The sequence below is a fragment of the Phaethon aethereus genome (genome assembly GCF_964289735.1).
Source record: "Phaethon aethereus genome assembly, chromosome: 2".
Classification (NCBI taxonomy): Eukaryota; Metazoa; Chordata; class Aves; order Phaethontiformes; family Phaethontidae; genus Phaethon; species Phaethon aethereus.
In genome coordinates, this window is record NC_138582.1 from 106,946,585 (window position 1) to 107,068,480 (window position 121,896).

The window sequence follows — 121,896 nt, forward strand, 5'->3', positions numbered from 1 at the left end:
TGTTCCTCTAGGAAAAAGAACTATTTTTCTGGTAAAGAATGAGTTCTTTTGTCTACAATAGGCCTGAACCTGCAGAAAGGCTTTCTAGCTGAAACACGGGCAGTTATATCATTCTGGTGCCTGCCATAAAAATGTTCAGATTTATGGGAAAGGAACGGAAATACAAGCCTTGCTGTTGTATGCAAGTTTATGGCTTAACTGGGGCATATGTAATAGGAACAGCTGAAGTCTCGGGAGAAAAGATTCTTTAATGATGAAGAACAAGCCTGTGGTTCAAGTGCTGGGAATTACACGCTGTGGGTTTGTACCCTGGCTCTGCCAGGGACTTCCTGTGTGTTCTTGGAGAAGGTTCTCATCCACGTTGGACTTTAGATCATCTTCTGTGAAATGAGAATAATGACTATTCTTCTCTGCATCCTTTCCTCTATTTAATCTAATTATTTTCCAATCCATGCACGTAATTTACTTCATGCACACCCACGTTCCCATCCGCAATTCATATTCACAATCCTACTTGCTTCACTTCTTCTCTAATTTGAAGACTAGTCTGGAGAGAAACTATGACATATTCCATCTATTGACAGAGTCACAGACATGACTAAAGATGTCATATCTTATTTTTTTTCCCTTAACAAATCCATTTTGATAAAACACGCATGAAGGCATCTGTTTGTATCCCATTATATTTTGCTCCTGTTGGTTTTGGTTTTGTGCACACATGTCATAAACTCTTAATGAGAGCTTTTACTTATTATTTAATGTGATAATTATTCCCATAGTTCTGTACTTTGCCAGGGTGGAAGATTGTGCTTGGCAGCCTTACAGCAGGTTGGGTCAGAAGTAAAGGAGGAGCTCTTTTCTGTGCTCTTGGAGAGTGTTTCTGAGAGGTTTTAGTGAGAAACAGCCATCGTTACTACTTGCTGCCAGAGAGGACTTAGGGGACCTTTTCTGAGCTTCCTGTCAGCACTGGAAACTTGTCTCTTGTCTCTTACCCAGGTCATCTCCTTCACATGTTCGGCATTGAAATAATTTTCACTCTGCTGGAAAGGCAGTGTGTGGTGGGCTGTCAGGTCATTTCAAGAGCTTATTTGGTCACAACGCCAGGCAGGCTCTTTAAGTGAGCCTGTTTTAAACAATGGCCTTGCCAGTGCGTGGACTTCCAAACAGTGTAACTGTCCTTCCAGGCACACAACTACATTTTCTGAAACCGAGCCAGCATCTACAACCAATATATGAGAGAGTAAATTTGCTGAATGGCTGCGCTTCCCAGATGGTGACTACCTAAACTGAGAGCTTCCCTCACGTGCAAGAGCCTACACCAGCAGGAGAAGCAGGGTGCCAGTGTAAGCGAGCTTTCCGGCCGAGTCATTAGAGTTCCTCAAAATAGATAAGCACCAGGTTTGATGACAATGAGCATTAAACATATAATAATAACCCAGCCATAGGTTATTTCGCCTAACGCATAGCTTTAAGATTTTGCTTTGAAGTCTAACAGACTTCAATATTTTATTTCATCTACATTAAGATGACTGGAAAGTAAATTTATATTTTGAGTATCAATTTTTTGACTTTTCAAGTTGATCTTATTTCCTATTCTGTTCTCCTGAAGTGTTTACACACAGCTTTTGGACAGATCACTACAAGTCTAGTCTGTCAAAAGAGTGGCTTATCTGTGAAGGCAGAGAGAAGCAAAAAACCTAATGCCTGCCTGTTTTCAACATCTTCTAAGCCCAAAGAAAAGCTGATAAAAAGGTAACATTTCACTTAAAGAAAATCCCAGATTTGATTAGGATTGTTTCTTTCAGTGGTTTCAACAGCAGTCTGTTTTAATTTTTCTGTTATAATGTTTCAACTTCAAGGAATTTTTGCTACAAATTCTTTTTTAGAATAACTGAAGAATAATAACTCTCCTTACACGTTAGTAATATTTGGATTCAAACAGAGGGGAATTTTCACAACTTTAAAAAACAGTGAAAATGTTGATTTGTTTTAATGTGCAAGTGGTACAATAGCATAGAATCCTTTAAAATGCATATGGAAGGCAACAGCTCTCCAGAAGAGACCTGCCACATTTTATATGATGCTTTAAACTGCATACAGTATAGCATGAGGCATTGTGCCTTGCCCTGCTTTATGAAACGCTTTTAAATGGTGAGTTCCTTTTGTCCTTCTTAGTCATGAGATGACTTAGTCATCTTAAGCTGTTCTACTGAGCCTCTCTAATCTGCAAGTCAGACTACCTCCAGTGGAATTTATAAACAGCTGTAACATTGGTCAAAAGATTTATTCTTCCAGTTAATTTCTCTCTAAGTGGACAGACATGAACTCTAGCAATGGTACCTTGTATGGCACACAACCCTCTCTCCAAATGAATATTTATTACTGGTGACTAATAAGAAATGGCATCTCATAGCCTGAAATAGCCATTATACATTATAAGGATGATTTTATTGAATGACCCGTCAGGAACTTGTATAATGCAACTAGATAGAAAATATACTAATTGTGCAAGGATGCCAAATGGTGAGAAAAGGCTGCTCAACAGTCAGAGCAAGCTGAGGAACCTTGGGGAGAATATTGCAGATTTTAATTTGGTTTGAAGCAAATTTATGCATCTATATAGCATACCAAAGGCTTTCCTTAGATGTCTAGTCTTGTACCCTGAGCCTGGCAGGTGGCTAAAATACATGTGAAAGCTGCTAAAGTCCCTTTAAAGATTTTAGCACTATTTCTGCTTTATTGTCTTGCCTTTGGTGTTTTTAAAGATTCTCCCCCTTTCTGGATTGCTCTGCCTATATGTTTTCCAAATGCAAAGTAAACCAGTCTAGAACATAGAAATGAAGCACTGATGGTGCTGAGGGGATTATTCCAAACCATTTCTCCACTTTAACCCACAGGTGGTTCAATCTTCTTGCTGTGAGTCATGCACTCTCTCCTTCGGCTAAAAAGTGGAAAGTGAATGGCTCAGTAGTGATATTCAAAAAAGATATTTTGAAACAAAAGGAGTATTTAAGACACATGAAAGTTATGCTGCCTCATGGTACCACTGAGAAGTGCTGGGGAAGTGGAACTGCTTGCTGGTTTGACAAGATCCTACGTGTTATATCACAATGTGTCTTAACAGAGAGGGTCAGTCTCAACCATATCTTGAGTAGCTTGTGAAATCCCAGCTATTACACCCCTTGTACTGTTGTGGCTGGCTGTAGCAAGAATAACTGCCCAGAGATTTGTTTCTGACTCTGTGTTACTCATTTTCCTTCTGAGCAGTACCTTGGAAAGAGAGAAAACTGGTTTTAACTGGCATTGCAAGAAGAAAATAAAAACAGATGAAATACTTGAAGCAAACCAGCCCCTTTAAAGAATCCAATGCTTTCAACTCTTTCTAATCTTTAGACACAGATTCTTAAAAATTCATAGCTTATTTTTGTAACAGATGAGTAGTCAATTGTTGGCATAACTCTGCTGTTGTGGAAATCAGTAGTAAAAACTCCTGTTGACTTCATCTGGACCAGCGGTAGAGCAGTACTAAATGCTTGTGGAAAAATTGTCTTGAAACAATTGTTAATGAAAAATAGATGAAAGCAGAGAAGTTTGAGTACACGTTTTTATTACAAGAAGTTTATTAGTTTTGCGGCACCATCAACTACAGAAAATAGGAAAAAAAGATAGTTCATTGGTTTAAAGAGATCCCATATTTGTGATCTTGACTTCTCAGTTGGCTTTGTAGTATGTGTTTCCAACCACAAAATCTCAGAATTTTGGACAAGACTTACAAGTTGGATATGACCTTCGGTCTTAGAAATATCCAAGCAGTAAAACTTGCTGGATGGGAGTGAACCTGAATTCTTGCAGCTCATAGGACATTCTTACTGGACACCAGTGCCCAGGCCAAGAGAGGACTGAAGCAGTGGGCAGCTGAAGCACAATGCCTGTGTGCCAACGCATCACCATGAAGTAACGCAGTTTAACATTGAAATAGCATGAAATAAAATAGTTGCTAAGCAGAAATATTTCACTTTAGGCCAAATCAATCTAAAGCAAAATACTTTATTCCAAGCTACATAGCACTGGATAAAATCAGCAAAGCTAAAATACACTTTTTCTAACAGGAAATGATCTGGTAGAAAATTTCTCACCTGTCCTCTCTCTATAAGAGATAGCATTCCTACCCTATATAAAACCTGTTCTTAATATGTTAGGATACTGAGAACTCACAGGAAAAATTTGTAACCACTTGGGAGGGGCCTTTGAAATGTTTTAAAACTCAGCCCTGTGCTTTGAAGAAGTTAAAGAAATTCTGTTTGCATCAAACCTCTTGTCCAGCAGCAGTTTTGTTAGAATAAGTCAGTTCCCCCCAGCTCTAGTTTCCCAGCTGTGCATGAGGTGACTCTGAGAATCCCCAAGGCAGGCAAGGACACATGGCTGCTGAAGCACATTTTTTTCCAGTACGAGGCAGATGGCATCACTCCCGGGTTTACTCTGCTTTTCCATAGGCCATTGTTTGTTAAGTAAACATAGGAAACAGGACGTGAAAGCTTAGATTCATCTGACTCCATACAGGTTGGCTAAGTCTTAACCTCTGTGTGACATGTTTTTACAAGTTGCTGAAAAACTTTTTACTTTACAATGCAAAAAAAAAGGTGAACACCCTGAAATACATAACTGGAAGTGGACTTTGTTTCTAACTAATATGCAAGAAGGGGAAGCAGGAGATTAAGAGTTTTGATCAGATTTCTGCTTTATCACTGGCATTAGTAGAAGTAATCAAATGGGAAAATTGTACGAGATTTGGAGCATGATCCTGTTTTCAGTGCAGTCGCTGGTAGTTTTATCACCCATTTCTTTGCATAAGATTGCTGGCCCTTAGCCCTTTCAGTCTTGTTGTATAGAAGCCTAGACCTGCTTTTAATCATTTAATTATCCTTTTCTGAATTAGCTTTAATGTTCTTCCTATTTATTTGTACTAAAGAAACTGCCACTATTCTTTCAAGTACTTAACTGCTGTCTGGATGGGTGGTCTTATTGTTCTCAAAAGACAAAAGTGTTGAAAAAAAACATCAAGTCCTGACATTAATTAGCTATTTATGGCTTCTTATTAAATGTCAGATTGTCATTCAGTGTAGCCTATATGGTTTAAAAAACTTCTGTTTTGTAGTTTGGGTTATAAAGTAGACCCTGATTATATGGGAGTTATACCCCCTGAAATTATTTCTTTCTGTAGACAACTGGATGAAAGACTTTTAGCTGTATTTTCTAGGCATTTTTTCATTTTTTTTCCAGTATTTTCCCATTTGTTTAAGTAAAAGAAGCCAAATAATCCTAGGCAGAAAACCAAATTACTGAAAAGATCATGGCTTACTGCATGTGAGCCAAGGAGATACTCTGTTTCAAAAGGCTTTAATTAGTAACTAATTAGATAAATTCAACAAATAAACAATTTAACATAAATATAAACTTTTGACGTTCAGAATATTGAACATGAAAATATAAGGGTGAGATCCTGCTGCTATCAATGGCAATCCAGAATGCACTAAAAGTAATGGAAATAGTTCAGCTTCACACTTGTGCAAAATCAGTATTATACCCAAAGACCCCATTGCAAATACATAAACTGGACTAATTTGTAACAGTATCAATTAACTTTTTTTTCTTAGATCTTAAAAAGACTTAAAGGTTCCAATGACAGATCACTTTGTTATGCAATTTATTTAGACATAAGGAAATGACAGTCCTTTCCCATAAACATTGGATTCTAAATACATATACACACACAAATATTTACAATCTTTTAAACTAGTTTTTAATTTGGTACTTAAATTAAGCAGATGCATTTGTTAAGTAAATCAGAATGTGAAAATGCTTCAGAATAGTGTACCATAACCTGCAGGAACTGCCCACTTCATGAAATGACATGCGGAAAATAGGGCTACAGTCCAACTCCACAGTGGGTCTTAAGGACTGACATGGGACTGTGACAGCTTCTAGGGAAGCAATTAATCTGCCTAAACACAGACGTCTAGTGCAGGTTAAAATGCTCCCCCTATCCCCCGAAAAACAAACCTAGACATTTCATTTGAAAATGAGAGATGGATGTGCCTCTTAACCTTTCCCTCCTTCAGGTAAAAAGAGAAGGGTTAGCTCACACCTCCAAGGTGTTGAGGAGCAGTTCAGTTCCCTCAGTGGGGCACACTAATTCCAGGACCCACAGAATTAGAAGCTGACTGGAGACTCCAGTGTGGATATATTTTGTGATGGTTTTCCGAGGGTCTTTGCAGGTGCCTGCCAGAATTCTTAATGCTGGCACTGAAGCATAAAATAAGGTCCTATTTACATCTTTCTTATATAAGTATTTGTATATATTTCCTGTTATAAACCTATCGTGATTGATCTGGTTCATCTCGTAATAGCCCCTGCCCAATTATGTTAGACATGGGTAAAAATAAGACTATCTTAAGAGTCCTTCGGTTACTTGGTTGGTTCCCAGGCTTGGAGCTTGTTCTGAAGATTTCAGGAGCAATCTGTTTGTTCTTCACATAAGAAACTCTAAGATGCATTGCCTGGCAGCCTTTGCTGTCCAGGTCAAGCCCATACCACCTTCTACACATTTACATAGGGCTGAGACGTAAAACTGCAATATGGTGGTTGAAACAGAGCATTGCCTTTCGGCTGAGCTGGGATAACTGATTTTGCATGCTTTTTCATCAATGACAAGTGCAAAGCAAACACATTAACCTAAGTCCCAATGTCTAGAGGGCTAAAAGCTCAGATACAGGTGGAGAATTCTGCCAGTAGTAAATCATTAAGACGGCATATAACATTAATAAAGATTAAAAAAACCAAAGCATTTACTGAAGGCAAGAAACAGGGAAACAGGGACTGATTCATAAAAGCAGTGAAGGAAACAAAAACATCTCTATTTTTCAGATTGTGATTTCACTGGGTAAAAAACTGGCTGGATGGCCAGTCCCAAAGGTATGTGATGAATGGAGTTAAATCCAGTTGGTGGCTGATCACAAGTGTGTTCCCCAGGGCTCAGTATTGTGGCCAGTTCTGTTCAATATCAGTGATCTGGATGAGGGGATCGAGTGCTCCCTCAGTAAGTTTGCAGTCGACACCAAGTAGGGTGAGAGTGTTGATCTGCTTGAGGGATCTCTCTTCAAAGGGATCTGGACAGGCTGGATCGATGGGCCAAGGACAACTGTATGTGGCTAGTAGTTTTCTCATCAAGGGGGACTCAATGGAAATCTCTTTTTAAATGCAGGCTTGTCTTACCCCCCACCAAAAAAAAAAAAAGCACCCAAACAAAACTTCCAGATGTACAAAAATACATTGTTTCAAAATGACAGGGTTGGGTTTGATGTGCCAAATTTTAATATGGTCTTTCATTTTAAATGCTCTTCAAATAACATTTTGCAACAATTTTGGATGTATTTATTCAGGTATAAAAAATAAGTGTGCATGGAGAAATGTAGTGTTTAATTAAGTTAGGTATGATAGTGGGAAAATGCACAGTTTCTTATGCAGTCATTTTGATTGAACTTTAAGCTACTAACTAAATCCATCTTAAATAACCACTAAAATAAACCAAAAGTTTGCTGTCATAATCATGATTTTTTATCCCATCCTTTACCCCGTGCCACCTTTCTTTGTCAGTTTGTATTTTAAGCTTTTGAGGGCTAGCTACTTTGCAGGGTTTGTCCAGTGCCTAGCATTATCAGCCTTCTTTCTGACTTGCTGCTTGGATGTCATTTTAATGCACAGTATTAATAATGTGTGGTTATGAGAAAAGTGCCTCCTGGACAAATTTTGCTATATTTAGATTTATTCTGTTTAGGTACTTATATATGCCTTGCATTATCCATAACGTAACACTAATAAAGGGCTGAATTCCGCCCTCATGTTCTTTAATAATGTTAACCTGATAATATGACTTTTTCAGGCATGAGAGTAAGACTGTACAAACTGACTCTCTTACAGCAAGCAGCTATATCATAGATAACTTCATTTTCCATTCATGTTAACATCATCTGTGCTAGCAAAAGCATGGCAGGTACTATCAGCTTCCGGTATTTCTTGTGAAAAAATTATGAAAGCATAAATTCCAACTTCTTCTTCATGGGAAAAATGTGCATAACAAAAATCAAAAAGTAAACTGTCTGTGGTTGATGCTAAATGCAGCTCTGCATAGTTGGTATGCTAAATGAATGCTCAGGGAGGGGTTCTGGATATTGCCTTTCATAGATATATAACCTGTGGGAACTTTGTTTCTTTTCTACTTACCATATAGAAGAAGAAAGCCTTTCATAGCCCTTCCCTATGACCACAGCCCCTTGACTTCCATTCAAGCCATAGGATGTTGTATTTTTCCATCTTTAACTTCTGTACAGTGAAGCAGGGGAATTACATCTTTGTCCCCGCTCACTATTTACTTCTGTCTAATTTCCAGACCAAATTGCAGCTTGGACTGCAGAGGATGCCCAGAAGGACGTTCAGGTCTACCATTCAGGAGGCAATGTGGCAGAGCTTAGTCATCTTGTTCTCCCTGCCGGAGAATGCCATGGAGTTTTCACTTAGGATAGAAAAGGTTGATGTTTTCACTTAGAAAGAATATCTAAATGTGAGGAGAAAGGCAAGAACAGACACTGCTTTGAGTACTTAAACCCTCACTACTGCTTATTTTGCTTAGGAGATTACAAACTGTTTACAGTTCCTTGCAAATTAAGAACAGATGCTTAAAAGCATAAAGGCCTGTCCTGGTCTTGACTCCCCCCCCTCCACAAGTTATTTAAAAGGCAGCCATGAATTTTCACATAGATTGATGACCATTGTTCATATACACTGTGTTTCTATTATAGTACACACTCTTGCTTCCTTTGAGATTTGACCCTGCAAAGCATTATACAGATGAACACAAGTATGTCATTTATTGTTAAAACTTTCTATGGTTAAGACTCAGGCCTTTGGGATATCTGTGCTTTTGTCTGCTAAAAAGGCAAAAGTGACAGCTTTCATTTTGCCTGAAGAATCCAACATAATAACACTGGTTCTTTCATTGGGCTCCAAGGTATTCTTGCAAAAGTGCATCATTCTTTTGTGAATTGTAATCCCATATATTTTTTCCTCTCTGAAATCATTGCCATGTTTCACCACATGAATCTTTTATAACTTGTTTTTGCTCATTCTGGTTCTGTGAGAAAGGAGGGGAATCTCTGGTGGTACTGCGTGTGTGTGGTCTGGAGCATGTAGCCGTACATCTTAGCTCTTTGTGAAGAACAAAAGGCCTGCAAGTAAATTTTATTGATGATAGTATTGCAACATAGATCCGGTAGGGCCATGCATCTACAAAATGAGATTATTCCTGTGACTGGCTGGAAATTGCATTCCAACAGAAGACCAGATGACATGGTCATTTTTATAAACCAGAAGGTCTCACATCTTGTTTAGGTGTATATCTCAAGTGTTGGCAGATGGGTTCTTTAAGCCTCTGCTGTCTGCTTTTTATCTTTTGCACTGGAACGAATTTAACCTCAGCTGAAGACACAGCAGGAGAAGGCTTATTATTATGTGTGTTACAGTACAGGCAACAGCTAAAATTGCTGTCACCTCGGCTCCAAGGAAACCTTTATTATTGCACAGATATTGTGGTGGCTTTCCACAGGTGGCCAGATGTCCCCCCTCGCTTCTCCAGCACACACTACACATATCTAAGAACAAAGTGGAAATAAATGAAAGAGAAAATCACACAGGTCATATTCTCTTCCTTTGGGTTGTTCTCTTCTTGCACCCTTTGGTTGAGTTTACTGTTCTTCCCCCAGGGTACTATATCATCCTTTACACAGTTGCCCCCAAATGACTAATGTGGTGTTCCATTCTACTATATTTACATAACTTCTGTACTGATGTGCCGAAATCTCTTCTCTGATTCTAAAGCCACCAGGAGAGAAGAGCGCAGTGAATGTTAAAGGATATTTAGAGTAATTTGTAGGACAGGTACTGAGGTGAAAAAATCATCAGTAATATATTACTTTTCCATTGGGGAAAAATCCAGGTGCTGGCATGCTTTAATAGGAGTATATTTTGTCTACAGGGCATTCACCTTCTGCTTTTTGGTTTAGTGGTTTGGGCTGGGCGTGAGTCGAATGCTCAGCCAAACTACACCATAAACAATCTCTGCATAGTGAATGATGCCCAGTCTATCTTATGATGACTTAAGTAATGTTCATAGTCTAACTGCATGTCTCATGCTTACATTCTATGGAGAACAAAATTCTGTCCTTTTATGTCTGGACCTGAAGTGGGAGAACTGGATTATGCTATCCTTACAAGGACAAGGATAATTTGGGGGGTGGGGGAGAATACTCCATATATCCCATCTTTCTTGTACTCCCTGAAAGCATTTTGTGCAACCTGCAATAGGAAATAATGTGGCAAAGATGGGCTCCTCTCTGTAGGTCAGCCTCTGCCTCCAAGCAGGAATACCTGGGTCCTGCTTCTGGCAGATGTTGACCTGATGTGTTTCTAAAGACTTCCAGTAGCTCCCTTTCCCTGACAGTCTAGTCCAGTCTGGGGTATCCTTATCAGTAGAAAAATTGTCCCAATGACTGACATCAATTTATACTGCTGCTGCTTAAACCCATTTATTCTTGTTGTCATCCACTAGGAACATGCAAAGTGCATTATCCTCCTCCTTTGTCAACAGCTGTGTATGTGTTTAAAAATGCATGTGTGTGTGTGTGTGTGTGTCCCTAAACTGCACACAGAGAAAACAGCAGAAGTTATGTTTTTTTCAGGCTCTGGAGGTGCGTAACCATGTGAACTAGATTCCTCTTTACACCACTGAACAATAGGCTAGATAGCAGGCTCTTCTGTTTCGTGTGTTCAGAGAAGCTTTAGTTCATAAGTGATACACTAAAACATCTAAACTAATGTTTATACATACTAATGGTAGGAGGACTGAGTTCTTAAGGAATAAGAAACCAGCAAAAAAAACCCCACCTTTGAACCTCCTTCCCCTCATCTTCACTTGGGCTGTACAGATTTAAAAAGTATTTTTGGATCCATAAGAATGTATCTTAATGGATTTGCAAGAACAACTAATTCTTGTTTTCACAAAGTATTTTTTTCATTTGGAATTTTCAAAGTGTTGCAGAAACACTGGCTAATTCAACTTATCTGTATTTATTATGTGTGTGTTATGCAGTGTTATGCCAACTTCACAAAATAGGAAATGAGATTAGACAGGTTCAACACAAAATCAGGGACGATTAAAACTAGACATCCTAACAAGTGGTCCAACTTTCAGAAGGTCTAAGCCCTCCTTAGTGGTACAAGTTTTACAAGTATCTACTTATGGCCACTAATAAAACTGAATTGGCCAACTAGTGAAAAAGAAACAGAATACTTAAATACTTTTTTCTCATCTGTTACAATTAATCTTTTTGTTTACTATAATTGTTTTACTACTCTCCAAACACATTTTCAAAAGATACTGTAAAAGTGATGCAGCAAGGCTATTTTCTGCAGACTTAGAGGCTTTATTACCTTCTTTAATTCTTTTTACTTTGTTTAAATACAGGCATGCAGGGAAAACATAGTCTGTATTAACCATTGGAATGAACATAAGTCTTAGGTGGCTGACCCCAATCTATCTTTGATGACAACTGAACAAAGAAATACAAACTCACTTCCATATGTTGCTTACTATTTGCACCCAACCAGATATCTAAACATTCTGAGAATCTGGTCATTCAGCATTGCAGAGAAACTTCAATGAGCTTTTGGGGGAACAAGGGATTCAGGATGTGACCCCCTAATGTGAAGATTGCCAGACTAAAATTCGATGCATTAAGGAATTTGTATGGACACTTGCAACTAACTCTATTTCTTCTCAGATCGCAGTGGCATTCAACAAAATTAGTCTCTATGTCTTAGACCATCTGGGGAAAAAAACCTTTACATTTTTCAAAATCTTAAATATTTGTTTTAGATCTAGACACAGTATGGATGCAAAAACTTATCTTCCCTATAATCAATGATTTTTAATCAGTGTTTTTACCCTTAAAATTTTAAGACAATCAAATATTCTGCAGCAAGTTAGAAGGTAAAGCTTTGACAAAGTCCTGCTGTGTGAGGACACATGGTTACATTTTAAATTAAATGCTTAATACAAGTAGGTAATTTTCTTTGGAATTTTGATTTGGGAACTACAGTTCTAACTTCAGACATTTTTTAGTTCAGCATTTTAACTTCTTATTTTTGGAGACACTTTTCATTTTCATTGGCTTTACCATTGAGTATTAAAAAATCAAAACCAAAAGACAGCGTTTCTGCTGAAAAAAACATACTTTGAGATCCATCCCCAAAATGTCTATATAAAATATGACTTGCTTTTTCATGGCGATTTTTGAGCATGGTAAGGTGGGGTTTTTTTATTTGGAGTCCAGGCAAATTTAGAAATTATGGATAGTTTGCATGGGATAGAAAACCCATGCTTCACATAGCCTGATTGGTTATTTGTATACTCTTAGCATGTGCAAAAAGCCTCAACATTTTGCTATTTGACAGTGTCCAAGTAGAGGAAATAATGATTTAACTTTCATCAAATGGAAATTTGAGCATGTCCTAGAAATTGCAATGGAATAGTTGGGAATAAAGTAACTAAACAAATGTTGGCATTGCTGCTCTAGTGGTCGTGAGTAAATGCCCCAGGCTGCAGTTACACGGTCAGATCAGTTCTGAGATTTTTGCAGTACTAGGATTATGGGGGGGGTGGGGGGCTTGTTTGTATGACTTCGAAGCTTATCCCCATTTGTGTTCCTCATTTTTCTGCAAAACTGGTTTTCTAGTTGAAGCACTTAAAAGAGGTGGACTGCTTTCAGCTTGGCGCAGCCATCTTTAACCTAGCCTGCTATAGTCTCTCTTGATGTGCTTATGTCAACTGACTTTGAGGTTTTGTGCCTGCAATGAAAGTTTTTTGACCTTGCATTTGGCAGGCAAGAGATGTGCGAGCATTCAGGAGCACAGGGATTATAGGAACAGACAATGCAACCACATTGGTTTGCATGAGTTGAAGGGACTTAGATGTGAAACTACAAAGATGGGAAAAGACAAGGGTAAAATTGGAGGGGGCAGAAGTTTCATCCCTTGAGCCAGCACACATGCATCCACATAAAAACTAGTTAGTTTGCACAGGTAGAGTGCTGTGTGGCTTGAGGCTCCAGAAGCAGCCGACTGAGTGATGAGCGTGCACCCTTCGGTCTGGCATGGATCAGGCTCTCTTTCCTCCACCTCTCTTTCTGGGGAAGTGAGAGACAGAGGTGAAGACTTGGCATCAGGCTGGGATTCACTTGAAGATGGCGAAGTGCGGAGAGGGCAAGGCCCCTGCCAGCCTCTTCAGTTGTCAATGATGAGAGGGAATCAGTCGCAAGAAAGAGTAACACGGACAAACTTGCTGCTGTACTCCGGAGTGTAAAAGAGTGTAAAAATTCCTCTGTGAAAGCAGAGGAATTGTGACTTTCAAAGGTTAAGGTCGTAGCCTTCACAGTTAACCAGACTGGATTTGTGGCTTTTCTCCTGTGCACATCAAGGAGCCTGCCTGACGGCTTTCCAGAAGAGACACATGAATACACACACAAATTAAATTACTAGGATTGCTCACACTGGAACCTACTTCAAGAGAAGCATTATGCACACGTGTAAGTGCTTCCAGTTTGGGGCCTGAAGTATAATGCATATACTTTGTCCATTAAAAGCCACTTTTGCTTTACTTTGAAATCTCACTTTTCTGTCCTTCCTCCTCTTGTGTATTTGTTCTCATACATTTTTAAGACTTAATTAGCGGTGCTGCTCTGGACCTGCATATCTTATAACCTGTTCAACAACCCATGGGAATCCATAAAAGCTAAATACCTTCGAGTAGAACCAAGTATTTTTTCTTTAAAATAACAGGATAAACATATCAAACACAGCTTTTCTTTTTTCCTTTGGTGTAAGCAAGCAAATGTCTTTGGAAAGGGTGTTTTTGATGATATACTTAGAAGAAAGGGTGGTTTTGATGATATGTTTAGGAGTGGGGAGACAGTCTTGCAAGGGGAAAGTTTAATGAATACTTGGAGGGAGCAGCTTGTGTAAACTGTCCCCAGTTCTGCAGAGCCACTCTTTGCACACATTGTTGGTTTGTTTTGGGTTTTTTTCTGAAGGCAGCCTGCAGAGCCAAATTTAATGTTACTTGCATTTTGGCTGCAAGTAACAAAAGCCTGGCAGAGAGCAAGCCCAAGTCACCTGCCTGCTCCTGGAATGCCAAAAGGCATGGGGCAGAGGGGCTGGAGAACAGTTCAAAAGCTCGGACACTGGGCAAATGAAAACATTACTGCAGCTGAGGACCATTTCCTGGTATTTCACTGCTGTTTTTTAGCAAGCGGGGGTGGGGGGAAAGGGTCTGGAAAATATTAAATTGGCCCCAGAGGGCATTTAAAAAAAATCCGGAATTTTGCAGACATTAACTGTCTGTTGCACGGCTGTGTGTTTTTCTTGGAAATTCGGCACAGTTATGTAACATGTTTGGGCTTTTTTAACTTTCCTTTCTTTTCAAGGTACTACCAGAGCTTTTGGCTAATGTTTTCATCATTAGAACAAAGTAAGGCTTAAGTATGTGTTCTTACTTTTCATGAATAGCTAAGCTGATTTAAGAACAAACACAAAACGGGAACAATTCTCATTCAGATCTGCATTTATGCAGAGGTTTGCCTTTCTCTTTCTGCTGTGTGAGTCCCACTGTAAAGCGCTTTTGACAAAAGACTATACTCTTAGCTTATTTACTTTCAGGGTGAGGCTTTATTTGGGGTGAGAGAGTGAAGGACATAACTATATGGGGAGCCGTTTAAATGGTTTAGCATAACCCCCTTTTCTTTCTAATCTTTCCAGGCACATATACTGGGATTATAAAACACATGTCTTTTCATTATGTTTCCCAGACATAGTGAAGTTGTTAAGTCTGCCACATCTGTCTGTCCTTTCTCGACCTCCCACATTTTTGGCTTGGGGTGAAAGAGCAGTGTTTTCCCCCATAATCGGATGGCAGAGAAGGAAAGGGGGTGTTCCTGCAGCTGAATAGCAGAGCATGATAAATGACATCTTTTCTGAAGCCTTTTAACACTGGCCCCCTTGGGAGGGGGAAATTCTTTTGGTTACATTTTATTTTTGGGGTATCAAAGGAGAGTTTAATGGAGGTAGTAGATAGAGATAAGAGAACGTCCAGAGTGCTTCTTTTTGTCATGTGAAGTTTGTTCAATTCTGTCTCCAAAACAATCCACAGGAGTGTTGCATATGCTGGTCTCAGGTTGTGACCCAAGGTAGTTACAGGTCTTGGATAAGTGGGTCATGGAGATTCAGTTCTTAGTTCTTGATGGGAATTACATTCACGCAGTTGTTCTAAACAAAGCTCAGAACAGTTTTTAAAAGTATCTCAATAATAATGTTACTTACTAGAGGAACAGAGGAATTAGAGGAATTTTGACAATGTTAAAGAGGCTATGCTTGTCTTGGGGAGCTTTCCATTTCTGTCTCTAATGTACAGTTCACCCATATGCGTATCAAGATGAGATGCAGGCTTATTTTATTCCACCTCCCTCATACTCATGTTGCATTCAGATCTGGAACCTAATTAGGATAACCAGGGTGTCAGCCCCACCACAGCAGAATTCTTTACTGCTATTGGCATAAAATGTTGCTGGTACAAGAGCCAACTAGTGTAACGTATAGCAACTTTTGTTGAGATAAATCCATAGTCCTTGATGGGAAGCACCCACGAGTGCTGAGGGAGCTGGCAGATGTCATTGCAAGGCCACACTCAGTAATCTTTGCTCAGTCATGGCAGCTGGGAGAAGTGCCCGAAGACTGGAGGAAAGAAAATGTCACTCATATCTTCAAGACAGGCAAGAAGAACAAGCCAGGGAACAAGATGGTCAGCCTTACTTTGATCCCTGGGAAGGTGATAGAGCAGCTCATCCTGGAAACCACTTCCAGGCACATGAAGGACAAGAAACTCCTCAAGAGTAGTCAGCATGGCTTCACCACAGGGAAGTCATGCTTGACCAACCTGATAACCTTCTACAATTAACTGATGCACCTGGCAGGTGAAGGGAGAGCAGTGGCTAGTGTCTACTGGGCTTTCAGTAAGGCCTCTGATGCTGTCTCCCATAAAAGCCTCATGGCCCCTCAAGCTGTTGCTGTAGTGGCTGGATGAGGAGAACAGTGAGGTGGATTGAAAACTGGCTGAATGGCCAGGCCCTGAGGGCCCTGATTGGTGGCACAAAGTCTCTTTGGAGCCTGGCAAGTAGCGGTGTACCCCAGGAGTCAATACTGGGTCCAGTCCTGTTTCACATCTTTGTTAGTGATCTGCATGATGGGGCAGAGCATAACCTTAGTGAGTTGGCTGATGACACAAAGTTGGGAGGAGTGGCTGATAGGTCAGAGGGGTGTGCTGCCATCCCGTGTGAGCTCAGCAGGCTGGAGAAATGGGCTGACAGAAACCTTGGGAAGATCAGCAAGGAGATGTGCAAAGTCCTACAACTGGTGAAGAACAACCCCAGGCACCAGTATATGCAGGGAACCACCCAGCTGGAAAGCAGCTTGGCAGAAAAGGAACTGGGGGTCCTGCTGGACATCAAGTTGAACATGTGCCAGCAGTGTGTGCTTGCAACAGCGGAGACTACCAGTATCCTGGTCTGCATTAGGCAAAGTATTGCCAGCGGGCCGAGGGAGGTGATCCTTCCCCTCTACCCAGCACTGGTGAGGCCACACCTGGAGTACTGTGTCCAGTTCTGGGCTCCCCAGTACAAGAGAGACATGGACATACTGGAGAGAGTCCAATGAAGGGCCATGAAGGTGATTAAGGGATGGAAGCATGTCTCCATTGAGGAAAGGCTGAGAGAGCTGGGACTGTTCAGTCTAGAGAAGGCTCAGGGGTGATACTACAATTGTCTTTAAATACCTGAAGGGAGGGCACAAAGAGGACAGAGACGGGCTCTTTTCCATGGTGCCCAGTGACAGGACGAGAGGCAGTGGGCACAAAATGAAACACAGGAGGTTCCTTCTGAACATCAGGACACACTTTTTTACTGTGAGGATGACTGAGCACTGGGACAGGTTGCCCAGATTGTGGAGTCTCCATCCTTGGAGATATTCCAAAGCTGTCTGGATGTGGTTCTGGGCAACGGGTGATAGGTGGCCCTGGTTGATCAAGGAAGTTGGACCAGATGACCTCCAGAAGTTCTTTCCAATCTCAACCACTCTGTGATCCTGTGATAAGATAGTATTTAATGATTATTATACTGAGTCTGGAATTCACTCTGGAAATATTAAACCTGATAAACCTAATTTTCCCTCAGCTCTGCATGCTCATTTTTCTTCTCAGGAAAAACGGCATTTTGGAAAAATTATTAACAGCGGGGCTGCTCTTGCACAGTTATCAGACTCAGGGCTTGTGACTGACACCAGTGCATCGCTCTGTATTTCCATCAGTGTCAGGGGGTCTAGTTACTGCTCTGCACAGCTGAGGTACCATTTCACCTGCTCCAGAAGAGAGCACTTTGTTTCTTCAATTTTTAAAACTAAATGCTACCTCTAAACTCCCTACCAAAAAGCAGTACTGTTTGTGCAGGCTTTGAAAAATGTTAAGTGTTATAGAAGAGCACATTCCTTCTTATTTTTGCTTGGCTCTTAGATTGTGCCATTTAAAGCATATTAAATGCAATGTATTATCTCTCCGAAAACACTGTAGATTGAGCTCTGTTCAAAACTGGCATAGACTGATCTATCCTATTTAATATTATTATTTAATTATTATCCTATCTAATATTATTTTTGTCAGCCCAAGCAGAATGAGCTGGCTGCCATTTTTCTTCTAAAAACATAATTTTTGTTATGTCCAGATAATCTGAATAATAAGAAACAGCCTGTTAACACATACTGCTAAGGCTAATGGGAGTCTTTTGGCAGTCATACACTAGAATAACAAAACTGTTCAGTACAGAGGGAAGCTAAGCATTTGAAGAACAGAAGGCTGAGAATTGCACAACCCTGACAAAATGTGCAAAATTTAGGAGCTGCTCCTGTTCCCACTGCAACAACGCTAAAAATTCCCTGAGCTTTTGAAAGAATGTTGAATAACTTCTGTGTAATCCATTTTTTCTCTGTAGATGCTCCAACACAGAAGCAAGGTCATGAAATGAATATAATTTTTGTGCTGCTTAGTAAAAATAATGGCACCACAAGGAAAATGTTCTTCTTGCCTGACTAATCCTTCTCCCACCAAATAACTGGCTACAATTTCATTAATGACTTCAGACTAGTGCATTTCCTGGAGAGTTAATGGCAGACTTGATGCTAATATGCCTAGCTTTGCCTCGGGCTGCAGTCATTATTCTCTAGAAAGTGATCTACGTCTTAGCCACAGTTAGTTTGAAATTGTTACACATCTGTCCATTTTTTTGTTACTTTTTCTCCACACTCCTTGGTCCTCCCCAACCTCCCTCTGGTTTTGCTAGTGACAAGGCTGAAACCCATCTTTTCTAACTGCTAACAATGGTGGAGGAAGTCGGAGAGGGGGACTGAATAGTTAAGGAAACTCTTTTTTCCGTTCCTATTTACTTAAATAATGATGGGTCATTAATGCTTGCCTGCCTGTCCTATAAATAAAAACACATTTACTACTTTCTTTAAAAAGGCACCCTTTTCATTGCAGGTACTGCACTGGATCAGGTTTGTGGTAATGAGTTCCCTGAATTACCAATTAATGGAAGTTGAGAGTGTTTGACATGTCAAGAACAGGGTCACCATCTTGTGGAATCCACAGATAAAATTCCCTTCTAATTATGAACTAATAACCACTGAATATTTTTGCATACATGTGCCAGAGTCAAGGACTAATCCAGAGGGGAAATTGGCATTTGAGTCCCAAAACGCTCTTGGTTACCTCTGTTAAAGAAAGTTGTAATAAAGTTTTGTGATCTCTTTTGCAAGGTTAGCTGACAGGCTGCCCATCTGCACTTGAAGAATCTATGTACAAAGGGAAGTGGTCTTACTAGTCAAGAAAGCTATAACCTTAGTTATCTACCAGCAGCATGACTCTCTGTCCCCTTCTAATTCTTGATTCTACTTTGGTTTTGAGAAAAAAATACTGTTTTTTTTAAAAATACCAGAACAAGCAATAGGGCCATACAAAACATTGGCTTGATTAGTTAAGCTTACAACCCTTTCACACATACCAAATCCTATTTAGAAGATGACAGTAATTAAAAGCAGGGTCAAAGCACTAAAGCAATGGAAGTGATCATTCCAGTAAGATAGAACAGTCTTTCAGAAGGTTTGACATTCCCACATTTATACGATTTTATATCTGCGGAGGTATTTCAAACCTGTCAATAGTCATTCCTATACTGCTAAAGTAACAATACTGACTTAAGTTGTATCTTCTTCCTGCCTTTTATTTGTGGATCAGTCAACAAGGACCAGATGAACTCCCCTTGGAGTGGATGAGCCAGTACAATTGCCAGCTGGAGAGGTTGCTTTTGACCAGCACCTTCACATACACATTCCCGTATTATGACTCCAGCCAGTTTGGGATATTTCAAATACAGCTCATTAGTCATGATTTGTGACTTCTCAAGGAAAAGCTTACATGACAATATCAGACCTTCAAGTTATCTAAGAATAGCTCTTCCTGTACAATGACCCTTTCTCCCTTAATCTATTCCTCATCCTGCAGAAATAACCCATTTGTGCATTCAGACTCTTGGAACACAGAGTTCAGGCAATGGAGGGTGGGGGAGAAACATGGGAAGATTTACGCAGTGAAAATAAGCTGATAGCCCAGAAACAATCCCATGTAGGCTAATCAGTGTATACCTGAATTCCTTCATGCCACAAGATCAACTCATCTTATGAAGTGTCTTAAGTCACTTGAAGTCGAGTGCCTTGCATAATGGGGGACAAGTACTCAACCGGAATATCCAAATGGTACAAATAAATAATAATAGTGTTAAAAATAATTTAATTAATTTTCCTTTTTAGCTGTACAAAAGACATATTTTTTTGACCTAATTCATAACATGCCGGATGTTATCACAACACAAATGTTCAGAAACGATTTCTCATCTCTTCTGTTTTTAGGAAAACAAAACTGATCGACCCAGCTCCTCCAAATCTATTTTAAGTTGCGTTTGCTGGAACACTGAAATTCAAATGTTTGGAAATGGGCAACAAACCCTCTCTGCTGTTCAGTTACAGATATCTTTTGCAGCATGACAGTCAAATAAATTTGTCTTGAGTATCTCAGGACGTGTCAGAGGCAGGGAAGCACTGATTTATACCATGTCCTTTTTTGCAGAGGAGGAAGCTTGGAAACCCAAAGAGAAGACAGATGAAAGTATTTGCCCACGATCCCTTAATTGTAGTAGCAAGATTTATCTACTGTTACACCCTTATGTCGTGGTGGGAGCTACAGATTCTCAGCACTGTGGGTAAAGCAGCTGTGCCCTTCCTAAAGCTGGAGAGCTAAGAAATAAAACATGCAAAATTACAGCACATCTCTGCAAACTAAATTGTCCCAGGATAGCAACCGTCTTTGGCAAGGAGGGAAGCAGAGCCCCTGTCTCTAAGCTTACAGTGCAGTGCTTCCATCACATGGTTATTCTTCCTGCCCCTTGGCAGTATATGCCCTTTTGCAGGCAGGGAAAATAAGTTAAAAACTAAAGGGAATTAATTAATGTACACAGGCAGGCAGATTACACAAAGAAGCAGGAAATTCCTGTAGGTTCTCCCCTTCTGAAATTGTTTTCAAAGTCATTCGTAGTGTCAACTTTAAATACCCATTCTTCTCTCTCAAGTTACTGGGGTACTATCAGCTTGCTTTAGTGAGAGATTGCTGGAAAGCTCGCTTTTCTTCTGCACAAAAACAGCGCACCCTCCGAAGCAGGCTGTTTTGCAAGTTATTAGTTTCGTTGTTATTGTATCCATACCACTCGGTGATCCAAAAACCCTCCCACCAGGATAGGGAAGGCTAAGTTTTCCCAGCTGGAGACAGAGCTTTCGGCACCGGCTCTCTGATTTGTCGTCCTGGCCCCGGAGGGGGCACGGTGTGGTCAGCTCGGGAGCCCGGTAACAAAAGGGGAAGCGGAGAGGGAAGGAGCTCGTAGAGCGGCCGACAGCCGGGGGAGCTCGGAGCGGGCGCGCAGGGGCGGGGGGCTGATGGCTGCCGGCGGCGGGTGAGGAGCGGGCAGAGGGCCCCGGGCCGCGCTGGCGGCGAGGAGCGGCCGTGAGTGCCCCATGGGCGGCCGGGCGAGCCTGGCGTGCCGCGGGAGGGAGCTGCGTCCCCTGCCCCGTCGCCCCTCGGCGCAAGAAGAGGCCGAGACGATGATTCAGGTACGCGGGACGAGCTCCCCAGCCCCGGCGCGGGCGGTGGGGGGGGATGGCGGGGCGCGTTTCGCCGCTGCCGGGGCCGCTGCCGGGGCCGCTGCCACCCCCGCCAGGCTCAGCGCCGCTGCCGAAGGGCGGGCCGCGAGGAGGCGCCTGCGCCCGTCGCCGGGAGCCTCACCTCGTCCCGCCGGCGCTGGCCGCGGGGCGCCGGCGGCAGCTCCGCTCCGCTGCGCCCGGGGCGGCAGGGCCCGGGGCGCGCGTGGCAGCGGCAGCGCCCGCCTCTTTCCGCGGCGGCGAGGAGCGCGAGCGCGCGGGGGTGCGGGGCGGCGACTCGGCGCCTCTGCAAGTGCTGCCGGCGGCTGCCCGGCGCCCGCCGCGGCCCAGCGCCCCGCGCGGCTCCAGCGCGCGTACGCGGCTGCTCGCTCGCTCGCTCCCCCACCGCGGCGGCGCGGCCTGCGGCGCCGGGACCGCGCAGCTGGGCCGGCAGCGCGTGCCGCTGCTGGCGCACGCCGCGGTCCGTCTTTTCCTTCCTACTCGCGTAGGTGTTCGCTGTCACCTTTCAGCATGCACCTAAATCGCTTTTGGGGGCAGTTACGGAACAGAAATGTCCAAAAATGAGGGTGGGCTGGTCATCCTGAGGTACACATACCAACTTTTCACGGGTATGAAAGTTTGATCAACTTTAACTAACGCTGGTTTTAAACCCGTTTGATCTCCGCGATGGGTTCCCTTTGCCTTTATGACTGCGGACAAAAACGGAGAAACTGGCAAAATAGCAGCCTTGCGGCACGACTGCAAAGGGGAGGCACCAGAAACCCCTCCAGAGCATTAACCCGGAGTCTCGGCACCGCGCAGCTCATTCCGGAGGCTCGTTCGAGCATCTCTATTTCTGGTTTGCTAAGCAAACCTCTGGACCTTTGAAGTTTCATGCATTTCCTTCTGGGTTACCTCTGAAAGCTTGATTCAACAGCGGATTTAAATTAATTTTTAGCATATGTTTAAATGTTTTTGCTGACTCGGGTTCGGCACGCTATACCAGTCTCCCTCTCCTCTTGCATGCTTAAGAGAGCAACGTCTGTCGTTTCAAATCCCTTCTGAAAACATACCATTTCTGTTAAAACCTTTTAGGATTAGTTTCCCAGAAATTCATGAATAATATACCACACAAGTGGTAAACTGTGAATATATGCACTAAATAATCCTTACTGGTTTCAAGCTCCCTTTGACCATCTCATGTGCACTCTATCTGTGAAACCATCTCCATCACTCTTGTGTCTAGCATTTCAAACCAAACAGCTTCAAATAACAGTTTTATTATAAAAAGCTGCCAAAGAAATATCTGAGTGTATGTCTTCCTGCCAGAATTGCTTTCCTCTGAGGTGTAAGATGGCCAGCGTTCAGCTGTAGACAAGTGACTCATTTAAAGGGCTGAAATTTTTGCGTTCTCTCAGAATTGGAAGAAGGAGCTTTATTCCATTTGAAAGCATATACAATGATCTCCAGTGATCTCTTGCCAAAGAAACATTAGCCTGTGACCTTAGGCACAATATTAAACCTGAAAATCATAATGTTATAATGGAAAGAAAAATTTTTCGAACTTTTTTTTTTTCCCCAGGCATTTATAAATACAAATTTTCTAGTAACTCTTAGCTCCAGTACTGTGGGTCCGAATTTACAGTCTTAATGGAGCTTGCTTTACTAGACGGGAAGATTACTAACTGGTCATTGTGCAGTGACTCAGTTGGGACCAGGACCCCAACTTTGCTGGATGCTCTGAAACACGTTAAGAAAATGTTCCACACAGCTGTGGTACTTGTTCACCATAACAGTTTTGCTCCATCACACTTTGGTTCCTGCTTTTCTTTGTGGCTGCCTGGGGCTGCTAATTGGGAGTCTGCTGCTCAGAGGGCTCTCCAGCTAATTAATATTACTACTATTGCTTAGGAGTAACTCCTTTTAAGCTAGGTTTTACTGCCGTGTTTGTTCTTGATTCTTCCTTTCCTTGTTAACATATCCTGAAGGGTCAAGTGAACCTCAGCATTGAACCCAGGAGCAAGAGAACAAGCTAAATGATGTTAAACTATTCTTTCTGTGACACTTAAAAGGATGGGGAGAGAGTAACACCAAGCAACAAGATGAAGAAATCTGGTAGTTTCCTTAGCACCACTCTGTAGGAATATAGCAGCAACTGCTGGGACAAGCAGAGCTTTACCACCCTCGTACCAAGTTCCATGAAATGAATGGTCTACATTCTCCTCGTATTATATATTAGTATAAATCAACAGTTTCTTCTTTGAAACCAATTGCATTTCATCGGTTTTAAATTAGTACGAGTGATAGGGGAAGCTGGGCCAGTAATTCTCAAAATACTATAAAATGAGTTCAAATGATGGAGTAGTCTACAAAGCTGGCATAGGCTCCAACTTATGGTGCTGTTATGGAACAGAAAACATGTGGGCAGGATGTATTAACCTCAGTGGTTTTATTTTACATCTGGAGCATAAAAAAGGAGGCAACAAGCAACAGCTTAAAATATGAGCTTTCTATATTGCTGAGTATCTATTGATCTTTGTCTTCCAGCAGGAAGATATATAATTATACAATAGGCCATCTGAATTTCTACCACTGGGTGGTTGAAATAATTGTAATATTAGACATTCTGACTCAGAATATGCTAAGAGGTTGTAACACAAAGTTGAAGGGAAAATGACTACACTAGACAAGTTTTTTTCTGTTGGAATCAATGGAATTAAGCTAACTTAAAATCGGCACTATTGCCACACGTTTGCAACTATGTTTTTTGGCTAGGCCTCATCCTCGAGTGGTTTATCAGCTCTCTGTGAGGGGCTGCTGTGACAGTGACTATTGAATTCCCTGTTCAGTCTGGTCTGGAGTCAGGACTGAATGCAAGCACCACTCCTGGCTCCGTTTCTGTAGGCAATCCTTCCAGAGCAGATCCTAATGTCACCTGAAAACTCATTGTCTTAATCTTGACTTTTTAACCACATCTTTAAATTTCTTTTGCTTTGTGTATAATATTGTAAAGGAGGTTAGACTCCCTGAGCAATCTTTAGCAAGGTCAGACTTCTTAGAGGAGCAATACTTGGGATATTTTTTTTTTTTTTTCCTTGGAAGTTGAGTGTCGGAGATGATAGGAACTTGTTTGCATATACTTTCTGGTAACTTCAGTTCAAGGACTGGTGTTTTTACAGCTCATAACATTTTATGATGAAAAGCACCCGTGTTTTTTGCATTGCTGATATTCTCTTGAAAAAGAAAAAAGGTGTCTCAGTCTTGCTGTCCTATATCAGCAAGCAAAAAAGCAAAAGTGAAAACTGAATGCAAAGTAAAGTAAATAAAGTAACTTTTTCAGAGCTGCGCAGCAAATACATAGAAGACTTGAGCTTTCCTGATCCTCAGTGTAATGCTTTTCCACTGAAGCATATTACTTTTTAAGTAATGAGTTGTCACTTGTGCAAAGCAAGGAAAAAGGACAGTCCAAATGGATCTCCATACTGTCTTCTCAGTAGAGTAGGCGTCCATATTATATCTTAGTATCTCTGACTCTGGGTGAAAGTGTGCAAATGTGAGGATGCTACTCTCGATGAGAGAGTGGTCAACCACTATTACACAGTCCGTAATCTCCCTGCAGGAATATTTTGGCTTCTGCTACCAATGAGTTATTTGTACAGATGGAAAGAATAGGAAGAAAAGTAGTTCTTCCAGGAAGAAAGATTTTAAAGGGGTTTTGGATTGAATACTAAGCAAATAGCGGCATTGGCTCAAAATGCCCACAAGCTCAGAAGGCTTTAGCATAATTTCCTTGTATTATGTTATGCAACAGAAAAGTCAGAGTAGAACAACAAGAATCCTTACGAATAATGTAATTTTTTTTTTGCCAGTGCTAGGTCCTCTATGCAGATTGCAGGCCGAGATGATGACAAATGTAGAAGACCCAGCCATTGGAGGCATTATTAGTCAAACCCTGTTCAAGAAGCTGATGAAGCCTATGGGCCAATCACCCTTTAGTTAATAAATGTGTTCTTTCGTCTAATGAATACATTCTGGAGGAAAGTGGTGTCATTTATATTATTGTATGCAAATGCGAAATCCCTTAGACCATGTATCTTGTTCCCACACCATTATTATTATTTAACTAGTCAGGTTAATTCTGGTAACGATGTCCCTGATGCTAACATTATTTAGTACATGAGAATCTTGGGGAAGGTGGAAGCTAGGCTAATACAGACTGTGTAACATTATGGAACTGGAATTCTATTCAAGGTCTTCATCACAATGTCTGGTTCCTTAAGTGCAAGTTGTCTATCGTATTTTTAATGACCAAGGAAAGGAAAAAGCTTTTCAAAAACCTCAAACAATTTAAGCTGCTGTATCAGTTAGCTTTCCAAGTGGTCTCAGACAGGTGAAATACACTGAAACATAATGGCTGTTACTGGAAAGAATTACATCTTCACTTCAGTATCCTGCCTTCTGTCTGACAGCTGTGATACATCCTGTGGAAAACGGGCTGGATCGTTTTCAGTATTTTAATCCAGTTTTATAGTGGTTTTGAGCAAGAGGGAAGTGAAGATTTTTTTTTTTTTTTAGAAAAGTAAATGCAGCTTCAAAACTTAAAAAAAAAAATTCTTAGAGGAACTGATAAGCAAAGAAGGTTTTTAAACACTTTTTCCTTCCAGAATAATATTAAGTGACTAGTAGGAAAGTGAAAATTCCCCAAATGGCTCAGTTACTGCCCTCAAGTGAGGTCCATAAGATGAACAACTTTCCCATGAAACTTAGAACAGAAAATATTTTTTTAGAGTTTGTGGGTTACTTTGAGCATTGCTGTTGCTTTATAATTTCAGAAGTGTTTCTTCCCACAGACTATGGATGTTAAATTGTATTATTCTGAAAGAAAACTCATTGTTGGTTCAGTGTTTTTTTGTCTAAATAGGAAAGTTTCCTGCATCTTGGACAGTCTTTAGTTATCCAGAAAACTGATAGAATAAAAGTCTCGGAGAACAGTGAGGGAGAAATGAACGTGTTGAATGTAAATAGGTACAATCTGCTTCAAATCTAGCTGGTTAAAAGCAAGGAGGTTAAATAGTTTCAGTCACCCCGCCATTTCATAAAGCTGTTTCTTTGCACAGACGGTTTGGATCACAATTCCATCACTGACACACACTGTTTAATCATCCAAAGCAATGATTAAATTATCATAATTGTTATTCAAAACATGTGAGTTCTTTTATGATGTGTGGAGTGAGAGTCATACTCCTTTTCTTATTTCTCCTTCATTCCAGCTGGTTCTTCCTTCTGACCTCGGGGCTGATGCAGGTCCCGTGGCCTTCCAATAGCAGAGAGAGATCCTGCTGATTTTATACGTGCTTGATTAACACTGGTGCCAGAGCAGACCTGGTCTCTCTCATGAAAAGGTAAAATATTAGCAGCATTCCTTCCTCCTCTCCTCTGCTCTGCTCTACTCATGTAAGAGGTTGAGGAATCATCGTGAGTCTGCCGTGGCTGAATGTGTACTTCACTCCAGCAGCAGGGTTCTTCATTCAACAAAGCACTTGAACATTAAGCAGTTTCTTAAGCCTGTTCCTATACAATAAAATACTTATAGGCTTATGTGATCTTGACACCTCTAGAAATTGAAAATTCATTTTAAAGATGACTTAAGGTATTTTACTGAATTAAAGTTTAGGAGTGTTTAATCCCTTACTGACTCAGGTATGGTGCTAGTCATGATAAATTTCCCCCTCCTGCTCAAACATAACAAGACTTATCGTTACGCCCCCTTATATTTTCCTCTGAAGAGATAACTACTTGATACTTCCTTTTGCTTTCTTGCATCCCCTCAGGTAACCCTCACAAAAACAGCTTTCTTGCCCACTGCCCTCATTTTTCCCATAATGTGGGCACAACAGATCACATGATGTTTGGGTGTGAAACTGTACCTGTGATGTATCCTGGTATAGATTTTCACTTGTTTAACCCCAATATTTCATGCTTTAACATGCTTAGTCATTTGCATATAATATAGGCCCTGGTTTAAATATCTGCAGTTGCTGAATTGGTGTCTGATTCTATGGCTCTTACAGCAACAAAACCTTCAGTTCTGAACCCAGCTCTTTGTGGATCTCTTGCAGCATTCTAAGAGACTACTGGTGCAACATCAACCACAGAAATGAGGTTTAAGGATCCTGATTCAGTCTCGTACAAAGCTGATAATGACTGCTCAAAAACTCCGGGCAAGTGAAGATACCTCTTACCCAGGAAATAATTTATACAGGGAGTAGTGCCCTGGCAGTTAAAATACAAATACCCTGCAGAAAATTAAACTTAGATTTCAGGGGGCTCTTTAATCTTTGGCATGGGTGGTAGTTAACAATATTCTTCATGTTAACCTTCTTATGTATGGGCTGGCTTGGGGAGGCATATGTGGGAGGGACCAAAGGAGGAAAAGGAGATTTAAGTTAGAAGCCAGCTAACAGCTTGCAAGAAACCCTGTTAAGCTCACACGCTGTACTCCTACTTTATTTATCTGGATTGCTGCTACCTAGGCTTGACCATTAGCAAAGAGGCTATGGTACACAGTACCTGACAAGACTGAGTACCAGTGGCTGGATGTTGCAGCTACCTTCATGTTGTGAATTCATTTTATGTGACCTGCCACTTTCTATCACTTCTGGGACCCAACCCCCAGACAAAAACCCCACCAAATGTGAGGTGGCCTTGTCTTAAAAACAGGTGAAGAGAAGACAGCAGCACACTTTTTGTTTCTTTTCACCTTCCAGCCTGCTCTGTTTTTAACACATAAAGAGACAAAATAAGTGGGATTAGATTTTCCAGCTAGACGTGATTTTGCCATGCTAACTGAAGTAAACACAGCGGGAATGTAAAAAGTAAGCATGTGCCCAGTGCTGAGTGTATGCTTGGTGTTTCTCAGTGTGTGTGAGGGGCTGAGATGATTTTTGTCTCAGTTTGTGCTCTCTGTAGTTCCTTGCAAGGTGGTGGATAGAGATGTTTGACTCCACTTTGTGACAACTGAAGGCATTATGAGATGCTATTTGGCAGATGACCCATTAGGACTTGAATAATTTTTTTGTCCTTTCAAAAAAGCATTAACATATTCCAGGATTTTTTGCATTTGTCATCTAGTGTTCTATGCAGTCTCTTGCCCTATCATTTCACCCCTTTCTGAGTCCGAAATTATTATTCTGCTTAACTGGTAGCTCCTTTTTCTTGGAGAATTACTATGGGGTGTGTTTATGAAATGCTCTTTTCTTGTTCAGTGACCTGTCAGTTGTAAGATCTAATGAGAAAGGAAGTTTAACTTGGAAGGCACAGTGTAAATTTTATCACCGTGGAAGGATGGCAAGAATAAGTATGAGAATCACCTGAAATGCCTATGTACACCTTTATACTTCATGTCTGAAGCAATTACTTTAATTGAAAGTTCTGTTTGAAATCTATTTAGATGATCATTGAGAATACCTTTACCTTCAAAATCAGTAGCATATCTAAAATAAAACTTGTATGTAAAGTCCTACAGGTTCTTTTTCAAATGAAACAAATGACAACCTCAGATGTCACTTGTAAGAAGTATGGGAATTTTTAAGTCATTTTGATTCCAATTTTGCAGATTGTGCTGCAGAATTTTGCTGTCACAAGACAGCACTTTTTCATCTTGGCTGTAATGAAATAAATGGAATGGTGAAAAGACACTTAACCAGAAAAACTCGGTAGCACAGCCTGTAACAGATCTTCTTACCTAGTTTATCTGTGCTTTGACCATCAGTCAATATTGCTTTCTGCAATAATGGGTTCCTAGCTATTTGTTTGATGCTTGTAAGGTCTTTGCAATTAAAATACAAATACCCTTGTGGATTTTCACTTTTGGATCAAGGGCATAAATAGCTGTTTCATCTATCACCAATAACATAGATGTGAAATGTTTTAGAGAGTCAACTGCCGCTATTGTTTACCAGAGCTGTTCCAGATCTGGGGAGAAAAAATTGAATGAAGCCAGAGCTAACTGAAGTGAATAGGCACTCTCATTCATTCCTGTTCTGTTTCGTTTTATAACGTATACATAAAACTAAAAGAAAAGGTGATAGGGTAAAGTGAAGTTTATCTCAAATTCTTTGAGATTCCCACTTATTATCAGCCATCCAGTACATTTTCTTGTAGGGACTCTTATTAAACCTCAGGAGCTTGCTATGGCAAGGATGACCACTTCAAATCATGATGGTCAGGAGGTGGTTCAGTCTGGTATTTCTGAATTGGCTTTTGAAAACCGAGTTCATTCCCAAATCCCATGTGATGACCAGCTCCCTGACATGCCTTGCTCCCTGACAATGCTGCTGTTAATCCACAGATTTGTCATGCTGCTGTACTTGGTTTGTAGATCTTCCCGCTGGCCCTGGTCCAGCTGGTCATGGACGTTACTCCCTCTCTGGGGAAGGGCTAACCTCTATTGCATCCCGTTCTTTTCTGGCTTCCAGCCTCAGCCAGCTTGTAATATAACGAGCTTATAATGTAAGAGTCACCTTGAGGTGACTTACTGCTTTCTAAAACCCTTTTGGACCCTGTGGGCTTTCAGAAAAGTTACTTACGTCCCAGATCGCCTTTGAAGTCACCAAAGCTAGGACTTCTTTGTCACTTCTTGGGCACTTAAGTTATAATGATAATCCTAATTGTACCTTTACTCCCTGGGTATGAATATGAGCAGTTTCTGTAGCAAGAGTTTAGGTTTTAAAAAAAAATAATACCTACGTTTTTACAAAACGCAGCACATAATCTGCATGTGCACGTGTGAGAATACATGTGTGAATGTATTCACATGCCCACACTGGTTGCTATTCATATCTCAAGTTACTTGTGAATGCCAGAATGTATTTGACCACATGGCTAAACTGGTGGTGTATTAATTTTAAGTAATGCAACATAAAGCAGTAAGTCATGATTGTGATGGATCTAGGGCACATCACAGAGCTGTTCGTTTCCTTAGGTCGTGATTTTTAACAGCTGAATCATGCCTTTATATATGCTGCCTTAGACATGGCGTGAAGTCATTCAGGAGCTGAGACACATAGAGCAAGATGTATCCTTTTGGTTCCCATATAGATTTCAGGATGGAGGGACTAGGTTGGTTTTGTTTTAACTATGGGACTTGCAAGAGCTCTGTTAAACTGCTGGTTCCTGTTCACGCAACTAGCTGGCCTTGGCCCTTTTGTACCTTCTGCCCCAGGAAGACCGTCATTCACAAACCTTCCCAGCTCTGACCTACCCCAAATGCATCGAACACTGTGGAGGTGTTAGCCCTCCATTACATGTATGGCAGGAATGTGGAGATGGAGAATGGGCTGTTGCTTTTGGGTCTCCACTGCTACCAGTACTTGCCGTACTGTTCGGCTGTGCTACCAGGCACCAGGCAGATGGCTGTATGTGACGTTCAGGGGCAAAACACGTGGAGACAATTGGGGCAGTATGTGGAAATACTACATATTCTTTCCTTTCTGTTAATTGATGGAGAGCTGCCATTGTTGAATCAGAGCTTGATGTCATAAGCCACTTCTTATTTATCAAAAACAGTTGTACAAGGGACAGAGAGCGAATGTGCTGTTCAGCATCTTGTTTCTGTTGCTCCCTGTTCTCTGTCATCCGGCTACAGAACACTAATGAAGAGCCTACTCTTAATGCTTTTTTTGTCAGTTATCCAAGCAATCAGAGCCAACAAATGCTTTTTTAAAGTAATAGACTCTCAGAAACTAATGCAAGTTTGGGACTTGAAAGAGCAAAAGGTTTTCATTATGTTTTTAAAGCAAATGTCAGACATAAACTCTTTTTCATGTCCGTATAAGCCCAACGGGCATGGAATGCCTGCTTCCTGCCAAATCTGGTATTAACTATGGCTATCACTTAGAGGGAAATTAAAACCATTTGGGTCTTTGTCCTTGAAGACTCCCCATATGATTTATGAAGGGTCTCTGTAGATTTATTGCAATGTCAGTTCATGGGTTTTCAGTGCATGTATTCAGTATGGTCCTTCAGCCACAGGCTGATCATGTTGTGGTCTTGAATGCAGTGGTCCAAGGGCTTCATTTAAGCATATGCATAGTGGCACCAGGACCTAGATGTGGGGTTGTGTCTGCACACACACGTGTGTGAGAGAGAAAGAAAGAAAGGTGATAAAGAATACGCGTGAGTTCAACCTGGAGATTTTGACCTGGATTTCAGACAGCTGTAATTTTGGTGGGTGGTTAAACAAAGGGTTGTATTTTTAGCCTGTCTTTAAGGTATTTGGAACAGCTTCTTCTTGCCTTTATGCTTGAGCAGGGGAAAGTGCTGTACTTTGTACATGAGTTTTTTTGATGGGCATTGTAAGAAGAACTATATTCACATGAAAATAATAATTGTGAGTATAGCACTTCATTCAGCTCTTCCAGTGCCATGGTACCAGTGGCAGTGCTAACCTGAGGAGGGCTGAAGTCATGCAGAGGAAAGTCTGGTCGATCTGTGGCTCTGAGGTCCTGTGGTTGTAACTTGCCTAAGTAGGAGGAAGCTGAGGTTTGCAGTTACTCCGAGACAAAAGTTAACTGCTTATGAGATGTTTGACCCATAACTTTTCCCCAAGTCCATCCTAACTTATTTCCCATTGACTTCTGGGTAGTTTTATTTGCATCAAGTGTGGCCCCACCTGGGAAAAGAAGAGAATCTGTTGGCTCAAACTGAACTTGCAGGATTTTAGGGCTTGTGGGTTGTGGTGTTTTAAAACCCATGATCTGAAGGCAAAAGATGGAGTGTTCTTCACTGTGGAACCTCGTCAGAACAGTATGGGAATGGATTTTCTTTCCTCAGTCCTCATTTGGAAAGAATTCCTATTTAGCAATGCATTTACACCCTCTCAAGATGTGAGGGTCTAAACAAAAGAAACACTGACAGAACCCTTAAAAAGAGTGATAGGGTAGCCTCTGTGTCACCAAACCATGACACTTCACTGTTTTCCCCACAGAAAAAGGAACATGTTTTTAATGTCAGCTGGGATCAATGAATTCACTGAACATCCATAAAAGAAGAAATGGAAGAATACTGTTTTGAAAGCAAAAAGTTGTTTTCCTCATTCATCTTATTTCTCCCTTGCAATCCATCTTGAAAGGCCATTGATGCTAAATATTTATTAAAATGTAGAATTAATTGACCACAACCAAGTGCTTGGTTTCATTGTGGATGGTCCCCATCTTGAGAGGCAGAGGCTCTTCTAGAAGGGTGGAAGCTGAGCCTTCGGCAGCTCTGACTGAGATACCAGCAAAGCTTTCTTCTTCTTGGGTTTTGCAGCTCTACTCAAGTTGTCAGTGTAACAGCATTGGAATGTCACTCAAAAACTTAGAAAACCTGAACTGGTTTCAGGGATGTCGGAGGGCATTAGGTGGAAAAATGAATTATGTGGAACTCACCAGAGAACAGTATTTTCAGTTTAAATTGTTTTAAACTCCTTTTAATTCCAACTCAGATAAAGTTAGCTGCAAAGGACTGGCTCACAAGACTTAAAAATATATATATATTATAAAAATATAATCTTAACTTTTTATGAAACATGGTGAGAATGAGAAAACAGGATGAGAATGATTAACTTTGCTAAAGGATTGCACACAGAGTACTTTAAAGTGGTAGCTGTTACGAAATACACTGTGGATTTAATAATTTCCTTATAAATATTCATATTTTTTCTGTTGCTTCCTCATACTGTAGAAATTTTCCTTAAGAATTGATGTATTATAATTCGTCACCAAAAATAAAAAAGCAAAGAATAAATAAATAGCAAGAATCCACAGTTGCATTTCAGTGCTATTTTTCAGTATTTTGATCAATTATCACCGTAACTCTTTAAAACTAAAGATCTGCTTAATTGAATTATTGACCTCAACACTGTTGTATCTCAGATGTGACTGCAAACTAAAAGCTGGCTTATACCTGTCAAACACTGACAGGGCAAATATGAAAAGTGCATTTTCAGTCTCTTTACTGAGAAGAAAGATTTGAGTTGGGAGTTTGTGGTATGAAGCTGGGATCCCGACTTGAATAAGCATCAGTTCACAGGGATTTGACACAGATGAATGGACTGCTGGCTGCTGGCTTCTTGAAAATTCTTTGAACCTCTGTTTTTGGCTAACGGGTGGGGGGAGAATCACATTTTGTCCTTCCTGTACTAAGTCAGAAAAAACTTGCCACAAGGCATTCCTCCTCTAAAATCCTGTTGGCAGTTGGGGCCATTATACAGAAACTGGGAGCCAGGATTAGAGAGGAAACCTTGCCAAGAAATCCTAAAAATAGAAAGCTGAAAAATATTCCTGGTGTCACTGGAAGACTTACACTTCTAATTACTTTCATATTGTGGCCTTAAACTATGAAAATCAGAGTGCATTGAAAGCATTCTTCAGAAAATATTTGCAGATTTAAAAAAAAAAAACCAACCACTTGCAAGCTGGACAATGAGCTGTGGATCATATTCTCATAGATGCTAAGAAATCTGACTGCCCTGAGTATATAAGGTAAAATTTAGAAATTACATAGGTGGTTTCCTACCCCCACTTTACCCCTTATGCTGTCCTTTTAGCTGAGGGGATAACTGGATTCTGGAATGCAGAGGAATTTATAGTTAAACCTCACTTGATCCAAATATTAATACTGTTTTCTTATTTGAAGGGGGATAATTTTACTGTAAACTACATTTTAAAAAGAAAACACAAAAACATCATGCTGAAAAAATATTTAATACGTAAATAATTCTAATACTTTTTAAAGACTTTGCATTTTCGCCCTCCACATGACTTTTGCCTGCTCTATGTAAGCTATTTTTCATGTATGCTCTTTCTTGCAGATTAAATATTGATCTAAGAGTGTAGGAGCTGCAGAAATGTTCAGGGTGTTCAGCAAGACAGATAGTGACTATTTACTTCATTATGCTTCCATTTAAGATAAGTTCTTAATGGATATAAAAATTAAATTACTTCGAAAAGGAGGGCCAGTAAAGTGTTAACTGCTTTGTTAATAAGATGGGTTATTGGCTTTGTGTCTGAGTATTATGGGTTTTTTTCTTTTATGAGAAACTCTAAATAAATGAAAACATTGTGATGGTTCAGAGATTCAGTATAGAGAAGAAAAACTGAAGAATAATAGAGTCCTTGCAGGGACATGGTTTAGCCTCATATTGTGTCCTTTTTCTGTGCTGTCTCAGTCCTTTGCATGAAAAAAGGCAGAGGCTGACTGACTAATGCAGCAGTAGTTATTTGTTTTCTAGAGTATATCCCAAATAGTGTGGTGTATATTGTCTATACTGAATATCCAGTTTACAAATCAGAAACTGCAGCATCAACATCCAGCATCAGGATGTTGGATTTTGTATCTTATTCTTAAATGAAACTACAGGAGAACCCTATTCTGATTCTTTCAGAGTGTATGTGTTGATGTTGGAGATGCAATGGATTAGAAATCCAAGTACATGAATTTTACATGGGGAGTTGTTGCTACTGTTGATTAGAACAATAACAGGAACTTTGAAACCCATCTATCCATATTCTGGTCCCACCAGGTAAGAAAAACTGCCTGTACGTATGTCACCTGCAGATGAAAATGATACTTGCAGCATCAGTTAATACCTCATCTGTCCACTGTGCTTGGCTTATAGCCTACTCTTTTGGAAACACTTTTCAACTAATTTTCAAACCTCAGGTATTTAACTTAAAGAGCTGGGATGCCAACATCACAGAGGGATGTTGCAGAGGGATCTGGACAGGCTGGATTGATGGGCCGAGGTCAACTGCATGCGGTTTAATAAGGCCAAGTGCTGGGTCCTGCACTTGGGTCACAACAACCCCATGCAACGCTACAGGCTTGGGGAGGAGTGGCTGGAGAGCTGCCTGGCAGAAGAGGACCTGGGGTTGCTGGTTGACAGCTGGCTGAATATGAGCCAGCAGTGTGCCCAGGTGGCCAAGAAGGCCAACAGTGTCGTGGCCTGTATCAGGAATAGTGTGGCCAGCAGGAGTAGGGAAGTGATTGTGCCCCTGTACTCGGCACTGGTGAGGCCGCACCTCGAATACTGTGTTCAGTTTTGGGCCCCTCACTACAGAAGGACATTGAGTTGCTGGAGCGTGTCCAGAGAAGGGCAATGAAGCTGGTGAGGGGTCTGGAGCACAAGTCTTACGGGGAGCGGCTGAGGGAACTGGGGTGGTTCAGTCTGGAGGAGGCTGAGGGGAGACCTGATCACTCTCTACAACTACCTGAAAGGGGGTTGCAGTGAGGTGGTTGTTGGTCTCTTCTCCCAAGTAACTAGCGATAGAACAAGAGGAAATGGCCTCAAGTTGTGCCAGGGGAGGTTTAGACTGGATATTAGGAAAAATTTCTTCACCAAGAGGGTGGTCAAGCATTGGAACAGGCTGCCCAGGGAGGTGGTGAAGTCTCCATCACTGGAAGTGTTCAAAAAACATGTAGACGTGGTACTTCAGGACATGGTTTATTGGGCACGGTGGTGTGGGGTTAACGGTTGGACTTGATAATCTTAAAGGTCTTTTCCAACCCTAGTGATTCTGTGACCTCTTTTTATTGACTGTAAAGATGTCATGCAAAAACCTACAGAAGAGAACTGAATGACATTAGGATAAGGTACAAGTCTACATATGGGATTACAATCTGTTTTGGTTTTCTTTTCAATCACATATGAAAATGTTTAACTGGGACATAACATCGTGAGCTATGGAATACTTGCAAGCCTAGTTCTCACAGTTGAATACCATGCAGAGTGTGGGAAAAATTGAAACCTTGCCGTAGAAAGAGGCTGCTTCTGAGCCAAATGGGTGACATCTGAGACCTCAAATTAACGTGCAAGAGGAGGAAAGAGTTGATAATTACAGCATCAGATACATACAACTCTCAGGACATAGCAAAAATCATAGGTTGCAAACATAACTGGCAGAGCGCACCGAGAAGTAAGTTCACAGGGACGTATTTTCCTTCTGTACAGAGAGCATGAGGCTCACTGGGTTTAGCTGCAGTGCTAACCAGGAAAAGAGTTCAGGCTTTTGAGATGGTAGAGTGCTGTCAGCTGCAAAAAGTTCAAAAGGCAACATAATGTCTTGCTTTCAGACAGACTTAAGAAAAAATCTGGTGCAGCAGTTTGGTGGTGTTTACTGCATTTATTGCATGTTCTTGAAACACTGTCCTTGGGAGCTGAATAATCGGTGTCAGCAAAGAAGTGCCCTGGCTTTTGCCCCTTGGCTTTTTCTGCCTCAGTGCACGTTGCACACATTCTCCTAGTGTTATGACCATCTGAAAGGACAGGTGTTTATAAAGGTGCAAAAATAATTTTCAAGGAGATGAGAGTTATTTTATTTTTTTGGCTATGTCAAAACTATCTAGAAGACAAGTACAAAGATCAAGGGAGGGAAATTCTGACTCCCCCGGAGCAGCAATTCTCTGCTCGGGTTGCTAGAGCCAGAATATCAGCCCCAGACCTTTCATTAGGAAAGGCCTCTCTATAATTGATCCTTGCCCTTCTGATTGTTACCGCTGTTGCTGACCTGGACGTGCCTGAATAGCTATGGTATCCATCTGCAGCATGCATTGCTGGTGGTGAAAGTTTTCCAGTGCTGGGAAGGAGGTGCGTGTTGACAACATCGTGCTTGCTTTATGAAACCCGGGGTGGGTGCAGTAGTAGCAGCAGCCAGCGATTCTGACCAGCATGGGTCCAGCACTAGGACAGTGTGGGGAGCCCCACAACCAAAGATGGCCACATAAAGTCCCAGCTGAAAACAGAGCAAATGAAGTCTGAGAAAAACTGGCTTCATGAAGGCAAATGAATCCTAAGAAGAGTTCCACAATATGTTTTCCAACACTTCAGCTTGTGATTAATCTATCATAATTAAGGCTAATTACCACAAGCAGAAAAGGCGACATCAGAGTTACACAGGTATAGGGCCACTGAAGACTCTGTTAGTTCCCCAGTGTTTGTATGCAGTGTGGTCTGCTTTAGCCAAACACTGTGGCAGTGGTAGGTGAAGGGAAATAGCCATGGAAACAAACATGAAAGTCTTCTGTATGGATTAATTAGGCCTAATACCCAGCCATGATAGTTTTGTCAGACAAAAAACAAAGGAAAATGAGTCCCACTGCTGCCGCCTTCCTCCTGTTCAGCCTTTCTCTCCCCTGCTGCAATGCACACACTGTTTGCTATGGGATAGCTTGTTGTGATGTACAAATGAGTTGCTATGGGAAGTTAGAAGATAGCCATCTGAAGCCAATTCTGGAGGTGCTGAGGAAAGTTTCACTGAAATGGACCATTTATCCAAATGTTGGCTGTATTGAGGGAAAAAAGAAAAAAAAAAAGGACCCTGAACTACAATACATTAATTAACCAGAAGGAATAAACAAATTCTGTTCCATTTCTAACTAATTTTTATTATAACTTAATTCTTTTTTTTCTTTAAAATTACATCCCACTCCAGCAGACTTGAATTTTTAGTGAAAAAAAAAATTTAATAATTTCCTTCCTCTTCAGCTGTTGTAACTGTACTCTGTGAGTTACTACAGGAAGAGTATCTTATTCCTGACTTCCTGATCTGCCTGCAAGCTGATATCTGGTGCCCTCCTGAAACACACAATTTTGATTGCTGGTCCACCCAGCCATGCCAGATTTATGTAAACAAGGTTTATACATCTAAAGATGCCAGAGAAGCAGACGTTTTATGTTTACTCAGGGTCTTCTGGCATCAGGAATTAGAGATTCTAATCTAGATCTAGAGATCTTAACACATCCAGAGCCACATGCCTTCTTTAATTGTACCTATATTAGATTTTCTGAAGGATCACCGTTTCATCAAGCAAGACATTTTACTGATTAAATTACTGATTGGTAGCTGTGCAAGCAGGCTCATTCCTCCGTCTCTTTTCAGCTCTCAACAGAAGGAGAAACGGATCTTTAACAGATACTGCTGTTCCCTCTGCTTTCTTCCTACCCCATCTGCGTAACAAAGCTGCTGCTTGATCACACTCTTGACCTTTGGTGACTGGGAGAGAGGAATAAAGAGAGAGGGTAGAGTAGGGGGACTCTGAAGTAGGAGGCAGGGAGTGAATGATTTGTACATGGAGATTCAAAAAGGAAGGGAGAGAGCAAAGGAAATCTTGAACGGGAAGGACCAGAAGTTGGATATGAAAGCACGAGCTGCAAAGAAAAGTGGACTAGAAGTGAAACATAAAAATAGCTGAGGAAATGAGAGATGGGGTGGGGAAGAGAAAGGAAGAGGGGGCAAAAGATGAAAATCCAAGAAGAGATAACTTGCCAGAAGCTGCATTAATTTCTGTAATATGTATATATTAGTTTACATTAATATTTATCTAAAAGTTATGCATCTAGGCCATTAAGAGTCTAGGCTACCTACTTAACTATCCCAGAAGATGATTTATTCAACCTATGTTAAGATTGGCTACTGCTGTTTGACTACAGAGGGAGCTCACATAGTTTAAACGTGAAGGCCAGCTTTTAGCTGGATAAAGTTTTATAAAATGATTTCTACTTACTGTATTAGAGTTGGATATTTTTGTTTTAAAACCTGTAAAAGATGTAGCTTTCTTAGTGAGAAGACATCTTGGCATTCGTGTAGGATCAGCATGGAACTGTCAGCACCCTTACTGGTGGGAAGGAAAAATTGTTTAGGTCAAAATAATCTAGCTTGATGATTATACTTTCTTTTTCACCTGTGTGTGAAGAATATAGCAGTGTTTGGTTTGTGTGTGTTCTTTGTGCATCACTAAAGAATCATCTCTAAGAGATCTTGCCAAATTGTGAGGGTGTAAATATAAGTATAGGAAAGGTTTCTAAGCACAGCACCTTAGAATGGAGATTACCCCCAAAAAAAGGAAAAAATTGTGATTACATATGAAACTTAATTCTATTAATAAGATGTCCCAGAGTCCACACTCGCAATTATGATCTCTCAAAACTTCAATTCCTGTGACTGAGACTATAAACCCTAGTTACTGTTATTCAATGTGAATTAAGGGATCATAATAAGTTGCTTTGTCATCTGACTTCTAATTACTTATCTAGGAGCACTGAAAGCTACGGGCTTGTCTTCCAGTTAAGAAGAGGAAAGCATTGCTTTAAATTCAATTGCGTGAATCTGGGATACTTACGGAAAAAACATTCCTAATTTTTTTGAGGGGAGAAATGAAGAGTTTTTCACACACACGTTTGTTTCTGCCACATTTAAATGTGTGTCTGTACATGTAGGTGTTTCTCAGTCACTGTTGTTTTAATGTAAAGTATTAGGAACTTTTCTTTTTGCTTCCCTGAAAAAGTCTTGAGCCTCTGAGTAGGGACCCACTAGAAAATGCCTGAGTATAAATAATTTTGCTAAAATGCTGCCCATAGTCTTGGGCTCTTAAGACCATCACAGGGTTTAGGTTCAACTGACTCTGTTTGCGTACCTTCTTACTTGGAAAGCCAGAAGTATATGGTGATGTTTGCCTTGGCTGTTCTAAGACAAAAAAGCAATGTGGTCACTGTGTGTATGTGAAAGATTAAAACACCAAAAAAGTAGAAGTATATAGAATATTTCCATGGGAAATGAAAGGATTAAGTAGGCAAACAAAATTCTGTGTAGGAAAGAATAATACTTACTGGAATATATGGCCTCGGGATTAAATGCTTCGTATTCCTCCCTACAGCTCTGAAGACTGAACCGCACAAATGAAATTAGCACAGTACAGCCTAGCAGACATCCTGACACAGATCAGCCAAAAGTGTTTTCTGTGTTTCCTGTATGATTCCAGCCCTGTGTTTGGCGATTTTTATGAAGTCTGTAAAAAGTGGAACGCGTGCCCGTGTGCCGGATCCTCCATGTCGAAGCTTTGTGTAAGCATTTCTCTGGACGCTCCTGCAGCCTGCTGTCGTGGCCCTCGTCCTGTGCGTGCCTTCCAGGCAGCCAGCACCCTCACGCTGACTGAAGCCGTGGCGGTGGCTTTTGTTGCTAAGAGCGGCGTCACCTTGATGTACGAGCATCTGTCATGCTCATCACACCTGTCATGTGATCCGGCTGATCAGCCAGCGCTCTGACCTGATGCTGGCGGGGGTACAGATCGATCAGTTATTACTTACTATTAATTATTAGCTACTAGCAACTGAATCGCGCGTTCAGAAGGGAGCAGAGGCCTGTTGCGGGGTTAGCCTGTCCGCTGCCCGGCCCGCCGTTGTCGCGGGGGCGGGCAGGGGAGCGGCTCCGGCCCAGCCGGCGGTGGCCGCTCGGCGGGGAGCGGCCACGGGAGGGCGCCGCCGGCCTCGCGCGCCGTGCCGGGCGCGGCCTCGCTGGGGGAAGTGGGTTGGCGTTTCAGGAGGAAGCGTGTGTCTTTTTATAAAAAGCACCAAAAAGCTGGCTCCTCCTCATTCTAGGGCTCTCTGTTTAGTTGTATTCCAGTATTTGCGCGTTTACACGCTTTCACGGTGGGTGCCATGAACAGCTTGTGACTTGATCTCCTTTCGCTATTACGCGTGCCTTTCCACTCCCCCTGATTGTCACTGCCTCTCGTTCCCTGTATGTGCTTCCACATTCCTTTTAAACCTCATTTTTCAGGGTGACTGTGTATTGTTATATTTATTGTAACCAAAATAAAATAACAAAACCATAACACAGTCGTATACAAACCACTTACATTTAAGATCATGGTTATGTAAATCAGGAAACGGCAATATTAAGGATGCGCCTGCAAAGAACCCAAAGGAAAGCAAAATCCAAACTCACCACCAAGAACAAATCGAAATACCTTTTCCTTAGGCCTATAGATAGCCCCTCTGTGAGCTGTAGCCGTCCTAAATAAGTTTATAACCTGAAAAACATTTATTTATTTAACTTTTATGATTTCTCTGCTGAAAATGGAAGTGCTTAAAAGGGAAAGCGTGGGATCTATCAGACTGCAACTTGAACAGAAATTTTATAAACGTTTCCAGAAACAAACATTTGTGGCAATTATAGCTCCTCCAATATACCCTGCTTTTGGTTCTTTTCTTCACGTGTGATGAAAGCTGGCTGCACTGGGGAGGGAGGTCTGCCTGGGTCAGTGCCACATGCAAAGAGCCTGACTTTCATTTTTGTCAAACTCGGAGCCATTTCAAGCTGTACTGCAGCACTGCTGGAAGACAGGGGAGATGACTCTGAACGGCTTGCAAGCACAGAGATATTAAGCATTACACGCCTGCTTTATTACTCCTTCCAGTTTGCTTTCCTGCTGATTTTTAACTTCTAAGCAAGCTATCTCCATAAAAGAAGTTGTGTCAGCTGTCAAGCTGCCTCTGTTATACAGGAAGTGTGACATTTTCCATGCCTCTGTTCTGCAGTCTGAAGGAGCTGTTGCACACTGCCATTAATCCCAGGACCTCTTCCATCTCCTTCCTTGAGCTACCACGGCCATCATTTGACCCTAAACCAAGTTAGTCTCCATCTGCTGGTTTCTGTAAATCTCTGCTGTGGTTCATTTTGTAGCTCTGTGAGTTTGGCTGGTCCTTCGTTCCCCCGGCACTAGAAAAGGAGCAGCAAAACATTGGAGATGGCGTGTTCATCACTGACAGAGGGAATCTTGTCTCAAATGTCATAGTATTTTCATAATCCAGAGGAAATGAATGAGAGACAGAAAAGCTTCTCTTCCCTCAGGTGTGCTTGTAATTTGATGCGGGTCTTGGTCAACGCAACACACAAACATAGACAGTGCAGATTTCCTTCAAAGCTTGCTGTTTAATGCTAACTTCTGCTTAGAACATGAAGAGAAACAGAACGGGAGAATTTTCACTAATACAGAGTTCAATCAGAGGACTTCAGGTGCCTTAAAGATACTGTCCCAGCTTTCACCCAGTTTACCGTCATGCCTCCAGAGGGAGAGGTAGTGAGGGGGGACGAGCCCTTGTTGGCCAGGAATGGGGTGATTAAAGGAGCCTTGCCATGGTACAGGTCAACTGGCAGGAGGGAGCAGGAGACAGAGGCCAAATTTTTGGCAGGTTTGTGAAACGCAGAACTCTTCTGTTGATGTGTGCCCCTCTTATCACCTAAGGAAAATGTTAAGTTTGAATTCAGCTCTGGCAAACACTGGTTTTCTCTTTTGTGGTCTAAATGCTGAAGCTTGTGTTTCTTCACTGTGGTTTGGGCAGTGGAGAGGCAATTAAGTGAATGCCCTTTGGTTTGGGAAAGCAGGAAAGAGAAGTAGTAAGTGCATTTAAAACAAAAATTGCTATAAGCAGCAAAGTTAATTAAATCTGTTTTCCTGTGCTTTAGTGGCTTGAGGTCAGTCTCCTGAGTGGACTCTTCGATGAGCAAGGACATGGTCTCATGATGGTATTCTTTTGATGGAGGCATTAGTATAGTTGGATCCTCCAGCTAACTTCTGTTTTCAGGAAACCTGAAGGAACTATCCAGGATTTGAAGTTGCCGAGTTTAAAAACTGCTAGAGAAGACACTAAAGGCAGAGGTCTAAAGCAAGGTGATTTTTGTACTCACTAGTAATAGTTATGAAACCAAGCTAAAAATAAAAGAAATAAAGACAAATGTATTGTGCAAGGCCACCATGGCCTGCATTCTTGCCGTTAAAGGCTTAGGGTCTGCTACCTCTCACACTACAGCTTGCTGTGAACTTTCAGCTTGTCACAAGCATTAAACAAGCACATGTTTTATAGTAAGCTGGAAGGCTTCTGGGAATAAATGAGCAGCTCCAGCCAAAGCTGAGTCAGAAAAATCTGGCAAACTTGCATGAGGATGCTCTGTAATAGGCATGTTTAAAAACCTCAGGCAGTTCTGAAGCCACTGAGAGGTACTTTTTGAGAGGAGTATATATAAGTTCAAAACATTTAAATACTCTTTCATGATAATTAAACCTTTATTACTGTTAAACATTTTTTATAAAGGATATCCAGGTTACAGGCAAAAGTGCTACTGGAATCTTTATCTCACTATAAAACTTTAAGTAATTTTACTCTGATTTTAACTGTTTTACTGTCTCTAATAATAGCTAAAAGATTAACCTTTTGACACAGGTGGCATTTGACCCATTTATCCCTCAGGGAGAAAAGAGCTGTTGACTAGCAAGCTTGAGACAGGAGTTGAAAACTCTCACATCAAAATGCTCAACACAGCCTCAGAAATTAGGATGATTTGCTTAAACATTTGAATGCCCTTACTGGAAGAGAAGGGCCAGAGTCACTGCAATTAATCTATTAAAGGAGATTCTTTTCTCAGGTGTCAGCCATAATTATCTGCATTTCCACTGTACTAAGAAAATGAATGCTTTGACACAATACACTGTTGACTGTGTCCTTCGTATTACAGTCACTGGTATATTGCCAATGGTTTCCCATGTTTTTTTCCCATTCTTGCCTCTAACCTGAGACACAGCTAGTCAGGCTCACAGTGTATTCCAGATGTCAGTGGCTAAATCCATGTTGCGAGTATGCGGTTTTTTTATTACTAGCTGGTACTCTTTTTTTAATTTTTTTTAATTTATATTGACAAGGGGTTTTTTTTGCAAGAAAGATATTGGTCTGAACAGAATAGGAAAAGTGGTTGATATTTTATCTTTCTGTGTAATTTTAAATTCTTTTCTTTCCTCTCAGTTTTTATTCACAGCGATTTTGTTGTCCTACAGCACAGTGAAGCACTACTCACATTTGTCTTGAATATGTCTTTCCCTGGTGATTGAAATGAAAGGGAGCATGGTGTATGTGAGGCTATAGCATGAGCTGAATGGAAGTAGGTGGTTTAAGATAAGCAGTTGTTTATCTTAAGATACACAAGTCGCACACATTTAATAGCTGCATTCGGAGCTCCAGAAGAAGGTGTTACAAATTATCTTGTTACAAACATCAAGACCCTGCTGGCACTGTTCACAGAATCACAGAATAGTTTGGGTTGGAAGGGACCTTTAAAGGAAAATACAGGTCACTCTCACAATAGAATGTTTTTTGCCACTGAAAGAATCTTTTTTCAGAGCATAGACCAAGGCATAGAATCATAGAACCATAGAATCTTTGGGTTGGAAGGGACTTTTAAAGGTCGTCTAGTCCAACCCCCCTGCAATGAGCAGGGACATCTTCAATGAGATCAGGTTGCTCAGAGCCCTGTCCAGCCTGACCTGGAATGTTTCCAGGGATGGGGCATCTACCACCTCTCTGGGCAACTTGTGCCAGTGTTTCACCACCCTCATTGTGAAAAATTTCTTCCTTACATCTAGTCTAAATCTGCCCTCTTTTAGGTTAAAACCATTACCCTTTGTCCTATCACAACAGGCCCTGCTAAAAAGTCTGTCCCCATCTTTCTTACAAGCCCCCTTATAAGTACTGGAAGGCTGCAATAAGGTCTCCTTGGAGCCTTCTCTTCTCCAGGCTGAACAACCCCAACTCTCTCAGTCTGTCCTCACAGGAGAGCTGTTCCATCCCTCTGATCATTTTTGTGGCCCTTCTCTGGACTCTCTCCAACAGGTCCATGTCTTCCTTGTGCTGAGGGCTCCAGAGCTGGATGCAGGACTCCAGGTGGGGTCTCATGAGAGCAGAGTAGAGAGGCAGAATCACCTCCCTCGACCTGCTGGCCACGTTTCTTTTGATGCAGCCCAGGATACGGTTGGCCTTCTGGGCTACGAGCACACATTGCCAGCTCATGTCCAGCTGCTTATCCACCAGTACCCCCAAGTCCTTCTCGGCAGCTCCGCTCTCCATCCCTTCATCCCCCAGCCTGTATTAATACCAGCCGTTACCCTGACCCAGGTGCAGGACCGTGCACTTGGCCTTGTTGAAACTCATGAGGTTCACACGGGCCTGTTCCTCGAGCTTGTCCAGGTCCCTCTGGATGGCATAATGTCCCTCAGGCGTGTCAACCACACCACTCAGCTTGGTGTTGTCTGCAAACTTGCTGAGGGTGCACTCGATCCCACTGTCTAGGTCATTGATGAAGAAATGAAAGAGTACTGGTCCCAGTATGGACCCCTGAGGGACACCACTCATCACTGATCTCCATCTGGACATTGAGCTGTTGACCACCACCCTCTGGATGTGACCATCCAACCAATTTTTCATCCACCCAACAGTCTACCCATCAAATCCATACCTTTCCAATTTAGAGAGAAGGATGTTTTGGGCGACCATGTCAAAGGCCTTACAGAAGTCCAGACAGATGACATCGGTAGCTCTTGCCTTGTCCACTGATGTGGTCACTCCATCATAGAAGGCCACGAGGTTGGTCAGGCAAGACTTGCCCTTGGTGAAGGCATGCTGGCTTTCTGGAATCATGTCCCTGTCCTCCATGTGCCTTGGCATAGCTTCTAGGAGGATCTGTTCCATGATCTTCCCAAGCACAGAGGTGAGGCTGACAGGTCGGTAGTTCCCAGGATCCTCCTTGCTACCCTTATGTGATACGGGTGCAATGTTTCATAGCTGTCTGCCTGCAGCACTGTGGGTGCTGAAGTCCAAAGAGAGGTGGCATTAATACTTCAAGACCAAAATGTCATCAAAATGTGTGCAAATTATTTAAACAATTGTAAGGTGAAGAAAGATGTTAGTGTTCAGGGAATTTTCTAATCTGTTAGTTAGTTTGTTACTTTTGCTAGATGGTTTCCTTTAAACACTGACAAAAATTTTGTGTAAGGTATTATTTATCTACAAAAACCACAGACTAAACAGGGGTTAACATTATTGCTAAAATCAAAGTTAATTAACATTAAATATGAATTTAAATAAATCTGAATTAAATATGAAATCTGATAATCTGGAGATAGTGCTAAAAATGGAATGAAGAGAAGAAAACTACAAACTTAGCAAAGGGGGGTGATTTAAAATGACTCTGCAGATACAGGCATTTATGGAAATACAAAGGCTTGAGCTAAGTAAAAGGCAGATGGAAAAACAAAATAAATAGATAGAAACTAATGTAATTCTGCTTTAGGTGTTGCCCAGTATGCAAATACTCCAGTGGTAGAAAGGCACCCCAGGTTCTGAGGGCTGCTGGCCTTGCAGGGCAGGAGGAAGCTAGGAGTGGATCCCAGGAAGGATGAACTGTGCTGTTCTAAAGGATGGGCACATTCATGATTGACAAAAAGGAGGACACCAGCAGCAATAAAGCAGGCACCATATACACCATCTCTAATAGCAACTACATACATGGTGATCAAAGCTGAAGATAATAAAAAGGTGCATAAAGAAAGGAAACATAGTAAATACAGAAGAAATAAGGACCAGTATTGATCCTGAAGAGCATTCATGGTGGAAAGGACAAAATGTATAACAGGGAGTTCCACTAGAAATGAAAGAGTCGCTGTTTGGGTAAACCTTACTAAACCATAGCTTTCTTCAAAACTGATCAATTAGTCAGTCGCTCCAAAGTATTTATTTACATGATTCCCTGATTTCCCTAACCATATCAAGGACGTTCTGAAAAAGGGACAAAAATTCCTACCTCCAAAATTTTGGCAAGTAAAATTAAAATTAAAAATCCTGAAATGAGTATGTAGAGAAGTTCCTCTTACTCTTTGTATGGAGAAGGCAGTGGCTGACAGGATGGCACTTACAAGACCTGGGCAAGGGTTAATATTATGCTAGGAAAAATTGTTGCATGTAGTTGTAAAGTCAATCTACTTTACTGTATATCACTTTCAGTGATAACTCAACTGAAAAATGGCAAGATGCTTTGGAAGTAAGAATAAAGACATGGATTTAATTCTACCTTGAGTCACTGGTATTGTGATAAACTGTTCCCCCACCCCAATGCAGCTAGCTAATTGCTTAGCTGTAAGCAAATGCTGTTATCTGAACAGTACTGTTCTGTGATTTATGCAAAATAAGCTGTGACCTTAATAGAGCTCGTACTGAACAGGTGTCTGGTTTGAGTGATTATTGAAAACCCAAACTGAAATGGTGCTCATTTAGCATTTTTGGCATTTCAGTATTTCATCAAAATGATGAATTTTCATCAGAATGGTCAAATGAGGTTGAATGGACCGAGTCTCTGATGGTAGAAGTAACCTTTTTATTCAGTAACCTCTCCTGTTGGAAGTTATTGGGCAGAACAGTAGGAGTGTACGTGCACTTGCACTGCTGATTAAACCTAGCCCTGGGATCTAAACCAAGGAGAAGAAAGTAGCCTTCCTTTGGACAAAGGCGTTCCCTTTCTTTACTTGAGTTTAGTTTCGGATATATCATTACCAAATGTTGAACATGAAATCTCCCCTCCACTCCTATACCTATAAATTACAGAGCAGTAGTCAGTAGAATTCCTCAGGGCACAAAAGTTAAGGCTGCATGGTTTGCACACTTGAGGTTTCTGTGGCCACATTTGCAAACAATAAATGTTGTGTTTTTATCTTGTTTCCCTTGGGGAACATTTTTTGTGTAATCTCGTTAAATGGTACAAGGATTATAAATGTGTGTCTGTGTATATACCCACAATTTATCCCCAGGCAGAAATATGAATAAATCATTAAAGGTCAACAGTTGCCTTCTTGCTGAGCCAGTAGTAAGAGGCTCTCCTCTGATGAACCAAAGAATTATGCTTTCTTAGTTATGTTCACTCAGGTAAGTTATCCGAATGTGACTGGAAGGTCCTCTTGAGATTTGTTAAGGTGATAACGAACATATCTTAAGAAATGTTTGCCACTCATACTGTAACTTACTCCTAGGATGCATCATGGTGGCCTGATAACTTGGCTTCAGATGTTTGTTGAAGTTATAAACACAGCACTGTGATCTCAAAACACAGTCTTTGGTGTGTTTCAAGTTGTTTGAGTTTTGTACCTTTTTATGGGGGGCTGTTTAAAATAGAACCTTAGAAGCCCACCAAATTTCCTTTTCTAGACTCTCCTCCACTAAATGCATTAAGCATTGCTGAGGTGAGTGTTAGAAGACAAGGGCAAAAGCATTGGAAAGAGCAGTCACAAAAATCCGAGTCATGCAATCAGGTTACAACTGTACATTTGTCTGCTATTGCAGTAGGGCATAGGAAGGATGCAAAAGAGCCATAAGCTTGATAGTTCTTGAAAAAGAAATTCCCTTACTGCACAAGAAATTTGAGTGTGAAAGAACATCCCTTATTTTAGGCTTAGTTCAGTTCTCTGTACTGAAGAGAGAAAAGCACTGTACGTAGCTCATTTCAGTGGTACTGCTTTTGGAATAATGCGAGATCAGGAAGATCTGGCAGTCTGTAAATTTGACATACATCAGCTATTCTGTATGAATTTTACTGACGTAGGCAAACAAGTAGATATGCCTTGCCCACAGCAACTTTCTCTAGTTCTAGGCAACATTTTGTTCTGCCTGTAGACTTGAGAAAGTGGATGTGCTTAGCTGTACTGTTCATTTTATCATGAATCTTTGTGGAGGGTTGACCTTGGCTGGACGCCAGGTGACCACCAAAGCCACTCTATCACTCCCCTCCTAGACCGGACAGGGGAGAGAAAAGTATAACAAGACACTTGTGGGTTGAGATGAGGGCAAGGAGAGGTCATTCACCAGTTACCATCATGGGCAAAACAGCCTCAACTTAGGGGAAAAAAAAATCAAATCAGAGTAGGGTAATGAGAACAAAAAACAAATCTAAAAACACCTTCCCCCCACCCCTCCCTTCTTCCTGGACTCAACTTCACTCCCAATTTTACCTCCTTCCCACCAGTGGCACAGGGGGACGGGGAATGGGGGTTGCAGTCAGTTCATCACACATTGTCTCTGCCATTCCTTCCTCCTGAGGAGGAGGACTCCTCACTCTCTTCTCCTGCTCCAGTATGGGGTCCTTCCCACGGGAGACAGTCCTCCATGAACTTCTCCAGTGTGAGTCCTTCCCACAGCTGCAGTTCTTCATGAACTGCTCCAGCCTGGGTCCCTTCCACGGGCTGCAGTGCTTCAGGAACAGACGGCTCCAGCGTGGGTCCCCCACAGGGTCATAAGTCCTGCCAGCAAACCGGCTCCAGCCTGGGCTCCTCTCTCCATGGGTGCAAAGGTCCTGCCAGGAGCCTGCTCCAGCATGGGCTTCCCATGGGGTCACAGCCTCCTTTGGGCATCCCCCTGCTCCGGTGTGGGGTCCTCCCCGGGCTGCAGGTGGAGATCTGCTCCACCGTGTGGAGCTCCATGGGCTGCAGGGGGACAGCCAGCCTCACCATGGTCTTCACCATGAATTGCAGGGGAATCTCTGCTCCGGCGCCTGGAGCCCCTCCTGCCCCTCCTTCTGCACTGACCTTGGTGTCCGCGGAGTTGTTTCTCTCACACATTCTCACTCCTCTCTCTGGCTGCAATTGCTGCATGTTGTTTTTTCCCCTTCTTAAATGTGTTATCCCAGAGGTGCTACCACCGTCGCTGATGGGCTCAGCCTTGGCCAGTGGCGGGTCTGTCTTGGAGCCGGCTGGCACTGGCTCCATTGGACATGGGGGAAGCTTCCAGCAGCTTTTCAGAGAAGCCACCCCTGCAGCTCCACCACCCCCACTACCAAAACCTTGCTACGCAAATCAATACAGTCTTGCAATAATTCAGTGTTTTTATAAAGTCCGTGTTCTGAAGGTTAGTAAATAATACATTAATCTCAGGTTTTTTTATTTTAAGGAAAGGTCCTGGTTCCACATAAAAGCTTAAAAATGTGAACTCTCCAGGCTTACAAAAGAGATGGCAAAGAAAAGGAATTAAAATAAAGGCTATTATGGATGAAGGGAGAGTTAGTCTTAGAATTTTGTCTTCCTCTATACTGTAGAGTTGTAAAGTTGGACTGGTACAGCCATGTCAGCTGGGAGTCCTTTAAGGGAAAACCCCTTTTTCTAAACTGATGGAGCACTGCTGACAAAGCCTTAGTGGAGTTGGAGGTCTCCTGGCAGAAGAGTAATTCTCTGTGTGTGACTATGAATAGGTGACATGGCTGTAGGGGCAGAAGTGACCCTTTAGGCCAGCGCAAACTTAGTCTGCACTAGGAAGCTGTGTCAGCATAAGTGGGCCAAAAGTGTGGGGTAGCCACACCAATTAGATGTTCTCAAGCTCTGCCCAAGAACTTAAGAGCTTTCCCAGGTGCCTGAATAGACCTGGAAACAGCCCATGCCAGTGCTTCCTGCCACTTGCCTATAAATAAAGTCTTTGTCTCTACTTGCGTGAGAGTGGCATAATCTAACAGGTAGGCAGAAAGCAACTTTTCAGAAACTTCTACTAGGAATGCTGAATTGTAAGAAGGTGTTTTTTTGTCTTTGTTGAGTAGAATGAGACAATATGAGTACCAAAGATGTAATGAACATGTTACAACATTTTCCATCCCTACAAGTTTTCAATGAGAGAATTTTTTGTTTTCTGTCCTACATTTTTCTTGCCTGGTACTATGCTGAGATTTGGTATTGCACAAGTAGCTAATGTGATCCTGTGTGCTTTATAACTGCTACTGTGCTAAAACTTTTCCTCCTTCTCATTCAACTCTCATAGTTTTCGTTTGTCTTGCAGAGTTGAATGGAGGAAGATACAACAGGCTTATTTGTGGCTCTTGTTCACATAGACTAATGCTGTTCCTCTGTTCTATTTTGTTAGAGCTAATTGGAGATATTTTCCTAATTCATTGTGTATGTTACTGCAACTCTCCTGAAGTCATTGGACAATGTAAGCCAGACTTGAAATTGGTGTCTTCCCCTCTCCCCATATGATTCAAAGTGAGGAGGAAAGGACTATTTTGATTTATAAACTGTGGAGTGTGGAGGGGAAAGGATACAGGAGTTTGAAACAGGATTTGGTGCCTGGACCCTGGAGGCAGACATCTGTCAACTCACAGGAAGACATTTTATAAAAAATTTGGTCTTGTTGCATCTCCCTTTCATAATGTACATTTACAGGTTAGGTTTCACTCTTTGGGACCTCTTCTTTGAATCATGTCATTGTGAATTAGAAAGAAGACATCATACTCCCTGAGGAGAGTAACTACCATCCCTATAATCAAAGTGAATGATAGATGAGCTGTTCAAATCCTTAATGCTTTTGTACAGCTGACATTATAATGAAAGCTGAGGAAACTTCCTTAAACTGGAGATAGTATGTAGGGCTGTAAAAAGAAGATGGACAATAGTGGAGTCATTGGACAAAGATTTAGGCTCCTTGGGGTACAGCCATTGGTTTTACCTAATACAGAGACATAGCATACTATGCTTACGAAGGGACAATTATAAGGAAACCCTTGGTTAAATAAATTTCCTCTTTATAGTAGTTAAAGAGTGTGGCTCTATCTACCCTTTTCGAAAGAGTCTTATTTTCAAATTAATGTCTGAAAACCCAGTTCTCTGGCTCCGTATTCTGGAAAACAGTGGTGGCTCACCTGCAGTCCGTGAAGGATCTAAATGGACATGTAAACTTACGGATACGCATCTACCAAGGTACTGTATAGCTTCACTGGTAATTGGTAACTGATACTACTCGACCATAACTGGGAGGTAGAATGCTATTCACAGGCTTGGAGAAAACTTGCTTTCTTGTTTTGTTTAAGGAAATCCACCCATCTCCATTAATAATTAGTGTATATACATACTAATGTTGTTCATAGGCATACAACATGTACAGCAGTTTCTGTCTCAGAGCTGTTATCTCAAAAATAACAAGTCCTGTACACATTTGTCCTGGTTTTGGCAGGGATAGAGTTAATTTTCTTGCTAATAGCTGGTATAGTGCTGTGTTTTGGATTTAGCATGAGAATAATGTTGATAACACACTGATGTTTTTAGTTGTTGCTGAGTAATTGTAGTGCTTATACGAAATGAAGGACTTTTCAGCTTCCCATGCTCTGCCAGTGGGGAGCTGCACAAGAAGCTGGGAGGGGGCACAGCCAGGACAGCTGACCCAGGCTGGCCAAAAGGATATTCCCTGCCGTACAATGTCATGCTCAGTGTATAAACCGGAGTTGGACAGGGGGTGGGAATTGCTGCTCGCGGACGGGCTATCGATCACCAGGTGGTGAGCAGTTGTTGCACTGTGCATCACTTGTTTTTGTATATTCCTTTGCCAGTAATATTATTATTATTTCCTCTCTCTTAGCTGTCCTATTGAACTGTTTTTGTCTCAACCCACAAGGGTTTTTTTTGTGATTCTCTCCCCCATCCCACCTGGGGAGGAGGGAGTGAGTGAGAGCCTGCGTGGTGCTTAGGGGCTGGGGCTAAACCACAACAACATTGTTCTGGGTTGTTTCACTGTGTGAGGAAGGGAGGTGGAGGAGGAGGAATATATCATTCTGAAGCTCCTGCACCACCAAAAGTCACCAGGGCTTACAGTACACAAGGAGCGATGCACTGAGGTTTGGTAAGGCCTGTTACAACATCATGCTTTTGGTTCTCTCTTTTCTTGAACTTTGTGTAGCCAGTTGCAGCAATATTTGTATGTTCTGCACTAAATTTCCAGTCACGTCGTGCTGAGTATATGATACATGGCATTTGATTCATCGTTGCCTCCCATCACAAGAGCTGAAGAATTGTGCAACTGATCCCTCTGTGTGGAACTTCTGTCTGAGTCATGTGAGAGGAACTGATTGAGTTCTGAGAAGAGTAAAAAGCAGCAACTGTTTTATTTTTCATTTAGTTCTCTTTTCTACCAGTTTTCTCTGTATCAAGTAACAACTGACTTCCCTCACTCAGTACCACCAGACTTGTGTTGAAAGCATCTTCTGGAGTTGAAGTTTTTTCTGGACTATAGCATAGTAGCGCTAGTATACGTTATACAAAGCATCAGTTATGCAATGCATTAGAGGCTGCACAATTTCACTTTTAAACTTGCCAATTTCAGTGTTTCTCACTGTAGTTTCATATTAATACTTTTGTGTTCTTTCCAGAAAAACAAAAAAGAGGAACAGTTCTAGGAAACTGGAGAATAGCAAAATGTTTATTGGATAATGTTAAGTACCAAGCGTTTTTTGTTATAACACAGGGCATTAAGTATTAGATGATATGAATAATTACACATACAGTGCTCATTGTATCATAATATAAATGAGCCTACCTTAAAACTGCATAGTCCTACTTCTACTTTTTACAGTTATTTTCAGCATGCCTATACTATCCTGTAGTGGGCGATGTAGACGTGCCCTTACTTCTGCCTTGCAAGCTGATAGCCTGCAAAAATGCAATCTTTTATTAGGAAAATGTGGTAAATTACTACAAGGAGAAAACGTTGTAAATACTGTGCAAGATTCTTGTCCTTGTCCATTCTTCATAAAGAATCAGAGTACCAAATGAGAATCAGATTAATGATAGATTTTTCTGCAGCACACTGTAGGTATGGACTGAAGTTATTCATACAGTTTAGAGAGATTTTGTATTTCTCTTTTAATTTTGGACCAGTTGAATATTTCAGAAGGTTAATGTAGACTGATATAATACAACCACTGGTGTGTTTGATCGGTCAGCAGACTTAATGTGAGCTTTTTGACCACCACAGATACCATGTTCTGTACCAGTAAGTCAGTGATGGAAAAGTGGTGTATGTTGATTCCTAGAACATAGAACATGGGGTTAAATATGGTCAATTGGTGTGGTAGCTTGAAAATATATTAAATTGTGGCTTAGTGCCCAAAGCTGACATATGCAGAGGGAGTTCTATAAACAGTACCTGAATGAGATGATTATTACTTGTACAGCGCTGCAGCTATAAGGATTTTTTTTATTGAAAATTAAAGAAAACAATAAAACCTACTTACCAGAGAACTCTGCTTTTTTCTTGTTGCAAAATAAAAAAAAATGTAAGCACTGTTATTTTGTGCTTTTTTTTTGCACTGACTGCTTATGGAAGAAATTTTAGATCTGAAGTTCAGGCTAAGTTTGAAATTGTTTCTCACTGTTTTTGTTAAGATTAAGCTATCATCTGAGTAAGATAGTTTCCTAGCAATCTTCTCCAAAACAGAGCATTAGGTTCTGGGAATTGCCTAACTTGCAGATGCATAGAAAAATGCCCCTGAAAGAAAACTTGGTAAACTGCTTATGTGGGAAACTAATGCACATTTTGGCAGTACTCTGATGTACTGATTATAATGTATTTTTGTACTAGCACAGTAATCCATGAACCATTTTCTCTTCTCCTGAGGGAACCAATTGTTTTGCTTTAGACCAGATTTAAGAAAATCGGGGCGATCAATTTAATATTTTCTTAAAAAGAACTCCAGATGGTAATATATATTTTGTTTTTTCTAGGAAGTACTTTACTTATTTTACAACTCTTCATTATAAAATACTCTAGCAGAAAGGTAAAACTTTACTGTCTGTCTTTATATCTTGGGAAAAGGCCTTAGCAATAAAAGGTAAAATTGTATTGCATCAAAATAAGCGTTGCATGAAGAATAGTGAGACTGTAGTACAGACTGGGATTTGGTGGTTGTTGTTCGTGCCAGAATACAGTGCTGCTGGGGAGACATTTATGAAACCTTGGAAATTCTTATGCTACTGTTTATGTTATATAGCTTTAAGTAGCTCCAAAGAAACTATTATTTTGTGATCTCTGACACTGAAGTCAGATTACAAATTTGTATTAAGTGGCCTGCTTTGTAAGAGTGTACGAAGTTTTAGGAGCCTTGCTCAAGGGAAGCTTGGTATCTGTCAAGTACTCTTGACACAAACTTGATGTGTATCTGTATGCCTTATGAGTGGTTATAAACCTAGCATATGTCATCAATGTATATATTTTATGCACATGAAAGAATACTGTTTTGGTTTGGATTTGTTATTTAGGCAAAATAGCAACAGATAGATAGGATTGAAAACCCATTTTTCTGTGCCGTGATTTCTGCATGAGTCACTCTCCAAGTTCTTGGTTACTGACAAATGTGGAAACTAACCATAGTTTCAGCTCAGTGATGATCGAATAACAGTCCCTCTTCATTCTGAGTTAAAAGCTGTATTTTTTTACCTGATACATTACTTAAATTCAGGTGCTTCTGTAGAAACCAGTAAGAATAAAGCACCATGCAAAATCAGGGGCAAGCGACCCCCAGTGTGTAGAAGGTATGAGTCACTACCATCACTCCTCTTACTCCATTCTTTGTAATTTTTAAAAGTGTTTGTGGTGTCATTAAAGTACAAAGCAAGACTATTTTGATTAGCAGGTTAGCTTAGCAACTCCCTTCACACAGCGGATTCCTTGATTCAGCAGGTGTGTATCTGAGATGAATGTTTAACTTGGTCATTGACTATATCTCTAGGAAGGTTCAAATACGTTTAAAGCTCTTTAGAACACAGACACAGATTTTTCTCTCTCCCTTGCTATTCTTCCCCATTCCTAGGAAGAGCGAGGAGGGGAGGAATTCAGAATATAGAGGTGATAATTAGGGATGTAAACATTTAAGAAGATACTGTTTGTCAAAGCCATGTGCTATAAAATGTAAAGAACATGCAGTTATGCAAAGATAACACTGTGGCAGTAACCCTACGTACTGAACTTCCTGACATTGAGTCTTCACATTGTATTGCAGGTGTTATGCAAAAATAAATATTTTTTTCTTTGTCTAGTGTCATTTATGTGTAAAAATATGTGCATCTGGGAGCTGGTATCTGCATATATGTATGAAGTATGGCCAAAGTGCAAGCATTTCAAAATCATGTGTCAGAGTGATAAATCACATGATAGTTTAAATTTTTTAAAACATAATAATTTCTACCTTCTTTCCTTGGGGTTCAAGTTTTGAAACTTTTGCTTGAAAGCTAGAAGCTGGTTATAATTCTTTTTTTGTTTTGTTGGTGAAATTTTCAGGTAATCATGGAATCCATGTGATGGGGCTTTAAGAAAAACACCAAATGTTGTGAGGCTTTGAAGGTGCTGATTGTGTGCACCTGTGCACTTCTGATTAAGAGCTTGATCCTGTTCCCAGTCTCTTAGCTTGATTTAGGGACACATTAGGTATTATTTAAATATGAGCCATACAGGGGGGAAGTCATGCAGATGGCATTGATTCAGCAGGATGTTTAAGAGAAACTATCTCAGAGAACAGTGAGATGCATGTGTCTAAAAGGTTTGTAACATGTGTTCCCTTTCTCTGCTTGGCATGAAGGTAGAGAAGAGATTTAAGATGTGATGATGAACAAAGGATTTTGATTATGTCTGGCTTCTAAATATGCTGGAGCTTTCCTAGCAATCCAATATAGTCTTGTCCAAGTGAGTCATTAAGCATGTCTGGGACCTAATTTGTCTTCTGTTGGCTTAGTGTTTGTTATATTGCTATCTCTCAGTAAGTAACGTATCTGTATTTGAATGTCATTGCCTTCCACATGGTCACCTGTCTGCCTATTCCCATAATATGAAGCATTGCAAAGAACGGAGTTAGATTTGAACTTTGAAGCTCAGTTCTTGGATCTCTAGAGATCTCTGTTTCTTGGGGGTCCTTCCTCCTCAATGCAAAGGATTTGCAAATCATAACCACTGTGTGGCCTAGATCAGCCGGGGGCTGTTCTGGTAGAACACGCTGGCTGTAAATCTTGCCTCTAAGAGTAATAGAATAAGGTATCTATTTCTGCTTTGGATTCACTTCCAGGAGCTTGTTTCTGGATCAAGCTACAAAGAGGTCACAGTGGTATGGACACTCCATTTACATAGGATCCTATTCATAAGAGGGATGTTCAAATCCTTTGCTTGGCTCTAGTGAAATGCATCCACCTCTCAGGTGAGGCCCCAGCTATCAGCTGATAGCATGATCTGGGTTAGGCACCTCAATCCTATTAATTAAATTCTGCTTTGCTTCAGTGATTATTTTTTTTTTTTCTTTAATGCAAGGGATGAGCCTCAGGTTATGCCTCTTTCAGCTAAGTTTCAGGGTAACTTTGGGGATGAAATTCTTCACCATAAGAAGGACATGAACTTTAATTTCTTGCATCTGGGGTGAGACCGCAGCTTTCTGAAATGCTAAGCAAAAGCACAGTAGTACCTCTGTTTTCTCCCTGCCCCACTCTTTGGCTGTTTTTCATGTCATGCAAGTTGCCCCATTCTGCTAGCTGCAGCAGTTGTGATCCAGCAGGCACAGAGGGCAGTGCGTGGTTTGTGGATCCCGCAGGAACTCCAGGTGCGGAGCTGCCCTTTCTTGAGCTACCTCAAGGGAGAGGTATTTCTTGGTGTGTAAATAGAATAAATGTCAGCGCAGTAAAGATCTGTGCTTGCACGAACACGTGTACACAGGGAACCTATGGCCTTAGACAGCGGCTGAGCTGTGATTTTTGGGGATCATCCTGGCACATCGCGTGCTGTGCTGGGAAAGTTAGGCCGGTGCAGACCCTTCCGCACCCAGCTGGTTTTGGCCTCGTTACTGGGGCCGCTTTGCACGTGGCTGCCCGGGGCTGTTAAGCCGACTCCGCCGGCAGCCATGGCTGGCCGTCCCGGAGAGAGGTAAGTGCTGGCGTCCCGGGAGCTGCGGCTCCCAGCCTTGCGCTGAAGCTCAGAGCCGCCGGGGCACGGGCCGGGAGAGCCCAGCCTTGCAGGGCCCTGCGGGGTGGCGGCGCTCCCCTCCGCCCGCAGACACGCATCTTCCCCCCCCCCCGCGCCCAAGCGACGAGCCTCCCGGGCGGGGGGTCAGGCCTGTCCCGGGGCCGCGGGGGCATCGCGCCAGGTACCGGGGGGGGGGGCGGTGTGGCCGCCGCAGGGTAAGCACAGCGGGAGACGGCAGCCCCGCGACACCCCCCACCCCCGATCCGGGCGCCGTGCTACGCGCCTCTTCCCCGCCTCCTTCTCAGCCTTGATCGAGGCGCTGGAGGTTTCTCCCCGGCGGGAGGGACCGTCGGAAATAAAAACAAGTGTGTGCGGCGCTGGGGGAGGGGGAGCACCGCTCCCGCTCTCCAGCCGAGCCGCCCTGCCCAGCCCGGGAGCCGGGGAAGCAAGGTAAACTTGGGCGGCCGTCGGGAGCCACGGCAGTGGGAGCGCGGCCGGCCGGTGTGGCGGCGTGGGGCTTTGTTCGTGGTGGGGCGCAGGCGGTCCGGCGGCGGGGCGGGAGGCCCGGCGGGCCGCGGGGGCTACGGGGCGGCGGCGGGGCCAGCCGCCACCGGGCGGGGGGGCCGCGCGCTCGCCCTCGGGGCGCGCTAGGGTGGGGAGGGGCGTTGTTGCGGGCGGCGGGCCGGAGCGCCCCCGGGGCCGGCCCGCCTGCCGCCCCTGGCGGTGCGGGCCGGGCGAGGACCCGGGCAGGCGAGAGAGAACGGAACGCCGTCCGCCGGGAGACCGTGCAAGGGTTCGTCTTTCGGGGAGGGCAAAGGTGGCGGAGCGCCGCCGCGGGGAGGGCAGGATGGCGGCGGCGGGTCGGGCGCCGCGCCGTCCGCAGGCAGGGTCCGGGACGGCGATCCCGTGTCTCCGTAGCCAGGCTGGGTCTCTCCGTGCCGCGCAGCTTAGCGGCGAGGCTGGCGTTGCTCTCCTGGAAAGTTACTTAAGGCTGCGGGCTCGTCGGGCAGCGGCAGCCCCGCTGCGGGGCTGAGGCGCGCCCGGCAGCCGGCGCCGCCCCCGCCCGCCCTCGGCTTCTCGGGTCGCCGGCCGCTGCTGAGGCTGCCCCGAACCGCTGCAGCGCGTCTGTTCGGTGCCGGTGATAAGTGGTGGTGTCGCTGGTACCCACCCAAATCTCTCCCGATGCCCAGCGTCTCACTGTTGGCAGTGGTTTGCCGTCACTGGCTAGAACTGCCAGCTGTCTTGCAGAAAGGTCAAAATCTGTAGTTGTTTTCTGGTGCTTTCACTAGATAAACGATCCATAGGGAGGATCGAGGTTCGGGATCTGTGTGTGTCTTCTGACAGCTGCCCAGGTTGTAAACAGCTGTTGGCATCGGCGCTGACCAGGAGCATAGGCCGGACCGCTCAGGGTCAGGCTCCAGGGCCACGATCTTCCAAGATCGGTCTCCTGAGCCGTATGGAGTTGTGCCTCAACCAAGTGTCTCATTTCCAAGCCTAGGATTAGGTGGTAACTGCAGCATTTTGTGTAATGAAATGCTCCTTTTCTTTTTTTCCAGAATGCTGTTCACATGTTAAATGGTATAATTTTTTTTTTTTTGTGTTGAGTGCCTGGTGGTAGTTATTACATTTCTAATAGTAGTGTTTACATTTTACTAGGTATGAAATGAAACAGTGGTGAGAGCCACAAGGGCTGTAGCTGTACGAATGAGATTTTTGGGTCTATTTCCTTTGATGTTTGATAAGAAACTTCTGGATATTGCTGAGCACCATGACTGATTACAGATGTCTTAACCTGGCTAATTTTTAAAAGAAACTGTTGCAGTTAGTTAGTCAAGTTTATTATCTAGAAAGCCAATTGGAGCTTTTGCTGAAACTAATGAGATTCGATGACTCTGAAGCTGTGAAATAGAACTTGAAGTATTGGAATGTAGTAGTGAAATGAAGTATTGGAAGTAGTGGATTTTTCATCCTGTATAGCCAAAAGGGTTTTTTTGTTTGTTGTAATGAAATTGATTATTTCTAACAAGTAATGTTTATTGGAAGGCTTAATTAGTAATTTAATTTTTTGCAAGTGCAGGTGCTCACGAATCAGTGCTGCATTGCCAAGAGTTTTCCATGAGTTAAATTAAAACAATCCGTTTAATTTCAGCATAGATGTGTATGTGCCACAGGGAATGATTATTTAGAGAAGGCAGTGGCCACAAGTGGTTTAATCAGTGTGCCTTGCAATCTCTGATGTGATCCAAAGTACCCTTCTGCAGTTCACACTTTGTTTTACTGAACGACTGTGATATCTTGGGATATTGTTACCTTTGGCATTACCTTCTTTGGCCTGCTTTTGTTTCCTGGTCATGCAGGAAATATTTATAGCTGGAACACAGAGAAAGATCCCTGTTGTGGGTTCTTTCTCTGGCTGTGCTGCTTGCAGAGCGGCATGTATGAGTCCATCCCTCAGGCTTATCTTTCTCTTTGACCATAAGCTCTACAGCTGCCAGAATACTTGGTTATCACTGAGATAGTAATACAATGGTGCAGAAGATTGGAAGAATACATCATTTCTTTTGTGTCTGACAAAGCTGATGGAGAGTTTCTTCATTGCTTTTGTGTCTGAATTCTCTTCTCTGGAAGGGACCAAAACGACAAGAGAGTGAGGTGGTATTTTGGAGAGATTGGTGAGGCTTATTTGAGTAAAATGTTATTAGTATAATTACTTGTGTGTCTCCTAAACATACTCGTAAACAAAAACAGAGATGGTAACCAAAATAGCAAGTAGTGCTAAAATTGCAGAACAGGTGTAATGAAGGAAAACCAAATGTAGTCAAAATTTGCAATACAAGGAAATTAATCTAGAAGTCACTAAACTTACTACAAGAAGCATAATGGTTGGTTAGGCATTTAATCTTAGGGCCTCGAGTTCTGTTTTATTCCTAGTGGTGTTTTTCTGATGTCCTGATCCTTACTGGGTACCTATTGAGAATGTACAATTCGTATCATAGTAACAAGTGCTGAATGTGCCTTATCTACCAGCTTCACAAAAGCTGTCAGAAATGTACAGCTTTATTTTTTTGAGTGGGGAAAAAAAAAAAGGCACTGAAAGAGCTTTTGCACATTACTGTTCATCATTGTGTTCTTGTGATGTGAAAAATGCTATGTGTTGATGTAAGTACAGCTTTACCATACTTTTGCCCTTTAAGTGCAACCTAAAATATTGCATGGGTGGTCTGATTCCTAATTCTGACACTGAGTCATTGAGTAAAGTTGGGAAGATCATAGTGGAAGTGTGTATCCAGATGTTAAGTAAGGTACTTGACATAAGGTACCTCATGTTGATGGCTTAAGAATGAAAATGAATTGCTTGAGTGAAGTAGCACTGTGGAATTATTCCTGTTGCTTACCATTCAGAAAAGTCAGACCTTTTTAGCACTACAGTGGATCAATGGGTTAAAACTGACCAGCAACAAGGAAGTGAAGTCTAGAAAAGAAGAATCTTTGCAGGTCAAGTTAACCTCTGCTCCTGTGCATTCTATAGAGAGGCTCGAATACAGGACTGAAAGTAAAAAGAAGTTACCAAATCCGAATAAGAGTCTGTATGTGTGAAGTACACACCTGAGCTATTGCTGGAGAACATTCTCTTGGAAAATTCCTCTTGATGGAGACTCTCCATCCATGAATATGTGTGGGACAGGGAGTGACTTAGTTGTTCAGGCTTTTTTGGTGGTGATTATTTTTTTTTTTCTGGGGGAGGTTGGGTTTTTCTTTTTTTTTTATTTTTGATTGTGTTTTGTTGTTGTTGGTTGGTTGTTTCTCCTGGCCTTAGTACCTTTGTGAATGGAAGGTGAGAAGCAAGCCAGGTGTCGGTAGAGCCTCTCTGAGAGTCAGCTGGGTCGGTCCCTGCTTAATTGTTTCTTACACAGCAGGCCTGTAACAGGGATTTTCATGTAAGTATTTGCAGGTGTTTAGAAGCAAATTATTTTGGTGCGGGGGGAAACAACCATCCTGGAAATGTCAGAGCTATTAAAGTTTTGGCAGGCCAATGTCCCTAAAGTGAGGCCTGCCATTTGTTGATGAATGAAAACTAAGTTTCAGAAACACAGCCTGGAAGATGATACTTCACACCTGGGGATAGAGCAGTCTGCTACCCTGCTCCTTGCAATACCCATAGCAGTCTGACAGGAGTGTACTTCATTGTATTCATTTTGGCTTTTAAAATTAATCCTTTAGCGCAGTGTTTAGAATGGCAGGATAAACATAATAAGCTGTGTCTGGTAAATGAGAGAGTGAGGAGGTTTTCTTGATGCCAGTGTGGGAGAGTCTGCAATCATAATGGTAATGCATCTCGTGCATTTCAGTATTATGCAAATGTATAATACTTACCTCTCCCTTTTTTCCCCTACTTGATTTGGTAGTCTCCTGTACTGATACGTTTCACCATGTAACTGTGCTTTTAACGTTGCTTTTTTTTTTTTTGCATAGTTCAAGAATATAACTGGACTTGCACACTTGGGACTTAAGTTCAGGGAGGGATTATACCAGTTCTGTGCTTGATGTACTAAGGCAGAATTTCCATAGCCTGCAGGGTCTGTTGTAGTGATCTGCCAGTGATAGGAAATTAACATTGCCTTGCTTCACGGGGACTCGGTGTTCACCTTTTTTCTCCTCCCTTCCCCCCCTCTTCCCCCCCCTAATTACCCTGCGGGTACAGACCTGTGTGATAACAGAATTGAGATAATGAATTGCTTGAGGCATCAGGTGACAGATTGATTTGCAGTAATCTAATGGACAGGTGTGCTGATGCAGCCTGCTTCCAGTGAACTGCCACTGGGAAAGATCTGAGGAAGTTAAGCAGCCTTGGAGACAGAGGAAGGGAAGATGCTGTTATGTCTTTGTAGTTCCTTAAGCTACATAGACACTTAGCTTTGGGGGTGGCAGAAAGAGCGTGTTAATCCATTTAGGAATGTATTTATTGGTGATTTTGGGGAAGGACAAAGAGAATGGTGGAGTTTGGAGAGTAGTCTGTTAGGCTTACATATTCAGAAGGCATTTCTAGAGCTTAGCTTTTTTATTTAATCTGTCAGTATTGCATTGATTTATTGAAAGAGAAGGGTGGTGGTGATATCTTTTAAGTCTTAACCACAGAAACGAATGAAAAAAATGTAGAGCTGAGGTCATCTCTTTCTCCCAGTTTGTTGAAAGCTGTATGCTTGTGGACAGAGTGAAAAAGTGAATGATTCTGACTTTAACCTGCAGACATATGTTTTTACTCTTCATTAAAATGCTGTTGGTTTTTTTTTTCTTTAAGGAGGTAGTTGGGTGAACTGTGGAATCCTGCAATGTAAGTGAATTTGTAGTTCTTCGTTGTGCTAAAAAAAAAATCATTAGACTATATACAAAGATTTCAATGTACCATCCTGTCGTCTTGTCCCTTGCTTGCCATTTCTCAGATTGTATGTTTTGTAAGCACATTCCCACTGATCAATAGAAGAAGTATATTTACAGCTGTCTTTTTTTAGTTGAAGTAAGATGGGTTGGCTTCCTTCTTTCATAGGTCATTCTATACTTGCCCCTTTTCTGCAGCTAGTACTACTAAAATTCATTTGAGAAGGTAAGATGAAAAAAGAAGCCACTGGTGTATAATTCAGTGAGGGTTATTTACATTTGCATAATATTGACTTGTTGGAGATGAATGTCTCTGCAGAAATATTTCTCTAGTGGTGTTTCTTCACATCAATAAAAAAATAAAGGACATTGTACCTTCTGTTTTTCAGCATGAAAATATCTTGGACAAAAACTTCAGGTTTTGCAAGGCTTCTTGTTTGACAAATTAGGACACTTTTGTGTCCTAATCACTTGTATTTATCCCAATTAATACATTTTGAGGCTTTTTTCTCCCCGCAGGTTTCTATATCTCTGTTTAGTGATTCAACAGGTGGCTGCAGTTGAAAGTGACCCAGGAGACACTTCCATCTGGCTTGCCACCTTTTCTCTGGAGGGGATGAGGAGGGTCCAGACAGTTGTGTACTATGTTCTGCACCTTCTTCCAGCCTGCTGGTCAGTGTCAGGTTGCTGCTGTTGCTTCTTGTCCTTGCAGAAGTGGCTGCCTCCTCTTCCTCCTGTCCTCTGACAGCCGCAGTATCAGTAGCTCAGTTCTCTGTGCTGGCTAGCCGAAGTCCTTGTGTTTCGGGGCAGCAGCTGGGTTTGAGTGGCCGGTGGAGATGACTTGTTGCTATCGGGCAGAAAAGTTGGTAGTGTAGGGGGAGTTAAGGTTGTCCCCCCTGGGAAGGAGGTAGGGGAAACAGCTGGTTTTGGGATCTGAGGCTAGATCATTGTAGTAAATAATCCAGTATTCATGGAGCCAGGAAGACAGATACTGTAGCACTGTGTGTGGGGTGCTCATCTGCAGTGTGGAAGCAAAGGAGAGCAGGAGCTCGAACCTGAGCCTTCTGCATCCCAGGAGAGTGTGCTGGCTTAGAGGTTCTCTGGTCTTCTGTCTTCATATGCTGTGCATGCCGACCCTCCCCTTTGCGCTTCGGTGCTTTAGTGTGAAGTGGAATTGCTGTACCAGGAGAGATTGAGAGGTGCTCTGGCCAGGCATAGCTCAAGCATTCCCGGCTGTGTGATACCAACCACATGCTAATGGGTTATTCTGTTAGAGGTTTCTCCTGGAGGCGGGGTGGTTTGTAACGCCTAGCTCTAGCAGTCTTAGGCTCTGTACCACGTTGTGGTCATCCTTGTTGTTTGCCCTTTCTGGGGCTAGTGAAGAGGGAGATGTGATCTGTGTTCCAGAGCCTGATACAAGTTTTCCCCAAATTGTGAAGGAATTAGTCACAGAAACACAACTTGTGTGCATCCAGGCTTTTGTTTTGTGTAGCTTTAATGGTTAATAGGTGATAGTGACTTGTTACAAGATACTTTCCTAACAGTCAGTGTCCTGAAAATAGTTACTATGAGAGCAAAAAATATCTTTGTGGGTATTGTGTGCTTGTAGGTCTGGGAACATGTGATTTCCTGAACATATGTGCTAGGTTTTGTTTACCTGGTGTATCTGAGCCTTTCTATAGTGTTTGCAATCTAAACGTAATTTTTTATGAATTGTTGACATTGTACTTTTGCCAGGTTATGGGTAATCTGCTTTTTTATTTATTGTGTATATATATGAAGAAACTTTAGCTGCCTGGATTTCAGTAACAAACTGTTCCCTTTGGGTTTGATGAAGGAGTTCTGTGAATTTTAGTTCATAAACACACAGTCTGTTGCTATGGTCAAGAAGTGAAAGCCTGGAACCTGACTAGGTCTTTGGTTAAATTAATTGCTGTTGATTTTTAGTATGTAATCAATTTAATTTGTGTTTGAAAAACCTCTGAAAACACTTTCTTATGAACATAAGGTATCTCACTAATTAAAAATAAACCTTTCCCGAGGTGTGCTTTTTTTTTTTTGCAGTCATCACTTATTCTTGCAGTTATCAGCAGCTCTCAGCCCTCAATTATTTTTATTTTCAGTTGAGATGCATTTGATTTGGAAGATGAAAAGTCAAGTACAATTTATGACCTGTTACTGCAGCCTCTGGGAAACCTGTCATTTCCAGTGATAGTTTTGATAGGTTAGGGTGTTTAAGATCAAACTGTGGGGGAGGATATAAGTTTTCAGTAGTAGACTGGATTTTAAGTAATACATTTTTAGATTAGTAGATTTAAGTCAAAACACTGAGATTGTTATTAGTCTGTTTCTTACAATTCCTCTCTGCTTTCTCCTGTCTAGTCCAAATACTGGATTTTATTAAGCTGTAAGGTTATAAGCATCTAAAAATCTGCTATTCTATTTTAGCTGCTCTTGTTGTTTGATTATGTTTTGTTGAAAGCAAAATTGTGTTTTTAATGCATCTGTTCTAGAAGTGCATCTTCAATTCATCAGTAAAATATGACAAGTAAATATCGACAAGTCTCATAGGCTTTCTCTATAAATTATGACTCTGGAAAGAAGTGACTGACAATAGTAGTTTGCAAAAGAGACTTCTATGTTTTGTGCTTTTTGTAACCTCTCAGGTGTTCCCTTTCAGCAGATACTCAGCAGTGGCCTTGCTGCAACTTGAATCCAGCTGTTCTGCATTATTTGGAGAGCTTTTCATGTTCTGCAGTATTTTTGTGGATGTGAATATTCCTTTACTTGTCTTATTTCCTTCTGTCTTAGATACTGTGGTTACTTAAAATATTTTGGAGCTATCCTGACACTCCTTTGTCTGTCTGCTGTACGGAAGCATACTTAAGTGTGTAGGCTTAAATCTTATGTTAAGATTCATCTATCTGTATTAAATTACACTTATTTCAAGATGTTTAATGATGGGGCAGGAGAAGAAATAGGTTTAATTCTGGATGTAAACTTAGTTTTCTTCTATAGAGTTCTTGCCTTTTGAGGCTTAAACATTTTGCATTTTCAATCTAGTATTTTACTTTTACTTCTGTGCTGCTTCGTGGGACATGCATCATTTGTGATGTTTGGTTTTTTTGCTTTTTTCCTCTTGGTAGGTGCTGGACTTTCCTCCAAGTAGTGACTTTCCTGAAGCACAATGATAACACTTGTTAGCATTTATGAAGTGCATCATGGGATTTGTAGTTCTCTCTAAAGAAACTAATCTTTAGAGGAATTGTATGCCAGAAGCCAGCTAAAACTCCATCCCCCAGGAAGCACAAGAGTAGTGTGCCAAAATCTTTTGGCTTTTGCTAGGAGCATTCTTTTGTCAAATACCTGCTTTCTCTGCTGTGCAAAGGTACTTTGAAGAAAACAGTAATTTTTAAAAATGCAGTTTTGACTTTTTATTTCTGTGTAACTGAAACACTTTTGACTGTTTCCTGTGTGTGTGCATGCTGTTACTTTCAGTTTTGTTTTGAAATGCAGATGCTCATTCTGTCCTGAAGAGATAATAGCTGTTCTTTTTGTACAATTGGGGCATCAAGTGTGTCAACAAGCTGACCTTTCCTGAAAGCTAGAGACTAGGTCACGAGGCAACCAGTTTTGATTATGGCCTGCAGGAGATAGTGTGCTACTCCCTAGGAAAGAAAATTTGGGAACTAATTGGGAAAGAGTGTCTGTGTTCAGCTGTGACATCTGCAATCTGCAAGTACAGAACAGTACTTCTGGGGAAAACCAGGACTGACATGTTGATTCATATTCTAGTTTAAGATAATAGTATCAAAATAGTCAGTGATTGTGTGGTTAAAGAAATGTGTTGCCAGAAGGAACTGATATATAATCAGAAGCATCTTTTGAGAATTGTTTTTTAATGGCCTGTGCTCATTTGAGAAGGGGAAAGCACCTTGTCATCCCTATATGAAGTGTTAATTAATGAATTAACACTTCATATAAACACCCAGTTGAGCTGGTTAGTGCCTTATCCATGTGCTTTTAGTGAAACTGTGTTCCCTGCAGGTGTGAGATATTATGAAAACATAATTATTCTGCTTAATAGAAAACATGGTTAGGCTGAGCTGGTATGAAATATGAATAATGGCTTTTATTCCTTTTAATAGATTTTATTTTTTAATTGGGTTTCATTTTGTGTTTAAAGAATGTGGTGACTAATGCTTGGACCACAGGACTGAACTTCAAGCAAAGCAGACTTCACTGTTACACATTCTCTGTGTTACTCATGAACACTCACATCTTCACTCATGCTGATATTGTCATCAGTAACATAGCTCGAAATGTAAAATGATACACAGCGAGAGAGTTTGACACTTAGCCTCATTAGGATCCATTTTCGTCTTTTTAGAGGCGATAATCGCTCCTACCTCTTGCAAAGCAGTTTCAGCTTCTTGGGTGTCATCTGCATGGTGATGCCTGTTGCTCCTTAACCAGGTGGAGTTGTGCATCCTGTGCTTAGAGCAGGGCTGTGGGTGTTGCTCTGGTAAAGGGAAGGGCTCTGCCCGCTGGGATGCCCAGTGAAGTGTGCTGCTTGGGGAGGCTGAGCAGTTGAGCTAGTGGTGGGGGCAAGCTCTTAACAGGCAGAAAGCCCTCATGGTTCCTTTTAAGCGTGGAGTTTAGGAAGAACTGAGAGCTGGAGGGCCTTGTTGCTCGTGAGCATCAGACCCTTGCCAGTGAGAAAATGTGATTTCTCTTTCTCGATGGCACTTCTGAACTTTGAGTCATGTTCTTCTGCTTTCAGCGGGGAGTATTGTGAATGACATTTCCTGGACATCCTGGAACAATTTCTTTCTCCTTCAAGTCTTTCAAGGAAATGGACACTTCTTTTATAGTTTGCTTGTAGAGAGAACATTGCCTGTATTAACATTTTGGGGTTGTCCACTTCATTTGCTTTGGCTTACCCATGTGGGTGCTGTTACATTTATTTGTAGCTGTTCCCTAGTGAGCAAGTGCTCTGAAGACCTGTGGAGCTGAGAAGGGAGAAACATTTCAAAATAGAGTAGGAGGGTTTGAGCAGGCAGAATTTTTCACTTCATTGTACTTGAAGCGGTGAGGGAAACGAAGCATGTGTGCAGAGCAAATCAAGGTTTTCCTGTGAGTCATTAACTATGTTTTGACACCTCTCAGAAGAGTGGTGAGCTTGCTGCACTTATTTCTTAATGACACCAAACTGGGCACCAGTTTTATTTGTTTACCATGGCCATGAAATTTGCTGTACATGCTTACAGGCTTGGGAGTTTCAGTTCAAGTAACTCTGACATACTGTGTTCAGAACTGAAGTTCTCCAGCAGTTTCTGAAAGAAAAGTGTTATGTTCCCTTGAAGAGTGAGTGCAACTTCAGTGTGATATGGCTGGTTTAATGACTATTTCAGGTGTAGCTGGATCCATTAGTTAATGAAGAAATGTAATGATTGGGAAAACTGTGAATTCACCTGACTGAGGTTGCAAGAATACAAACTGAGGATTTAACAGCTTTAGGCATGTTGCCTGGAGGCACAGAAAACTTCCTAGGTATTGTAATTATTGCTGAGCAGCATTCAGCAACAGAAAAGGTATTCGGGAGAGGCAGTCAGTGGGAAGGCAGGGGAAAAAATGAAAATACGCCTGCTTAAAAGCAGTATAAAAGGCCTAGAGAAAAAGGAAAGAGCATTTCAACCTGCATAGATCTTTGAATATGGAGTTCCTGGGAAGTACAACAGTTGAGATTAATTTGGGGCCACAGAGTCGAATGTTGTTATGCGTTTGTATTCACGGAGGTTAAGAGTTGGCAGACCTGAGTTATGTGGTGTTTAATCCAGACTATCCTGTACTTCAGGAGTAAAAAGAGTGTTTCTTAATGTATTTTGTCTCTTCTAGGTATTTGTCTCTTGCTAGGAATCCAGATTTAATTTTTAGGATGATATATTTGTAATGAATAAATAGTGGAGGTGGACAATGACAGATGAACTTTGCACATACAGACTTCAGCAAGGTGCTCTTAACAATAATACGTTATTTGTCTATCAGGTGTATACCAGGTGGTGAAGTAGGATGCCTTTTATATTTCTCTTCGTCATTTATAGTTGAATAATTTTTTGTGTGTCTGCTGTATTCTATTAATAATCTTGTTGCTACAACATGGGTAATTGATTAATCATGAACAGTTGTATACAAATTTGTTTCTGAACCAAATGACTGAAGCTTTCTAAAGGGAAAGAGAAATACAGTAGCTCACTGAAGAAGAAAACAAACCTTTTCTTCTATTAATTCTGCTGTTCATGTACACAACTGCTTCCAAAAATGTGATATAATTTTAGAAATCAATCCTCTAAGTACCTTCTTTATTTCTGGCTTTCTTTTCTAAGTGTAGTGAAACTGAATTACTGCTGACGTTTCAAGTATGTTCATGTACAACTATATTAACCGTTCTTCCTGTCTGTTACATTATTTGTTACTGTGGTATCTGGACAGTTTACACTCCTCCTCAAAGTTACTTAGCGGCATGTCATCCCAATCTTAAAAAAAACAAACAAAAAACAAACAAACAAAAAAAACCCCAAAAAACCCCAAAAACCCCCTTAAAAAACCCCCAACCCTCTCCATTTTAAAGATGGTTTGTGACTTAGTTCCCTTTTATCTAATTTTGTGTATAGCCTCTCTGCAGATGAGACAGTGGCAAACTTGTGAGCAGTAATGAAATCGGAGAACTTCAAAGCCCATAGACGGATTTAGCAGGTGGAATTTGGAACAGAAGCCCCTGTTCCCAGTCCATGACTTACTTCCTGTTAATGCTGCCTGGCACAACTTGTGTTGCTTCATGAGTTGTTTGAGCAACTGATGTTGCTTTTCAGTGAGCCACGTCATTCTGTACGTGGTAATTTCCCAAATCATACACTTTTCAGAATAGTGGAGCTGATGCATGTAACGTGGGTGATAGCAGGATAGATTTGCTTGTATGCTCCTGGTAGCATTGCCTCCTTGATCTGTCCAGTGTTCTCATGTGGTGAGAATTGGCTGCATTAATGTTGCTCTTATAGTCCTTACCAACCCCATCAGCTACTAGACTTCATGTTTCTAACACTTCTTGCAAAAAATGGCAATTTTGATGCTTCTGTAGGAATGAAACTTGGCTGTTTATGCTAACGCTGAGCTTCTTTAGGCTTTTTTGGGGGAAGAATTTAGCTTTTCTTGTCCATAGTTGAGCAGAACAAGAATCTCTTTTTTGGCCCTTTCCAAATCATGATAGTTTTCAGCTTGCCTAGGAGGAAGATGTAGAAGAGCTTGACATCACAGATGTCCTTTTGACATCTAACTAAGGTATTGTGTAAAATACAGTTGAGCAGTGGCAGCTCAAATGTGACTAATGTTCTGGAAACACTGGAGGAACTACGTGTCATAATGCATATATTTGCTTTTCCTAATACCTGTAGCATCTCACATTCACTTTTTCCTATTATAAAGCAAATTTGCTGCAAAGAATCTGTATTACAGAAGATAAATGTTACTTTTGCTGTTCTAGCATTTGGAAAGGACTGTCATATCTCTGTGATGCGGGTGCCATTTCCAAACTGAACCTGCAGTGAGTGTTTTTGATGAAGCATAGTATTGTGTTTGATAGGCAATGGGGATAAAACTGGCTCTTGTCTATCTGCATGTACATGTCTGGGGATGGAGGGGGGAGGGGGAAGAACATAGTCTTTGAAAGAGAAAAGGAGGGTGTGTGTATTCTGGGGAGTATCATGTTAATCTGAAAGAGCTAGATGCATTCTTTGAGCTTGACTTTTTGCTCTGGGAGGGACTGGGGGGACGGTGTGTGTGTATGTGTGTTGGGGGGAGGTGGTGAACATTCCTGGAGGGGATTAATTTTGAGGTGACTCAAACAGACACTTTGATCCTTTCCATCTGCAGGTTGGCTTGTTTTAGCTTGTTAATATATGGATAGCAAATTCCCTCCTTCCTTTTATGTTTGGAAAATTGCTCATAGCCCACACATGGCTCTGTAATTGGGGAGAGATTGTTCATTCTTGCCTGCAGGAAGACATTTCTCTGTCTGCTGAGCTGGAGTTCCAGACTAGATAGAATGCAAGAAAAACGTGTAGACCGGCTTCCCATCTACAACTCTTATTCAAGCTATGATTCTTGAAGAAATGGCCACTAATCCATCTCTGTTTGCATCCAGAACACCATGTATCCTGCAGGATAAGGGAAGTAAAATTGCTCAGTAGTGCTCTCGGACTCCCCTATGCGTCAGTGTATAATGGTGTGGTTGCCTGTAGGACATGGATGGTGCGTAGAAACCTCAGTGAGCTTAGGAAAGTTTTCTTCATTGATAATCTGCAATAGTTAAACACTTTCATGAACATAATCAGGTTTTATTGTTTATTTCAACTTCAGACATCTTAAATATGAGTAGGAATGGCAATATATATTTAAGTGACCTGAAAGTAGACAAGGGTTTGGTTGTATCAAATAGTATGTTTCTCAACCAAGCTTCTTAAAGATTGTTAAACTTGTCTTCTGTGAACTCATATTGTCCTGCCTCCTCTCAAGTTGCTCTTTTAAGTCAAGATTTTCCAGAAGTATCAGGATTTTCTTCACAGAACTCTCAGAATTCTGCCTGGGTGCTTATCCAGCAGGTAAGATAGCACTGGTCAGGTTACAGAGAGATTTTTATCTCCTTCCTACCTCTTCCCCCACCCCAGGAGACACTTTGGAAAGGTTTGTGTGTGTGTGTGCATGTGGTGTTTGGAACTCTTTGTGAGGGTATATCACACTGCAAGTGAAGACTGTATTTCTTGTTCAAGATGGAAAATAGCAGCATGTAACAGCTAGAGTCCTGGTGTAAGCTTATAGTATTTATTTAGTGGAATTTTTTCCTGTGTTGCTTCTACATCTAAATTTAAAGATTTTTAGGGGCCTGCTTTGGCTTGGAGTGTTGCAGTTTCCTCTTTGATTATTTTAAGTTCTCTCAGAATTTTCTTCATAAATGTGGTTGACCAAGGGGTCTGGCTATGTTCCAGGATGAATAATTGCAGTCTGTCCTCAGTTTTGATTAGACACAATACTATTCCCTTATCTCTCTGCTTTTGTAGTTGGTGGCTCACTCTGGCTGCTTTGGGGTCCTAAAGAAAGACTCGCCCACCTCACAGAGGCCTTTAAAAAAGAAACTCTGGGGGTGATTTAATCCCCCTAAACTCAAGGTGACTTTTTGTCACCTGCTGGTGGCTAGGCCTCTGCTAGCAGGAGTTTATGTATTTGAGGTTAAATTTGAGTAAACCAAGTAAAACATGGTTCTTTGTTTGTTTTATGTCTGAGAGGTCTTGCATTTGACCTTCGTAGGTGATAGGGTAGTGTTCAAAAAAAGAAAAAAAAAATCCCCAACATTTTACAGGAGCATTAAGTGGTTCATAATAATTGAATTGCTTTCTTAACAAATCTTTCTCAAACAACAGAAGCTGATGACTAAAGCAAGTTGAGTGAGTGAAAGAAAATTAACTGTATAATAGCTGCAAAAATGATTTTTTTGAGAACTGTATTAGATATCGGGACTTACTATATGAGGATCTCTGGAGGTCGTTGGCGGATGACTGCATGTTGTTGTCTCAGTGGAAATATTTGCTTCTAGATTTAAATAGTTCAGTCAAGAGGAAGTCATAGCATAGGTCATGGTGTAAGTAAGCGCTGCTGAAGGTTTTAAGCTACACAAGCTTATGTTGGCTGTAGTAGCAGATGTAATTTCCAAGCATAAATAATGGCATGAGTTGGACAACTGTAAGTCTAAATTCCAGGTAGTCTGATTCTGCTAGAAATTTTCACGTAGATGACCTTGCAGGATCGCATTTCCTGCCTGGGACTGGGTTCACTGGCACAGAGCTGCACGAATCAAATCTTAATCTCAATTCAGGGAGCTTTATGTTTGGGGAATACCTCACGTAAACCAAGAAATCTATAAGCAGTCCTCTCCTTTTCATGGAGGATGCTCCTGTGACCACATTCAGTCAGACAGACAGTTAAACAACCATCCTCCAAAGAGGCAGAGTAATAGAAAGATCTTAAATTTTCTGCTAAATATCACTATGACAAGACATTTAATTTAGTCTAAAGGCATCTCTCTGTACATGCACTATTGCAAGCAATAAGAACAAAAAGGGCATCTGTATGTTGTTGTACAGGTACTATACAATTAGTATCTTGTGTATATGTGCATGTTTTGCATAGAAAAGATTCATTTGTCATGCTTGAGTGTATAGAGTACAGTAGTTCAGGTTAGCAAATCACAGGGTTTGGTTTGCTTAACTTTAGAGATTTTCTCTCTTCTAAGAAAAAAATACTAAGCTCCACCCTTTATATGCTTGTAAAATGATATTTATTTGTTTAAAAAAAAAAAATCTTCACTGGTTTGATGTCTTACTACCTCTTCTGTCAGCAGTAAATTTTGATTTCCACAGTTCAAGTTACTATCATGCATAAACACAACATGCTGGTAGCTGTTTGGGGGACTGCGTGGGGACAGGTTGGAGTCTTGTGAGTGTGTGGTGAACCATGGTCTGTTAGGTTGCTCAAGGTGGTGAAAGAATAACTGAACACTTTCTAGAAAGTGAAAAAGATGGAAAATTAATTGCAGCTAGGCGAAGGTGGCAACTACAGTCAGTATAGAAATAAGCTATGAATTGAACTTTACCTGAACTGAAAACTGATTTGAACAGTTGTTCAAAATTGTTCAAACAAGTTGTTCAGGCATTTTGCTTTCCTTTATGCATTCCTCACTCCATCCCCCCCACCCCATTTAAACTCAATGCAGAGCCAGACTGGAAGAACTTCAGTCCCAGTGGGATCTGAAACAGGACTAAAATCAAATGTTGCCTTGATCCTCTGGTAATAATATTGGGAAGCTTTTTCAGATGCTTTAGGAAACATTTTTATTCCTTACTTAACTGTTGTTTGATGTAGAGAGGAGAAATAGATATACTTAGAGCACACCCATGTGGCCATGTAGGGGTTAAATGCTATTTAAAAATGGTTTTAATGGGGGGGGGGGAAGGTTTCTAATTGTAGTGAAGTATTTTTGGAATTTGCCCTGTCAGTTAGTAATATTTCACTAATTAAAGCAACCTTTTGTTTAAACCAGGCTGACAACAGTTCGTCGGGAGAGTTGGCTGGTGGACAAACTGAGGTATGTTCATTCCTCAGCAATTCAACCCATTTTATATGCTGATGTTTCTGAAGTAATGCTTTTAACTTGGAAGAAGGTAATCACATCTGTGAATTCCTTGTTGGTTTCTCTGCTGCTGAGGGTTGCAGCCTATAAACAATTTTATTACCTGAAAGCCTTGTATGTAATGAAAATTCAGAAATAAAACAAGCATACAGGCCCTAGGCTCTTTATGGCTGGAGGCATCAGGGTTTTTTTGAATGGCACAATTAAGGGATTATAAATTTTTGCTTAAAGAACATTAGCAAGAGGCATTTCTTCTCTTCTTCCCTTTCTCTTGTGTACACTCTTGCTTGGAAGAACAGTGTATGTTCTGACTGTGGCTTGGTCAGTAAGGTTTTATGTGTTTGTGGAAAAGTGGGTTCTGGTTTGGAAATTGTACATTTGCTGTGAAGGAGAGGGAAAGGGCTATGTTGATACATCGTGTCAGCTTGAACAACAAAAACAAAGGGAAAATTTCACAGGTTTTCCTCCACTGAACTGCATTATATGAAGAAAGTGACATAATACTAAAAAGCCAACGTACAAATCTTGACTAGCTAACTGTATACTTGCAGGCTGTATTTGCCCGATGCTGCGATATCACTGATTGCTCTTAGTTGCCTGGTTTTGTCAAATGGCTCGCTACTTGTAAAGAAGCCTACTTTGCCAGATCAAAGATCCTGAAGGACTAAAACTTCTGACGGTCCTGGCATTTTGAGTGAAATCTGTTGAGTGACGAATACCATCTGACTAATACTTTGGGCTAGGCTGAGAGTTGGGAGCTTTCTTTTGAAAGATTACCTCTTCTTCATTAATAGATGTTCAGAGAGATACCTCAAGTCTTGAAAAAACAGTATTACTGTTTTCTCTTTGCAACATTTATAAAAATACCAGCCTGCAGATCTGTAAACAAGCATGCACAGGCACTGAAGATACTTCAGAAGTTTTATTTGATTTCAGTAGCAATATTGATATACTACATGATGTCCTCTGTAATAATGAACCACATACTGGAACAATCGGATGTCAGAACTAGGATGAGCCTTTGAAATAAGCGTTCTCTAGTCTCATTTGTATTTTGTTTTAATTTGTACATTCCTATGAAATTATTTCAGGTTTTGGCAAGCGTACCATGGGACTGTTACTTTTGTAAATTGCTGTGATCTAAAAGTTTGCTTCATTTGAAGAATCTGTTCTAAGAATGTTACCTTTTTTTTTTCTGTGAGGCAGAAGGAGCAGTAACTGTTGTGATAATTAAATCCTCTAAAAGTGCAAGAAAAGAAAACCACGCTACAATAGAGTAAAAACTGAATGCTTTAAAGGAAGCTGTCATTCTGAGACGAGGCGGGGAGAACAGAGTATTTTTGCAGTGTGCTGATGTGAAAGTACCCTTGGTGCTACAGACAAGAGAATGGAAACTGAAGAACACTGATAAAGTGATACTGATGATGATTGGAGAGTATTTGATAAGAAGAGTAAGGGTTTGTGGAGCTTCCTGGTTGTTAGAAGGAAGAATTTAGGGTTTTAAGTGGATTCTTTGGGCCTTCAAAAAGGATTGTGAAAGTCAAGTTCAACATATGTTTTAGTGATTTTTTTTTTTTTCTTTACTCACTGTGATAAGAGATCCTGATTTTAGTGCCAAGGAAATAACTAGGATAGCTATTTGAAAATTTGAAGTGAATAGTTATTTTGAGCTACAAGGAAGGAGCAGGTCAGTTAAGTAACAGTTGTGTTCTATGTAATTGTTTTTCGCAATGTAATAGTTTAACTATTTGTCCTTGGGTGAGCAAGCAAGTTAATCAGCTACAGAGCAGGCACTTTATAATAACTTTATAAACATCTATTGTGTTTGATTTTCATTTCCACCAGAGCTTTAGATCTTGTAGCTGAATGTGATACTTGTGCTTAAGGCATTTTACGTTATCCTGGTTCATTCACATGACAGAGGAGAGGAATTGAAGTTCCAAGCCTCAGGCCAGTAGCAACAAATCTTTTCCTGGCTGGGTGGGAGCACACAGGGCTCCCAGTTAGTAGCAGCCTGCACTAGTCAGTGACCAGAATTGGTACCACTTGTCAAGGTGGCTATTTTCTTGCATTCCTACTAGAGGTCTGCATGGGAATAGCTAACCAGAAAGGTGAAGACCATTCGGACAAGCAGGCAAGGGTGTTATCTTATCTCCAGGCTGTAACTGAAGTAACTTTGAAAATGGTTACAATAATAAGGTGGAGGTAAGGATAACTTAATTCAAATTTTTTTAGGTCTGAAAATCTATGGTTCAGCAGAAATAGGTATAATTATGATGATTAGCTTGCTATAGATGCCTTCTTTTACCATAACATGGTATGCTTTGCTGTTGAATTGTTCTTGTTCTCAGAGCTGCTGGCCAAATATCAGAATATGTATGTGAACTGAACGTTATATAATTTAATACCTTTACTGTGGGTTACCCTCTCAAATAAAGGCAAAGCTTGAGTCTGCCATGGCAAGTGTTTTCTCTTTCTTCCTGGTGAAGTGTGGCTGCATCTTGTGCTAGGCATGTCTGCCAGAGCCCGTACAGCCTGTCTTCCATAGTACTGATCTGGCGACCAGAGTGGGAAAGGTGGTTAGAGCTGGTAGCAGTGCAAAGATCAGAAAGGGAGCCTTATTTTGCTGTTTGCTGCAGTGAGCAATGTATGTGTTGCCATTGGATTCCTTGAATCCTCCTTAGAATTTTTTAAGTAGTTGTGCGTCATGAAAGTGTTGTTGTAGTATGAATGATAGTTTTAACCAGAAGTTTTTGACACTGTTGCTTGGGCTTGTTTTTTGGCTTTTTTTTTTGGTGTGTGGTTCATGTTCTTCAGTAAAAATATAAACCTACCTAGTACTAGCCTTTGCGCACTCAGTTTCCTCCGAATTGCCTGTTAGGACTTAAGTGAGTGCGGACTCTGTACAATATTGTTTGTAGCTAGTAGCAATAAGGGAATATGATCGAGATTTAGTATACTATTATCACATGATAAACCCTTTGAGAGATGTGTTCAGAGTGGTCAGCACAACTAATCTTGTAATGGCAAAGGAAAATAAGTAGAAGGTATGCAAAATCTACAGTTGCAAGGAGTGTTTTTCATCCGCTTGTGTTCTCATAGACTCATCTGACAAGACCACACAGCAACAGCAGGAAAAATACAAAATAAATGGCTAACCACAGGTTGTCTGCTGTCCGATGAAAGTAATGAAATTATATCCTGGAGCAGGATTGTTGAGTAAACATTTCTGATTTTTGGAGTGGCACTTACATTATCCTAAAAAAAGTTTTTTAGAAGTCTGTGTAATATTAGTTTGATTCTGTTTCCTGAAAATGGCTGATTATAACGTGATGGAAGAAAAGGCAAAGCTTTAGTAAATTAGCAGAAAAAAAGTGAAACTAGATGTCATGAAAGAAATTAAGTTCTACGCAAAAGTGCACAATGACGGTTTTTGTTCCACATTGGGTTCTCCCCCACTTCTCAAACTGCTGAATGCAAAACTTTGTAAGCCAAAAATTCTGTATCCTCAGGTTTAATGAAGTGCAGAAAATGTGCGTATTGAGTTGTTATATAACAGATACTGTTTTAACAGTCTTAACTGTATGAAATAAGGTAACTTTATAAAATGAAGAAATAGTTAGGGACATAATTCCAGTCATACAGAGTGCTGTTTTCTATATGAGTTACTATTGTTAGTGCAGATGGTAATCTGTATGGGATTGCATGTTTAACTAGAGCTGTTTACATGCTGAACCAGGAGTATTTGGAATACCATTGCTTCTGGCCTAGGGGAATAAATTGAAGTACGTACTTTGGGGTGGGGAGCATAAGTGGTGAGTGAAGATTTTCTGGTCACAGATGCTGGTCTGCACTCCCTTCCCTGCTTACTGTAACTCCAGCCTTGTGGAGTATAATGGCCAGGTAGACTTCACACAGTGATTAATACTGCCTGCGTCAGTAGGTCCCAAGAGCCACACTGATGGCCTGGGTTGAAATAAAGCAGTTACATAAGGATGTGCGTGGGGAGAGGAGGAAACTGAACTGAGGTTGCCATTTTTCCATCCTACTGAATTGCCTTTTAACAAGATTTTCCTGCCGATTTGGATAGCATGCTGTTTTCTAATTCTTGGAGATGTAACGTAGTGATGTTGCAGAAGGCAGATGCTGACTGGTGACCGATACGGCCCTAATCTGTGCGCTTCCAGTGTGCATGCTTCCTTAGTATGGCAGCTGCTAAATGCACATGTGTATGAAGTGTGCAGCTACCAGCTTGCTTACCTATGTGTATTTCTAGCCTGGACACTGACTTTCCCTGGAGGATTGGGGGTGGAAAGATATATCTGAAAGGTAGCAGTGCCGACGACAGCATACCTGCATGAACTTGAAGTGCCAAATGGAGTATGTGTTAGTGTAGCACATCTGCCTCAAGCGGGATTGTGAGCGTAACAGGGAAAGCTCAAGCTGTGTAGCAAAATTAGCCTATACGAAATTGCTAAAATTATTCACTGCATTAGTATTAATCATATTTCTTCCATTTCTCAGTGACTGATGTACTGACATGTATCTTCATCCCCCTCAGCTGCTTTTCCTGGTCAGTGTTCTGGCACACAGCTGCTGCTGTCTGTCCTTGTTCTAGCTGGGGTCTGACCTCTTCTTTTGCTTCTGCTCTCCCTTTCTCCACTTGCCTTGGATATTTTGGTAACTTTCCTGGTGTGTTTTTTGTGGTTGGTTTTTTTGCTTGTTTGTTTTTTTATGTGTTTTTTTTTTTAATTAAATATCTGGTTTGTTCTTATCACACCAGAAACTGTTTACTATGAGACCTAGTTCTTGGTAGCTCTTTGTTATTTGGCCTTGTAACTAACTGCATCATGTCATAGGAGGGTTAGGTTGTACATTGCTGCATTCCTTTGTGTGTTTGCTGCTTTTGTGAACAGGTTCATTAGGGACTGTTGAGACAGGGGGAGGAAATATGCATAGAAGCATGTACCTTGCTCGATGGTTTTGTGTACTCGCAAGAATTCATCTGCAGTGGGAAGAGATTTGGTTAGAGATTCGAGGTGAAGATGATTTTTTTCCAATAAAATTTAACTGTCAGCATTTCAAGGGTAGACATCTGTCTCAGAATTTTTACTTTTATTAGGCACTTCAGCTGTTTTTTCTGTGAACTGAAGACAAACCAGATATATTCAGAAATAGCCTTTTTCTCCCTGTTGTTTAAAGACGTGAATTCTAGTCTTCAGATGTCTAGCTCTGAATATGTGGGAGTTCCAATCTGTGTAATAAAAGTAGTATTATAGCCTCAGAGATGTCAAGGCTAGTTCATTTAACAAAAAAAAAAAAAGCCATTGACAAACACTGAGCTTTCATGATGCACATAGTCCTTTGCTGCTTTCAGGAGTTTCCTTTGTACAGTATTTTCCCACACAGAACAAAGTGTTAGTTTGCCAATGAGATGAAGATGAAAAAGACAAGTTTTCCAGTGTCTGGAGTAACAACTGTCTTCATGGACTTTCCATCTGTCTCCTAATTGCTTTTCCACCAGTACACATTCATGTGCAGTGGAGAAATGAAAGTGTTGAAACAAAAATGCAAAGAGCTGATGAAATGGAAAAAATGTGAGAGCTGCTGCTATTTTACATTTCGAGTGTGGAGTGACCACAGGCTCCCTCTTTGTTCCTGCTGGGAGGAGAGGGGATGAACCACTTGCTCTCCACAGGTGACCAATTCCTAGGGATATTTGGATGAAGGAGAGCAGTGAGGATTTGGCCAGAGGAAGGCAGACTTCTTGCCTTTCTCCAGCAGGTGTGCTGCTCTGCCTGTGTCCTGCTGGACTGAGTGTCAGGTCTGCTAATGGGCATGCATTCAGACACCCCTGGGCACTGTTTTTCTTCAGTGGATTTCACCCACCTCTAGGCAGACCTGGATCTATTGTTTTCTGGACTGAAATCTCAGCCAGATCAAAATGGGAAGTATTTGAAACTGTCTAGGAAAACAGCAACTATGAAAAAGTTCCTGTATGTTGTTTGAGGTTTGAGGTGGCCAACCTCAAACTTTAAAATGGGGAGAGAGATTTATCTGATGGTCAATCTTTTCCAAACACTTCACTCTCTTATATTACCCCTGCACCCTGTGGAAACCATCTTTCAAAGAAAGCTGATACCACTTTGTCTCAAGAATTTAAAACCTTGAAAAGAGCACATGCAATTGATGATCTAGATCATAGTATCATAAAATAGTTTGGGTTGGAAGGGACCTTTTAAAGGTCATCTAGTCCAACCCTCCTGCAGTGAGCAGGGACATCTTCAACTAGATCAGGTTGCTCAGAGCCCTGTCCAACCTGACCTTGAACGTTTCCAGGGATGGGGCACCATCACTGGAAGTATTCAGAAAATGTGGGGATGAGGCACTGCAGGACATGGTTTAGTGGGCATGGTGGTGTTGGGTTGATGGCTGGACTTGATGATCTTAAAGGTCTTTTCCAACCTTAATGATTCTGTGATTTACCACTTCTCTGGGCAGCCTGTTCCAGTATTTCACCACCCTCATTGTGAAAAATTTATTTTCTTCAAAAGATGAAGGATCTCCTCTAAGGTGAACTGTCTACAAATGACATATGTAAAAGTATGTGGCATGAAAGAATTATACCCAAGGTGTAGGTCCTGTCTCTTGTTAGAGAGCAGTGAAGTTGCTGTTATGTTCAGTCATGGCTCCCTCCAGGTGGGTCACTTGGTAGGGTGACCGAGGCTTCAGACCCCATTACCCCATTCCAGAACCCTATGGCAAACTATGTTTGTGCTACTGCTTCTCTATCGCATTGTGCGCTGCCTTGTGTCTGTCTGGCTTTGACTTTTTAGTTCAGAGCTGTAAGTGAGAAAGCTAAGGTGAAAAACTTTGTGTGTGAGAGCCAGTACAATTTTCCTTTCAACTCGTGACCAATGAGTTTTTCTGGCAGCTGGAATTAGAAGCAGTTATACCTGGAAATCTAGATCTAGAGACCCAAGTGCTAGGCTGTGAGTTGAGCAGGCTGTGGAGCAAATCTGTCCTTTTCAATTGTTAACTTGAAACTTTGAAATGTTATGTATCAAGTCCCAGCATATATAAAAGCATATGGTGGAATGAGATTAGGTACAGAAAGGGATGACCAAAATGGTCAATGGGATAGAACAGCTGCTTTTTGGGAAGAGACTGAAAAGGCTGGGACTCTTCATTTTGGAAAACAGAAAGCTTAGGGAGAATATGGTCAAGGTTTTACAAGAACATAAAGATGGTGGGTAGGTTGAACTAGGCAGAACTAGTCATGCAGTCCCACAGTGCAGAAATTTAGCAAGTGTCAGAACTAGTGGCAATTTACTTTAACATGAATAAATGAAGGTACTTTAAACAAGGGGGAGTGTGACCTTCAGGAACTTGCTGCTGTGGAAGGTCCTGGGGCAGACAATACCAGAATGTTCAAAGCAGAGCTTGGCAAAACAGATACCTCTTAGTATCTGTTAATGGACCTGTTTTCCACTAATTTTGGGGTCAAGGTGGGACCTTCTAGCGTCCCTGGTACAGTGGGAGCATGGAGGGAGCGGGACACAGAAGGGGCAGGGCTGTCTTGCTCTGTTTGAAGTGTTTCCCTTTGACACAAGTGAAGTGCTTGAGTGGGTGACATGGACGCTCTGCTGACCCAGTAAGGCATACCTTATGTTTTGAGCCATATATTCTACAATTAGCTGTTGATGCACTGACTAAACCTCGAATGTAGGTGCTTTGTGCATCTCTAACCTCTTTCTTTGAATGTATGTAAGTCCTGTAAGGTTATTTGGACAGAAACTTTCTTTTTAGTTCTGTTATGGAGAAGTGTATAGCTTTGAAACCCTGGTACCTAGGCAGAGCTTCTTTTAAAACAATGAAGACCCCTGTTTTGTTTTGGTTTTTTTCCCTGAGAAACTACAAAGGCTTCTGCTGCTTAAAATTAAAGCACTAGATATTTTAAATAAGGAGGGAAAACTACTTTTTCTGTGATTTTTCTATTATTCATTGGCCCCTTATGCTCATACAGCAAGGCATTTTTGTGCTACCAGATTACAGGATTTTTTTCCTCTTGATATGAACTTCGCTCAGCTGGTTCAATGAGACATTTTTTTCCTCACCAACATCTCCATGTGCCCTCACTTGAGTCACAAGGCAGGAGCAGCCTTCACTGGGAGGGATCTTGCCAGCTCAGGCTGCATGATCCTAAGTCAAATCTCTTCCCGAGCTTGGGCTGCTTGTCTGTTTTTCTGTGAAATGCTTTGAATGAGTGGTATAAATGGCGTGTTTAACAGAAACTCTCTTGTATTTGCAATCTCTCTGAAGTTATTTGGTAGTAGTAAATGGTAGTGATAGTATAACTAGCTATATGTGTACATTTTAGTGTGTGTGTAAATATATATATGTGGTATGTCTGTCACTAGAAATGGCCTGTGAATGTGAGTGAAGCAGTCAGAAATGCTTTATTTCAGTTTGTGTAAAAGTTCTATGGTGTTTTTCATTTTTTTACCACCGTCCCAAATTCTTGTCATGTAGCATGGGCTCTGCAAAATTTGTATATTCACTGATGGTAGTTGTGTATGTACTTAAATGTGTGTGGTGGGTTCAGTTAATGTATTTTGGCTAAAATACTGTGCTACTTTTGAAGCAATAGTATGTTTTGCAAGAAATGATGTTCATATAGAAGAGCTGCAGAGAATCTCCTGTATTACGGTGTTTGCTGTTTCTGGAAAAGTCTTCATTGTTTATTCATCTTGTCCTTGTGTGAGTGAGACTTCTGACATAATCACTTTTTATAGTTACCAAAAAGTTGTGGTCAGCCTTGTTGTTCTAGAAGCCATTTTAGAGGGTAGATGGATAATATCCTATTACTTGGCCTGTATTCATGGTAGGCATTCTTAAATATTTTTCTGGAAATGAAACCTGCAGCAAATGTGGAACACTGGTTCAGGAGTAGGAAAGTTAAAAGTGTTGTTTACTACGAGGAGAGAAGAGAGAAGCTTTAAACTATTTTGTGTCATCATTAATACCAACTGTTGTATTCTGGGCAGTCTTGTCTCATCAGTATTTGCTTCAGTAATGCTAGTTACTGGGAACTGCAGGTAACCTGGCAGGATTTTATTCTTCGGTTTCTCCATGGGAGCTCTAATTAACTGTGTAGAAATCATGGGGCTTTTGCTGTGCAGACTTTGTGTAAGAGATGGGAGGGGAGGAAGTAGAGAGGTGACAGAAGTAATGACCAGAGTGCTGGAAGGGGGTGAGTTGTCTGGCATTCCCCTCAGCTAGCTGTGCTGTTTTTTCCTTAGTCGTGTGATTTATTTTTGGAGCAGTCTCACAGAAATAGATACGTGGCTTAGTTTTGCAGAAGTTTTTTAACTGGAGCTCAGCCTTTTCATGAAGACTGGTCTCCGTTATCCCTTATTTGAACTTTCTTTTTGACATACCGTATGGGCATTTCCCTAGCCCATAAAAGGTGGTGAAATACCCATTCCGCTAATGCACTGCAACCTCCTCCCTCAATGTATTTAAAATTAGTCATAAGCATTATATCAGCCAGTGGATTTAAAGCTACCTTGAAGAGTACAAGAATGCACAAAGAGAGTCCCAGGAAATTTCAGTATTGGTTGGTGAGTTATTTTAGAGAGAGGATAGGGAAAGGGAGCCGATTTGCATGATCATGGACAGGAGTGAACAGAACATATCTTTGCTCTATATGATTTTGCTGCTGTGCTAAGAGGTTGTTTTTTTTTATGGGCCGTGTAAAATTTAGCAGCAGTAGAGTCTGACATAGGGAAAGTTTATGGGGCTTTGCATGTATGTCTATAATTTCTCTTAGTTGGAATATATGATGTGATTTGTTACAAGTTTTGGAGAAGGAGAAATAATATACAAACAGTTTTTGGCTTTTTTTCCACATAGAGTAACCTCTGGGATGAATGGTTTAATTTTAAAAGTCTAATTATTTTTGTTGAGACTTGTACTTCCTCATAAGTATAACTTAGTCACTGCCTGGATGACTTTGGAGGGAACTGATTCTGTAGAAGTAATAAATAATCAGCTAAGTTTGCTTATTCTTTCTATTTTTATTGAGCATATATATATGTGAATATACACTTTTCTTGCTTATTTAAACAGGTTTAGTTTTACAATATTTGCTTGATTCTATGATAAAAGATCTAAGCCCTGTGACTATGTTTTTAAAGAATGAACCGTTATCACAATCGCAGTATACATCTTGGAAACATGGAGTTGAAATAAACGTTGCTTGGTTGCGTTCTTCATTGAATAATTGACTGTTATGATGTAGTAGGGTATTTGGGAATAACATTGTGAATACCTCTTCCACAGGTGTAATGAACCAGTGTTAAGTGTCTGCCAAGGAGGAATTGCTGTATCGGTGTTGCTTTAGTCTGTATTGGCTTAATTGAAATCTGGAGAGTATTTTTTGTGTAAACTCCTTTTCTCTTTTCAAAACATTATGTGTCTCAAAAGTCTTTGACAGAGTTGCTGTGAATTTTTAATCTGATAATGATCAGCATGTTGCTACATAATGAAAATGCTCAGTGAAGAGGAGCATTTGAAATTCATCATAGCTGAGGATGCCCATCTTTACACAGTCTGCCATGCAAGTCTGGGACAAACTTTCAGCTTCATTAGATTTTTGTGTGCCATAGAGAGCAGAGCATAGCCAAAAATATTTCCTTGTGCGGTAAACAAAAGAGTTTCATAATGCTAGCAGTTGAGAACAGATGTAATTATAGGCTCTTCCTCAGGCAAAAACTCAGTCTGTAACCTGTGGTTCTGCACTGTTTTCTTCCAGTTCTTGTTCCAAACAATTACATGCAGTTTAGATTCCAGTCTCGAGCCTCATGAAAGTAGCATTGCTTGTTGCCTGCCATGGTTGGTTTCCTTCCCCCCTTCTTTTCTTCTTTCTTTCTTTCTTTCTTTTTTTGCTTGGCATCTTCCTTAGTGGAGAACCGCAAAAGCTGTACCAGGTGACAACAAAGAAACCTTGGTCTAGGATCCTCTAGGTTTCACAGTAGATTATGCAGTGTTCTTGTATAAACAGTTACGAGTACTGAATCTCCTAAATGAACTGTTTAATTGAATTGCTTAGAGAGTCCATAGTAGAATGTACTTAAAATGAACAACAGGGAACAGAAGTGCACATTTTTTAAATTCAGATGTAAAGGCTGCATTGCAGAATATTTCCAAAATGCCACAGAGGAGAATTACTTTATTTGGTGTTTATATTGGAAATTAAATGGACAAATTGACTAGTTGAATGTCAACCTACTTATGTGAAACTCCAGTGTCTAAACAGTGAGTTCTCGTGACAGTTGTCTTGCTTTGGAGCTGTGCAAACATGAAAGCTTGTGAAGAAGTGATTGGGAGGAAAAAAATAAGCAGAAGCAGGCCTAGATACAGAATAAACTTGCTGTGAAGTTTATCCATGAATTTCTTCAAAACTGTAAGCTCTGCAAAACTGTTCTTTTTGGAGAGAGTTGCAGACATGTTCTGTAAACTTTACGCAAAAGTAGAACTCTGCAGGATAGAAGAGTGGGTAAAATCTAAGATGAGAATGCTGTGTTTTGTCTGTATATCTACAAAGCGGAGAAATTGCAGCAACCAGTGGAGATGATGGCTTGTTGGTTTGGCGTTTAGTTTGGGGGGTTTTTTTATATACGTAGGAGAGGCTGTGGAGGTGAGGACTCTCAGCTCTCTGGGCATGATGCCTGAACCCATTATGGAGCAGAACCTCCTCACATCAGATTAGTGAAGTTACCTGGGTATAATGACACTTTTCCTTCCTCCTAGACATCTGTCTCTTCAAAAAAGTCTCCCGTATTTTCAAACGCAAAAACCCAATCATGATAGGGGTTTTTTTTTGAAAATAATAAATTTGATCTGTTTGCTGTCAAACATCATTATTTTCCTACATAATGCTGGAGTTCAGCTGTTCTTTTTCTTTATGGTTTACTTTTAATATGAATCATGATTCTGACAACATCTTTTGATTTAACCTGTAGTAACATGATGCAAATATCAGCAGGGGGACATACAGGGAAATTTGTGACTTCTTGTGACAGCTTCTACAGTGAGGGATTGAAGTGTCTAATGAAGCATTGTAATTACGATTCAAATTCATTTGTCAAATGTTTCATCCCTTGCTTCAGCCTTTCAAGGACATGGCCTATTCTACTATTTCTCTCACTAATTTCTGCTGATTAGTACACTTCACTGGTGGAAAGATTTTTCTTTAGAGTCCAGCCTGAGTTTTATTCCTTCAGCCCACGTAATTTCTACTGTGGTGTTTGTGGAAGTATGCCAATTATTTTAGCTTTATATTGTGGGTAACACCAACAATGTTTCCTGAAGTTACTCTTAAGATCAGGCTGACTGTGCCTCCCCGCTGGTGAGAATGGCCTCTGAGCACCCAGGCTTGCTCAGGGCAGTAAATTGCTGCCGGTTGTGTTCCTCAGGGCTCCTCTGGAGTTTCGGGTATGGCTATGTGCAGGCAGTACATGGAAGGTGACATAGATTTTTATGGCTGTTCTTGTGCCTGTCAAGCAGCTCTGTTGTAGGCATTTTTCATTTTTGGAGACAGTAAACATTTTGCCTAGAGCCACGTGTTGAATTGCTCAAAGCCACAGAGAAATCCCATGTTAACCTTATTGCCATCGACTTGTGCGTTGCACCACGCTTGGAAACTTTCTCATCAGTTGCATGGGTGGAAGCGTGGTGCTGCGGTGGCCTGGCTTGGCTGTGTGCGCGGTGACAGCTTTCTGCTTCTAGACGCTTGTACTGCTAAAGCTCAGCACAGGTATTAGGTGTTGAATGCAAGCCCATTTGTAGTACTGAATTTAAGGACAGTAAGGTGCAAATGTGAAATGAAAATGAGGAATGTGAAGAATTTTGGGGGGATTTTCATGGTCTGGCAGAATATATTTTTGTTTTTTGAATAGGTGACTGGTATTTCTAAAAAGTCTGACAATGAAAATGAAGGTTGTTATACACTTCCAGAGAAGATACTGACTCTGTCATAGGCTTTAGGTAGCCCCCTCTGTTGTGTTATCTAAACATTTCCTAAGTTATAGAAGCCATGTAATACGATTCCATATACGGTATTGACTTTTGCAGCTCTGTCCCCAATTAGAACTTTCATTATTGTGTTGTATTTTTACATGATATTTCAATTGCTGTGACACACTGTGAAAATAATGTTAAACTAGTGTACCCTTCTTAGGCAGGGAAGAAGCAAAAGTCACTTTAAAGTTAGCAATCTGTGCCAAAGTCAGCTTGTGTGGATGCTTTTCATTTCCTAAATTAAAAGCCCAAGCTGTCTTCTGCACCAGATGAGTTAAATTGCCTACTGTGATAGAGCATTACTAATGTTTTTTTAAAACCAGTTTAAGCTGAACCAATGCAAGTTTTTTATGCAGATAAGACCTTAGGTCAGAAGGTTGTGGGTTCATATCATAGAGATTATTCTGTATTATATATTAAAGATAAGTCATAGAGTCAATTCTGAAATTATTATATGAAAAGTCTTGCAGTATCTGTGTCCTGATACGTGAGAGGTTCTTCAAACTCTGTTGCTTCCTACACTTGAGAGCGGAAAACTCATGTTGCCAAATAAGAGTGAGGATGAGAGAGAGTGTGCTTTGACATATTACTATTATACTACTGACACGCTACTGTTTAATGTAAAATTATTTGTATTTCACATAAAAATATGACTCAAAAGCTGAAGGAAGGTCTGATGTTATTCCCCTTGCTTCCAGCCTCAAGAAACAGCTTCAAGGTCTCATACCTTCAAAAACAAGTCTTTTAAGAAATCCAAAATTTGTGGAATCTGCAAACAAGTAATTGATAACCAAGGCATTTCCTGCAGAGGTGAGTAATGTATGATGTTCTGTTTACTTTCTTGCTGTGTAAAGGAAATTAATTTTATATTAATGTTAAAGTTTCTAAGAATCCATGTTTCTGGAATTCCCCCTGGACTAAGTATAGATGTTACCTCAGTTTATTTGCTTCCTTTGTACAAAAAAGTTCCCTGCTTTTGTTGGGCAGTGGGGTGCTGTAGTAGGTAACTGGAGTTGTATAATGATGTGGTTTTATTACTGTGCTATTCAGGCAGGTCCCAGAATAAGGTAGTGCCTGTGAAGGCTTTCTGAGGAGCATGTGAGTGATGTGTGCACAGTGGGTAACAGATGCCTCTGGAATTTGGTCTCCACGTGAGGAAGTGTATGACCCTCACTCACTGAGGCATGAAGGTTTTCTCTGCATTAATTTGAAAAAATTCACAAAACCAGCCATCTATTTATTTACTTTAATTTTTCCAGTTGTGTTATGCCCTGAATCTAATCACTCACAGAAAAAAAGAAGAGATCATCTACCTGGATGCACAGACTAGAGAGACTTAACTGCCTGCTCCTTACTGCTGTTTTCCCTCACTCTTCTCCCTTGAACATTCTTGACTCTTCTCCATGGAATAGCTGTGGTAGAATTAAATCTTGGGAAAGCTCAATAGGTCCTTTCTGCAAGTTGTCCTGGGATACGTGTTTTGGTCCCCTGTACTGGTTTAGCCTGGTTAATCTTCAACTTCTGTTATTCCATGTTAATAAAACAGCCTCTTCAGTTGTCATGTGCGTGGCTTACCTCCTAGTGAGAGAATGCTCTTGTGTCTTCATCTGAAGTGTAGTTGCTGTTTTCACTTGGAGGTGTTTGCACCACTTCCCAGTTCTAGATAGATCTCTTTCTCTCACCTCCTCCCTCCCACGTTTTTCAGCCGCCTTAGGATCCCTCTGAGGGCTTGAGAAGGAGGTGAGAAATTTGGATGTAGAAGGAATGTGGCCATTTCCTGAGCTAAGGTGCAGACTTTGCAGATGAACAGCTAAATGTAAAATACCTCACTTGTTCAGCGTTAGTTACCAACATAGGAGTGGTACTTACGTATGTATTTCTTTAACATATTTCTTCTGTTTGTCCTTCTGGAGGTTGGTTCCAAAGTTCTTAGGATTAGTTGTTTTTAGCTTAGCAGAAATAGTGTTGTTGGAAGGAAGCCTGCTTAGTGAAGGAACTGCCTGAAGACCCTCTTGATCAGGTTCTGTGTAAAAAGCACGGTACCAGGAGAGAATCAGTACTTTGACGGGAAAGGCCTTAGGGGTGGGAATAGAAAAAAATGTTTGCCAGTTTGCTCTGGATTGGAGTTCTCACAGCCCAGAGCTGGAAGTCTCAAATTCGCAAAAGCTGTGTCAGTGTGCTTACCTACCAAAGGTGCTAAGAGCTTTACCGTATGTCTTGTAAACAAGTCAGAGGTTAGGATGAGCCTGAGCAAGTTTTCCTTTTGCCCCAATGTGTAATAACGTTGGTTCAAATACGGGAACTAACAGTGCATGCCAATGTAATTTAACACCTCTTTGGTTAGCATTTATACATGGTTCAAAATAGCAGGAAGAAAGCCGAACTCACATGTAGTCAAACCATCAAGGAAAAAAGCTTTCAGGGGAAAAAAAAAAAAAAAATTGAGGAACTAAAATTCTACAAGTGCTTCTACTGCAATTCTTCCAACACACTCCCCAAACCACTACATTCATGGCTATGATACATCTGTGTCCATATCTAAGTCGGTGATCATTTTCTTTAGGTTTCTAGGTGCAATTTTCAGAAGGAACCCCTTGCTAATATCACATAGCCCCTTTTGTTGTTGTGAGCACGAGGCAGACCCACCATCCTTCTTTACTGCTGGTACATTTTGATTGTTACTTAGGCTTGATAATTACCCGTGGGATGGAAGCAACAGGAGTTGCACAGAGTGAAGTGATGACTCCAGGTAGTTTCAATTTAATAAGAACCCATTTGTATTTTAACTTACAGCATGGGCTTTGTAAAGCAGAGTTTTGGAAAAGATAGAACTAAAAGCTGTCTGTTCCCTTGCCAGCACTGCAGTACTTGAAATGTACCCTAGTACTGTGAAACTCTATTAATATGAAGAAAAATAAACCAACTGTTTCGGAGCCAAATCCTGGTGCTGCTGCTTCTGGTAAATTCTCCCTGATGTTGCTGAATGAAAGCAAGTGAGTTGGCATTGGGGGCAGGGAGTAGAAAAGCCTTTAGTTAAGAAGAAATAAAGTTCCTTTGTGTATTAACGATAAAATCTTTCTTTTTAACAGTTTCTCCTCAGAAAATAATAGCTCTTTGTACAGACTGCAGGTTCCTTCCAGACTATAATATCTTATCAGTTAAAGGAAAGTTGTGTGTCAGGAGAAATGAGGGGCGGGAAAAGGCTTCAGATTGGTCACTACATAGTATTTGCTGTTTATCTAGCAATTAATCATCTACTTGTTGTAAAGGGAAAAAAGCCATAACTGGGTGTTCTGTTGGTTAGGTAAGTTTTCATTAGTACGTGGCAGTCATTTTAAGGGCATGTTGTTTAGCCCTATCTTGCAAAATGTGTCCTGTGCCAGGACTGAATGCAGTGCCTAAAAGCTTTCTATGACAAATGAGTGATTGACTGAAAGGTACACTTGAATGATGATGTCCCTTTGTCCTTGTATACTTCAGTCCAGCTCAGTAAAGCATACTCAGATACAGTGAACTTATTTTTAACAAGCTCTACAAAAACAGTAGCAAAAAGGAAAGGCAGATTTGAAGAAGGGGAAGCTCCTGGCTGTCTCCCTGCCTGGTAAGCATGTTTGTAGCTGGGCTGGGTCTTTGATGCAGCTACTCATTATGAAGAAAAGACTAACAGCTGTTGATTTCCACAGTACCTGCACATTCTGCAGTAAACAGAGGACTACATGACTCCCCATGTCTCTTCAGCACTACCTCCAACTTTTGAATGCTTTTGAGCTCTGGTTTGATCTTCCCTGCAGTACAGTTCAGTTAAATTCAGGACTGAGCAGATACACATCCTAATCATGCATATTTACATAGTTAGCCAAAGGGCTGCAGTGTTATAAAAGCCTTTTAATTATTTTTTTAAGCTACTTACCCTAGATATTGAATATTCAGTATTTTACTTTATCTGTAAACAAGCTGTCATAATGATGTAATTTATGTATTTTCCATGTGAATTTCTATTTTATTATATTTCTTTTACATTTAAGATATGTAAAATATAAATTTCTTTTTTTCTCTTTTACATTATTTTCCTTTGCTTTTTAAAATTATCATTTATCTTTGTTGTGTTGTGATCAAATGACTGTTAGTATAGAACCAAGAGCTTTTTAGATGCTCTGAATCTTCCCAATCTCTAGAAAGTACTCTTCTGGCAATTCAAAAACTGGAAACCAGATTTGGGAAATGTGAGTAGTTTTAAATAATGCAGTATTATTTCCTAGCTCTTAGAGCATTGATGGGTGAAATAAGTATGAAGAACTGAAACACTTCACACATTTCTGTTCATGAAACTCCCTTCCCCTCCAACTGATGAAGTTAACATATTTAGGTGCTGCTAAGTGAGGCTTTATGTGCAATACAAAGCATTCCATGGACTAGATTTTGAACGTAGCTCATTCAAACTACCATTAATTGCTCTGAGTATCTTTTTGTTGATATAACCTAGCCATGAATGTTTTGGTTTTGGGAATATGTGTTGGAGGAATCCCAGTAGGAGTGCTTGTAGAATTTTAGTTCCTCAGTGTTTTGTTTTGGTTTTTTTCCTGAAAGCTTTTTTCCTTGATGGTTTGACTACATGTGAGTTTGGCTTTCTTCCTGCTGTTTCGAACCATGTATAAATGCTAGCCAAAGAGGTGTTAAATTACATTAGCATGTAGTTAGCTATATTGTGAGCAGAGGAGTGCTTACCATAATATTGTGTGCAAGCTGAGTGTCACAAAGACTAGAATTCACTTCTGTCCTGGTTTCAGCCAGGGTAGAGTTAATTTTCTTCACAGAAGTTAGCGTGAGAATGTGTTTTGGATTTGGGATGAGAAAATGTTGATCACGTACTGATGTTTTGAGCTGTCGCTAAGCAGTCAAGGACAGTCCAGCTTCTCGTGCTGGCCTGCTAGCAAGAAGGCTGGGGGTGCACAGGGAGCTGAGAGGGGACACGGCCAGGACAGCTGACCCAGGCTGGCCAAAGGGATATTCCATACCATAAAAAAATCATGCTCAGTACATAAAGCTGGGAAGAAGAAGAAGGAAGGGGTGGAGGAATGTTCAGAGTTATGGTGTCTGTCTTCCCAAGAAACCATTACATGTGATGGAGCCCTGCTTCCCTGGAGATGGCTGAATACCTGCCATGGGGAGTGGTGAATGAATTCCTTGCTTTGCTCTGCTTGTGTGCACGGCTTTTGCTTTACCTATTAAACTGTCTTTATCTCAACTCATGAATTTTGTCACTTTTACCCTTCTGATTCTTTCCCCTGTCCCACCGTGGGGGAGTGAGCGAGCGACTGCGTGGGGCTTAGTTGCCAGCTGGGGCTAAACCACGATACCTTCTTAAAATGGATCTGTATAGTAAGTTCTGTCGTGTAAGTCATGTTAACGTATGGTCTCATACAAGTGTTGATTGGCTTGTAGTAAGTCCTGAACTGTTTCCTTGAGCATGTAGCATGAAGTGATAGTAGAAAGTATATTTTCTGATCAATTACAATGTCTGTATTTAATCAAGAGCTTCCAGCTGCTTACAGATCATGTTTTGAAGGCAACGGGAGCTGTTTTTCTTCTTAAAGAGGTTTGATATTTTCCTCTGAAATTCACCTCCTTTTTTGTGATTGTGCTTGTGATGATAGCTAGCGATCCACTTAAAATCTCTTTTTGGATTAGTTGGAGTTACCTGAGACAGAGTTCTCTGTATTTAACCAAATGTTCATTGCTTCTGGCAAGACAAAATAAACTTTTATATTGAAGCTCATCTGGAGTTGGCAAACTGTTCTTAAGGCTTGTTTGTGCACACTCTGTGTGTAAATATATGCATGTTTAATCTTATAGCAGGTGGTTTTATATACTCTATCTTTCAGTAAGTGCTAAGTTCAGTAATAACGTATTAGTATCTTAATGTGCAAAGCATGTCTGTGGCTACAGTTCTGCCAAAGTAGACAGCTAGAAATGCCAAAGGAATTCATATCGTGCTTGAGGCATTGGCATTACAGTTGACTCCAAATGGCGAAGCGTGTAGTGTGTATTTGTGGGTAGGGGTGTTTGTGTCACCCTGGGTTTCATGGAGTGCTCCTTGTAAAATAAGATCCTCTATTACTAAGCGCTTACACGGGTGTATTATGAGAACTATCCATCTATCAATCTTATAATACATTATATATAAGATGTATATTAACTCTAATTTCAACATAACTAAAACATAAGCATCTTACAGTTAATTATGGCAATAGGCATACCCGTATAATTATGTTAATATTATAATGCGGGAGATCTTTGAGAGAATTAAAAGACTGTCATTAAATTCAAAGGGTTTATCATCTTGCTCTTGTTCTCTGTGTGTTATTTGTATGTACACTTACATGTTTTCTGGAGCACTGAGCCAGCAAATTGCATTGCCTTCTGTGGGAATGTTTTAAGATGGTTTTAAGTTAACCGCTTCATGCTTTTAAGATTTGTAATGATGGATCTCTTGTACGTATGGTTTAGACTCATCAAGAAACAGCAGAAAACAAACAAACCAGAAAACCTTACTATTTTCCTAAGCAATTAACTGCTAATTACCTCCACATTTAAAATGTATATGGATTTGTGAGAAAGTAAAACCTCGAATTTTTTTGCTAGCACTGTATGTTTTCAGTTATTATCAACATTTGATGATATGACTGACAGACAAATTCAGGTAAACCAGGATATGCAGGCTGTAGGACCAAGGAGCGTGGTCGTCTTGTCCCTAGAGCAGATTAATAGCTTGTAGCTGCTGTGGACTCCGAGGAAGAGAGATTATGGAATGCCCAGGCAAGATTGGGTTAAGTAGGGACCCAAGCTCCTGCTTGGGTAAAACCTTGTTTGACTGTCAGCCTTGTTTGTGAAAGGCATGCAGGAGCATGTCTAAGGGAGACTGCATGAATTGATCTAGTGGCAGCAGAGAAGTCTTTTTAGGAACCCCTCAGAAATGGTTGGATGTTGACCTGGACATGAGTGACACAGAGTGTACTGTTCTGGGGAGGAGGAGGCTGGAAAGAGAAATGTGGACTGCAGCCCGTCTGTGACACCAGAAGCCTGGGAAGGTCAGCTCCTCTTCTCTAGACAAAAGGTGCACACAGTAAATAGAAACTTCCACCGGATTAGTAAAATGTACTCTAATTAATACAGCTGTACCAGCTATGCATTTGTATTTCAGCATTAGAGCTTCGATAGCGAAACATGGGAGCTGTGTGCATAACAACAGCAAAGGCATGAAAAGGAAAGATGAATGAAGACTTACTGGAGCATACAGAGATACAGAAGAAGCCACTGTAATTAGTAGGCATTACACAAGTGGTACATAAGCATCCTGGCTGAACGCAGCCCTCTCTGGAGCTGAGAGAAGCTGTAAAATTGGCATCCTTTGGCATGTTGTTACCCCAGTGGGAATTGGGGGAGGGGAAAAGAATTTTGGCAAAAATCTCTAAGGTAAGTTCCTACTAATTTAAAAATAAAAAATACACAAGGCAAAAACCTCTAGTGGAATGTTTAATGTTCATAGTAGCCAAGCTGCATCACAGATATTAGATGATGTTTCAGAAGGTGGTCTGTAGTGAAAACATGAATTTCCTATTTGTTTACTCTGTAAGGACCAACTGAATCATGCCAGAATTTGATTTGTTGTTATGAAATTTATTTTAAAGTTAAAGTTCAAACCACTAAGGTTTCTAAAAAGCTGCAGCTTCTGTTCATTACAGCTAATAAATTAAAAAGGGAAAAAAAAAGTGCAAAGTAAATGTGATCTCGTGCAGACCCCCCTGCATTTTTTCTAGGAAAACCAATGACTGCCATGTGATCTGGGACACCTAGAATTTTATAAACTTAGCCCACTTGAAAAGAACCCCAAATTCCTAAGGGTAAATTAAAGTTAGAATTATCTGCTCTAACCCAAAAATCTGAAATGAAATTCTACTGCCATTACAGTGTATAATTTGAGTGTCATGAACTTGCTATGCTGTGTGGGGAAAGGAACTCCGAAGTAAATTTTGATGTATGTGGCTAAAACTTCACACTCGTAACTGGCTTCAAAACAAGGCAGGTGGGGAGGGGGAGCCACCATGGGAGACAGAAATAATGTATAGGAAGATAAAGTTTAAATAAAGAAGAGATATGTGAAGAAATCTGTTGGAAGTAATGCTGAAGAGTTTGTTCTCATACATGAAGAAAGCTTCAAGAAACTAAGCCAGGCTACAAAAAGAACTTCATTTAGACACATTCAGGATCTGAACCCTGTAAATAGGTAAGATGGGGAGTTGTTAGCTGATTTCATGTAGAATCCCCATCTATTGTCATTAATGAGATTTAAAAAATGCCCTTGGAAAACATGCCTGCAACTTGAAGGATCATGTTGATGACCTCCTTTGCATAAGCCTATATTGTTTTCCCTTCTGGTGAATGTCTTTGTCACTTACGTTTCCTATAGGAGCTTAAGAACAGTGGTGAATCAAGACTTCCAGGCCCGTTAGGTCTTATCCACATAATAAGTAAGAAAGCTGATGTTGTTAAAAACTTATTTTGAAGATGAGCTGTTTTAAGCCAATCTCTTATTTTCCTCTCATCCTTGCTCTTAGCATAATTTATGCAGGTTATGTTTTTAAGGTCCACCACAGGCCTGCAAGCTTTTAAGATCTTGGAGTTCTTCTTGCACTGTCTGCAGCTGCTAGAAAAACCTGGAGGCAGTCCAGCCAATTTTTTTGGTTTCATGTGGTTTGCTGGCCATAGTCGCTTGAAATGGTTTTGTGGATGAAATGTTGCAACATAGAGTTGTCTGTTCAGCTGGAGGCAGGAGGTCTAAAAATAACCTTGGGTTCCACACTGGATTAAGGTTTAATCATTTCCTACCTGACTTGCAAGTGTAGCTTAAAAAGATGAGACAAAGTTGCTGTAAGAATACATTATTTTAAAAAAAATGTGAAAACACTGTGACTGTGCTCATGTTCAGCCTTTGTAATAGTCTCTATGGGAAACTAAAAAAAGAAAAAAATCCAAACAAAAAAACCAAACCCACCCAAGATTTTTCAGGATGCAGTTAAAATGATAAAGTTAGACTGTAGATTGCACAGGAAGGGGGAATGCACCAAACACAAAAAAAATCTTCGTGGTCAAGATTCTTCCTACAAGACAGGAAGAAGGTGGGAGTAAACGAAAAGAGCAGACATACTATTGCATCAGTAGTGCCAAAATATTTTTCTCAAAGACTTTTCCACTGCCGTTGTCAGCAATAGCAAGTGGAATATTTCATCTGTGGGAAAGCTCATTCACAACACTCTTTACTGTATAGCCACCCCAAATAAAAAATGCTGAAGCTTTGCACAAATTTCCTATAACTGTCTTTTAGCCTTCATCTTCAAAAACAATGGCTGCAGTCACTGTCATGAAGCACTGGGAGCAATATTTGGATGAAGAGACAATGGTTGGCCGAATATGAATTAAGAAACCAAAAGAAAATCTAGGAAAATGTTTGAGGCACAGGAAATGCGCCAGCAGATGTTGTTGCTGTAGTGTGGCTGTTAGACTTGCAACATGCTTGGCATGTGACTCTGACTTCTTAAAAATAGAAGTGTTTACTTCTGTAGCTAAAGCCCAATATTTCCAGCTAGAGGACTCTTCCCCCATCCCCACCGAAAGGTATCTCTGCCCTACGAAAAACTGTATGGAAAAACTGTGTGCCGTATTATTTTTAATGCTGCAGTTAATAATTTCCATGTGTCTATTTTTCATACTGCTTTCATTTTGGATCTTTATCTTGAGGTGAATTGTTGCAGAGCTGGTAGGAACAGGTCAGCAGAAAAGTGTGTGTGTTGGTGAGAGTTTTTTTCTAATAATTTGATCACAATGTTATTAAACCCTCGTTAAAATAAAAATGGCCAGCAAGTTGCACAGTTCTCTCCATTTGGGACATTTTGGTCATGGATGTCGTTTTGTACCAAGCTCTGCTTGGAGAATATCCTGTTGTGGTAGCCTTGCTATGCATTTTTTAAAACATCTTGATTTGGTTCAGGGGCAAAAAGGAAAACATCTTTTCTTCAGAGCCAATGACAGATCTGGAATTTTGTGCAAAACATTTCCTGCAGGAGGGAGGTGTTGCTCAGTAGCGATATCACTAGCCTAACTACTAAAATGTCTGGCTTCACCACTCCCAAGACACTGACAGCCATCTTTCCATGGTATTAAGAGAGAAGACTGGAATTGGGAACTATAAAAACTAAGTTTTGATTACATAAATCTTTTTATATATGCTTGGTTTAGGTTACATTTTGTTGTGGATCATCAAGGACTGTTCCATTGCTGTCAAAAAATAGCTGTAATATCATGTGTCTGTTTTGGAAATGCTGAGGGAAGGAAAGCATCTTTCAAGCAGCTAGGCCTGTGATTCGGTATCCTAATTTATTATTTGATACCAAGAAATTAAAAATTAATATAAAGAGCTGTATAGTATATGCTTTTGTGGCAAGTGATTTTTCTTAGGGATTAGTAAAGTACTAAAATGAGTTACATCTCTTAGATTCTCTATATGCAAGTTTGTGCCCCAAGAGGATTTCCGAACTATCTTGTTTGTACCCTTGCCATACACAGAGTTGTTCAAAAACAAACACACAAAAACCCACCATGGAGACTCACTTGATAAAAGCTGTGGTTAAGTGAGAGGTTGTCCTTACCAGCTAGTCATGTTTTAATGTTCACTGCATGTACAGTCTGACAGAATGTTTTCATGGAATGTATGGAATATATTGCCATGCATTATGTTCATTAAATGCTAAAATGTGACAGGGTGAGTAGCCTGTACCACACAGAGGAAAAACTTAAGCTCTTTGTCCTGGTAAACTGTAAATTATTCAATACTTAGTTTACAAAGTACTCCCTTACTTTGTAAACACATTGCTGTTGGTTTTCAGAGAGCATCTTACATGCATGAATGTAAGAAGTAGAACTTTAATTTCATGAAAATTTTGGAGCTTAAGTCTGAAAAAATATGATTCGCTATGCTTGTCCTTCTGTCTTTGCCCTGGCAGCAGTATTGTTAACTTGCCGGAGTTCATTTTGATGCAAAGAAATGTTGTTTCTGTTCGTTCTTTTTTTTTTTTTTTCTTTCTCTCCCTTTTAAAAAAGTGGATTCTCAGAGCTATTGTTTAGGAACTGTTTGAAGTGTAGTAAATTGACTAAATATGGCTTGGCCTCCACTTCATTGCCAGCCAGCTTGGGCCAGTTGTTCTTGGAACTGATGCCAGAATACTTAAACACAAATTTGGAAAGTCTGGTATTTGATGAGAGCCGATGTGTGGGATGCAGACATTCAGCTGTTCGGTTGAAGAACTGAAGTAGCCTTGCTGAGTGTGACATTGATTAAGTCCTCCGGACTGTTTCAGACACATTTTTAAATTTGAATACAGTTGTGCTCTAGTCCTGAAAAGAGCTGAGTGCTATTTAACTTGTAAGCTTTGCCTGAAGGATGCCAGCATTCGGTAGAAGCTGCTTGTTGAGATCTCTTAACTGTAAGTTGCATGTATTTTCCTTAAGAATTGACCTGCTGTCAGTATGCTTAGTTGTTCATATGCTCTTGCATTGCGTGTTTGTTGCACTGGAGAGTCATGGGTTGCACGGCTGTGGTATAATACTGCTTTTTTGGCCTTAGAAATTTTCTGAAAGTGCATCTCTGCTATTCAAGGCTTTCCATAAAAACAGCTGACACATTGAAATGTGCTTCAGTCTCTCTGGTAATCTAATGATTGAGGTAATCTATCTCTTTGCGAGTACTGTAAACGCTGGGGCTGAGACAAAACCAGCCTTGGGCTGAGGGCATGCAACCATCCAGGCAGGATAGTTCTGCAAGGTAGTGTCACGGCACATTCTAAGCAACAAAATATCAAGCAAACTCATCTTTCTCTGTGGGTGAGTGGTTGATTTGCTAGTGTCGGTGAAAGGATCTCTCGCTGTACATGATGTTAGCAGCTATAAGTGAATAAAACCATCTGAATTGCATTGTAAAAGATGTGCCTGGAATCAGCTAACTCTTCTAAGCTCAGATACTTGGAGAGTTGTGGCTACCGCAGCATGGCTCTTACTCAGTCTTTCGCTATGTGCCTGCACGCTTCCTGATACCCATTTCATGGTATTTTCTCGATACCTCCCTTTCCTTCAAATGCTGCTGATGCTTCCCCCTCCCCGTGTGTATGTATATATGTGTTGGGTTTTTTTCTATCCCCTGCCCCCCGCCTTCCCTTCTGGAGAAGAGATGGGGGTGTGGGAAACAGAGGAGACAAGAAAATAGAAGGACAAATTAATTTTAAAGTACTCTGACTTAACTCTGCACTTTAAAAACAACCTCGAAGTTTACTCTCATGACTCTACCACACTAGTAATAAAATTGTTGGTAGGAATTATCATCTAGAGATTGATAATTGGCTGTGGTTTAGTGATCCAAGGTATACTTTCTTCCAACCAGTTGTCAATTCTTTAGTGTTCTATGCTAACAGCCTTTTCCTTTTTATTTTTTTTTTAGTTGATTTTAGCAAGTGGTTGTATGTTTACTACAAGCAAGACTTTTGGGGGTTTTGGAGTGTTTGTGTATGTGTACATATGCAAGTATATGTGTACATATAGTCGCACATGTATATATATTTGTAAATCTTTATACATATGCACACACTTGCATAGATTTTTATATACATAAAAAGGCTACCTTACCAGTGAATGAAAACTTGCAACACTTGCTGTACCTCAGTGGGACATGCATAGGTTTTGTGAAAGACTTTAAATATTTGAGTATCTGGTAAATTCCCAGAACAGTCTGTCAAAGTGAGCTCAGTCATGTTAAGCTTTGTTGTTTTGGGCAGAGTTTTGGTCTACTAGTGAAATTCAGACCTGTCGAGAAAAGGGAATTGGTGTTTGGATCTGTAACACTTGTGGATCCACTTCTGTTGTTGGGATGTAGCTGGTGTGCCTGTTGGGAGCAACGCATGCAATGAGCAGTTTGACGTTCACCCGAGAGGGAAGGGAGAGAATCTCGTTTCTGCTTCTGAGCATAAAAGAACGCTTTGTTTGCTCCCAGCACCTGGACAGTCAGTGATCTCGTTTCAGAGTGCGTATTTCTATCCAGTTTTATTATCATAATCAGCTTTATTAGACAGTGAGGGAGAGAAGGTAATGACTTAACTCAGTCTAATCCATTAAAGTACTGGATTTAGATATGAATAGGGTATTTCTGGATACTGAGGAGGAGTGAAGCTGTCTTTATGAATGAATCAGATCTCTATCCTCAGAATGTTATGGATTTAAATACCTGAAAAAAACCCATGGTTTGTTTTGGAGAGCTTTCCCTGATATGTATTTGTCTAATTACCTCTTGACGCTTTAGTCTTTGTTTCCTTTGACTCTCATAAATATAGCAATGCTTTGTTTGTGAAGTGTTCTTCCTTTTAATTATGTATGGAGTTTGTACACCATGTTTCTGTGTTGCTTATGAATTTGAATGGGATGCTGCTGCAAGACTCAATCTTGTTGCTATCAAGGCTAAACTCACATCTGACTTCAGTGGTTTCTTTCTCGCAAAGACATTACTGTTGTGTTACACAAGAGCAGCAAACTCTTGAGTTTTTTTGGTTTTCACATACATGAAAAGTCAATGGCTGCATTTACTGTTATCGATGTCTTCAATAAAGATTTTGTGTACAGTTGGTGACATTTGTGATTTGGTTTTGCGTGAGCCAGTAGCAAAATCATGGAATTTGTCATGGATTGAAATCTATTTTTGTGCTGTATTTCATCTTGCCCCCTAGAAATCTAGGCTTAAGCATCAGTAAAGATGAGAACCTTGTCTGTAATATCAGGGCTTCCTGACAGATCTACTGTTTTAGTCTTAACTTCTTGTGATTGTCTCTTTTTTTTTTTTTTCTTTTGGGCAGGGAGGGAGTTGTTTCACCATTTTCAGGAGATCTCAAAGTAGGTTGTAGGAGAAACAGATAGTATGCATGCATATTTTTAGAACATCTTTTAGCCTTTTGCAAAGTCAAAGATAATCATGCTGATTTAAAATACGGATTCTACTGAATATGCAGTTTTGTTGCATGAAAATACTTAATGAATTTAGGCATCCCTCATGCTGTCATGCAAGGAAATTATTCTTTTCCCATGGATTAAAAGCCATTTTCCATATGCTTTAAGGGTGATAGCGTTTATAAGTGGTTATGTGGTTATTGATCGTTGTCAATGCTAACAGTTAGAGCAGTGTATTTGTGTGAACACTGAATAATTTTTAGAATAAAGGATCTTGATCCTGTGAAGCACTATGACAAAGAACTTGTTCCTAACTTGTACCTGGGGAAAACAAGTGAACATAGCACCTACAAGATTGCATAAGAAAATGGGTCAGTAAAGCCTTACTGTTTTTCCCTAAGAAGTGACAGCAGCATGAGGGTTTTTCCTTCAGCAGTCGATGCATTTGAATCTGAAATGGGCATGGACATGTATTTGCTGACCTTGCATCTTGGTAGTTGCGTCTTTCCTGTTGAATCAGGCTGTAGACTATCTTTCTCTTAGTAGAAGCACTGAGAAATAAGCATGTCTTTCAGCCTCAGTGTTTTAAGGTTAGGTCCCAATTAATCTTCCAGCTAAAACCTCTATGGTATTCTGTGGCTTATTGATCACAGAGATTGAATGAGTAAATTTTTCCTGAATTTAAAATACAGTTTAGCTCATAGTAACCCAAAGGAGAGACATTGCATGGGAATAAAGCAAATTTCAGGGTGAAGAAGGAAGTGCATATAAATGGAAAATGTATTAAAACCAGCCTCTGTCAGATTCTAGCTGTTATGCTGTTGCATCATAGTTACATCACTGCTCATCTGGCTAATTTTTAAGTACTGTTTTCTGAATCTAAACTTGCTAGTATGATTCATCCTTTCCTTCTCTTAGGTCAGCAGGAATTTAAAAGAAATCAAGTACTTACCTCTTGGAAGTAATCTTTGCAACACTGTGTAAACTGTATTTCACAATCAGAAGTTAAAGTCTGAACAGTATAAGGTCACTTGTGAGTTTGTAGTCACCCTGCTTTGCTTAGGTCTCTGATATGACTAAGATTCACAGGTTACATTGGGAACAATTTGATCTTACTATCTATGTTTAGATGGTTACACTTCTGGTGTACCTGAAGCTGTGAAGGTAGGTGTCAAGATAATCAGCCCATGAAGTTTAACCAGACATACATTATCATAAGCTGATGGAATGTACAAGAGTGAGAACATTGCTGTAATTAACTAATCTTTTAGGAATGGGTAAAAACGAAATGCATTTCTTTTTAGTGTGTTTTTTGTTTTTTAAGTATGTAAATACTTATATATATGCAGGCTTGAGTTTGTCTAGTAGAAAGCTGATCTAAAGAAATGGAGGGGGGAATCCATCCACTCTTTTACTCATATATTTTATGTGCTTTTGTTTTAGTTTGCAAGTATGCCTGCCACAGGAAATGTGAAGAAAAGGTAAGCATATTTATTTGCCTCCCTTCTTGCTGTTGATGCACATGTATTTGAAGTTGAGACTACAAAAGATGTATCAACTAATTGAGAATAGGATGATGATTAAATCAGATGCCTAGCTGTCAATAAAGAATATTTCTTTTGCTGGCGTATTGTTCTTGCCATTAAGAAAAAACAGGTCCCTGTGTAGTCAAAGCATCTGCACCAATGGTTGAGTTTCTCATTCCTCCCACAGGAGGACATGTTTCAAGTTGAAAACAGCAATTTAAGTGGGTGAAGTACAAACCACGCATTTCTACCAGGAAAGAAAAAGTGTATCTGAGTGAATAAGCTGTATATACACCTATGTGTATGAGTGAGTGTGTGTGTATATATAGGTACACACATATATATAAAAATTTTTACAGCAACGGAGATTTAAAGGCAAACTTTTGGCATTGGATTATGAAAAGTATAAGCATATTATTAATTTATTTTCAGTGTCTACTGTAGATAGTTTCCACCCAGTTCAGCTTTATTACAAGATATTTGTTAGTTTTTAAAATCTCTTGAGTCCCTTTCACACAAGGTGAGATCAGTACTTCCATGGTCTCAGATGACTTAAAAATTCCCCATCCCTAGATTTGTGTAAATCAAAGACATTTACAGAGTTTTGCAGCCTAAATCTAGCAGTCTTGGAGGGCTGTGCTTTACCAAAACTACCTTCATGGGATATTATTCCCTGCTTTTAACTAAAACTTTTGATTAGTATTTGCTATCTATGAACACAGCATTTTTTGTAGTTAGAGCACTGGGCTTCTGAAGACCACAGATCTAGTCCTACCACCTGTGTTGTTGACTTGCTGTTTGGCCTTGTGCAAGGATTTGTTTGTTTCGGTGCTTCCAAGAAATTAATTTAGTTAAAATTCAAGAGAAGAACCTCAGCTTAGTGAAAGACTGGGAGATTTGTCAAGCTATTTGGGGAAACTATAGTACATACAAGTGTCAGTTGGCTGAGCGTCTCCCATTTGGAGTGAAAATGGTACTTGTCCATTTGAAAAATGCTGTGTTATATGGTGTGCTGAATAAATTCAGAATTCTGTTTTTTCAGGAAATAAGATGATAAAGTACACGCAGTGTACTTAAGCTTGCAAGTAAGGTATTACCTTTTGAAGGTTTTCATCAACTATTTACATTCAGTAATGATTAGTAATAATACTATAGTAATGGTGATCTGGAAGTACAAGGGAAACAGTTTAGTAGAAAGAAGTACCTTTTATTAGACCAGATGATGTAATTGATCTCTCTCGGCACAGTAGTTTTGATTCTCCAAATAGCCCTTGCAGTATGGAATTCTATCAGCTTCCCTGGGGAAGAATCTGGTTTGTTGATAATGTTGGTAGCATGCAGATTTGCTTGTGTAGGTGCTACATAGATCTAGAGCTTCCAGAAGTGGTGGTATGTAAATGATGCTGGAGACTGTGGTAAGAAATTCTTTAGACTTGTTTTGGAGACAAATAATTTCATACGTGTGCCATATGTTAAAAATGGGAAACTGTATTTCAACTAGTAATTATGCTCTCAGGCATTTGGGTGTTGAGTGTTGAAAAGACTAATATATGGGGTGCCAAAAGTATATAGTAGCGTAACTATCATCGAGATACTGGTATATTTTATGGGTTTTAAATAATTGAAAGGAAATTACTAGCATGTATTACAGAAGATCGAAAAATAAGGTATGGGAACAAGACCAAATTTAATAATCAATTATTTCTTACAAGAGGCTTTTTTTCCTGGTTTTCAGAGAAGTGGTAAGCCAACAAGTAGCTTGAATTCAGAATTTTTCTGAGTCTTTTATTTTTTGTATACTTAAATGAGGCTCACAGTAATGTTGTATATAATCTTGTTACATCATTCATCCTGATTCAGATCTGAATTTTACCTTTATTGTCTAAAATGGCGTCTGTATTTTCATTTGGTTATCAGTTTAAGGCAGGAGTGATTCTGGAGGTTTTCAAGCTGGATTGAGAATACACTAAGACCATGTAAGGATGTTGCAGCCACCTTGAGGATACCTGTAGCCATAATCATATGCACTGATTCAGATCCATGTATGTAGAAAGAGTTTCATGGACTCCAGCTGATCTGCAAGTATCTCCTTAGAATATGTTTTACCTCCAAGACAAGTAATACTGCCCGCGTTTTCTATAAAAGTACTCTGTCGACAGCTTATGGGAAGTAATTATTTTTGCATTAGTTAAACATCCCCTAAGACAAAATGTGTGAGCAGTTAGTCAGCTGACAATCCTGTGGAAAGGGGCTGAATGAGAACAAAGAACATTGCACTTAGGAGATCTTGCAGTCATTTTGGGAAAGAATAACTTATCAGCATGGTAAAACATTACTCCAAAGACTACTGGGGTGATGAGTGTTCATTAAAAGCCTTATTATGTGCAAATCTAGCCATAAAGCCCCATAACAAAACAGATAATGTTATAAATACGTTCAGGTAAAAACAGCAGCTCAGGCTTTTACGCTGGCAACACTACAATGCAGGTTTTCAAGAGTTTGTCAAGACAATACCACTATTATGCTTGCAAGTGAAAAACAAACATTTCTTGTTATATAAATCATCCATGAAAATAAAGTTTAGGCAGACCTGAAAATCGGACTCTGAATTTGATCAGAAGATACAAATGAAGGAAGAATCACATTTTGGAATCCTTCGGGATGTCAGCTGCTGCCTTCTAGGATGAACCCTGAATCAGTTCTGTGACGGTTTTCCAGTTGCCCCTGACATAACAGTGAGTACAAAATAACAAATGTAGGCAGGCATTGCAGTAATATTTCAAAACCTAGGGCACAACTGGAAGAAAATCTGCAGTTACAAAACCAAAAGAAGCAGAGATTAGCTTGCACCAATTTAGGCTGTTGCATTCAGTGCCATTGTATCAGTTACAGAAAGATTATAACTTTTGAAATGATGTAGCGTAAATCCACTAGGTCCTGCGGATAGATATGAGCGTGAAAGTTGGATGAGCTGTAAAAGAAAGTTACCCAAAAACCCAACAAAAAAAAGTGCCAAAAGCACAGGCTCCGCTCTCTTGGAATTATATGTGCAAAGAAGAACAAGAACACAGTGGATATCTGGATATAAAACCTTAAGAGATATATCCATCTCGGTCAGGTTACTGTTTGCAGTTTAGCCCTGAAGGGGAGGGTGTGTGTGTGGCTATAGGGATGAATTAATGGAAATTAAGGATCTACAAATTCAGAACAGATGTCAGGAAGCAGTATTTCATGCAGAGAGCAATGAATATGTGAGCAAGTCTCCCAGGCAAGTTTGTTCAGACGAAAAGCAGCGAGGTCACTCAGGACTGAAGTGATCTGATCGTGTCCCAGGAGACAGAGCCCTGAGTGGGCTGTGCTGTGAAGGGGCTGGTTGATGAGTCTGCAATGAGGACGTCCCTCAACTCCCATAGCCCGTGTAAATTTTCGTAACTGATTTGTGAAACTCTGTGCTGCATCCCTCTGTACCAGAGATCTTGGTACGCACCTGGGTCTGCAGAAGCATTTGATTTCAGTACAGCCTCTCAGGAGAGCTGTTCTGCCTGCGTACCGCTCCATGGGCCTCTTCTGCACCCAGAAGAGGTATGCGCATAGTGTGCGCTGGCAGGGCTGAGCTGAGGTTGCCCTGTTGCTCTGAGCCTCAGAAACTTGGTACACGCTAATAGAAAGACACATAGTTGTATCTGTAATGTGACTTTTCTAATATTCTGGCTGTACGCACTCATAGTGCGGTGTTGTCCTGCTGACATACATGCACGCTCATCAAGAAGGCCTGGTGAACCGTACTTTTCTGCATGTTGGTAGAAAGGAGAGCCTAAAAATGCTGCTCTGCTCGATCAGTGATGTCTCTTCTGAGCATGGGAAGCTCTCATAAACTTGTCGCTGACCTTGCATAGATTAAGCTGTTGTAATATATTTGGTTTTGCAGCAGGCTTATCTAGAACTAAAGCAAACCTTTCAAAGTGTGATGTTGTACCAGCATATAATACTCTGTCAGTTTACCATAAAAGTTTTTTTGTGTTTTAATAATCTGTGCTTTTTTTTTCCTTCAAAGTTATGGAGGCAGAAAACCACACTAGAGGAAAGTTTTTGCTATTCTTGCGTGTACTGTATTTTAGAACTCTCTCAAAGGCAACATTTTTGGTTTCACTCTGAAAAACATTGTAAGAATGAATTCTGAAAGAATTTTGTTTTGCTCTACAAATCGCAGTTCATTTATGTAATTACTGCCCTGTATGGCCTCAGTCTGTGTGTGTTTAACTTGGAAATGTTTCTGTATGGCTATTTCTTCAGAGGTACATATCTAATTAGTGTTCCTTGAGGTTTCTGAAGCTACAGCATGTCTAATGCCCCAGGGCTTTGCTCTGGATTTTGCTCTGGGAACTTGAGTCCCCTTTGTTTTGTAGCTTTGTCTTGGGGCATGTCTTTCCGCTTATGATGTAGGAATACTTGTTTGTCCCACCACAAGGCTTTCACTTAGCTCTCTGTCCTGGGAAACCACTTCTTCCATCTTCTACTCTGCCAGTTAGGTATGTGGTGTAGAGCTGGGGCATTGAAAGGCATCATCTCATGACTCTAGCCAAACTTTGTTCTTTGAAGTCTGGGAATTTGCAGACCAGTTTCTATCTCCCCTGCTGTGGGAAAATTGAAAGTGGGAGGGGGAACCTCTTGACCATAGTTTCTTCACCTGTTTCTTGTGTGCTAATTCTTCCTCTTGAGAACTGACTGATTTTACTAAGTTTGTAAGCAAATGCTTAAATTCTCTTACAATCAGTAAGTTTAAGTATTTGCTGAAGTCTTTTTGCTGAATCAGGTGTGGTCCAGCTTTATGCATTTGCCTAGTGAACATTGCATGTATCCTTAATTCAAACTGGAAGGTATTTTTGCTATGCTTAAGCCAAAAATACATTTTCTTTACCTAATACAGTTTGATTCTTTGCTAGTCTGAAATGGTATTTCAAAGAAACCAATATCCTAGGCAGATGGCTCTATGTTTTTTCCCAGTTCCAGTAAGATTAATATATTTATGTAGGGGTTTGATTCAGCACACTTTCTCCTTCACCTTTCAAGAAGCTGTCTTAGACCTCTCAGTGGAGTGCAGATTTAATCAACGCTTGAAAATTTTGTATTAATGGTCTAAAATCCTTGGTTAGACTAGTTTCCTGAGCTGTAGTGTGCTGCTTGAATTCTGGCAAAGCTAGACCAAACGATTTATTATTTTCAAATTCTGTAGTTTATTTTTTGTAGAGAAATAACGGATTGATAATATGTTTAGATTTATAATAAGTTTTTAACATTTTATAATTTATAAAGCCACCAAAATAGTTTTAATCATAAAAGGTATAAACTCTGATGTGGCACTTTGCTGCTTTTCTCAAAGGCCATTTTTTTTCTAATTCTTTTTTTCTTGGCACTTGTGTCTGAGAAAATATAATTCTTCCCTTGACTTTGCTCTTCCTTTTTCTTTAAACCGTAAATGGTTTAAAGAAAACAGCTTAAAAGCTGTTGCTGGTTGAAAGGATTGAAAGAAGGCTCCCCACTGCCCCCAAATCCATAGTCCCTTGTGATACACCACTCTTTCTCTTAGTCTCTTTAACAGTCTAGGAAATATGAACATGATTACAGAAAAATGCGTAGAAAAAAGCAAAAATTTTACAGTAGTTCAAGTCAAAAATACAACTAGCAGCACTATAGAATGGAGGAAGACAGTAATCACAGCAATAAAAATTAGCAAGGAGTGATGGCTGGTTTTGGTCCTGGGTTGCATGTTCAACCTGTCTTGTGAAAATAAAGAACTTCTTATCTACCTATCTCTCTCTCTGTATATGTAGAGAGTCTAATATTGGTCAGATACTCTTCAGTTTGGAGATTTAAAGCACAAGCTGTGTTAGTGCTCAAAAGGTTCTATTGACTTTTGTCACTTGGGTACTTCTTCGACGGGTTTGTAAATAAACCTTGTGCTTATTTGAGGCAGTAAGGCTGGGATGTGGCTCCTGCAGTGGATGGGCATGAAGGCAGATACTTTTACCCTGTAAAGAGAATCAGTGGCCCTTGGCAGTCCAGTGGGACAGATATGAGAGAAGCATATGGTGCTCTGCCATATCGCAATTTCTCTTCTGTGTTTTTGGAGCAAGAAGGAAAGATCCTTCTCTTTTGCGTAAGGTTGAGGAAAAGAGATGGAATATTTTCTGTCACCCTTGCGAAGAGTTCCAAGGCAAGTCAATGTGGACTATTGCTTCATTTACCTTCCTGAAATTTAGTTTAGACTCCTGAAATGATGTCTGATGTAATGCTTCCCACCAAGTGGCTGATAGATATACATGCTCATGTTTCCTCTCTCATAGGTGTTTGTGACATACACACGCATGCAAATAAGGCAACTATGTGAGGTACTCCTTCCTCCCCCAGCCCCCAGTCCGGCTTCTGTATAAAACAGATGTTGGATGTAACGCACTGTAATTCATTGACCCCAGAATGTCCCCTGAACTTTTTCAGAAATTCACCATTATCTGAATTTAACATTAGTGCACCCTGGTCTGTCTTTTAAACAGCTCGATTAACTGTTCAGAATTGATTTATGGACAGTGCATTCTTATTAGTCGTATAATAACCAAAAATGTATTTAATTTTTGATTGTGGATTAGTTTCATGGTTTCCTACTACTTGTGTAAATGATGTCCAAATGAAAAAACAAAAAACACTACGAGACAATGACCCCCCCACGCCAAATATTTTCCTTTTAGTCCTCTTATCTTAAGAATACTGAATCTAATTTTTGTTTTCCACATTTTCCCCTCTGCTTCTGTTCTTACTTTTATGCCTTCTGTATCAGGAATTTAGTTTAAATCCTCGTCTTAAATGTGCACACTTGGCTTGCTTTGATACTTTTTTTAAAGATTCGAAAGAAGACTTTCTGTTTAAAAGTTCTTCACTTGTAGCTTCTCTGTATTGCACTGAAGTTATGTTGAGCCGAAGGGTGGTGGCTTCTCACTCTGCAGCGCATGGTATGTCCTGATTGCAGGACGCTACTTCTTTGTGCATTGCTAAAGAGTAAAGTACATAAAGGAGCACCTCTCTAGACTTCCATTACCACTGTCAGAAGGAATTTTGACTTGTAGTCCCAGGCAAGGGGACTGAAGGAAAAAAAACCCCAAACAAAACCCAAAACAAAAACCCCTGAATTTAACGTAAGTGCACCCAGGCCCATCTTGTTTGATTACTAGTTCCATTAGGAAGGTGAAACCAGGCAAGAGACTTGATAGCAGAAGCGAGTAAGCAGTGGGCTGGAGTCTTCAGAGTGGTGGTTAGGCACTTCGTCTTCAAATGAAAAAAAGATAAGTCGCTGAAGTTTCCAAAGTTACTGTGTTCCTGCTAATGTCTGATCTCTGGTGCTTCTTCAATTACTGTACTGAAATTATTGTGAAGGTTGGCCTAGTATGTTCACAGTGATACTTGGTCAGTTTGGAAAGGGACACTATGTCTTCAATGTTACCATTTTTCAAACTATTGCCCTCTCTTTTTGAGGGTGATAAATATTTATTTCTTTTATATCTGATTTGCATGCTGCATCACCTTGCTATTGAGGGAATTCATCATGTGTATTCAAATGGGTGGAAAGAATTCCTCTTTGAAAGTTTAAAACAATTCAAAATTAGAGCAGAAGCCAGATTTGCAAGATGTCAAAATGTGTATGACGTTTTAAAGAGATGGCTGCTACTTCGGTAGTGTTTCTCTTGAACTTTCCAACCTTGGTTCATACTGACTCAGCTGCATTTCAAGCACTGCAGATCATGTGTCAAACTTTCTTCAGAAAAATAAAGGCAGTGTTGGGGGAACAGACACAAACAGAATACCACAAACTTTTTACCTCAATGCCCAGGATTTATCAATCATTATATTGTTGGTTTTTTTTAAGTAATTTTGAAGTAAAGCTCTTTGAGCAACCTGAGATCAGCAAAAGACTGTCAACTTTTATACCTTAGTTAACCTATGCTTTCAACGGTGACATTTTAAAACTATTGTGACCAACAAGTGGACCAAATAGTGGCAACTTTGCTTCTCAAATGGGTTCACATGAGTTTGGGGTTTTGTGGTTTAGGGTTTTGTTTGTTTGTTTTGGTTTTTTTAGTTTCAGTATGGGTTCTCTTTAACCCTCTCAGATTTTGGGCAGAGGGAATCAAGGACTTAAATGAAAATTTGTGTCATGTTGTTTCCAGGAGACAATTTTGTGAACGAACCGCTGTGGTTGATGCATTTTTGTGGGAATCCATACATCTGAACACACAAGGCTAAAGACTTCAAGGAGTGTTTTCTTCATAGGCAGTGTTTAGCCTGTTATATTACCATGCATGCAACCCTTTTAGTGCTTCATGGCATTGGGCTAGAATTAAAAATGTTTACAGTTGAAGTCCAAGGGATTACTGTGTGAGTTTTGTAACTGACGTTTGCAGCTCAAAGGGATCTTCAGATATTTCCTGACTGTACCCAGAAGCTGTATCTTGCAGATCCTCCTGTCTGCAAAATATTTTGCCCTCTGTTAGATATGATATCACTGTAATGAACTGTGTAATACATAAATTTTCAGATTCAACCAGAACTGTAAGCTATTGAGGGACATGAGGGCTTGAAATTGCTTTTTATGGGCATAAACCTTGCATTTTTTAGGTAGCAGAAGTGCTGTGCTGGAGCGTTTTGTATTTGGCAGTTAATTTGCTGGGGCTTTCCAAATATGAAAAATTATTCTAAAGTATGCTAGTGTTTTTTAGATAAGAGCTCTCAGATTTACTGTTCCAGATAGCTGGCTATGTTGTGCAAGACCCAGCTGGTACATGTAGGACTTCAAGGCTTGTTTGTTTCCTTGCTGGTTTTCTTTTAAAAATAAATCTAGCTGTTGGCAAGGGGAAAAGAGAATAAGATGATGTTAGTGAGGGAAGGACACAAAAAAAAATTTTCTGCTTTTCTTTGTTCACCACCAAATTATGGATAGATTACATTTTCATGACAGATGTGAACGTGCTACTGGAAAATCTTAGAGTTGTGGTTTCTTTTGTTTGTGTTTTTTTTTCCTCCTGTGCCCTGTCCTGTTTTGGATGATTTTTGGAAGTACCTCTTTTCTGGTCCAGTTGTTTTCGGGCTAGCTCTGATCCTTTCTGTATAGATACAGGAGATCTCACACAGACCTGCCGTGTAACTTTTTTTTTTTTTATGAAGAGCAGTAGAAGGGCATTTGTCAGTCTTTTAAAGTGGGATCAAAGAACCCGGGAATGATGCATTTTACATTGCTGCTGCTTGGAATGCTCCCTTAGGACACATTATATAGCTCATGCCACGTTTGTCTCTGGGAAGTGGGAATGAAGTAGCTTACAAGAATATACCACCCCTTTCTTTGTGAGTTACTGCTATAAAAAGTTGTTTCCCTTACTGTACATGATGCTTTTAGCTTTTACGCAAGAGGCATTGCTTTTGCATCCACTGTTACAGCTAAAGGCAATAGCAACATCTCGAAAGGTACTCTGAACATCAACAGTGGCTGTAACTGCATCGCAGGCAAAATGTCCCAATGATGCATAGCATTTTACATCATTGCTGTGTCATACTATATTGCTTTTACCAGGGGTTTTGGTGAAGAGTGCGTACTCCTAGGAACTGGTTGAATTCCCTCTTGTATTATTGCATCTCAAAGTTGGAGCCTCCTCAGCCTTATGTTGCAAGGAGTTGCCTTACTGACTTGATGGAAGAATGGAAACTGAGTTATAGGCATCATCGTGAATAACCACGATTTGTGGAAAGAGAATGAGAGAGTGTACTATGTGTTTTGAAGGTTATGAGCTCCATCCCACAAGAAGTCCTGACTGTTTCGTATCAGCAAGCTGAAATGTCTAAGCTTTGTTAAAATTTGCTTTTATTACTTCTGTGTGACAACACAGCATTTCATAGTATTTTACTAGTAATTATTGCTAAAAGGCAGCTTTCCCTGTCTTGTTCTGTCTTGCTGAAGAAAACATTTAAAATACCTTGCACAGTTAAAGCATAATAAAGCAAATTCAGTCTTAGTGAAAACGATCTGGGAGAGCTAGTTTTGATGATAAAAATATGTATTTAAGTCTGTCACAGACAGGGCATTCTGTACCCTCTTGTTGCATTATCTCTTTTCTGAATAACTGGAAAATTAAAGATATATTTGGAATGTACATGTTTAAGAATTTGTTTCAATATATTTTGTGAGGAGGGAAATTTCTTAAAATAACTAGAGGGCTATGAAAGTTAGGATTGTGATATAAACAAGTCAGAAATACTGCAGTAAAACTCAGGCACTTCCAGTGCCTTCATGTCAACCTCCAACAAAGTGCGCTCAATCTCAAAAATGAGTCAACTGTGGCCTCATAGAGGGACCCCTTCTTCACAACACAAGAATACATTTTGGTGGGAAAGGGGAAGGTTCCCCCTTGATTCTTAACCCTTTGGGCTACTTTGGCTTCCTTTGGCTTGCTGAGAGCAGTGTACTCCCAACATTTTTTTCCAAAGGATTTCTGTAAACTTCCTGCTGGAGAGGTCCCTCTGCCTCTTTGACATGACTCTTGCAGACCTCCTGTCACAGACTGAAGCCAGGCCTGTGCTAAATGGCTGTATGGATTTTTGGATTGCCTCATTCAAAGAGCTATCTTGCATTCTTGTGATTTAACGCATTTATACATGAAACTGGCCTTGGTGAGACGCAGAGAGTCATCCTGCGGATAGATGTTTTTCAAGTCTAGGGAGATAAAACAAAAAGCAAACACCTGCCCTCAACTCATTACTTTACCAACAAGTCTGGCATATGACTTCTGCCTTCATATCTTTCTGTGATGTTGTGTAGAAAAGACTGGCATTGCTGCTTTATGGAGCCCTCCTCCTACCACATTTCCCTCTCTTCTTAATACATATTAAGAAAAAAAATCACCCCTTTCTTTTAACCTAACTTTATTGTTTAAATATTGCTTTCATGTTATCTTTAATACTTTCATCTGATGGTTATTTATCTGTCACAAATGTGAGAGGCACACTGGAAGCAGTGAAACCTGTGGGCTGAGCAGTGACCTCTGTAGTTTGTTGTGACAAAGCTCCTGCCTCCTCCTCATTCTGAAACTTCTGATACCGTTGACTGTGAGGTGCCATTTGTGACTACGGGAACCGTAATGCATGTAGCTCTGATATTGGAAGCAGGCTGAAACCCTGAGAAATCACACCAACTTACATGTCAAAGGTCCAAAATTGTGAGGTACAACAGGTCTGGTGCACAGTTTGTTTCTGCTCAAGACAATTCAATCTGTGCTGATTGTTCCTTTGGGAGAGGAAAACGTCCGCAGAACTGTATCCCTCGTTGCTTGCTAGGGCCCTCCCTGTCTCGTAATGTTACAAGATTTGTTTGACTTTGCAAATGAAGCATGTTTTCTCATGGGGATTATACCAAAATAAATAGTCTTGGAATCCTGAAAGGATAGCATAGTTCCGTGAGGAATGTGTACCTAATTAAACTTGGAGAGGTCAGATCTGATACAAAGAAAGCAGAAGTCAAATCTCAAAGATGCATGCAATTGCCAGAATAAGGATTTTTAACTGTTCCTTAAAGCAGCAGCAAAATGGGACATTTTGAGCAAAGATCCTATGTTTTTGCACTCTTAACATCAAATAATTTCAACCTACTTTGTAAACCTGTGGTTAAGTCAGGAGGGATAGTAGCTAGCACTCATTTACAGTCCAGATTGGCAAATGAAACCACAGTGTAGAGGGCTAGTGCAAAGACCAGTAAAAATCTAGTTTTAGGATCTTGACTCCTGCTGGCTGGTTTATCCCCGTTAGCTACACCCAAGTTCTGAGATACTTGTCCTTTGCTTCTGAACTCTTTGGAGGATATCTGGTGATCTGATAAAGGGAAGGACTTCATCTCTGGTTATTGGTTTACAGTTACCAGGAGAAACTCATCCATTTTTGATTCTAAGAATCTTCTGTTTAATTGGAGTTTTGAAGAGGTTCTTCTATTTTATCCTTATTCGCAATAACCTATGTACCAAATGTATGGTACATGCATGTATGGTACATACATTGCCCTGTATGTGTTCTCCAGAGAATTGGAGAATAACTTTCATGATGTAGGTCAGGACTGTGACTTTGCTATATCAAATATCACAGCATGGAAGAAAGCCAGACTTTGATGTGGCAAAGATATGTGAACAATACATTTCTGTATCTTGGGATAACTGCATTCATGGTTACTTGTGAAATGTTTATTTTTCCTTCAGCAACTTTTGTTTGAAATAGCTTTGTTGCTTTGTCTTGGGAAACAGGGATTTGTATGTATATAAATATGCTAAATTTTGAAACACCTCTTGAAGGTACATAACTTTCCATTTCAGGTGCTAATTTCAGACTTTGTTCCGTAAGGCATAATCCCAAGTAGACAGAAAGGAGTTGTTCATGGGTCAGGACTGTAGGAATCATGGCTTAGACGTTACAGTACTCAATTACTTCTATGTTTTTTCCAAGAAACTCATGGAGAGTTTCTCAAGCTTCAGCCGATCCTCTTTACACATTGATGAGGTGGGTACATGTAGTGTTAGCATTATTTCAGCAAATAAAAATGCTGAAGCTGAGAAATTTAATAAAATGGTGCTAAAATATCACTGTTGGAAATTAGTTTTGGATTCAGAGAGTTCCTTGACTGTGTTTGTTCTTTCTTTCTCTGTAGCAACCTTATTGCAGAACTAGGTAAGAGGAAAAAATGGAATGTGTTAGGAAGCTTTTCTGATGTTACTTTGTTTTCTGCTTGCTATATGATAGCATTATAAGCATTCATTCATATTCCTGATAGCATGAATAAATCTTTGCATTTTATTGATAACTATGAGCCAGGACCATTAACAGTTTCTCAACTATAGCTGTCTTTTGCGATTTACAATGCAATTTTTTTGTTTGTTTCTTCCAAACTTAACTTCAAAACTGCTTTACGCTAGTGAAGTAGGAGTGTTGTTTACACAGGGCAAAAGAATTTGTTGTTCTGAAGTGAGGAAGGAAATCATGTATAGTTGCACTGAACCTCAGTGCTGATTTTACTGTTTCTATTCTCTTGTTGTCTCTTTAGGAACACAGTTATATCTTGTTTCTTAAAATATTGTAGTGACTGCAAAGTGCTTGTTCAGTGTCGGTTCTGTTTGCGAAGTCTCCCTTTAAGGCTGCTGTTTTCAATATGTCCAAAAATGCTTAATTTGAAGAGGAAAATTCAGTGGGTTTTGGACACACTTTAGAGCTGTTCTGTCTGGCATGAAGTGCTGAGGATACTTGGTATCTCCAGGACAGAAGTCTCAGTTAGATACTAATACTACACAACTGGAGTTGTTCTATTTAAAAAAAAAAAAAAAAAAAAGTGTTTTACTATTGCAGCTTTTTATCCCAAATTAATATCCCAATAATGCCCTTTTTTATTCTAGAATTTGTGTTTACTTTTTTAATTTTGTCATGTTACAAGTTGTATCTTTCAGAGCACAGAGTTATTTGGAGACATACTGCACTCAATGTCTTTTAGTTCGTTCACTTAGTGAGTAAGGGGATTTATGATTTTGAGTGTTGTGGGTTGAAGAAGGTGGACAATAGCTGACAGGTATGTCAAAAGCAAAAAACTAAGCAGAGAAATTTCTTACATTTTCAAGACTTAACTCCAAAGCTGTAGATTTAAATAAATAGATAAGTGTGTGTGTTCAAAAAAACCAGTGTGTGTGTATATATATGTAAATATTTCCATGAGCATACCATTTGGGCTCCTGACAATCACTTATGCAAGAGTCACAAGGTCTGCTAATATCACTGTAACTTTATATTATTTGGAGGATGTCAGTGGCTTCGTTTTGCTGCTCTCTTCACCCTTTCATATCAATTTTGTAACATGATTAGTGGCGAACTAGAATGAACAGATTATTTAGCAGGTCACATGTATATTTGATGAAGATTCCTCCCCCTACACATCCCTGGTGTTACACATAACCTGTGTCAGGCATGCCAGCATTTCTTACTTGATAACGCTGTAGCTTGGAGGAAAGTGAGTCATTATAGCCAAGTGGTTAAATTGCTTTTGCAAAAGCCATATGATAGTGTTTGAGGCTTGGACTTTGAAATGCACCTTTGGTAATAACTGGCTCATTCTTTGAAGTTGGTTCTTCCTCTGAAAGATCACCTACTTCTTGTAAAAAGAAAATAAAAATGAAAGATGCGTCTGGGAGTGAAAAAAAACCAACATTGAAATGTAAATACTGGATATCCTAGCAAATTATCTGTTGTGCAGCAGTGGGGGGCACTGGTATGTCTCTGTTACAGCAAGTGGGGACAGATTTTATTTCTTTAGTGTCAGATATCCTGCCATTTGTTGACTTTTTTTTCTTGCTTGAGTTAACATTTATCTCATATTGGTTGGTTAATCGTTAACTGATGCAACTGGTGTTAGAGTTGTATGAAGGAAAATTACCTGCAGATTCATTGGAGTCAGAATTCTTCATCAAAGTAATTATTTTAAATCTTTTTCTGTCAATACGTGACTTTTTCAAACTAAGGCTTGATTCAGGAGGTATCATACTGGGAGAGTGTTTCCATATTAACTGTGTATGCAAGAACGGATAGTTTTTCTTTCAAATATTTGCTTGGTTATTTGTGGGTAGACTAATGTGTTTATATGCATGTGTGTGTATGTGCCAGGCACTGAAGAGGTAACTGTTCTTGAAAATGAGGCAAGGCATTCCCATATTTTAGTATTGCTTGTTAATACGTGAATGTGCACAAGTACAGAAGCTAAATGTGTGGAACTATGAAATATGACACTAATGCATATCCAATATACTACTTATAAGAATAAAGATACTATTGAAAGCTGACAAACCAGGTGATTGCAAATATCTTTTTTAAGAATAGCAGTAGCTTCAGTTGGGGGATCAGAAAAGGCTTTCTAAAGTTTACTGTTTTATGCCATTGTTACAGTGTGTGTAACTCTAAACAAATGCATGAGACATTTATATTCCGTTTTCTATCTCTGCATTGACACTGGATTGAAGTCGTGCAATCTTGCTTTCCAGCTCTATACTTTTTCTCTAAACATTGATTTTTTTTTTTAACACTTCTCAGACCTTTGCAAAGCAGGAAAAAGAGTTAGAGCCATGCACATACCCTCAATTTAAGTTGGCTAGACCTTGTGATATCTGTGTTATCTATGAACACGTCAGCTCTTTTACTTTTAACCTGTATATGGATTAACAGTGGAAGAATTTGCTGTAACTGTTCATGAGAACCAAAATTGGGATACATAATCTTTATTATTTTGCTTCATCGGGGAGGAAATATGCTATTTCTGTATATGGAGTCAGAGGAAAAAAAGTCAGTGTACCTGGGGTGGTTCAGTGTGTCTTGCATTGAGTTTTGTAGCTCAAAAACAGTAGCAGTGCATCCAAGTCTTTGGCGGTATGCTGCATTTTGGGTGACAGTTCAACATCGTGATAAGTGGCAGTGTGCAAGGGCGAAGGGATTGCTGCATACACCAGAAAGGGTATTTTGTGACTCTTCGGTAGTCCTTCAACGGTATCATCTAACACGGGTGTTGGTCTTTGTGAAAAGAAAGTGTCAAAGACACACAACCAGGAGAAGATGGAGTCCATCTGTAAAGTCAGGTTGCTATATATAGATGTTGTGGGCATGCTGAAACTCAGAGAAGAAAAAAATCAAGCAAGCATTACACCTAATGTTAGCTCTTGTCGTCTTACAGCCCTGAGTCTGTGAGTTGCCCAAGTAAGATGCCACAGACCAGCCAAAAAAGATCTGTAATTCTCTGCTGAAGTTCTTTTCCAGTGGATGTCCCCAGTGCTCTTGTATCAGAATGAAGGGGATTTTTCTTTTTCTTAAGCAGTGAGTCAACTGTAATTACCGAGGCGGTTACAGCAGAGTTGTGTTTTGGTTAGCCAAGGGGAAAGGAGATGCTTGATTACTCGAGGGTTTTTAACAGTGGAGGGAAGGGAGAGAGCAGAGATGATATTTATGTGCTCCAGTGATGACAATTCTATTCCGCAGTGATTCCAATTACTAATTATATGAGCATGTAATACTAGTTCATCTCTGCTTTTCCACTGTGCTACCCAGCCAGCCTGCAGACTTCTTTGGGTTTCCACTAATTCTCTTTTCTTCCTAGTATAGGAAGTGAGAGAAAAATAATTGTTGACATTTCAGTTTATCTATTTTTTATCTATTTTTAACCTTAGGTTTTGCTAATGAGAACACTAGCAAAAACTGATTTTTAGTGCTTATAATAAGTACTAGGTAATTGCATGGTCACAACAACTGGGAACAGTCTTTCTTCCATAGATGCAGTGTTTGCTGCTCGTAGTGTTACAGAGAGCACATGGCTTTGGTTCTTCCTGCTGCGACTGCTCTGCCTGGTGGTTTGCCACTTTGGCTTGAAAGGAGAATTGGTGGTTGTAACTGAAGGTGGTGTATTAAGTTTTACATGCTGTGTCAGGTCACAGAGGCAGATGTTATCTCTGCTTTCAGCAATGGGAATGCTGTCATGATAGCTTAGTTAACATTTTCCACGTGTTTAGTATGGGTGTTCAGGTGGATAGGCTAGTGAATCATGAGTGGCAGTCATGAAGAGAACTGCAAAAATGCAGTTTATTGAGACCTTGGACTTGAAAGCCCACTGAGGAATCAGAGGGTGCATCAGGCAAACCTCAAGGGTTCGTATCTGTCCTGTTTTCTGCAGGGATAGTGCCCCTAAATAGGGATCATGAGGAGGCTGGGAGTTGAAAATCAGTGTGCTGCTGCTTTTTTTTTTTGTTCTTCTTTTTATAAGTACTTAGTGATTTAAAAAGTGTTGAGGATCAGAGATACATCTTTTTCACAGGCAGTTATGGAAACAAGTGGCATCCCTTCCGTGCTAGTAGTTAAAAGCTATTCATGAGACTTAAGACTGGAGTGGGTTGTCCTGGTATAGTCAGATCTGTCTCTTTCTGTCTGTGTTGCCTACAGGACTGGTATTGCTTTTTCTTCTGCAGCTTGCTCTGTTAAACGGACTGCATCTTCTTTTTATTATTCTAAGGATTATAAATGACACATCAGGCCCTTTCTGCTTGGTAACCACTCTGTATACCATGACTTGAGAGCTGGTAGGATGGCTCACCAACAGTTCCCGAGAGAAAACTCCTAGGCCAGGTGTTGACACAGAGTTTCTGGCTGTGCTTTGCTGGCCAGGAGGTGAGTCTGTCCTAGAGAGTTGTTAATTGTGAAGGTGAACATATTCAATGCAACAGTTTTCACTGAGGTTAACCTCAAGGTGCTTGTAAAAGTGAGTGTGCATGATGACTACTACTGAAGCTCAGCTGAGAGGCATAAATTGATGAAACAGTCATTTGACTGTATGTGTGAGGTCTGAGGGTGCCTGCTGTATGGGACTGTAGAAAGAAGCTAACACTTGCTCTTTCCTAGATCATCATGTAATCCAAATTAGTCATGCTTTTCCTGGCTTTCTTTGTGTGTTGGTTTTTCAATATTCAAACAAGGTTGTTTGGAATTTTTTTTGGTGTGATATATATGGAACATGTTCTCCATAGAAGGTGTTTCAACTTGCAGCCAAGCCTCTGAAATTATGTGAGTCCACAGACTGTCCCGCTTGTTCTGCTCAGCCTACACCTCGTAAAAAAAAATCAAGGACAAGGATAAGGTATTGGGGACTGCTGGAGTTCTAGATTACTTGAAAAGCAGAATTCTTATTTGTTAACTAAAACTGAGCTGATATTAGAAGAATGTTGCAAAGAATGGGGGGGGGAACCCTCCATGTTTCCCTGCATATGTGACCTGAGGGAAGGCATTACTCTCCAACCTTTTTCACCGATTAGAGCATGTGAGCAGGGCACTGAGTTAGCATTGGGCTAATGCTGAACTCTTCAGGGAGCTGAAATAAATTAATGCAGCCAAGAGCAGCTGTGGACAGATCTGCACCTGGTCTGGTTGGTGCCTCTTTGACTCTTCCTGGATTTCACAGTATTTGAGGGAGCTCAATCAATGGGATTGGGTCATCTCCAAAGGAAGTATCTTTTTTTCCTTATTTTATTATTATTTTTTATTCCAGGTGGTGACACCCTGCTTTTTTCCAAGCAACTACGATCTGGTAAGTATTTTTGGCACTACTGTTATCCATCAGATTTTATTAGGTTGGGTTATTCCTGTAGCCTGTTATTTCAGTACTGTGCCATCACCTTTCCCCTGTGAGGGCTTGGCAAATCAAGGGTCTATTCCTGAAGTTTGTTACTGTGTCCTGTCCCACGCAGGAATCTGTTTTATTGAGTGTTTTGCAAGGCTGAGGATTAATTGGGTGAAATGTTTTCTGCTGTTTAAGATTCTTAAACTGGACTGGACAACCTGCCTGTGATGCAGCAACCGTGTGCAGTTGTCCATATTACATTACCTGCTTTTGTTTGTGTGTTCTAAATAAAAAAGATAGACATTAATTGTTTCAACATCCCAATATCTCATGTCAGTTTGAAAGCACAAGTAGCAGATGATTTTGTTGGGGCCTGTTATTTTTTGTTGATGGTAGAAGAGAGGAAGTTAACCCATGCTTGCTCAGGATAGGAAAATGATAAGCCTTTTCTGGCCTGAGTGACTGAATTTGGTTATTTTGGCTCCAAGGGTAACATGAATGATGCCTGGAGGATGGGGTGTAACAGTTATTTATTGAACGAGCACTGCCACCTGCTAGTGTCATTACTAGGACTAACCAGCCAACAGCTGATGCCCAAGTGTCAGTCAAGAAT

General features: G+C 40.6%; 1 protein-coding gene across 1 annotated transcript; it reads left to right on the forward strand.

Moving 5' to 3' along the window:
* The first annotated feature begins 21,228 nt into the window (after positions 1-21,228).
* Positions 21,229-121,687, forward strand: LOC309402449 (uncharacterized protein). Its single transcript, XM_081996280.1, has 4 exons — positions 21,229-21,420; positions 88,217-88,328; positions 102,999-103,036; positions 121,212-121,687. The coding sequence occupies exons 1-4, from the start codon at positions 21,325-21,327 to the stop codon at positions 121,509-121,511; spliced, it is 546 nt and encodes a 181-aa protein (XP_081852406.1). The 5' UTR covers positions 21,229-21,324; the 3' UTR covers positions 121,512-121,687.
* The last annotated feature ends 209 nt before the right edge of the window (positions 121,688-121,896 follow it).

Excerpts from the sequence above, each read along its gene's own strand:
- LOC309402449 (XM_081996280.1), top strand. The coding sequence starts at position 21,325 with ATGGGCGGCCGGGCGAGCCTGGCGTGCCGCGGGAGGGAGCTGCGTCCC. Across the intron at positions 21,421-88,216 it reads AGGCCGAGACGATGATTCAG|CCTCAAGAAACAGCTTCAAG; the intron begins GTACGCGGGACG and ends CCTTGCTTCCAG. Across the intron at positions 103,037-121,211 it reads ACAGGAAATGTGAAGAAAAG|GTGGTGACACCCTGCTTTTT; the intron begins GTAAGCATATTT and ends TTTTTATTCCAG.